General features: G+C 32.5%; 5 protein-coding genes across 9 annotated transcripts; 3 read left to right on the top strand and 2 right to left on the bottom strand.

Moving 5' to 3' along the window:
- Window positions 1-21,708: 21,708 nt before the first annotated feature.
- LOC148605059 (cerebellin-1-like) lies at window positions 21,709-23,949 on the bottom strand. The gene is made up of 2 exons (XM_088550484.1): window positions 23,697-23,949; window positions 21,709-22,289 (listed from the first exon to the last, which is right to left on the bottom strand). Exons 1-2 carry the CDS (start codon window positions 23,854-23,856, stop codon window positions 21,892-21,894), a joined length of 558 nt encoding a protein of 185 aa, XP_088406610.1. The 5' UTR covers window positions 23,857-23,949; the 3' UTR covers window positions 21,709-21,891.
- Window positions 23,950-32,184: 8,235 nt separating this feature from the next.
- On the bottom strand, window positions 32,185-36,883 carry LOC148605058 (sequestosome-1-like). The gene is made up of 7 exons (XM_088548526.1): window positions 36,661-36,883; window positions 36,111-36,206; window positions 35,400-35,728; window positions 34,859-35,063; window positions 34,222-34,535; window positions 33,168-33,306; window positions 32,185-32,913 (listed from the first exon to the last, which is right to left on the bottom strand). Exons 1-7 carry the CDS (start codon window positions 36,827-36,829, stop codon window positions 32,747-32,749), a joined length of 1,419 nt encoding a protein of 472 aa, XP_088404652.1. The 5' UTR covers window positions 36,830-36,883; the 3' UTR covers window positions 32,185-32,746.
- Window positions 36,884-37,135: 252 nt separating this feature from the next.
- Window positions 37,136-44,780, top strand: LOC148605057 (uncharacterized). Of its 2 annotated transcripts, XM_088548523.1 has the most exons (7): window positions 37,172-37,196; window positions 37,308-37,346; window positions 38,381-38,440; window positions 41,197-41,334; window positions 42,055-42,150; window positions 42,647-42,726; window positions 43,435-44,780. In XM_088548523.1, exons 1-7 carry the CDS (start codon window positions 37,187-37,189, stop codon window positions 44,614-44,616), a joined length of 1,605 nt encoding a protein of 534 aa, XP_088404649.1. In that variant the 5' UTR covers window positions 37,172-37,186; the 3' UTR covers window positions 44,617-44,780. The 2 variants fall into 2 exon arrangements, with proteins under 2 accessions (XP_088404651.1, XP_088404649.1); XM_088548525.1 differs by lacking the exon at window positions 38,381-38,440 and having other exon boundaries at window positions 37,136-37,196.
- Window positions 44,781-47,324: 2,544 nt separating this feature from the next.
- Window positions 47,325-96,929, top strand: LOC148605056 (uncharacterized). Of its 2 annotated transcripts, XM_088548522.1 has the most exons (32): window positions 47,348-47,479; window positions 48,039-48,198; window positions 50,996-51,015; window positions 52,947-53,083; window positions 53,945-54,028; window positions 54,870-54,982; window positions 57,577-57,757; window positions 59,467-61,035; window positions 61,408-61,713; window positions 63,017-63,105; window positions 63,586-63,685; window positions 66,150-66,342; window positions 66,965-67,190; window positions 67,694-67,894; window positions 68,550-68,703; window positions 69,406-69,521; window positions 70,528-70,671; window positions 71,425-71,602; window positions 72,130-72,267; window positions 73,223-73,398; window positions 73,772-74,011; window positions 79,437-79,603; window positions 80,175-80,239; window positions 81,255-81,411; window positions 82,447-82,612; window positions 83,057-83,175; window positions 86,508-86,685; window positions 87,012-87,197; window positions 88,901-89,090; window positions 90,126-90,250; window positions 92,550-92,654; window positions 93,918-96,929. In XM_088548522.1, exons 3-32 carry the CDS (start codon window positions 50,996-50,998, stop codon window positions 94,116-94,118), a joined length of 6,024 nt encoding a protein of 2,007 aa, XP_088404648.1. In that variant the 5' UTR covers window positions 47,348-47,479; window positions 48,039-48,198; the 3' UTR covers window positions 94,119-96,929. The 2 variants fall into 2 exon arrangements, with proteins under 2 accessions (XP_088404647.1, XP_088404648.1); XM_088548521.1 differs by lacking the exon at window positions 48,039-48,198 and having other exon boundaries at window positions 47,325-47,479.
- A 6,730-nt stretch (window positions 96,930-103,659) lies between these two features.
- Window positions 103,660-118,987, top strand: LOC148605055 (thyrotroph embryonic factor-like). Of its 3 annotated transcripts, XM_088548167.1 has the most exons (6): window positions 103,660-103,843; window positions 106,562-106,888; window positions 108,652-108,753; window positions 109,688-109,780; window positions 113,926-114,008; window positions 114,401-118,987. In XM_088548167.1, the coding sequence occupies exons 1-6, from the start codon at window positions 103,753-103,755 to the stop codon at window positions 114,635-114,637; spliced, it is 933 nt and encodes a 310-aa protein (XP_088404293.1). In that variant the 5' UTR covers window positions 103,660-103,752; the 3' UTR covers window positions 114,638-118,987. The 3 variants fall into 3 exon arrangements, with proteins under 3 accessions (XP_088404293.1, XP_088404295.1, XP_088404294.1); XM_088548169.1 differs by lacking the exon at window positions 108,652-108,753 and having other exon boundaries at window positions 114,401-115,242; XM_088548168.1 differs by lacking the exon at window positions 109,688-109,780 and having other exon boundaries at window positions 103,661-103,843; window positions 114,401-115,242.
- Window positions 118,988-144,179: the final 25,192 nt, after the last annotated feature.

The following is a 144,179-nucleotide window of genomic DNA, read 5'->3' as shown; positions in this document are numbered from 1 at the left end:
GATAAAAATAGTTTTTGTATTCTAATATAATCAATATTGCTAATGCAAAGCAAAAACTAGAAAAGAAATGGAAAATTATGCAATCTACTGCACCCTTGACTGTATTCAAAGATACCTTCGAATCAATAAAATCGTGGGGGTTTTTTTGTTGAGTGTAAGTTTTTTTAAGAATCAGGCAAAAGAAGAAAAATCAGAAACATGTATTTTAAAACCTCATCGATCTAACAATATACTTAAACTCAAGGATCCTTTCTCTATTTGAAAAGACCATTATTTAGTTATTTTAGACCATCACTTTATTTTCTAAGAAACTTTTCAATAACATGTTAGAAAAATGATATTTTTGAGTTTGAGTTATTTGCCCTTAAAATGTTCATTTTCAGTGCCATTCAATGAAGTCATAACTCCATTTACCAACAGAATATGGCAAATAATTTATTTCCTTGAGGCTGATGTTGATAATAGTGGAATTACACTTTCAATACTGGGGGTTTTCTTTTCTACCATTTTTCATTCTCTGTATGATTTTACAGACCAACGACGAAAGTGTTCTTTAAGTACTTAACTATGAGCTTATATAAATTTGATCTAAATCGTTGAGTATTAACTGCACAATTTTTTACAGTAAATCGAACCACTTTTGTTTTTTTTTAAATCGAGTGTACAGTTTCCAGGGTTCAAAATACATCCCTACTCATATAAAGCGAAAAGTGCCTGCATATTTTTTGGTGTTTGTTTTTGGCAAGCTCTGCATATAGAAATACTTCACTTGCTCCTAGTGTCAGGAGCTATAACAAACAAGAATTCTCATGTATTTACATATTTATTTGAGTTAATCTTCTAGGTTTCTAAGTAGACGTACTTTTTTTCATAAAAAGCATCCATTTTCTGCAACGAATGGATTCTAAGTTTCTGGCCTGGATATACCTATTCTTCTAGTCGTGAATGCAAAATGAAATAAGGTTAAGATATGCACGCAACCGTTTATAATTTACGTGCTGTAATGATATATCTACGAGCGGTTTACAATCATCTCATTTCTTTTTGAATTTACTATCATTTTCAGAGGGAAACGACGCTGGGAGCACAAAAAGCAAACATCACGAATTTCTTTTATTTCATGTTGAACGCAGGTGGTCCGTAAGGATCAACAATACCGCTTACTCGCAAGACCTCCAAATATCGGTAAAAACTTAAACTATAACCGTGTTTCTGCTGGAGAGACGGTATCGAATGCTGAAATCGAGATTACTTTGAAGTTGTGAAAACGGAAGAGGTATCATGGTTAGGAAAAATGGGTGATAGTAATCAGGGAAACCAGGATTCTAGTGGAAAGCAACAGAATGTAATCCAAGGACAAAGACCTGACATGGGAAACAGACATACACAACAAAGAACATTTGATAACCAAAATAATACGTACAAAAGAACAAAAGTAAATGGAATTTAATGTTAAACCTTACCATCGTCTTTTAGTCTTACTATGCCTTCTGAAATACAAAAAAAAAACGAAAGAAAGAGCAGTCTTATTACAAGTTTGTGATTGAAATGATACTTAAAAATTTCACCATTCTAGATAATAATAATAATAATAATAATAACATTAAAGAGTAATCAAGGGAACCAAGGTTATAGCGGTAATCAAAAGAATGTAATCCAGGGACAAAGACCAGACATGGAAAACAGACATAAACAACAAAGAACATAAAGTAACTAAAATCATACATACAAAGTAACAAAGGCAAATGAGCAACTCGGACTCCACTAAAAACTGGGAGCATGAACCAGATATAATAAATATTATTTATTTATTTTATTAAATAAATAAATAATAATAGTAATAAAAATTATAAGTAGATTTACTTAACTTTTACGAAGCAAATATAAAGAAAATATTGACCAGTGATTACCCTGTTACACAAAACTATCCCCAATGACTTTTAAATATTTAACTTTTGATCTTAAATATAGTGTACGATTAAGTTTGCTTTAGGCAAAGTTTGGAATTTTAACGATTGAAAATATTATTTATGTTTCTTTTTAATGTGTAAAACAACCGCCATTTTGATGATATCGTCTGATTTTTGATAGCACGGTTCAAATCGAAATAAAATATAAAAAAAAATATATTAAAAAAAAAAAACACGTGAAATTTAGAAAACTAAATGAGCAACCTGCTTAAACCTTTTATTATCTATATCAAACTGTTTTATTGATATAACATTATAGAACCTTTTGTTCATGAGATACCAACATTCGGGGTTTTTCTTGTTTAATCACGAATTCAAATTATTTATAAAATGAAGTTTATCTTTAAAAAAACTAGATTTATGAGGTTGTTCATGAAAGACACAGGCAAAAAGTGACCCATTCCAAATTTTGTTTATATTTTATTTTATCCAGTGGAAAAAAAAATTCAAGAAATGAATGTTATTTTGTAATTTACTTAAAGGGTAAGATTAAATAAGTTGAATACAAAGCACTAGAAACTCTCTAATAAAGGGAAAGAACTCTTTGATCTGAGAGAGAGAAAGAGCTAGAGAGGGAAGAGTTTCAAGCATTACGATATCCCAGTTTTTCTTGACTACTTTATTTTGTTTTTAAATTTATTTGGGAAATCTATTCTTCATTATGATTTAATTTTTATAGAAACGACCATTGGAATAGACAGGAAAAATACTATAGCAAACAACGTCAAGACAACCGAGGCGTACCAAGAAACTTGAGGCGATAAAGGAAAAAACAACAGAAAAAACAAACCTGAGAGTTATAAAACTATATGTTAGATGCTTAGTCCAAACCAAGAAATATAATGATGATAACTAAGTGTTTTAAGAGAAATACTGCTTTCATCATGTTCGAAGTAAAGTGCTTACAGACGATGTGAGACATTGATATTCCTATGTTTATCCATGTGAGATCTCATTTGTTACTCTCTGGATAAAGGTATTACTGTTTTTGATGCATAAGTAATTTCCTTATGCGATAAAACTTGAAAAGTGAAAAAAGTAAGCAAATACAGCCAGAAAATGCTGGACTATGGAATCACAGACATCGCCAAATCAGATTGTAATGTTTTCTTTCTTGACAGCAAATCATTAAAGAACTCGGAATCTTTCGGAACTTCTGGTGTCTGATATTTCTGCAGAGTTAAATTTTTAATATTTTCCCATAAATGAGCTTTAACATGGGACCTTTTTTGGCTTTATCACACATTGCATAACTTTATGCAAAGATGTGCTATAACTAGGGCGTTCTGAATTACCGTACAAGTTCTAACGAAATTGTTTCGACGCGAAAAATAAAATTCAACATTACAAGAAAATGGAAGACTATTAAAAAGTCATCAAGGGAACCAAGGTTATAGCGGTAATCAAAAGCATGTAATCCAGGGACAAAGACCCGACATGGAAAACAAATATACACAATAAAGAAAATAGAGTACCTAAAATCATACATACAAAGTAACAAAAGCAAATGAGCAACTCGGACTGCACTCAAAACTGAAAGCATGGACCAGGTGCACCGGTAGGGTGTGCGTCCTCTGCTTTTCTAGAAACACCCGCCGAGTTGCTCATAAAAAGACAAGTCCGGGGTAGACAAACAAGGAAAGGAAAACTATGACCCGTTGAATAAATCAGTTTTCATGGTGCAGATGGATACTCCGTAACGATCCACGAGTTCATGATGACGACCATAAAACTTCTGTAGTGATAAGCTTCAACATAACCCTGTTCCAGAAGTCTATTTGTTAGAGTTCTAGTGCGATACAAAAAGTCTGCGTAGTTCCGCCAAGCTCTGGCATAACGTATGAGTTGTGATATGAACACTCCATACGAAGGGATGTTGCCACATATGAAAGGAAAGTTTACAATTCTGAATGAAAAGTCATCACGTTTGTCGTAAAGTTTGGTCAATAGTTTTCCTTTACCATCGATTTCTAATTGTAGGTCAAGATATGAGGCTGACTTCACAGTGTCTGTAGTATCCTTTATCTCAAGTTCTTTTGGGTAGATGCGATGTATAAAATCCCCGAAATTAGGATAACTACTCGCTGAAAATGTTTCAATTGTTTAAACTTGTGAGATATATTGGAACTTTTCTTATGTAATAGTAGGTTGACAGTTTTTGCTAATTTATTGTAATTTTATAAAATGTTTGATGTTATAGGTGTTATTAATGCAATGTCTAAACAATGTCACCACTGTCGGAAGTCAGTATTGACGTGATGTATGTTTAACACCACCTTGACCAAAATAAAACCCAAAAAATCTCCTTGAAGAATTCAGTAAATGCCCCTCTGTGACATTTACTGTAATGCAATTTAATTATCATTTTTAAATGTTATCACCTCACATAACGATTATTGAATCACCAACCTTGATTTTCTACGTAAACAGTTTTATACTTTCTTTGTCATACAACAGCAAATCGCGATCCTAATTGTCTTTTTGATTTGTGTTTTATTAACCCTCTTATTGTATTTGAATCAGATGTTTGGTGCTCTAGTTGTTTCTTTTGCCATTTTCTCATATTTTCTTGTTATTCTTCGTCATAACATCCGTATATGACATTAGAGGTTACCAATCTCCCCGACATACAGAAGGCAGTATGCATGTGGTTTATATTTAACACTTTTTAATACAAAAACATTTTACCTGATAATCTCCTTGGCAAATTCTGTGAATTTCATTAAGTGAGACTTTATGAAGTATCAGTACATTTTTTTTTTTGTTTTTTTAAATTGTTTTACTAACGTAGACATTAACGAATTAGTAACATTTGTTTTCGAAGCGAACAGTTCCGATTTTTGGTCGTAGGTTGTAACATGTCAATTTAATCGTTCGTCACCACGTTGCTACGACTGCAAATTGCAATCCCTGATTTTATCTTAGGTCGCCAACAACGAAGTACTCATCGATTGAGATGAAACTTCACAGAAAGTTAGAACTACTATTGGAAGGGTGAAGAACTCTGAAAAAAACTCCAGTGCCACCTTTTTTTCAAAATGGCCGCCGGTCTGAATGTACCTTTTCACACCGGATATTTAATCTCATATATTTCGAAAACTGCTTTTAAGAATTTGACAAAACTTGGTATACAATGTATATATATTAAGCTCAATAATAAATACAAAATCTAAAAAAAATTGCGCATGTTTCGGCCGGCATTTTTGAAATGGCCACCAACGCGGTCGAAAATTCAAAATTGTCCGTAATATTAAAAGTAATATTAAGGTTTTGTAAGCAGTTCCGATTAATAATATGCGGCTGAAGCGGCAATTTGAGTTACTTTGCGGCCGCCATTTTGCAAAATGTTCACTGTTGAGGTAAAATATTCAGAGTTGTTTGATATTAATGAAAATTAATATCTAGATTCTTTAGGCCGTATTGATAAATAAAAGAGGTTTAGTGCCAATATGATCCGGAAACGGGAGGCGATTTCTTCGTGTTTCGTGGAAACGTAAATTTTGATTCATTTAAGTATTTTAAAAGAGCCTGGCTATTGTTGACATAATTCTGTTTTCTGTGCTGTCATTTCTGTTTTGACCTGCCGATCATGAACTTGTTTGTTGAGTAAAATAATCTTATATATATATTATAAGAAGTTTATGGTCGATCCATGTCCATCGATGCAATTACAGAAACAAAACAAAACAAAAACAATGAGCGTTAAAAACTTTGAAAACTTTTTCCATTCTGTGTCATTAACAATTGTTTCAAATTCCCAAGTCAAGAATGCTGTTTTACATTGCATTGCAGTCTTGTATTGTTTTTCCATAGGCTTCTTTTTTTTTCAATACACAATGACTTTGACCATGAATTTCATTAAGGAATTGTCAAGATTTGATTTTTGGTGCATGTCAGAAAAAAAAGGCTTTGATACACATAAATCGTCTGACTAGAACTCAAAATGTCATAGCGTTATATTTACTTTGTAGTTTGAATGACAAATGATAATTAAATAACACTATAGCAATAAAGTTGAAAATGATAGCACTTTCTGTATACACCCTTCATGTCGTGCATTATAAAGCTAGGACATCGTTGCTTCTAGCAGATACTTGGTTTATTATGTCATTGATTTATATTTACTTTGTATTTTGAATGACAAATGACAATGATTTAAAAAAAAATGAAAAGGCAAAAACAAAGCACGCTGTATTTATATCCCTTATGTAAATCACCACCAGTTCAAGGGACACAAAATGTAATTTGATAAATCACGACAATTTTTATCATGATCATGATAATTAGAATAGCTTTGACAGGTCGATCAAAATTGACAAAGGGATCATCAGTCGTATTTCTTTGTTTCTTTACATGCAGGTTTGTTTCCATGTTCTAAAGTATAAAAGCTGCTGATAGCAAACCCCCGGCTAATTGAACTCGTGTCCTAGTTCGATCAAATCGTTATCTTTGATCGTGATCTACAATTTGAGATATTTCATCATGATTACATTTTGACTTCTTCTATTAAATTTTTTGAGTTTGGTTTTCTTTGAACGAAATAAAAACATCTCCAAGGATGTTTTAAGAAAATAAAAGGATGCATTCGATACCGACAAACCTTGTACATGATGGACGATTATTGTTGAAGTTGGTCATTTACTTCTATTACAAGGAAATATTCAGAAAATGTTCGAAACAAATCCTGCTTCTACAACTTTGTTAACATTAAAATGATTATGCTTAATTTGACAAGGGTAATTTCGATTAGATGAAAATAATTAAATATAAATCCTTATGAGATTGAAATAATTATAAAAGTGTAGCTGATTTATGCTGGCCTGTCGTCGATACCTTGTGTATTCGTGTATGGTTAATGCAAAGAAATGTTTTCTCTTTGTAGTTTTCCATTTTCCTTTAGGTGTTCAATGTCATTAATTATCCATTTCGGCACGGTGTCGTACAAGTAGAATAAAGCTCGTTACATTGGGCACACTCGACTTGGTTCCCAAGAGTATTTTTCAATTGGAATCTTTCATCAGTTCTCCTGGCTGATCCACCTCATTAAAAATCCACTGACAAAGTAAACATTTGCCAGGACCGCTTCTCTCGATCCGATAACTCGTAACCATGTAGAAAGCACAACAGACAAGAAACATGATCTTGGTCTGCAAAAATGAAAAAAAAGGTAACAGGTCCAGCAGTTTAAGTATCAAGTCCTGCCCAAATTTAACGGAAAAAATAGTTTTAGTATTCTAATATAATAAATGTTGCTAATGCGAAGCAAAAACTAGTAACGAAATGGAAAATGATGCATTTTTTCTCTGCATCCTTGAATGTAATAAAACAAAATCAGAAACATCATGTTTGTAAGTTAAGTGTAAGTTTTTTGTAAGAATAAAGCAAGATAGGAAAAATCAGAAACATGTATATCAAAAACCCCATCGATCTGACATTATAATTTCATTCAAGGATGCTTCCTCTATTTGAGAAGACCATTATTTCATCCCGACGTCACTGGATTTGCTCAGAAATTTCTCAATAATTTGTTAGAAAATTGAGATTGTTTTACATAATTATTTCTTTGAATGTTGATTTTCAGTGCATTTCAATAAAATAATAACTTAATTCACAAATAAGAGAAATATTCCCTTATTTCATTGGTTACACTTTCAAGAAGGTGGGTTTTTTTACACCATGTTTTACCCTATGCAGAGACTGACAATGAAAACTGTTCTGTAATTACTAATCTGTGAGTTTATGTACATTTTATTTAAATCGTTAAATCTTAACAGCAGCGCATTTGTTTTACAGTAAACAATATTTGAACCGAACCCCTTTTGGAGTTTTAAATTGAATAGTTTAAAGTAGGTGTTCGTTATGGCAGGGTTCAAAATACATTTATATTGGTATTACGCGAAAAGTGTCCTGCTTACTTATACTGTTTATTTGGGGGCCTTTTGGTTTTGTTTTTTTTTTTTCATTTTTTTTTCTTTGTTTTGTTTTGTTTTGTTTTTTTTTTTCTTTCTTTTTGTTTTGGCAAAAATCAATTGTATAATTAATTAATTGACTGGCTTCTAGTGACAGGAAATATAACAATTAATATAGTCATGTATTGAAATATATAAGGCGTTGCACATTTATTTGCATTAAAAGCATCCATGTTTCTGCAATGAATCGATTCTATATTTCTGACCTGTGTGTATATATATATATATATATATTATTCTAGTTATGAAATAAGTTACTGAAATAAAGTTTAGGTATGCATGCAATCGTTTATAACTAATGTGCTGTAATGACATTTCTGCGAGCTGTTTACAATCAATTCATTTTTTTTTATAATTTTCTACAATTTTCAGAAGAAAACGACACTAGAAGCAAAAATCTCACAATTCAAAAGAACCAACAAATACACGAAAAAAAAACATCACGAATTTCATAAATATCGTGGTGAACTCAGGTAGTCCAGAACGAACGACAATTCCTCTACTCGCAAGACTTCCAAATATCTGTAAACAATATCGAACTGTTAAGGAGGTAGACCTAGGGTAAGGGACACAACTCATTGGACCGTTTGTATTCAGCATTTTACATCAATCATATAAACATCTAATTAACTTGGATTTATTTTATTCTGATTCAAACGAAAGCTTGAGAGGCTTTGGTGAAATTGAATATGATACAAACACATCACTGATTTCATGAGTTGTGTCCCTTACCCCAGGTCTACCTCCTTAAATAAGTCAAAATCCCAAAACATGGCCTAAGCGTGAACACATGAGACAGATACGATTTGCATACACAATGAAGCGAACCAAATAAAAAACTAAAAACTGAAGATAAGAGAAACAAGACATTACACAAAAAAGTAAACCACTAGTATATTGAATCGAGAGACATCAGGCGTTCCGGAAGGGTAAGCATGTCCTGCTCTGCTAGAGGCGCCCGCCATATTGCAAGTGAATATATTTAGGTATTAATCAGTAGTGCAGTTCTTCGACATGAGTCCAACAAGCTACCAGATGAAAATCAAGTCCTGTTAAACTATATTTAGTCTTAATCATGATCAGACTTCGAGATTTCGAATGTTGAAGAACATCGCTAAAACCTGTACCCATGTTGGTGCTAAAAAAGACGGCATCGATTGTAGAAATCGTGTTAACTTTGAAGTTTTGAAAAGGGAAAAAATATAATTGATAAACAAAGCGGTGAAATAATGTGTTAAATCTTACTATCATCTTTAAATCTTAACATACTTCCTGAAAGACGAAAAGAAGTGTAGTACTATTACAAGTTTATGATTGAAATGATATTTTCAACCTAAAAGACACTAAAACATTACACAATTCTAGATCATAATAATAATAATAATAAATAGTAGTAATAATAATAGTACTAAATAATAATAATAATAATAATAATAATAATAATAATAATAATAATAAATAGTAGTAAAAATAATAGTACTAAATAATAATAATAATAATAATAATAATAATAATAATAATGATATTGATAACAATAAATAGATTCAATTAATTTTACGAAGCAAAATATGAAGAATATATTGATCAATTATTACCCTGTAACAAAAGACTATCCCCAAGGAACTTTTAAATTTTGCTATGACTTCTGATCTTAAATATAGTGTATGATTAAGATTGCTTTAGGCAAATTTTGAAATTTTAAAGATTGAAAATAATATCTCATGAATTGTTCATTATCTATATTTCTTTATTAATGTATAAAACAACCGCCATTTTGATGATAATATCGTCTGATCTTAGATAGTGAGGTTTAATTTGGTTACACAAACAAATCAATGATTGCTTATATTTATTTCTATGCTTTAAATACGTCTTAAGGAGGTAGACCTAGGGTAAGGGACATAACTCTTGCAATCAGTGATATGTTTGTATCATATTCAATTTCAACAAAGCCTATCAAGCTTTCATTTGAAACAGAATGAAATTAGTCGAAGTAACTTTGATGTTTACATGAGAATGATACAAAATGCTGAATACAAACGTTCCAATTATTTGTAAGAGTTGTGCCCCTAACCCTAGGTCTATTACCTTAAATATGTCTTAACCTTTTTAAATCTTTATTTTTTTTTTACAATCAGGCAAAATGCAAAAAAAAACTATGAAATATACATGTCAGAAATAAAGACTTGTATATGACAATATGATTTTACTAAAAGAAAGTCATCTCCATTTGAAATGACTGCTATATTTGTCCTTTGCATCACTTGGGATGTTGGAATTTTGTTTCTTCAGAAACATTCAGATTTCATACAGTTATCTTCCCTTGAAATAATCCAGTCCAATTATATAATTAGAAAAGACTTGTCTTTATTTTTGTAGATTTTGATGGTACAAACATTTAAATTTCACAGCAATAGTGTAAATTATTCCATACTCTGTTTATTCAGCTGCCTACCTTTATTGAGACTGACACTTAATGCCTTTGTTCCTTGTTGATCATTCTCATGGATTTCTTGTGTAAATCATTGTACCATGACGCATTATGACTCTTTATACAAAATAGCCTTGTTTGATTCAATGGCACCAACTAATATTAAGCTTGTTTACATATGAATTAAATTATATAACATGCTAGTCCCTATTAAGTAACAGTCTTTGTAAGAATCGTGCAAATTTTGTAAGATAAGATAGCCAAGAAAAGGCTATGCATTTTTTTTATGTTATTGTTTTATGGGTCTATATGATGGAAATGTATTATTATTCATTCCGATATGTCTGCTCTTATAAGAAAACTCACCATGATCACATATTAAACAAATACAAATATATGTCTATTGTAGTTCAGTATCATTTACAGTTATCTCCCTTAACTTTGAATTTGAGATCTATAGTACAGTCTTTGTAATTTATATCCCCTTTGAACAGGGGTTATGCGGAAAGCCTCCTGTTTATATCGGCTTAATTTTACATATTAAACAAAATATAAAAAGATAAAAATAAATAATCTCTCCAACCGTGAGTTACATTTTGCATGATTCTTAACTGGAGTATTACTCTGCAAAAACAAAAACAGAAATAGGTAACATAACACAATAGTGCAAATGCGCAGTGAAATTATAAAACAAAATCACGTCGAGAAACAGTATATAAGTAACATATAGTTTACATGGTAATTAAGTTTATTATCCCGAGAAAATCGTTGTTACCCCAAGGCGTGACCTCGTATTTTAAAGAGGTAACAAATTCTTTATCACCCTCTCAATTTATCAAACAGAATATTTCAGTCTCTTTTTTTAAATAAGTCTCAACAATCAGCTTTTTATGCATGTTTTTGAATAACTTGTCTCAGTTTATTAACATCTTTGAAATTGGGTTACTTTTAAATATTTGTAACTGATGATTTCAGTAAAAGCATTCCATCAGTTTTACATAGAGAATTAAAAATTATGAGTTGTCTTTAATAGCTACTTTTGAGAACCTTTCAAATTCCGAATCTAGGATTTTTTAAACTATCCACGGTTTGTGTTACAGTTCGCTTCGTTGATTTTGAATAACAGATTATTTGTTTCGTCATCGCTGATATCGGCAAAGACTGTGTAAAGTATACGCCTGCTGTTTTGATCACTGTTCCTCCAGGAGTTGAAATTGACGATGTTCATACAAGTGCTTTAAAACGCAAAACGGACTCAAATTGAACTGGTATTTAATGTTACCGGAATCAGTTAACGGTATTCATGAGAGGGTAATAGAAACAAAAACTATCATCATCTGAGACAGGCGATTGATAGAATATTACATAATACACAGCACAGCATTTGTTATAAATTCACGAAACTGTTTCCGGTATATTGTACTAATATGCATAAAGAGACTGGGTTTAGCAATGAGCGTGTCACAGTTGTAAAGCATTGAAGTTAAGAATATATCCTATGTACAGGAGATTAATCAAACATATATTAATAATATGAGGAAAGTGAAGCCTTAAACGTACCCGAAGTAACATATGAAATTAAACATATAAGTCCTTTCCTATTTTTGTCAGTCCTGTTTTTATTAACTTCCAAAATGGTAAATTTTGTTCTGATATACGATTTTTATTGTCCTGATGCATTCTTCTATTGTCATGGTCTAAAATATGTAAGGGCCAAAATGTCCGGCTTCTGTAAGGAACTGTGAGTTATTATGGTCCGACATGTCTTTGGTTGGAATTGTTTGCTATTGATAAGCCTATTACACCATTTTCGTAAACATTCGGGTGTCATGTTTTAACCATCCCTACCTCGGAAAAAGATTTGATTTGTATTTAATCAACGAAGCTAGATTATGTTTCCGAGACTGGTGTGGTTCTTATCGCATTTTTCAAAGTATACGAAAATGAAGCTGCCATTATGCTGTTTTAAGCTCCCGATTTTACATGCAAAAACCGGATATTAATGTTGTTTTTTTTTTTCCAAAGTGTATGCAGGACCCAGTTGATATGACATCCATTTACGATCCCGTCAGGAGGTATAAGTACTTGAACCATGATATATCTTACGATTGTGGCATTTAATGCTTATTTGTCTGTCTTGATTATGAATCACTTATAGCAAGGCTATTAAAGGAGAATATCAAAATTATCAGTAGTGATCATCTAATGTACTTGACATTTATAGTACAAAACGAATTGACCAGTCTAACACAAAAGTACACATCATCTTTACTGAAATCTGAACATATCATCAGTAACAAAATTTCTTTTCTTTTAATTTAACCGCAATTAAATCAAAATGCCAAGTGTTTGAGAGTGCAGGCCTATCTAGAAAACAATATTTGTGATTACTTTATATAACATACTGATTACGCACCTTCTGTAGTATTTTAAGTACCAGTCCATGAATAATTCACGTGTGATTTATTTGCCTGTGTATGCAATCAGGTTTATTAGAAATTTGTTGAATATTTTTAAAAATTGAAAAAAAAAACTCAGTTTTTTGTTTGTTTGTTTGTTTGTTTTTTTTTTTTTTTTGTAAATTGTTCTTTGTGCTGATGTGACCGCTGATTTACCGATTATGACAATTGTGTGCAGATGCTCTTTAATCACCACTGGTTATAGTCACTTCGCAAAGGAAGAGGGAGGTTTGGCGTGCTGTAAAACCTAGTTTTAACCCACCATTTCGTTTGAAGTGCCTGTACCAAGTCATGACAATTGTGGTACCAGCTTCTGCGGTGGAGTAATATCTATTTTGCCAGATTTATTTTGGACTTAACTTAATTATGAAACGGGTTAGTGTTTGGTAATTTTGTTGTTACCCTTATGAGACACTCTGATAATGTGCAGAAAACTATCGAATAAATTCTGAAAATATCATCAGTACAAAATTGTGTTTTATGTTATTTTGACCAGAATCAAATCAAAGATCCACCTGTTTTGAAAGTGTGGTTTCTCTAGAATACAAAATATGTGATTGATTTATATGAAATACTGATTACGCACCTTCTAAGGCATTTTAAGTACCTGTTCATATATTATTCAGACACTATCATTGGTAGAGGTGCGACAACGTGCGGAAAAACCTATCGAACAATTTATGCTTTTTCAGTCAACATAGACCATAATTAAGGTTTATTTTGATATACATTTTTGGGTAAAACATGTTTCCATCTCCCTCAAAATTCAACCAAATCAAGAACGATAACTCTTGCAAAAATCCAATTTTTTTAAACAATCCGAATTATCATCCCTTCTTTCTTTCTATCTTTTTTTTTTTTTTTTTTTTTTTTTTTTTTTATGTTCTTGTATTATTGTACAATACATCAAATGGATATAATGGAATACTCGAATTACATAAATAAATATCATACGCACTTATACTGAAGTGTGAAATGTTTAAAATGGTAGCTTTTTTCGGATATAACCGGTATTATTGTTAAAAATCTGTTTTTTTATTGTAATCACGTCCCCCGTACGACTGGAAATGGTACAAAACACTTGCAACGCGTGGAAAACAACAGTATGACTCATACGCGAATCATTGGTTGGACTAGTGCTGAAACTGTATATGTTCAATCGTGTGATAAATGCATGATCCCCAAGAAAATATTTGCGTTTGCTCACTTCGAATTGAGTATTAGTATAAGACAAAATAACTTGGAGCTTGTAAATCATCCTAAAATCATCTGATGATAGAAGTGTATTGTTATCAAATAAAAATGAATCGTGCGCAACTACTTTGAAATCACATAAATACTTCTCATGCATTGCTGTGATAAATTGTTTCCTGGCCTTTGCTCCAAGTTTTTAGTGAAGTCTGGGTTGCCTATTTATTTGTCCTTCTATGTACGTGTTATTATTATTATTATTATTATTATTATTATTATTATTATTATTTGGTTATTCCATGTCATGTGTTGTGTGTCTATTATTTCTGTGTAGTATCCTTGGATTATATTACGAATTTAGGTTCCCTTGATTTCCCTCTCATGTGTTGCTTTGTAGGAGGTAAACTGTCCACCATGAGTGTCTGTTTCTTACTGCAGTACATTCAGCATGATCACACTTCCCCGTCTTGCAAAAGTTTACTAATAAAATATGACCACAATAGAGAATTAAGAAATGCTATGTACTTTTATAGATTCAGAATATAGAAAACACCATCCTGCGTGATATTAAGTGGTTTGTGGAGTTCAGATAGTCATTCTTTATTATATTTATTTTGATATTTAACTTCTTCTCAAAATGTGTAATGCCAGGGTTATATAAAAGTTACACACTCCGTATATAATGTTTCCGCCTACAACGTGAGGATAAACTTTTCTTTTCTTAACTGGAAAAATGTTCGACACAGCATTTCATTATTTGTATATTAGGTCAGTTCATTGTTATTTCCTTTAAACGTGACTTACACATTTGAAAAACTCCAAACACAAATATAAATACTAAAGAACCAAACATATAAATATTATAAATTTGATACAAGTTTGCAATACTAGTATATTAAGGACTAGCCTCTTATCGGCAGTATTGGAAGCATATAGTTATGAAGTTCAAGGAACAAGAATAAAAAAAAACCAGTACAACGTTAAACCAGTACATCCGTCTATTTCTATGGTGGCCATTCAAGAGTTTGCTCCTCATAAACACTTTGGCATTTATTTTATTTTTTTTTTCAAGTAATGGTTCTTGCATTGGCATGATCACATTGAATATATTGTTAAGATAGCTTTTACTAGAGTATCTGTGATGTGCGTTTTGTCCTTGACAGGCACGTGTTGGAGAAAATGTACTTTTCTGTTATCAGACCTATCCTTGAATATTGTGACGTCATTTGGCAAAACCACGCTAATTATTAGTCAGCTCGGACGTTAAACCCCAACAATCAATCAATCACGGTAAGAAGAAAAAATTAACGTCTTTGTATTACAGATACGGCCGTGGGTTGGAAGACACTTTCGACCAGAAGAGACAAACATCGACTTATTTTGTAATAAAAGATTAATAACAAAGAATCCCCAATGTGACCTTGTTCCTAGATCAGTTGGTGATCGATACGGTCATTATACACGTCAAGTTCATAATATTGTTAATTTTCTAAACATACAAACTTGTACTCTGAATACTTTCTGCTTTCGACTATCCACCTGTGGAAACACGAATGTCTGGTTCTTTGCAAATGTAGGCATATTCAAAAGTAAACTAGAGACATTAATGTCCAAAATATTATTATACAGGGAAAAGGCAAGGACATATTCTACATGCAAGGCTTCGCATGAACAGCAGCTCATTTAACGAGCATAATTATGTCCTGCGAAATCTTGTAGACTCTCCAAACTGTACATGTGGTCATGTCGAATCTGCAACCTATCTTTTTTCTTTTTCAATGTCATAAGTATGACCATCTTCGTACTTTAACTTTGAATTTAATTAATTATCCAATCGATATAAATTTGTTATTATATGGGTCAAATATTCTAACATTGGATGAAAATATTCATGTATTTAAACTTTTTCAAAAATGCATTGTTCAGAGCAAACTCTTCTGATGAACTGCATTTCAATATTCCTTTCATTCTTTCCAACATCATTATACTTTTCTTCTTATCAAATTTCTTTCCATTTTCAATATCGATATTGTATTATATAGTAGTACATGTACATGAAGTTTCTTATTTCCTTAGCATGCTTGTTGTATGTTTGAATGTATAATTTGTCAGCTTTGATAAAGAGACGGATTGATAAAAGTGCTTGTTTCCGACGCCTGTTTGTCAAACTTTGTCAAACTTTGTTTGATCTATGTTGTAAATATGTTTTATATTTACAGATATGACTATGTAGAAAAGTATATACAATAAGTATTCGATACCACAAATATCATATATTTGTATCAAAAGACCTAAAACAGCAAAGAAAAATAAAGAATAAACACGGTCAAATTGTAACAAGAACACAGAAAACTATCTATTGGTATTCTATACGTTTTTTCTTTTGGTTTTGTTGACAGAATCTCGTACATGACAAGATAGTGATTGTGACGTCGCACGACTTTTTCTGAAGTACCATATAAAATTCAGACCCTGGCCTAAATTAAGGTGATTCATGGTGTAAACATTCCCATACATCAGAAGATGCTTTTTTGGTCTGCAATGCTGTATTTTTATAGGATAATAGTCTTTTCTGTATTAAGATCTATATTTTTTAGAAAACTATCTTCAACTTCCCACTAAAATTAACCAAAGCATATCAAATCAAGAGAGATAACTCTTACAAAGTGTTAATTTCCTGTAATATCTATATAAATTTTATCTCCAAACCGCAACCCTCATATGAAAATCTAAGACTGATTATATGGTCTAGCTGTTTCTGAACAACAAATTAAAGTGAAATTGGCGGGTTTTTATATGAATGAATCATCTCCTGTCTGATTTTTGTAAAGACTGCTATTTAAATGAAAAAGACGTCACGCACCAACAGTTTATACACTATTTTTTCACTGAAAGAACATAATGGTGGAGCATACCTAATATTTCTAGTAGATACATTTTCCTAGTTTTTCTCAAAGATAACCCTGAATGAACATATTTTAAAATCACCGAACTTGATTTTGTGCTATTGAGCCTTATTACAGCCAATTATATGGATTCTGTAGGGATTTTTCAATATTTCGCAAATTTCAAAAAAACTTCTTATTAACTTTATTTTAATTATCTCCCCATGAAGGAGGCTTTGAAAAAAAGTTTTTCATTTTGAATTTGCAAGATGACAGACACGAATGCTCCGTGTTATAGGTATGATCTACCTTAAAACGATAAAAATGCAATTATTAGATTAGCGATAACAGAACAGTATATTTTTTTAAACCATGGCCTTTTTCTCAGTACAATCAGATACAAGATATTGAGTGGCCGTGAAGATAGAAACCACGATGAAAATTTACAAATAAAATAATGGTTTCCTATTAAAAATTATCAACTACGCAATATAAAGGTAGAACTTTTATGATTGGGACCTAATTTCATGTTAGAGTAAATTAAACAATTATTCACTGCGTCCGTTTACAGTTTCCTATTCAAACTTGTAACAGTTTACTTCTAAAAAGTACAATTGAAGATTATCAAAGCATTGTTGAACATAGTTTTCTTTTCCAATCTCCAGCTGAAAGGCTATGTTTGCTAAATACAGAGGAATCTATCTTAACCGAACCCTGAATATTCCGGAAACCTGTCTAAACTGACACTTTGAGTAAAGTCCCGTTTTATCAATGTATACGAATTTTGAAACTTGATAAACTGTACATCTGTCTATACTGAAACAATTTAAAAGTTCAAAACAATTTCGGTACACAAAGGTTTTACCTTATACTTCAAAGCTAGCGGAGTGGAACATATACAGGCAAACGTGCCACACATGAGAATCATTTGGTTTGCATTATATGATTATCATATGAATCGAGCACCATATGATAATCATATGTTTCAGTGAACATATGATATTCGTATGGTTATCACATGTTTTTCACAAAAATATGATTATCACATGTTTTTCACAAACATATGATCATCATATGTTTTCAAGCCCATATTATCATATGAGAATCATATGACTACCACATGATAAATATCGTATGATTTTCATATGATTACCATATGATTATCGTATGAATCGAACACCATATGATTATCATATGTGGCACATTTGGCTGTATACTGTATAATAAAGAAGCAAAATAGGAATGCGCAGAAGAAAGAAAATTTCTACTGGTGGCACGATTGATATATTATACAAAAGTTTACTTTGAGGAGCAACTCGATCTATGACTGTGAATTCATGTTTATAAGGAGAATATCAAACTGATATGTATCATGCCCGTGAAATAAGATGAATAGTTATTGTCGTATGGTTTGTGATCTTTTATACTGTTTTAAGATTATATCAAGGTACGAGGTGAACTTAGTGTGTCAAATGTTCTATATAGATACAGACATTCCTTGATAGAGTTCTAATGTTCTTATAGAGATTTGAGAATATTTTTTATCTTACAGAAATATGGGCATACTTGGTCTTATAGAAGTTGATATGGGCATTCTTAGTGATGTTCTGAAGATATTATATAGATACCAACACACTTGTTCTTATTGAAGTATAGGCATAATTTTAGAGTTCTGATGTCCTTATGGAAATATGAACGTATCTGTGATATTGCTGCATTGAAATTTTTTCCAAGACATTAAAACGTTAGAAAGTTATATCAACTGAATTCAAAATATCGATTAATAATTAATATTTTAACGAATATCGACAATTTAATTTTTGACGATGTGAAAGTTGTATCATGTTCTTGTGTCTTGTGTATATATATTTTTCAATGTTTAAGGGATTTTGAATTTGTGCCGGTGGAAACTTTAGTATATAATCAATAAAATATATTTCAGGTTATATTTTGTACATAAAGGTACAAAACAGCAAAGAACAAAACATAGAGTAAACACGGTCAAAACATAACAAGAACATAGTAAAAAAGGGAGAAATCAGAACACAGAAAACTATAGATATTCTGTACGTTTTTCCTTTAATCTTGTTAACAAAATATTTAGAATACCGATAACAGACGAAAACGACCATGAGCAAGTATGAACGGGGACATAATATAAAAAGGAAAACAACAGAACAGAGAAAATTAAGAACAGTTACAAACAAGCAAAAACAGAAAATAGCAAGATGAAAACAAAACATTAAAGTATACTGGAGCCAAAAGAGCAAAACAGAACTGAGTCAGTGCAGAAAAAGACACAATAGAAGAGGTTCTCAGTAAAACATGGACAAAAAGAGAAAGCATAGAGCAGACGCGAAGTTTATCAGAGACAGCAGATACAAACAAAAGTTATCAGGAGTTAAGTAGAACACAGAAAGAATGGTATAATCAGAGACAATACATCAAAAAAAAAAGCATGCAGAAAACAATAATCAGAATTAAACAGGTATAATGAGAACAATACGTTTAACAACCAGTTTTGTCTTTTATATCACAAGAGATCATTGCAACGAATATTTTTCAAAAAGTCATATGGAATGAAGTTTTTTTTTATTCGATGAACATCTCGCGTCGTTTTTACAGAAGGTAACGCAACAATTATTATCAATGTTTTCTGTATTCATTTTAGACAGAACTTCTTACGTGGAGATCATAAAGCCTGAAAAAGACGAGTGTCCCTCTCCATACACAGTATCAACAGTAAATTATGTGTGTGATATGTATATGTAGCCTTGGGACAGCATTCATGGTGTGGTTGTTGCCAAACTTCCAATTTGATGAATAGCCGTTCACCGCTAACTCATTATTTTTCATTAATCTTACAGATATATACGAATTATAGATGTTGTATAATACGCTTGTAAACGAGTATGTTCCATTCCTACGGACAACATACCCGTAATTTTGTCGCAACCGTTTCCAATGTTGATTTTTACTATATCAAACTTTAAAACTGCATTATGCACAAGGACAAAATCATCGGCAAACGTGGCAAAAGATGCAGGGTTCTGTCCTAAATGAGTATTTCTATTATTAAACATACTTATTTGTCAAAATTATAGAAAAAAAACTATAAGTAATTAACAAATAAAGTGATCAGGCATGTTATAAAATTGAATTTTATGCCCTTATTTGCCAGTTTCTTTTTGACTGCCAGTCCTGAACGATCATGATCATATGCTTACATACCGTTGGAGTTAAATAATCATAAACATACTGGTATGCTTAAAATAAATGACAATGCAGAGAACCATTACTCCTGACAATACGAATCTCGCAGCCAGTGCGAAATGGGTTTTTTCTCCACTTCGATAAAAAAAAATAATAATTTTCTTTAAAACCCACAAAATGTAGGTTCTTTATTAAAATATGACTTGCAATGCTTTAACTGTGTGTATTACGGGCAGCCTTTACAAGATTTATCCCAAACAATAATTGCCATGGACTTTCTAATTTGTAATTGATTAGGCTTTTAAAAGAAGGGCATGTCAATATCTTAAGGGAACAAACAAATGTTGAGGACCTACCTCCGGGTTGGTTACAAACTGTTTGTAAATAATGAACGGTATGTTCTAACTCTGATAAACGATCTAAATAAAGAAGATTCATTCCTCATGACAACTTCATTCCCCTGGCAGCAAGTACAATTACACAACATAACAAGAAAGAGAACTTTTCAGCAGCATTGTCCGTTCCTTAATATAGTAGTGACAAAGAGTATCAAGGGAATCCAGGGACAAAGACCAGACATGGAAAACAGACATACACAACAAAGAACATAAAGTAACTAAAATCATATACATACAAAGTAACAAAAGTAAATGAGCAACTCGGACTCCACTAGAAACTTGGAGCATGGACCAGGTGCACCGCTAGGGTAATTAGTCGTAATGAGTAAAAACTACGGTGAATACCAAGTGATTATCATGTCACAAATTATATACAAATTGTACTACGCAATTCAAAGGTTTGACAAAAATTCAATACGGACAAATATCTAAGCCTAGTATTAACTGCCGGATTTCTTGGTCAGTTCACAGTAACCTGTACAACTTGATGTCAATTTGTCAATAAGACCTTCACCGGATGTGCAAGTGGGAATATAATTACCCTAAAGATCAGTGAAAAAGGGATATTTATTTCTTTTTTGTTTTCGTTTTGTTTGTTTGTTTGTTTGGTTTTTTTTTTTTTTTTTTTTTTGTTTTGTTTTGTTTTTTTTTTTTTTTTGGTTCTATTGCCAAAACAATGCTGGGACCATCAAAAGGTAAATAAACAAAGAACAGGTCGCACAACACAAAACTACTACAATTCATAAAAACAAAGAAACAAACAGAGCGTACCCTACTCAATAAATCGGGATGATCTTCCGGTATCGTTAGCAGTTTCTGAAATCAATGCACACATGATATGATGTAATAAAACTTTTCGGCATGCATTGAATGCAGAATAAAACATTTTCGCTCTCATCGTTGCTTGTATTTGCCGCAATTTTGTAGATTTTTAGTTTTGTACGATACCAAGCTGACATACAATAAGTCTGTGGTGTCTTGTTGAAGTCTTTCGAAAAGTAAAAGGTTGGCAAGATGTCCATGTAATATAATGTGTTTTCTGTTGAGTGTCTATAACTACAACTTGTTTGAAAAAGATGTTCTTATTGGTAAATCTGTGTGATGTTATAGAGGAATCCATCAAGTTAGGCTGGCCATAACATGACCAAGATTTGTTGACGATTTCAGTCTATGATCAAATTATAGTTAAACCGAATTTTATATATACATTTTAATTAAAATCAAATGTTGTATGTATCGTAACAGTATTACAAATATTAAGATGAAAGGTCAAAGGACACAAATATAATTTTTAGCTATTTCCAAGACCAGCGATTTTGTAACTTTTGTAATTCATTGTTTGTCTTACGTCACCCTTTTCAAAATGTTTTTTTTTTTAATTGGATATCAAAAATCCGGAAAATGAGGAGTGTTCGCTTCCATAAACGGTCTGCTTTTGGAATGAGAATCCTCTGAATATAACATAAACACTGTTGCCTTTTTTGAGACTTACTACGGCGTTCATTGTGTGGGTGTTGGCGAACTCCGAGTTTGATGTGTATCCTTTGGCTAGTAACTCACCATTTGCCATTAACTTCACTGTTACATATGACTTGTAGGAGTTGTATAGTACACTTGTAAACGAGTAGGTTCCATTTCTTGGGGCTACAAACATACCCGTAATTTTGTCGTATCCGTTTCCAATGTTAGTTTTTACTGTATCAAACTTTACAACTGCATCATGTACAATCACAAAGTCGTTGGTTAATGTAGCGAAAAATGCGGGTTTCTGTCCTAAATACATTAAAAAGAACATAAAAATCAACAGAAGGGAAAGTAAAAAGTGTGTACTCTTGTTATCGTTTCGAGTAACGTAATTTATACCAAAAAAAATAATAATAAGCGAGTCCTGGCAAGTAGAAGTTTTTATTAAAATTGAATAGCGATGGAAGATTCCAAGCGATATTTTAACTTTCTTATAAGAGTTGTTATATAAAACTTTCAGCCGGTTAAGGGATATTTCTTTGACAGTAAAACGACCAACTTAGTTCTTTAATGTGAACTGTTGACTGAATGGACATTATAGAAAGTTACTGTAACAGAAAAATGGTACCAGTGAAATAAATTGACCAACAAATGCAGACTTTTTATGTCTTTAATTCCTATTATCATTCTACTTAATTGCGTATTATTGTTCAAATCACCAGAAACAGTGAACAGACAACATTTATCATTCTAAATTTATGTTGTACAAGTTGACAATATATATATATATATACCAAATACCATAGGTCCAAAATGTACTTTCAAAATCTTTCAAATATGTATTTGTATGACTGAATTGGTGGGGTTTTGTTAACAATAAATTAAAGAAATTTCATTATAAGGCAATTTCGTAAATGTACTACGTCAGAAACAATAAGGGAGCAGGTATTTCTTTTTTATGGGGATGGGGCGGGAAGGGATCAAATTTAAAATAAAAAGGCAGAACGATGACGTATAGTAAAAAATATTGAGGATAATAAGAGCAATTGAATAAAAAGTCAGTTCAGAAATTATAGAGAAATAATGCATGAATACTTTTACCCTAGCTCTCTCCCGAACCCCCCGAAATAGCAATGATATATATTGCAAATTTATATAATTATAAAATATGCTGTTCACGATTGATTGATTGATCGTTGGGGTTTAACGCCCGAGCAGCAATATTGCAGCTATATTCAAGCGACGAACATGAAATGGACGATAAAATGAACATGAAATAATGATGGGAAAATAGGATAATGAGATCGACAAATTTAGATTACCACTCACTGGAAACAGGGAGAATTGGGAAGGTCGGGCAATTAAGTTAGCCTCCTGTGGCAAAGCCAAACATTTCCTACTCCGAGAGAATACCACAGCAGGGTTTTCAACGTGCGAAGAACATCTGCTGTATACGTGATTTAAGGTGTAAGCTCTAAAGTATAAAAATAATATATTGGATGAGACTGACCATATGACTTATTTTATATTGATAGGATCAATACATTTATAACTCACAAATGCAAACGATGACACTTATATGAACTAACCTTTGTGCAAATAAATATAAATAAACGCATAAAGAGCCCTGCCGTTAGATCTGTTTCGTGTTATCTGTAATGTGGAAATAGATAAATCTCGCCAGTGTAGTATGAAAACAATCAAAATAATTCTTACCTGCAATTCGGTTATATGCTAGCTGTAGTTGATGCACGGAAGTTTCTAGCTTTGACAGGCGATCTAATAAGACAGTATCGTTCCCATCATTTGCATCTTCTATAGAGCAGATTGTCATAACAAAACATGACAAAAGGAAAAGTAACTTGGTTTGAACCATGGCCTTTTTTCTCAGGACAAATCAGTACAAAGATACAAGATAGTGAGTGGCCGTGAAGATAGAAACCAAGATGAAAAATTACAAATAAGTGGTTTCCTGTTAAAACTTAGTAACTACGCAATTTAAAGGTAGACCTTTTATGTCCGAAACCTAAATTTCATTTAATAGTGTATTAAACTATTATTCACTGCGTCCGTTTACAGTTTCCTGTTGAAACAGTTTGCTTAAGGTAGTAGACCTGGGGTTAGGAAGGTAATCAACACTGAAAAATTTTAGTCACTAGAACGTTTGAAAAAATCCCAAATTGCAAGCTTCAAACTGACATTGATGTTAACTGAAACAACTCCAAGCAAGGGTTTCAAATTCAAAAATAAAACAAAGGTGCTGTGCCTGGCAATGCTCTTTCTTCAATATTAATCATTGTAATTTGACATTCGGTATTCTTACTAAACAAGATTTACATGATTTTAGCCATTAATTTAATTGAGAAAGAATTTTTTTCCAATGCCTTAACCCAATATCATTTTAACATTTTGAAAATAACTACACGGTGAACTCTTCTGAAACTTTGTTTAAAGATTTTTATTTAAATAGGCCATATAATATCAGTTTTGTGTGAAAATTGAATTCTGGACTTTTTTGCAAGAGTAATCAAGGGAACCAAGATTATAGCGGTAATCAAAAGATTGTAATCCAGGGACGAAGACCAGACATGGAAAACAGACATACACAACAAAGAATATAAAGTAACTAAAATCGTACATACAAAGTAACAAAAGCAAATGAGCAACTCGGACTCCCCTAAAAACTGGGAGCATGGACCAGGTGCACCGGTAGGGTAAGCGTCCTCTGTTCTCTAGAAATTAGAGATTTTTATATAGGCAAATAGCTGAAAATTGCCCCTTTTTGTTAGTTTGATAAAACAAAAGCCCATTAACTCTTCGACTACAAATATAGAATAAAAAATGCATGTTAAATCTTATATATTAATCCATTTGAAGTGCATTTGACTTAATATTCAGTTTTTTATTTGATAATTTGTAAAACTGACCCTAAAATTTCAAATATAGTTCAGTTTGGCTGATGATTCAGATTCCTGAAAATAGCCATTTTTTCACCTTATTATTCAAAATTTGCACCGTGATTTGCCTTCAAAATTTGTCTGAAGATGTACTACAATTAGTATAACATCAAATTTAAATAAAATTTAATCATGGAAAAATTTTGGGGGTACCCCAGGTCTACTACCTTAAAAGATAATCAAAGGATTGCTAAATATAATTATACTTTTTCAATCTACTGCTCAGAGGGTATATTTGCTATAACAGTGAAACCGTCTCAACCAAACACTTATTATTAAGGAAACCTGTTTAAACTTACACTTCTTTTAAAGTCCAGTTTTATCAATGTATGTGAATTTTGAAACTTGAGAAACTGAACAACTCTCTACACCAAAGTTAATTTAAGTTCATAACAGGCTCAGAAAGGTTTAACTGTATTTCAAAGCTAGTGGAGTGACACGTAGCGAAGTAAATCTATGAGAAAAAGTTTTTACTGTATTTCTTTATTCTCAAAATTTCAACAGAAAAAATTGGATTTCAACCCAAAACTCCACCGGTTTCCCGGCAGATAATTTATTTTTCCAATTGCCAAGACTCTTTGTTTTACACATTATATCTTGCTCTGGAGGAATGCGACGAGAACTGGTTTTAGCGGTAGGTCTCATTTGAAACCGAGGAAACAGTAATAAAAAACAAGAACTAGAACTAGAACTTTTGTGTCTTGAGATTTTATTATAAGATACAATGTAAGATTCAGAATTATGGTATATTATACAATGATAAGTTGCAAATACAAATCGCTGAAGTCCTATTAATCACGAGGTAGAGAAAATGTATATATCGAGAGGGGGTCCCACAGAGAAACAGATAGACAGATAATTATAAGAAAACATGTATTTTCTTCTTTTACCTCCAACATAGTACCATAATGAATCGTCCCTTAGAGTCAAATATTTACGAATCCACTGGGGCTCCGCATAAGACATGAAACACTATATTTATGAATTCCTCGTTTTGTGAATATAAAGAAAATGTTGTGGGTCGAAGCCGAAATATTTTATCGGATCTATACAGATAATGCAATGGAAGCATGGGTGTTGCCACGTAAACTTATAGAAGGGTCTGAAAAATTCAAACGATGTTAGAACTGTCCAATTTGCCAAGCAAATTTTTGGTCGTTCCCTCCACGGGACTCGAACTCGTACCGCTGTGACATCTATGGCAACACCGCCTGCACTATTTACGATGTTAGAACTGTCACATTTGCGGAGGGAACGACCAAAAATTTGCTTCGCAAACTTGACAGTTCTAACATCGTTGGGAATTTTTCAGACCCTTCTATAAGTTTACGTTATCTTCCCTGTATCAATTTGATCCGATGGAGCAGTGTAGTGAATAGAGTCGTCACATTCTGAGACGTTGTATAATATTGATTTGTTGTGACATGCATCATTAATTTGATCCTCTATCCTACATAATAACACCTAGATGAACTGTCCCGTACTACCATACATCGTGTACTAAGTTACAGCCCTAGATTAATCCTACGAGGAGGAATGACCCGGCCAGCGAAAGCTATATTTTGATATAGCCTAGCTGGCCGAGTGGTGTAGGGCGCTGGACTTAGTGCAGGCGGTGTTGTCATAGCGGTACGAGTGCGAGTCCCGCGGAGGGAACGACCAAAAATTTGCTTCGCAAATTTGACAGTTCTAACATCGTTTGGAATTTTTCACACTCTTCTATATATATATATATATATATATATATATATATATATAGTGTGTGTGGACTCTATTTTGGTGCGTTCATGACTTTATGTATTATTTATATGTTGTGTTATTTAGTTAATAATAAAACAACAGTTTCGCCAATCAGAACTAGTTAATTGTCAATGACCTGTAGCTGATCTACCTACAGATATATATTCGAATGCTTATTTTTTTCACTTGGGAGTGGTCTGATGGTTATATATAGACACTGACATACTTGGTGTTATTGAGATATGGGCAAACTTGATAGAATTTGGAATCCTTCATTTTATTATTAATACTCTAAGAAAATTATACCTAGTTGTTCTCGGGGACGGTGCACAACACGTGGGTCACATGTGATTGTTAGCCGGATGAATCGAGGCTTCACCTAAAATTCACGTGAACTTGAATATCGCAGGAGGTTGCCAGTGTATTCTATCTCGATTCAAAGAAAGATAACTTTTATTTGAATTTACAAACCGATGGTAACCAGTAAGGGTTAGACAATAACAAGTAACAATGTACAATCAAATCTGAGTTAGTTGAGACTTTCTGATCCTCCGAATTCTTTATTATTACATGGAACTAAAAATCAAAAGTTTTATAACTTTGAATTCGTTTTATTTCCATTTTATCTATTTTTCTAATTTTTGTTGTTGTAATTCATACTTATGTATTGAGTAATTTCCTATTTAAAATCTTAATTGATAAATCGAGCTCTACTTTTGTACCTAAATTTTACAAAATAACCTTATTTATTACACATAAAAGACATAAAGAATGTATTGTTATCATGTTTTTTAAAGATCCGAAGTTCGGAACCGAACGGCAGTCCCCGTGCCCAAATTAAAACAGACAGGAACGTTATGCGGAATGGTATATTAAATATCTGGACAATATCATGGTGTCTTCATGTCATGTCAAGTTTAAAAAAAAACAAAAGCAATGCTAATAGCTAACACTTTTTAAAGAGATTCTTGATATTGGATACAGACGTTTGTTAACTTTTGAAATAGATCGATAGATAGATAGATAGATAGATAGATAACTTTATTTACACATTATGAATATATTCACAATATAAATATAAATTCATTCATATTATAACAGATACATTCACACGTTACTGAGTTCACATTTGTATTGATACTTAAAATTTTAACTAGCCAAAAATGTATATACGCCAAATGTTAAAATTCTAGTTTTAGCCATAAAAGTATGGAAAAAAGGTTGATATTTAACCAGAAATCAGTCAGCCGGCTGATTTAGAATTTTTTAATTTCAACTGAACTAAAACATCGTTTTAAAGACATGGGCAAATTAAGTTTCTATCCAAAACATACAGTGCGCCAAAGCCAATTTCGTAGTCGCAAGCTATTTTCAAAGACAAAAAGCTATTTCCTGATATAGTTTTGGGTTCAATTTACTATCAAGGTTATGTCACATTGTAAAAACATAGTTCACGGGGCATTGATCGGGTTCATTGAACAAAAACGATAAATAACTAAGTCTCAATCGACAAAAACCTTATGTCACAAAGTAGGGTTCCCCTAAGAAAATACATGGAAAAATATAAAATACTCTAAATGAAGAACGCCCAATAAGTTTTCTAGGGGGAAAATGGCTAGAAAACACAATTTTAACATTTATTTTTACATCGAAAACGATTTAATTTTTTTTCCACAGAACACGGATGTCCCATGAAACACAGTGAATTACGTTACAAATTTCCTGATACTGTGATGAAAATGTAACTTTGAAAATGACACATATGGTAAGTCTATGTGAGGAAAAAATACCATAAAATGATAAACAATAAGAAAATGAATAGTTCACACGTAAAGGATAATGTTTTTTTTTTTTTTTTTGTTGAAAAAAATACATGATTTTTTTCTTTTTTTACAAATGTACATTTAATTGTGAATTACGTTTTGGTGTCTCTTGCATCTTTTAATGGTAGTAAAAAACTTTCAATATTCTTAATTATACACACATCAGTGTCAGTAATAAATGACTCTTAAATCGATTTTTCAGGTGCTTTATTTTTTTCCACATCCTTGGTAAAGTACAAATCCATGAATTACGTTACAGTGCATTACGTTACGATAATTTCTTTTAAACGGATAAGAAACACTGTTCTCTCAATAAATTAACTATAAATCATTATCAGTGACATCGACTGTCATACGGGCATCTTTAGAAAAGAAGTTGTGACGCGGGAACAATTGTAAAGGCGTTCTTGATGTAAAGATTCCCTATAGTCGTAGGTGTCCTTAATTTCTGTTAAGTGCAATTATTTAGATATATTACTTTTCAGTAAAATTAACTTAGAAACGGAGAATAGATGTATTGGTAAGATGTTATGACAATAGGATGTTGCTATGTAGGATATATAAATCAAGCATTGGTATATTTTACGGTGTAACGTAATTCACAACATTGTAACGTAATTCAACTGTTCATAAACTGTGTATTTTGATTACAGAAAATGGTTTTACATGACAACTTGTCGTGAGAAACATTAAAGTAATGCTAAACAAAGATAGAAATACCTTTCAAAAAGCAAAAGTAATTCAAAAACGATTTAATCATTGCAAAAAAAAATAAGTAAGCACAAAAACGATATATAAGCTTCTTCGTGAACTGATATAGATAAATATTTTTTTTTGTTTTTGTTTATTCAGATCACTTGAAAACAAGTAATATATATTGACATCAAGCAGCACTACAAGAAAATATTTGATAATGCACCTTTAAGCATATGCCAACGATCAATTTCAATTTCTCAGCTATATAGATGACGTATTATCTTTAAACAATCCTACTCTCGGGGATTTGATACATCCCATCTACCACAAAGATCTTGAGATAAAGAATACTACAGACACTGTAAAGCCAGCCTCAGATCTTGACCTACACGTAGAAATCGATGGTAAATGAAAACTATTGACCAAACTTTACGACAAACGTGATGACTTTTTATTCAGAATTTTCAACTTTCCATTCATCTTTGGCAACATCTCTTCAGCACCTGCATATAGAGTTTTCATGTCACAACTCAAACGTTATGCCAGAGCTTGCCGTAACTACGTAGACTTTTTGTATCGCACAAGACTTCTTACAGTTAGGCTTCTGCAACAAGGTTATGTTGCTACAAAATTGAAGTCATGACTACAGAAGTTTTATGGCCGTCATCATGCACTCATGGATCGTTACGGTGTATACATCTGCACCATGAAAACTGATTTGTTCAACGTATCACAGTTTTCCCTTCCTCTTTCGTCTACCCTGAAATTTTCATTTTATGAGCAGCACGGTGGATGTTTTTAGAATAGCAGAGGACGCTTACCCTACCGGTACACCTGGTCCATGCTCCAAGTTTTAGTGGCGTCCGTGTTGCTCATTTACTTTTGTTATTTTGTATGTACTATCTTAGTTACTTTATGTTCTTTGTTGTGTTTGTCTGTTTTCCGTGTCTGGTCTTTGTCCCTGTGTTACATTCTTTTAAGTTTCGCTAGAATCTTGGTTTCCTATCTTGATTACTCTTTCAAGTGACACTACAATATCAGCGAAAAGTTGTTTCTGTGAATTACGTTACATTTTAATTTTTGTTATAATATGTTAAACAATTGATCGAACCAATTGTACCATTATCATTTCCTTACATGTCACTAAAGACTTCTATATTTTTTCATGGAGCGTATATGAAAATTACAAACTTAACAGATATGATTTTTTTAATATTACTCGCAAAAATATTGCAATTAGTTGTTTTTCGTGTTTAACCTTCCAATTCTGTTATATGTTCCAATTAAAGCATGAGAAAGCCATATACTATATATTACACTGTTATAAGTGAATTACGTTACAAAGTCGGTCATTCCCGTTAAGCTAATTATAAACATTCCAAATGGATTTGAATGCACAATTGTTTTCTATATATCACCTAAAAGATGTATGAATGGAAATAGATTGCTAAATTGGCTTTCACCTTTTGCTAATTATGTTTCCAAGGAATAATAAAGGAAACTTGTTTTCAGATAACAGTTTCTGAACAAATATTTGTTGTGTGTTGTGAATTTATTGTTGATCTATCAAATGATATCATTTGAAGGGCAGTTTTGAATAATTGTATGATGAAACTGTTATTATTCAACATGGGTGACCAGAAGTAACGTATTCACTACCAAAATACACTGGGCATGTTCAAAATTTCGTACAGGACATTAATCAACTTATCAAGAGCTATCTTGTACGTTTTCTTGCATTTCAAACTTTGTTTATTTTTTTTCTTTGTTTTGTTTTTGTTTTTGTTTTTGTTTTTTTTTTAATTTTTCAATTAAATGATTTGATTGTTTTCAGTGTTCAAAATGTCTGGCCGTTTTTCCGTCCCTATTGAATTTGAATGCGTAGTTCTATGATAATGTAGTTATGTAATGTAGTTATGTACATGCACTTATTATACGCCTTTTGTACCGCAACCCGAATTAAAAGAACTATTAAATAGTACATTTTTTTGTGGCAGGCGGGGGGGGGATTCCCTTTCAGAAATATCTGCATCTCCCCTTTTTACATTTTTTTTACTAATAGAAAATCCGAAAGTATCATTTCATATGTGAAATACATTACACAGGGAACATTCTAGAATTCACTGCCTTTATAATTTATAATATAGATAGATACAATGCATATTGTTGTCTGTTACTATATATCGGCAGCATCAGCTGGTACACTTCCTTCTTAGTGAAAATTCAGTATGTAACATTTAGGTTTAACTTGCATTTAATCGTTTCATGTTTGTGGCTCTGACCTTGCTAAGGTCTTACATATGTCAACAAGGAACCAGCAGAGTTGGTAAATCTTATGTCCCCTATCACCTAAGTGTAAATACATATAAATTGATGCTGGTTTATACAGGTTTTCAGATCATTTGGTATTCATCTTACACAGGTTTTCTTATTTTAATAATCATTAATCTGTTTGTATTACATGTTTTCTGATTATTCAATGTTTGGTTTATACAGGTTTTCAGATTATTTGGTATTCATCTTACACAGGTTTTCTTATTTTAATAATCATTAATCTGGGTTTGTATTACATGTTTTCTGATTATTCAATGTTTGGTTTAGACAGGTTTTCTTGTAATTCAAGGTTTGTTTTACACAGGTCTTCTGATTAATTAGGATTGGATTTATACTAACTTTACTGTAATAATTTTGTGTGTTTATCTACAGTAATAAATCATGGGGTTATAACTCTCCTTCTTTTGTAGAAACATTTAGTTTACTTTGTGCATAATTGTAGTAAAATGGCCTTAAGTCTGTATGAACATCCCCCAACATCTTCTTTTAAAAAATCAAGGATCCACCCCTGCAGTACCCTTAAATAAGTGTGAAGTATTTTGGGATGCCATGACTATTGGAACTAGAGGACTACTAACGAATTTGTTGTCAGGTTTTTTAATCACTCTGTATCCAAAGTATAACTATTCCCAATAAAAAAAATAAATATTCAAATTAATTGCAGGTTACTTTATTACAGTACCACAAACATTGATAAAACAGAGTCTTAAATACATAATAACAAATTAGGCAAGCCTGAACAATAATTAATTTTAAAAATATAACCACAATGTTAAAATTGAGATGACTACTTTGCAGATACAAAATGTACTATTTTTATCAAATTTTATAGACACGGAAATTGAAATTTGGTATTGAATTGTTCAAAAACATTTCTTTTATTGTTCTGAAACATCACCTGTAATTATTACAATAATAACAATATTTGAGTTTAAATAATAATTTCTTAAGTCTAACCAAAATTTAAATAAAAAATAACAAAGACATTTAATAACAACAAAGACACGTTTTAAAACAAATAATCAGGAAACCTTACAGTGTAACACTAAACATTAACAATAGAGACACATCAAAATACACCTCCATAAAGTCTACATATTCCACAAAAACCAATTTAAGCAAGATTTACATGTATACAATAAGTGTCTGACTACAATCAATAAATACATTGAAAGTTATAATCCAGATAATCTATCAATGTCAACAAATTGTTAGTTTAAGCCATGTATCCACCATCGCTAGTTCTGTTACGTCTCTGTTGAATAGCATCCAAAGCTTTACCAATGTCACCTTCTTTTTCGATAAGGAGAGATGTCAACCAGCCTCCTTCATTGTGAAAGCCCATTCCCATCATGGTATCCAAGGCCTCACGGACATTAGGGTCTAAGAAAATAAAGAAACATATTTAAAAACATGAAATTACAATCAAACAGAATTGATTATTTCAATACATAAATTATTAGCTACTTGGTAAGAACTTGATTAAAACCTAACTATATACTCTGTCTTTACAAAAGTAAAGATCACAAAGTAATAATTACTAAACAGAAGCACAAAAGTTTTCATGGGAGACAACTCTGTATGACTTGAAAGCATTATAAAGGGACATAACTCAAAATTTATTGAGATAAACCTACCTGCAGGTGGATACAAGCTGGTACTACTAGGAATAGGTGGCTCTGGAGCTCCTGACGGTCCAGGTTTGGGTCCATCAGCCTCTACAGATTCAGTCACAAGGGTCCACTCATCTGCATCTTGTAATTTCTTTGAAGAGCTCTGTAAAATGACATTCAGTTAGTATCTTTTTTTCAATTAGCCATGATGTTATAATTAATATTTTCAGAGTAGAAAATTTGTAGTTATTTAAGCTAAAAAAAAATTTGGTGCATAAAATTCTTTAGTGAATTCCAGTCCTGTCACTATAGATAAGTACAACCTGCCGATACTTGAAATCCTCTCCAATTGGAAAATTTATTCTGCTCAGATAGTTTACATAGGCGAATTCAAAAGGGGTTGAGGCTGGGCCTCCACTTGTGAATTTGCAAAATTTATGAAGTGAGCGCATTTTGGTGTGTAAATGCATGAATTAAAATGTGTTTATCAAGGATATTTTTGTGGTGCCCCTTCTAAAGGTGATTTCTGAATTCACAACACACAAATACAGGTGATTAAACTGATACACTGAGACTTAAAAAATGTTTGGTTAAGACATGCAGGTTTCTCTTTTATTTTGGATTCACTTTAGATGGATTTCGTTTATTCAAGGCTTAAAGAAAGAATTGAAAATACTTTTTGAAGAAACTGAAATATTTATATAAACGTATAGAAAGGTCTGAAAAATTCCAAATAATGTTAGAACTGTCAAATTTGGGATGCAAATTCTTGGTCGTTCCCTCCGCGGGATTCGAACTCGTACTGCTGTGACATCTATGGCAACACTGCCTCCACTAAGTCCAGCGCCATAGACCACTCAGCCAGCTAGGCTATATAAAAATATAGCTTTCACTGGCCGGGTCATTCCTCCTCGTAGGATTAAGGTAGGGCTGTAACTTAGTACACGATGTATGGTAATACGGGACAGTTCATTTAGATGTTAATATGTAGGACAGAAGATCAAATTAATGATGCATGTCACAACAAATCAATATATAATTTTTTTGTTATAATCTAATAGATCATTTCAATACAAACCTTTACTGAGCCTCCTTTGTTACCATCTGTCGTCATAGGGACCTCTTCCTGTGGTTTTGGAACCTCCTCCTGTGCTTTTAAAGCTTCTTCAGTGGATGAAACACCTTCCTGTTTTTTTGGCTCTTCTTTGTTTTCATTTTTAGCTTGAGGAGCTGGGCCGCCAAAGCCATATCCAAATGGGCAGCTACCTGGATATGGTCCTGGTCGTCCTGGGCAGCTCTGTGGGCGACCTCTTCCACATCTACCTCTGCCGCCACCACGTCCACACCTTTTTCTTTGTCCATTGTGCTCAATGTCAATAGCTACATCAATACCTAGAGGGTAGCCAAATGAAACGTTAAATTTTATACTATCTACCAGAAGTGTACATGAAATAAATTTCCAAGGATAATAAAGGGCATCAAAGTTTTTGTGAGAATGCATGTGAAAAATATAGGGAATAGTTCCCATCTTAAAAACATATGTTTAGTAGTAAAAAAATATCCAAATGTTGTCACTTATTTAGGAAAAAACGATTAAAACTAACATACTTTTTAATAAGGTCTAGTAAAAGTATTCTGAGCATAAAGATAAGAAACTTGGCTTGGATTCATACAAACTATTTTTTGACCTATTGAGAATTTAATTTTTTTCTTACCGAAAGGGTCCAGCATAGCTTGAACTTCTTCCCCAACATTTCTGAGATATTCATCTTCAGGGGATTCCCTAGGGGTTCCCTCAGCACCTTTAGAGTCTTCCTCCATGGGAGTCTCATTCTGGTCAAAACAACCAGGCTGGTTCTTATTGTGCCATTTCTTCATAAACCTCTGCATCCAACGACGAAAGTGTGGAGGGGGAACAAACTAAACAAAAAGATTTCTCAATGATTTAATTCATATAATTTTCCAAATTTATTTGTTTCAATTCTATGACAACTCTTTGTTTCATTTATAGCATGGTTACATATTCATTTTAAACAGAAATTACTACCCTAGTCAATTCAATGTTTGACCCCTTTTTCAAAGTAGGCAAAAATGTGTTTTTCTTGTATAACTAGAAGGTGTCCATACATACATCTATATGGTGTCCAGATTTGAAAATATTAAAAGAAACCTAATATACATATATTTTCAAATAGATACTCAAAACTTGTTCTTCTTGGAACTTGAACTTTTCACTTAATAGTTGTCTATACTTACTCCCTGTCCAGGTTGTCCGAATGGTCCCTGGCCAGGAGGACAATGTCCTGGGTGTCCAAAAGGAGGAGGTGGTCCAGGTGGACAACCAAAGGCTCCAGCAAAAGCTGACCAAGGATTTTGGACTGGGGTGTCAATTTTCATCATGTCATGTTCAGTATGGAGTCCTTTCTTCTCACAGACTTGACACAGATCATAATCTGGGCAAACAGCACACTTATAACGGATTCCACAAACGGGTCCCTCACATCCATCACAGACCACTCCTGGGTGGCGGGCATTTTCTTTCTTTTCCTCAGTTTGTGGTTGGTGTGTTCCTTGCTTGTTGGTTTCTGCAACAGAAGTAATTTTTAAATTTTCTTCATCAAGTAAGATGTGAACTCATTACGCATGGCCAATACATTTAGTATAATACAAGATGTACAAATTATTGAGATGCTCAGACCCAGAACTAACCATTTTTTTCTTGATATCTGGAACTTTTCACAGTAAAGCGAATTCAGGAGAGTCATAAGGAAATATATGGTATTCAATCAGTATACTGGATTATACTTTAAACTTCCTTAAGTTTCTAAAAGTGAAACACTGTATGTCAGTATTTAATGTAAATAACTACATAATCTTATGTTGGCTATCAGCCAAACAAGCGACAAATGTTTTTTATAATGTACAAGGTTTTAAATAATATTGATTACAATTGATGTTTGCCTTTACCTTTGAGTGTAATTCTAAATATTCCATCTTCTACAAAGCCAAGGGCTTCAACTAGTTCCTCATCAGTAGAAAATGCTATCTGGTCTCCTTCTGGATCTACGAAAAATATACATTTTTCAGATCATTGATTTCATCAGTTCATGGCCAACTTAAGAAACATACAAATGTATATACATGTATTGGAACAAAATATTGGACATTTAAAAATAAAACACAAATATGGTCACATTCCAACATTTTCACTTAATGTATTTTTGTTAAGAGTAAACAATTTTTGGTCTTACAAAATTAACAGCAGGGGGATGTCCCCGTTAACAGCCAGTAACATTCCTTAATGAATTGGTCCGATATACGTGTATATAATAGAAAGTATTGAATAATATACACATATATTCTGTTCATACATTAGTAACTGGTCATGACTAATCCTGTAGTATCATTTTAAAAAATATTCTGCTCAAATCACACAAATTTCAATAAAATGCATTTATCAGCTGTAATTGATTTTATGCAAATTAGCGGAAAATTTAATATTGACAAATCAACTCACCGGTCCAGTATAGTGCAAAATTTCCTTGTTTCAGGGATGGAAAAATATCCGAAATTTTCTTTTGCAAATAACTAAAACTGCTTGAGGCATCAGCAGGAACCGAAAACCTGCGTATCTCAGGTTTATCTCCATCCCTTTTTACCAAATAGGCTTTCACTGTCAGTGACATCTTCGCGGGAAATACTAGAACTGTTTAGTTTTCTTCAAAGTGTTTCTTTCTTCTGCTAGCTTTTGACGTGTAAGCCTTATTTATACAGTCCAGGTGATCAAGTGACTATGACGATGAATCGTCGAACTTAAATGTTCTAGAATTCCCAAACCACCAGGTAAATGAAAATAACGATGACAATTATATGTTCAAATTTCAGACCACTGCGCAAGTTCCGTTCCAAAAAATAACAGTAAACATTGATATCATAACTATTTTTAGTAGCCCACGTGCTTCCTACTGACAAGAAGTAATGTGACTGGACGGTATTGAGAAGAAATTTAGTCAAGCTGTTGCGTTATGCTTATACAAAAAACTATGATTAAAGGTGGATTAAACAAAGAAATAATTCGAGAACATTGTGGAATAAATTTCTTCTAACGAGTTAGTCAATTACATCAATCGAGCGAATAAACAATTTATTTATTTTTTTTTTTAGATTTTAAAAGAACAATGTTGCAGATTCCTTTACTCAGAGGTAAGACAATTTTTTGGTTGGTGAAAAAGCAAGTTTACATGAAAAAATTCAAAGATTAAGACAGACGGACCCCCCCCTTTCCAAAAAAGCAAAAAAACAACAAAAACAAAAAACAAAATCAAAACAAAACAAATACAAACAAGAAACAAAAAACCCTCACTCCATTTCTAATGAAAAAAAAATGTAACTCGATAATATATAAAAAAAAACTCTAAATGGAGCTGAAATTAATAATTACCAATTAAAGTCATTAATTCATAAAAAAAAATCAGTTTAAGCAACTATGCGAATTTAGTTTGAAATGAGACTTGCGAAAAACTATTTTCAAAGTATCAAAATGCCTTTCTTGTCGGTGATTTGAACTTTGATACATGCTTGATGAAGAAAATAGTGAACACCTGAAAGATATTTGCGATATATATGACTTGGCGAATCATATTAAAACTCCAACCTGTTTCAAAGGTACAGCCAAACCAAGTCTATTGGGCGTGATTCTCACAAATAAACCAAAACTAATCAAGAAAACAGTGAATTTCAGCTCGGGTCTAAATGATTTCCACAAAAGCATTGCATTTCAAGTAAACTATACTATTGGTCAACATAAAACAAAAACAAAGATGTACAGACACTTTAAAGATTTCGACAGTAACAAGTCTGCGAATGATGTTATATATTTTGATAGTATATTAAAATATGAAAATGTTGATAATGTTTGTAATAATTTTAGATGTAAATTTACTGAAGTGACAGATAAACATGCTACTTTTAAAGTATTTTGTGAACGGTGCATTTGCGGACCAAAGGCTTTTGTATCAAAATACACACTATTTTGTCAGGAAATGATAATTTAATCACTGATCAAAAACAAGTCTCTGAAAATTATTTTGTTAATGTTGCTAATAAATATTATGAGTGTTAAAAAGCTAGATGTGTAGATAATATTTCGCCATTTTAACTCAAATGTGCATCACTTGCAATTGTTAGACCTTTAACAAATCTTATAAATATATCTTTGCCATTTCCTGTTTTTTCAGATGACCTTAAGACCGCCAACGTAAGACCAATGCATAAGAAAAAGAGTTTATTAGATAAAAGTAATCATAGTCCTGTAAGCAATTTGCTTACAGTTTCAAAATTATTTTACCGCTACTCACCGTCAGTTATCGGAACATTTTGATAATTTTTATTCCTTTCTCAGCAATGTTCAGGACAGGCTTTTGCTGTCAATCTACCTTGTCGAGAGTGGTAGGGGACTGAAAAGAGGTCACTCGATAGAAACAAGTACGTGGGGGCTGTTCTCGTGGACCTATCAAAAGCTTTTGATTGCCTCCCCTATGACTTTTTGCTGTTGAACATTATGGGGTCAGTTTCTATTAGTACGATTATTTCATTGATGAGTTAATGATTCCATTCTTCTTTATACAGTAAATTCTGTCTGAATCAAAAGCATTAGTTTAGGCAGGAGTTTTGATTTACGCACATTTAAGGAGGTAGACCTAGGGTAAGGGATATAATTATTGAAATCAGTGATATGTTTGTATCATATTCAATTTCACCAAAGCCTTTCAAGCTTTCCTTTGAAACAGAATGAAATCAGTCCAAGTTACTTTGTGGCTTACATGAGATAGATGTGAAATGCTGAATACAAATGTTCTAATAATTTGTAAGTTCCTGTGCCTGTAAGTTGTGTTCCTTACCTTAGAAGACAGCTCTCTCAGACTCTTGATAACTTATCTGAGTGACAGAAAACAATGCGTTAAATATTGATAAAAGGTGTTCCTCAGGGATCTATTCTGGGTCCTGTAATGTTTAATATTTTTTCTCAACAACATCTTGAGTTTTGTCAGTGAATCTACTTTGTACAATAATGTAGATGACAATACAGTCTCATATGTAGATAATGATCCAACAAATTTAAAAACTGTACTTGAAAATGACAGCAAAACTATAAACTGGTTTCATATTAATAAAATGAAAGCAAACCCTGGTAAATTTCAGGCCATTGCTCTGGGTAAAAAAAAAACTTTGTTTTGTTCAGCTTTTCCTTGCCTTTTCTGTTGAATGCCTTTGTTTTTCTTTTCATGCTTCTTTATGTTCACCTGCTTTATCTGTGTATTATGATAGTGCTTTGTACATGTTACATGTATATGTTTTACCCCATGTCTTGTGTATTCCCATGTTTTTTTTATGTTTGTATATGTCTTTTAAACATGTATGATGTATGTATGCTTATATGTAGTCGATATAAAAGCCTCTGAGAGCTTATGTTATTTGTTATATGTACTGATTAATCTGACTTTAAATAAAAATTATTTCCTTACTTACTTATTGAACGAAACTCAACGTTGCATAATAATACGTCTTGCCGAAAGCCGACCTAAATAACGAGTACTTAGATCTGGGAGGGGCAAAATTCGAAATTCGAGATGGCAAAAATCGTTTAGCAGAGACATGTGCTTTGAGCTAGAGTATATATATATATAAGGAATGCACATACGTACTCCACTTATATCTGTACACTTACATGTACACTTTTGGTGGTTAGAGGTATTTATCACACTCCAGCTAAATCCGCCCTGAACACTTAAATTTACACCAAGCAACTAAATCTTAAGAATACTGCAGATGGCTATTTAATTTCATGCGATGTTCTAGTATAGTGCAATCAGGGAGCTACAGGATAAAATTGAATATGAATTCGCGGTGAATTGGCTAAAATAAAAATATGGGGTGCAATTGTTTAAAAAGGCCATGTTTTAATGAACACATTGACATAGAATAAATTAAAAGACAGGATAGGGTCAAAATTAAAGTTCTAACATTAATTCGAATCCAGGATAATGGTTTTGATGATACCCCTTCCAAATCAAAATATTTGCTCCCTGGACAAGAATACAATATGTACAATTTTGTATCCCCTTTATACAAGATCTGAACATTTAAGAAAATTCCCGCCTCCTACATATAGTAGTATATTTTGTGATTGATCCAATAAAGAGAGGACCCGCTGATTGGTCGATTTTCTATATAGCAACCAAAATTTTCGAGCATAAGGGGGCTTATGATCCGCCTGTAGCATACTCTATAATTCTAACTTAAATATATTTGATAAAAGTTGTAATACAGTTACTGAGCTACTCGTAGATTGTCCTAAAGACTCTACGATACCGGCCATGCATGGATTCTATCATTTTACATCCTTTACAAGGTGAAATATTATATTGTCACCCCTATGGCTATTATATATAGCCTGTTCAATTTATTATCGAACAGGAATATGTATTTACAGTGTATATTCAATAATATCTGATTTTATGTAAACTGTAATCCGTTTTAATTTTATTTATGGTTGATATTAATGATAAGCTTTTACACTAACACTAGTTTCATAGACGTACTACTGAAGATATTAATTTACATGTATGGTATCCATATTTTAGTATAGGTTGTTGGTATTCATCTGTTCATCTAAGGATGGCATATGACTCATCGCTGTAAACATTTTTATCTAGAAACGAAAAGATTTGAATTGTATTCATCTAATATAAAGTGTGACTCATCGGCATACAGTGTTGTCGGCATTTTAGGTCAATCCTTTAAATTCATCTACTGTGTAAACAGAAAACAAAGGTTGGGTTCAGTTCAAGTACATTTTCGTCTATTTAAAGAAATGATTCGTCATGTGTTTTTTCATCGACCTTTTAGAACATTCCTTTCATCTATTTTGATAAATTACTAACGATCGCGTGATGTGTCAGACGAATCATATAAAAGTCGACGAATCGTCATTTAATTTCAACTGCGCACTAGAGAACGACGAAACTTGACGTCTTTAACATGTCTCTTGCAGTAAAAGTCGCCCTCCTGAAAGGAGAAGAAGCATCAGAATACCGCCGATTTATCATTAACGGCGATGAAATAAAGTACGAAACCTTGGAGAGGAAAATCGAGGAAAAATTTCCGGAATATTGTACAATAGCGTGGAAAGGTAAGTTTAAACAAAAGCTATATATTCCATTATGCCTTGCATAAATCGAAACTTAATTAAGAATGAACTCATGAGTTAATTTGCAATTTGTTCGTCTTGGAAAATACTATTTCAAAATGTGAATAGACTACAGTGTACATATTTACATGTATAACCATCCGTTAATTGTTGTAAACAATTAAATCGGTTAAATGTGTGTGTGTGTGGTGTGGGGGGAGGGGGGGTGTGGTGGTGAAATATTGATTTCTGTACAGTAGATACATATTACACAAATGGTTTCACAGAAATATAGTTTGTTTTTAATTTACATTTTATTTGTCCATTTTATCTATCTTTTATATTTCTGCATTTAGTTTTAGAAAAGAAATGGGTCGATCACCACAGGAAGTAAATTAATATTGATAGATAAAATCCTATTCATTGTAATTTATGAAAATATGTTAAAACTAAGTAAATTGATAAAATATATGTTAGGTTGAGAAAATTAAATACACATACATATATTCACTTCCCTATGCGAATCAATAGGGGTGGGTGGGTGCCCCAGTGTATACTCGAAAAGTTTGGCTGATCATGATCACTTACGGTGAAATTTGAAAATCAGTGGAGTGTCCGGGGGCCCTATATTGGGTTTGTCTGGTTCCCCTGATTTTAGAATTGAATCGATACGTGTAGCTCAAAGCGTGGTGTCCTATCTGATGTATTGATATTACATTTCAGATGCTGAAGGCGATCTAGTGACATTTTCGTCTGACGAAGAATTAAAAGAGGCAGTTAAATCAGCTTCCAATGGAATCCTGAAAATTTTCATAATCGGTGAGTGTTCTCAAACTCCATTGGGCTTTATAGATCCGAGCAATAAATGTCCATCGTCTCGTTTGTTCCTCCTATCCCTCCCATGTATATGTACAATCGCATTTTAGCTTAAAAAAATTAGGTCCTAATTGTAAAATATTCAAATCTAAATTATGAAAGAAATGTATTGTTTCTAATAATTGGCCCATTAATTCATAAAGATTTAAAATAAATTAAGCAGCTTAATTATACAAAATTAATACGCTTAACGGTAATCAAATAATGTCATGTGTATGTAAATCTGCATGGCTCCAAAGGAAACGGATGTTTAAATTTATAATTTATCTAAAGTTCAATGAAACCTCTCTAAATTGATACAAAAACGCGACAACCATTGATTTAGAGTCCCCTTCTAGTCAGTTTCGAAACAATAAAAATTGAGGAAAAGACCAGGTTTCTTTTATATGTTATAATTATGATTCGTTCTGCAGCAATATCATTATCTTCTCCGTTTCAGAAAATGAAGTAAGCCATGACCTTGGATACAGTAAAAATGGACAAAATAACCCGGGTGGACAACAAAGAAATCACCTTGGGGTAAATACTAGTGTACAATGTGTAACCGAACTTTATTATACAGATAGCAGTAATTTACCGAATATTACCTGTGTAAAATTTTTCGATAATTCACACTGTGAAATAAATTCGGTAATTTCACTCGCGGACATTCTCCCACCAAAACAGTCACAAAATGTGCGTCACAACACGAATATCAACCCGCCGTTCACAAAATCTTAAATTCATGTTGAAAATAGCAATGAATAGTGGAGGTAGTCTATATGATAAATAGAATAACAAGTTGGTTACCGTGAATAACCAGAATATGGTTACTTGATCCGCATACCCTTTAAATCTAGCTGCATGTTCTCCGGCACTCATATTTTAGTTGTTCACTCTTTCCAATTAATTATCTCCTTAATGCACCAATGTATGATCGAATTTCTCAGATAAAATAATGTTGCACTACAGCACACGGTCCGTATCCGACCCCTTTTCGGGGTCGAAAGTCCCGTAACTGTAAATGAAAAAAAACGGGATGGACAGAAAGTGGCTTCCTTCTATGAGTATGAACACTGTATACCAAACATTTATAAATGAAATAATCATCTAAAGCGTTTTTAAGTTGTAGAAGTATGGACGGACGAACAGACATCGGTATGCCGTTATACGCCCGTTTGAGTAAGGTCATATCCACATTTCTTGAGTTATATGTATATGATGTACATGCTAAAATTTTCTTTTTAGGTCATGGAAACTGACTTGAATCATGTGTTCTATTCGTTTGGTGGTCATTTCAAGCATGTTGGACCAAAAATGAAACAAGGGTTTCATGGCAAGAGGGGACATTTCATTAGGAAACTCCAAAATCAGTTCGATGAAGACGACGCTGAATGGTTTCAACGAAGGCAAGAAAAATGGATGAAACGCCAAGAAGAGAAAAGAGCGTTCCGTGAAAACTGCAAACACGGTAATCCCGAAGCTCTTCAACAGCGTCTTGACCGACTAAAGGCAAAACTTTCAGCCTTACATATATCGGAACTACCAAGCGAGGAAATTGGAAACAAAACTGCTGAAAGAGAAGTTGCTGATCATTTAGAAAAGCGCATAGAACATGTGAAGGCAAAGCTTGAAAATGTAAATGGTCGCGGAGACAAGACCATTAGTCAAAATTGTGGAAAACGTATGTACCACTGGAAGACGGGCACGAAGAACCAACAACACAGTATGGGTAACAAAGACGCAGGTCGAGTGGGAAGGGTTGAGCTGAAGAAAAATCACGCCGTAATTAAAATACCATTAAAAGTTAATGGGGAGCTGGCTAAAAAAAATCAAGAGGAGATAAACACATTCAACGTTCTTCAACAGCGCTTGGGTCGACTTAAGGCAAAACTTGCAGCCTTAGACATAGCTGAACAACCAGCGGACATAACTCGTGCAAAAACTACGGAGCAGGAAATCGCTGATCATTTAGGAATGCGCATAGAGCGTGTGAAGGCAAAGATTGAAAATTTAAAAGTTGGAGGTGGCATGCAGAAACTTCAACATACCAGAAGACGGATGTTTCAGTTTAAAACGGGACCACGAAATCATCTGGAGTACGACATGAATCCAAGACAAGCATGGCCGACGAACAGGGTTGAGCTGAAGAAAAATCATGCCGTAATTAAATTACCAATACCGCTGAAGTTTAACAAAGACAAAAGAGGTAATCCTGCTAAAAGGCAACTCAAGCTGAGAATAAAAGCAGCTCATGGCAAGACTATTAATGGTTGGACAAAGGGTGGACGCAACCTCTGGGAGCTGAAACAACGAATGTTACAGAAACAAATAGAAAAACTGGAAGGAAAGAAGGAAAAGGTCCAAATGAAGCTGGCCAATGGTGGATATGCACATGTCAGACCATGTTTTAAGAATATTGATTGTTGAAAAGTTAACTCTATGTATACATATAGAAATATTTGTTGAAAAGCATTCATGCCTTCATTTTGTAATTGTAAAGATTAATTGATTTTGAAATACCATTGTAATTCCTAATGTTACTGTCAATAAAATATTTAACTGAATGTTAATAAAGAAAATCAGAAGTCAAATTATAGTTATAAATTATACTTTAAAAGTTGATGTACAATGTACACAGAATCACAATCAAATTTCCCGCCCTCTTGAATGGTATAAACAATTGCTTGTACTGAAGCTGAGTGGTGCGTACTTCAGCCTTTCACATCATTAAAAAAATCAAGATAGCTGTAAATGCAATCAACCACGTTTTGCTTATTGATTAATATTCACATACAAAGAAAATTCCAGAAACCACTCTACAAAATTAAAAAAAGACGCATCCTTTCAAGAAAAGCTTACACTGAAGTGTAATGGCAAGATTAAATACAGGCACACACACACAAACACACAAACGCACACACATATATATAAGGGTCTGGAAAATTTGGATGGGAGGCAGTAAATTAAGTAGGGTTAGGTGGCCGAATAGGCCCCATAAGCTCTCTAAGGCATTGGACGAAAATACATGCGATCTAGCTATTTCCTTATACTTAAATCTACATGAAAAACTTTTTGCTGGAAAATTTGAACAATTTGGAAATTTATTGCGAAATGGTCAGGATTGATAATTGGTCTAAATTTGCAGGTAAACTTTAATATGTATTGTAATTTATCTCAACCCGATAGCAGCGCCTAAATTTAAGCTATATTAATTAATTTCTATTCAAGATATGTAGCTCTCAGAACCTTGTCATGAACTATGTTTTGTGTCTAGTTTGGTATAAAAAAATATTACAGATGATACCGACCCTAGACGAGTAATTGACAGGGGCAAGGATATTATGGTATCGTTACATCTATGAGAATAATAAAAAAAAGTAAACTATAGCCACATCTAAAAAGGTAAAAGGGAACTAAATACAAATAAAATACAAATAAAACGTATAATTAAAAAAAAGATAAGGCCCAGTTTTCTAAAGGTGAAGACTGCCGACCCAGACTGAAGAGACAATGCTCCCATCAAAGTTAATCTTGATAACTGTGAAGACGCGACAAGATGACAATAATGAAATTGCAAATATATTTAATACGAGTAACTCTCAGCATCGATCTTGTCATGAACTATTTCTTGTACGTCGGTAAAAAAAAATTACAGATGATACCGATCCTAGATTAGTGATTGAATGCTATATCTATATACCGTCGTAATTTTGTTAACGAGAGAGTTAAACTTGCATCAAAAAGGAACTAACTAGTAAATTATTTTAACAATTATTAAAAAGCTTCGCTGCGTTCACCGCATATTCATTGGAAATCAAGGTCAGGATTCAAACAGTGATATAAAGAAACAATAATCCAATGGCAAGGACTAATCCAAAGAAAGACTAACACTAAGGAGAACACGAAATTACTAAAATAACGCATGCATAGAATAAAAATTCGATGAGCAAACCGTTTTGTGCGAATAAACTTTTTACATAGACCGGCATCAGATTTATTTATAAATGATATTTTTAAAGAGAGACTACTACTGAAAAAGGTATCTTGTGTAATGTATTGTTCTTACAATAAACAGAATGTTATATTAAATTCTTAAGTAAAAATATTCTATAAATGGATAGATATATATTTTAATTCATTTATTTATTCATTCATTTTTTTTTTTTTTTTTTTTTTAAAAAAAAGTAGTCATCATTTAACTCAATTTGTTACGATAGATGATCATTTCGAATTAAAGACACAAGAAGGGTACAGTTATAAACAATGAAAACTTCGAACTTTTTTCCTATATTTTAGTTGTTTATTTTTTTTCTGTTAAGTTTATTTTGTTATATCTCGATCTTAAATTAACCCAAACGAACTGGCATGAATGTACTTAATCATAAATATTATTAACTTTATCAGTATGATATTTTACTTGTGTCTATGTTTAAAATAATTATTGGTAGAAACATGTACCTCGAAAAGCAAGATTGCTGCTCGGACGTTAAACCCCAACAAACAAACAAACAAACAAACGAAAAGCAAGATCATTTTGCTTATTGAAGTATGCGCTGCACATGATTAAAAAGTTCGATCGTTAATTATACTCAGGTTATCATATAAAATTGGTTTAAAGAGAGATAACTCTATTTTTTTTTAAAGTATTTCCGACACAAAGTACTACGAGAAACTAACGTCGATACGTCAATGAGTTGTATAGGGAAATAAAACTTAATTAACTTAATTCTTATACCTTATTAGCAACTGAAAAAGACAGAATTGTTACATACATAAAATTTTATCAACATTAATTAGTGAAGTGAATTGTGATCAGTGTACGTCAGTCTTTATTTGCTAAACTCTCACGTCATTTTGAAAACACGTCCATGAAAAACTCGGTAAGATTTAGAACCGATCTATTTCTTATTTCAAACGTTTATAAGTAAGAGTTTCATTTCGGTATAGCGTTTACGCTTAGGAATGTAAAGAAACGTCAATTAACTTGACGTTTTTTTCAATAACGTCAGAAAATAAGAAAAAAATGTTGTTAGGCGTTTATTGACCCAATTTTTTGTGACCTTGAAAATTTGACCATGACCTTCAATTTATGCAAATGATATGCAAATGAAGTTGTGACGTCATGCATAAATTATGCAAATAAGGCGACGAAAACGAGGTTATCACGTGACTCCTACGTCTGTCCTTTGCCGCCATATGCAGGATAAGGAAAATGCCACCGATTTAATTCTCGAGATGATCTAACATTGAAGCTTTCTGTGCTTACGCAATTATAAGGTAGACGATTAGAGTAAGTATCAACATTATCGATCCACCTAGTGGTAATTTGTACTCCGCGGGTTTTTTCATTGGTTTTCATTCTGATCGTATGCCATCCGGTGCGTGCGCAAATTTAACCCATGTGTTATTGTTTCAGTTTTACCGGTCGATCCATAAGTTGGAACTTAATGTTCTGAGTCGATAAGCCGAAGGAATAATCAGGAATTGTTCTCATTAAGTTGATGTACGGGATAAAAACATTTGCTCATTATCGGTCTTGTGATTTATAAAGACTGATCATGTAGTTGGAGATGGATTAAAAAATAACATAAAGAAATAAGTTCCGTGTCGCTATTCACCAAAACATTTAACACAATTCTTAAGATATAGTTTCAATGTAATGGTCAAATGATAATGATATACAATTATGCAGATGCCATTTGTTATCTGTTGTTGTTTTTGTTAATTTACTAAGCTTGAATATAACAAATGACAATGGAAGCTGCGAAATCGTAGCTCTTGATCTTTTTTTTTTGTTTGTTTTTTTTTTTTCAAAAATACAAGAAAATAATTAGAGCTACGTTTTGCAGGTACTTGTGAATGTGATGTGATTTATCCTAGGAATATATGTATTTCCAAATAAACACCCCATCACCACCAACTTTCAATAAAATTTTGATAGCATCAGGCAACTGTTTCTGTGAATGGGGCTTGATTGACCTCTTCATGTAGGGATTTTTCAAAACACAGGTAAATATCTTCAAACTATACTCGATGTCAGTTCAATCCTATTTTTTATTTAATCATATTTTTCTTCAGCCATTTTTTTGTCAAGGCAGAATTGTCTTTTTTTAATTGTTATGTGTTTCTTAGTTATAAAAACCAAACACCAGTACTTACTATTGATACAATGAATGTGCAATATTTTTGTTGCTTTGCTGAATGTTGACAAACACTTATAATTGTATTTTTCAATTTTTATGTTGACAAAATGTAATTTCTCACAAATTTGAAAATAAACAATTGTTTAGTAAGAAAAATACTAGGAGTGCAACGATGTAGTGTACCATGATCGTGTTCTAGGATTCCTATTTTCCGTTACCTGGGGCAAGTGAAATTTGGGTCAGGAAAAGTTTGGTACTTAGTTACACTTTACCATGGCAAGTTGCAAACTTCATATGCTGTAAGGATTTGTTCTGTTAGGAAAGCAGTCATTGACTGTGGGAAAGTTGATTTTATATGGGTTATTCCCGAGGAAACCTCAATTTCTGAAAGAAAGAAAAAAACACTGCATGATATATGGTGGTATTTTGCCCGACAACATGACACATAGTTCCAGCAAGGCTACTTGCAATATTGGAAGATACTGATATTTTTATTTTTTGAGAATGTATATAAATGTGCTGTGTCATACATTAAAACATTATTATGTCCATAATTATTGAATTCAAGGGCAGGGGAATAGACTTAGTTTTTATGTTGTGTGCCAAACTCATGTTCTGTGTTTATTTATTTATATTCATATAAGTGGTCTTAATCTCAAAAATGGAAACTGGCATGGAACTAGAGCCAGTACTGTCAGCGTTTTTGTTCACAATATGTATCATGATCCCTATCGCCTTTTTCCTCAATATCGCAATACATATCATTTGTGGTTCAAGCATATTGTTTCTGAATTTTTGACACAAAATAAGGTGGTAAATCTTTGCATTGATCAAATTTCAGAACTTTTTCCACTAGCTAAATTACAATTGTAAGCAAGTACTGAAAATTTACACTCACCAAGTTTTTTGGGGCCACAATTAAAATATATTTGTTTGCACTAACGTACCCGACCCGAAAAAATTAGGCTGTCTCAAAAGTTTTTTTGGTGTAAGTATCGAAAAATAAAATTTAACGATTTTTTACATCTCTCATTCAACTTTGTTCTGTGTGTGACTTTTTCGGCATTTCCAAAGTCAGTGGTACTTACCGGTCTAACCAACCTACGATAACTTTTGAGTGGAAGTAGAAAGATGGACAGATTCATGTTGTCATCGTCTGTCCGGCTTAAATATTCCGAAAACAAAAATAAAAATCAAACCATTGATTCATAACAGACTTCATAGTTTTCCCACCAGTGCAACATGGAATGATGATTTTGATGATATAACAGAGCCTGATGAGATCAGACTTAAGAAAACTGACAGTGTTCTCGTAACCGTGTCCAATAAGCTCAACGATACATCTATCATTCCTGTTTTTTCTAGTCAGTTTAAATAAAACAGTTCAAAGTTCTTCATTTTATTAACAAAATGCAAAGTCTAGTAATCATTCCATGTAGTCAAAGAAAAGAGTATTTTTCTTTTCTTAAACATTATTTTCCAGGACACTTTTTAATTTTTTTTTTGTATCAAAAAACATCTTCATTCTCAAAGAAATATGGAAGGATCTGATGACATCTTTTTAACTCATTTGCTTCAAACACGAAGAAATGTATGACATCAATGATACATGTATTCTGTTGGTTCATGGTACATAAAATTTAGGAACGGATATAGGGGAAAATTTAACAAATATAAAAGCAAATCTTAGTACATGTAGATCTTCAACATTATGGAGGAATATAAGTAAGCTCCAATTTTATATTTATATGAGTGTCTGGTCAATCATTCCAAAAAAAAAGCCTACCTACCTACCCATTGATGAAAATCAGGGTCGGTTAGTGCAAACTGGAAAATTTTTTAAGTGTGGCCTGGGTTATTTCTTGACTTAACCGATATGACATATAGAATACCACTTGCAAGTTTTAGCAAGTAGAAATAGTTTATAATGGCAAAATTGAATTTCAACTTGCATTTAGCAAGTATTTCCCATCAAATTGGTTCACTGCTTTGTTTTCGTCAAACTACCGAACAACAGAAAATCATCTTGGTATCGCAGCTGATTTGACAATGTAAATATTGTGGTCTGGATTTAAATTTGATAAGATTTGAACAATTTGCATTGTACGAAGAAGCCATTTTGTGGTCGTTTTACACATTTAAAAAATTAGTATAACCCTTTTTTTTTTCAACTTGAACAATATGTTATGTTTGTGATACTGAGTAAAAATATATTTCCCAAATCACCAATTGTCATCTGTCATGGATGCAGCCATGTTTTACAAAAGAAAGCTACTTATGCAAAAAAAGGACTAATTGGAATGAATTAATAGTTAGGATTTGGTCCATCAATATATTTAATAAATATTATTTTTTCTGAGCAATTCAAATAATTTTATCCCTAACACTAACAAATCTGTTTTGAAATAGCATTGTATCGTTAGTATTATAAGTGGTCCAATGTATTGTGAACCAAATCATCCCCAGAAATATACAATATCGGTACATTCAGTGAATCGTGTCTCCATCACTATTTTTATTAAAATGTCTGTAAATTTTATTATTAGTAGAATTGTTTTTAATAACAATGTTATGTTTTGTAAAGTTTTTATTGAAAATCTTCAGCAGATGAATTTATAGTATGCATCCTGATTTAAATTAGATCACTTTTTTTGGTTTTTCAGATGTCTTCATCGAGAAGAAGGTAAGATTTGTCTTTCAATTATATTAACTGTCCTGTAACACCCTATTTTGACCTTCAAGTCGTGTAAGTTTACACAGAGCTCTGGTGACAGATTTTTTTTTTTTTATTAAATTAGACTATTTAAAAATGACAGGTTTTTTTCATACCATTATGATGTTTCACCCACTGCCTTATTCTTGCAAAGACTGACACTTAGTTGTGAGATGTAGAAGATCCTCCCTCTACTAGTATCTCAAATTAGCTTTTCATAGAGCACTTCATGGACTTCAATACAATGAAGTCTGTAATGGTCTTCATCAAGTTTCTTTTTAGGGTTTAGTTTTATAAATATTGTATAAAAATCCATCCTTGCCCTCGTATACATTGTATGTCACAGTTTTGACAGTTTTCCTCCATTGCATGGGCCACTGTCCCAGGGTTCTCCCCAGGATTTTCAGATAGCGCTGTATTCAGCACGCGTGACACGACATTAATATATCTCGTATCAAAACATGCCACTTTGTATTTAATGTATTATATAAAGATTGATCAGTGTATTAAAAATGTACATTTGTACTTTGCTGTTTATGTTTACATGAATTATTTGAAAGTAAATAGTTTTGCAGTAACTTTAATACCATTTTTGGTTATTTTCATTTTTAAATTAACAGAAAAATCAAAGATATTCTATCAAATTATGATAAGTAATTCTTCATTAATATTTTCTCTAATTCATACACACCCAGTGTTCTTCAAATTTCTGCTGACAGCAGACCCTTGGAAATTACAATTTTTCATTTGTTTTGGGCCTCAATGGTGCATTTGAAAGTGATATTCATTTGATTAAGAGCAATCTCTTTTAAACTTTTTTTCTAGTCGTATTAACTTTTAATATATCTATATATTTAGAATATTATCTGATAGGGTACATGTGAAAGAATACTCTGGTCTTAATAATTATGTTTCCAAAAAATTTTCAGGTAGTAGTGTGGAGTTGACCTAGTAAGGCTAGTTATACCAGGAAAAAACCTGAATCTTGTTGTTACTTAAAGTTGGCACACTAGCTGTTTTGTTTTGTGTTTATATGTAGTTTGTGCATGACAAATACCCCATATCATGATTTACAAAAAAAAAATTTCCCCCACACTTGTTGTACTATATTGTATTTTTAGACTTGGGGGATTTAACGATCTATTTCTTGACTAATTTTCTCGCCAAAACAACATTTGCTCTTGATACACAAGAACATGGCAATATAAACTAAAGATAGCAATTTCCTTTTTCTTTTCGAAGTGTTTTGGAAGTATCTGATGGAGTAAATATTAATTGGAAATTTAATATGTTCTTTTATAAGGTAATTCAGCTTCTTATTGTTGAAAACATCATGTGATTGTGCAATTATTCAACTTTGCATTTATAAATAGCCACATGCTTTTGGCCAGGGTTGAGCGAATTTTTACCACAGTCAGTTTTGATTGGGTCAGTATCAGATATTGATATCAGATTGACACCTTCATTGAAATTAATTTGTGGCCAGGTGGGGTGACTGATAAAGAATCTTGTTGGCAATGCCATGATTTTTATTGGCTTTAGACACCTGTGTGGTTATGCGGTGATCAACTGACCATAGCGTGTTTATTGCTAATTAGGCTACCTTGTAGGATGCTGTAAATGACCTTGGGGCACACACACTTCCTGTCACAATTGATTTTTAATCCTCAAATTTAAGTTTATGGCACAGGGCTGGTAGCAAGATAGCACAGTACCGATCTCAATAGCGCAGCGCTCAATCTGGATAGCGCTGTAAAGCACAGCGCTTTAAGGGCCTGGGGAGAACACTGTGCCTCCTTCCCAAAACAGTTGGAAAATCACTGCTGACAGTAGTATGATAATATTTATCTTTATAAGAAAAAATGGCAACAATGAAACCCTATTATTTTTATTTTTTTTAGAAAACCATTGGTTACTAGAAAGGTCCTTTCAGATGAAGAAGATGATGTCACAACAAATGATGATGACAGTCAGATGACCAATGGCCACAACGAAGGCAAGGACAAAGATGAAGATATTCCTGAAGATCTACCAGAAGGTTTTACATGCATTCTCTCAAAATGATAATGGCTGATTTCTAAAAATAGCATAACGAAAAATGTCCTTGATGATGAGCATGAAGCACTACAAGCCATTTTGCCAGAGACCAGCAAAAATACACATTTTGCTAGGACTGATGTTGTAGCACTTGCAAGGTGGCAAGCAATGATTTCCATATTTATGTTTTAATACTCCTGTACAAAAGAATTTTATTTGATCTTAAATATCACAAAACATTTTTGCCAATCTGACACTTTATGTTCAGTGTTTAAGGGTAGTACTTGTAGGCATAATTTTCTCCTGCTTTTTGACTGTCACATTCTAAATAAAATAAGGTCAGTCTGTTGGCATTTTATATTATTTTATTTTATTTGGCACAGGTCTCACCTTTACTTCAACCAAATCATTTATCATTAGTTTTGGAGTAAAATTTATGGTTAATTTTCTCCATGTTTATTTATAATTCTATTAAGAACATCTGTAATAGCAGACTTTCTGTCCATATGTCAATGTGTATTTAAAAAATTTCTGCACTTTAACGCAGATTGACATAACCTTTGCCATACTGACTTTTAGTTCAATTGATTCACTTTGAGGAACATGAAAACATCCAATTTACATAGCTGAAATAAACTAAAGTTTTTAAATTGAAATTACCATTTTCATTTTACTTTCAGTATGTAGACAAAATTACTAACGGTTGGTGTAGCAAATGTAAACAGACATATTTTTTTATGGCCTAAGTTGATATGGATTCAGCCAGAAAAAAAAGTCATCAACAACATAGATGAAAATGTAATCCTTACTCAACAGATTTTATTGTATTTCCTTGGTAGTAACCACTTACCTATTGTTACAGGAACTGTTGTGGTGGAACCAGAACCAGTAGAAGACAATGCATATAAGGGTCCTGATTTTTCTTCCAACAAAAAGAAAGTTCTAGGTATTTATATGTAATTAGACCTGATTTTCCTCTACTTTGGATTTGGTTTTACAGTCTGGATGTGACATGTATTATAATAATTCATTTTTGCTTCTGATTTTGAAATTTACCCTTAGTTGACCTTTCAAAGTCAGATCTTTTTAAAAAGGCTGTTGCTTAGAACAGTGTTTTCATTAGGAACAGGCTTGAGGCCAATTTGCATGCTTCAAACACCTTTCTGGCCGGTTCAAGTGGAAAATTAATTTAATTAAGAATTAATAAATTTGCCCTGTTCAAATTTTTGTTTGACCTTTTAGGAGAAAAAAAAATATTCAAAACACAGAAGTGTCATCTTACCTGACTGGGTTCAGGCTACCATATTAATAAAATGTAAAGTGTATGCTAGTGCAGATTGTGCAGTTTTTGATTTTTTCCGTATTCCTTTTTGTTACCTTTCATGCTACATTCATGATTGTACTTTTAGTGAGTTGAAAAGTTCTCACTTATTTCTGAATTATATGCAGTGAGAAATAGGAGCAATTTCATGCCCAGAAAGATGAAGAGAAATCTTTTTTTTTTCAATGATTTTACAAACATTTAAGGGGAAAAAATCTGAAAATATGGCAGAATAAAATTATCATTTAATTGATTTATGATATCATTAACTGAAAATTGTGGGAAATATATTATCTTATTTTCCTGTCCCCAGCTATATATTTAAACATTAACATGGCAAATCACATGACCACTGTCTGCTTAATAATTGACTTGAGGCTCCTAAAAGTGATATTAAACCAGTTATTCCACAATCATGCACACATTTTCATTGTTAAAATTGGTTTGTTTGAAAATATTATTTCAGAAGCATCTGGTTACCTATCTTCAGTTTTCTGTACTTCCTGTGGTGAACAGATCAATACTAGTAAGAAGGGAGATGCTAGAAAACACCCAGAACTTTCTGTACTGGTGTGCAGGGTAGGTATTACTGTTTACTTCTTTATTCATAGAAGCCAATGAAGTCAAGTCTTTTCTTTTTGTTTTCTTCTGTAATGCAACATAGGCATACAAAGTGATGAGGGAGTGGATTTCCTTTTATTTTTTTTTATGGCAATGAAAATCGGTCATAAGGTAACCTCAGAAGAGAGAAAAAAATGCCTGAGAAACAAATGATGAACTTCGTTAGGATTCAGGTTTTTTTGTTCAGATGTTGGGTTGCAGTTGCCATTTTCTTGAAGTTTGGGAAGAGAGCTTGTGTTCTGCAACCGAAAAAGTTCAGTGTTTTTCGATATGAATGTTTTGTTTGATTTTGAAGTCAAAAGAAATATTGCCTTGGAGGTGAATTCATGATATCAAATATTGTACATTGTAAGGCTAAAAAAATATGTTAGGTTCTCAGGCCCCTGCATCCCTAAAAACCCTCTCACATCTGCAATTTTTATTACGGTAAAATCCTGAAATTTTCATATCCAGTCAGGAATTGACTTTTAATTAGTTAACAGATTCCTCTGCGTGCTTGACAGAAAGGTAAAAAATATGATGCGAATGAGGCTGTTATTTAACATCGATTAAGAACAAAAGGTATGTTTCATGGCAATGGCTCTTATTTCTTGTCACATCTCATATTCCAGTGAGGTTTTAATGCCATGGAGTATTTTATACAACATCCTGTATGTTTACAGAATTGTTCAATTTGATGTTATTTCTTTAAAAAACTAAAAACAAAAAGAAAAATGAGCTTCTCTCCTGCATCAATTTTTTTTGGTCTGAGAATCTAGGCATTTTTTTTTGTATGGCCTAATTGAAATGGAATTCAAGTGTATTGTAGGTTGATGATAGAAAAACTAGTTGTCTTGGGTTCATTTAAGGAGGTAGACCTAGGGTAAGGGACACAACTCTTACAAATCATTGGAATGTTTGTATTCTGCATTTTACATCAATGTCATGTAACCATCAAAGTGACTTGAATTGATTTCATTCTGTTTCAAATTAAAGCTTGATGGGCTTTAGTAAAATTGAATATGATACAAACATGTCACTGATTTCAGAGTAATATCCCTTACCCTAGGTCTACCTCCTTAAAGGGAATAGGAATCCCAAAAGAGTTTTACTTTAATTTAATAGTATCAATGTAAACATGCATAAAAATGTGTTTCTTTAATTTCAAAGCCTCACTAATTAGCCTTAATTAACTAATAAACAGTAACATAGGAGGCTTACATTTTTCCCCAGCATGCATCATGATTATGACATATCTGTGACACCAATCTGATCAAGTGATGCTTTATCTTAACATGTGGTCATACAAGAAACAAAACGTGTGTTAAGTAGAAAATGTAATTCTAAACAGTTGTATAATAAAAAATATCAGAACTTGAAATTGTCTTAAAAAAAATTTACATTAGGTGTAAAAAAATAACTGAGAATTGAAAACAGCTTTTAAAAATTCAATATCATAATTTGAGACACCACAGCAGGTCATCAGACAAAAATTAAATGTAAATAATATTTCACTTTTGTAGTGTGTTTACAACAAAAGGAAAAATGAGGAAAAAAAATAACTGATAAAAAAGTTGAATTTTCTCTCTCTTTGTATTGCATGAAATTTCAAATTCAAGAATATTAACTTCTCTAATTTGAAAAAAAAGTCTTTCAAAATCTTCTTCTTAAACTTTTGATTTTGTTTTCAATTAAATTGAATGGTCTCTAAAACTGAGTAATGTATAGAAAAAAATATAATACATCAGCTTGCAGTGTCAATGACTTAAATTAAAAAAATAAGTAATCTATGTTCTTTTTGTTATCATCTTGTGTATATATATTCCATTTAACAGAAATGTGAACTTCACTTACAAGTAAAGTATAATTTTCAAAAACACATTCATTATTTTCTATTTGTGACAAACTACATTCTTCACAGTTTTAGGGTTGTTACTTGATACTAAATCAGACTAAGTGCCACATTTACATCGTAATAAGTGCTGCCATCTGGTAATTTTGCAGTAAGGGAGATTATCTTATAGCAAAGATGGCTGTCCCCGGTAACCATAAATTTAGAGCAGTTATCCTCTAATTCAGTAATTAAGTACAATTTAGGAAAATGAACTTCAGATTCTTCTTGTATTCTGTAAAAACTATCAATATACCCCATGTTGAAAAGGGTTCCTGTTCCTTTTAAGAATTAATTTTGAGTAAGCCATAGAATAGCCCCAAGTTTACCTTATAATGTGGCTAAGTTTGTCCTTTTGAATGTGCTAAAACTTATTGACGTTCTTTATCTATTAGTATTTCAGAAAAATATACAACATTTTTGCTGTTGTAATGTTGACTTGTGACATTACTAAAACACTTGTTTTGTTGGTAAATGTATAGTTCAGTCCTGTTTAAGTAGATAATACTTAAAAATTTCATATCTAATTTAACCTTTTATTCTGCTGAATTAAAAGGCTAGGACAATGTATTTTGCCTTTGGACAGATACATGTATATGCATGCATCATCATTTTTAAATCTGGGTTGTTTTTGCTGCTGGTTCCAAATGCTAAAAGAACATTTATACTTTGCTTTTGACAGAGATGTTACAAGTTTCATCAGAGTGGTGAAATTAAACAGGATGAGGATGGTGTAGACGAGTACTGTCGTTGGTGTAGTGAAGGTGGCAAAATTTATGGCTGTGATTTTTGCCATAATGCTTTCTGCCAGGCCTGTATAAAAAGGAATCTTGGTAGAGCTGAAGTGACTAGGGTGAAAGATGGTAAGTCAATTGATTCAATATGAATTGTTGAAACAACTTAAATAAATTTTACAGCGAAGTTTAAAGAATGGATAATGGTACTGTGAAAGTACTATTGTTCGTGAGTTACCAATTTTCGTGCTTTTCGTGGTTGAGCCAAACCACCAAATTTGGTTCCCAACGAAACAGATATTCTCATTGATGTGTTTACTGAAAACCTCATTACCATGAATTCAAGAATCCACGAACTTGTGTTTCTTACCTAATCACGAATTCAAGTAATTTTACAGTATTAGAAGATCGTCAAGTTGCTAAATCTTCGTTAAGTTGGTAGTTATGAAATTTGAGTCAATAAGATAGTCAAACAGCTAAAAAAATCTAAATTACTTTTGAAATAAATATTTGTTAAAATACCGATCCAGTTGTAGTGATGGTACATGGTGTTAAAAAAAAACGCACACAGAAAAAATAATTACTTTATTTTTATAAAATAATGATCCTTTCTATATGTAGATCGGTTTTTGAGAAAAAACATACATTCATGTCCCATTTAAATCTACCAAATCAACGACGAAAACTCTTTCAAAAATGCTAATTTTTAACACAAGCTCCAAATGTATATGATTTTTATCTCAAATGTGCTACAACCAAATGACATATAAAGGCTGGTTATGTGGTTTGTAACTATTTCTGAATTATACTATGTAAAAGTGAGTTCGTTGGGTTTTTGACATACATGAATCACCACCTATCTGGTTATTACAAAGACTGATACTTAAAGTATTTTGATTATCCGTAACTTTTTATATATGGTATAAAAATTTTGACAGATCAACTCTAGTCAATTTATGTGCTTTAAAGATGGTAAGTATATGTGAAATGTCTATATAAATACCTTTAATTTGTTATTTTTAACATATTATGAATACAATGAAAGTGTCTTCATGCGAGTTACAAGAAGATCTTTTAATCATAAGTTATTGTTTATAGTATCTGCCTTTTGGTGAAATTTGGATTTGTAAATTCAGTGTCGAGATTGTTGTTTTAACCAATGCAAAGACTAAATCTAAGCAAAGTGCAAGATATTTATCAAATTAAACTTTTTCTGTACTTTACATGCACATTCTAATAGATAGGCATGATCAAAATATGCTCAGTACAATTAGAATACTGGGTAGTCTATTTTGAGATTCAAGCTTAAAATTAAATCTGGGTTATATTTTCTTAATTTAGAGTCAAACCTTGGTACATGTACCTGAAATTTGGAGATTTCTTGATATTTGTCAGTCATGTTCCAAGTTGTTAATGATGTTTTGTTAGTTATGGGATAAGTTTTATTTGCTTTTAAACAGTGTTTTGATTTATAGACATTAAAACCAGCAAGACTTGAAAAAATTCAGATTTTATTGTTGTTGGACTTTGAACAATGGAAATGCTGTTAAGCAACTGCTAATCAATTTTAAGTTACCTGGAATTTTTCAGTCACCATGGCAAACTAAATTGAAGACTGGAAATCATCTCTTGACTTAGTAAATTATAAACAAATAAATAAGTGTTGTATGTATAGAATACTGATATAAAATTTTATTTTCAGCTCGCAATTTTAAATTTGGTGTGAAGTATTACAGAATGTGCGCATGTAATTTTTAGTAAATGTCACTAAACAAAAAAATTATGCATTAAAAGAAAATTCTTGGTAGAGATGATAAATATTTCTTGTGTCGTTTTAGGTGATAAATTCAAGTGTTACATATGTAACCCTAAGCCTCTGACTACTCTTGTTGAACAGTGTAACTCAGTTATGGATCAAATTGATAAAGAATTAGAGAGACTTAATGAATCATTTAAGAAAAAGAAAGAAGCCAATAAAGGGGAAAGTAAGGAAAAATCAAAAGATGATGAGAAAAATAAGACTTCATTGGTGATTAAATTGCCAAATGTAGGTGGAAAACAGTATAAAACATCTACGCCAAAGTCAAAAGAATCTGTAGTAGCAACCAATGCTACATCTCGAATGTCAGTTGTTTCACAGCCAGTAAACCCAGTGAGACTTGCACCTTTAAGTAGTGGAAACATTAATGTCATCAGACATGAGGGGGTCAGTGTCGCCCCTCGGACTTCTTTACAACCTCAGAAAGTTATATATGTTGAGCCAAACAGAGGATCAGCTAAACAGTTAGTTTATGTACAGCCTAAACCTAATCCTGTATCTTCATTGGCTCCCAGAGAAGTAATACAAAAAAGAGAGCCTCTTGTGTGGAATAATGTGACTCCCCATAATGTTCCATATGTAGCTGATCAGCTTATTCAGTCTACAAATGATTTGATTAATGTGTTACGATCAGTTAGAGTAAATGTACAAGGAACTGGCCATTCTCTGTCTCAGATAGCTATTGATGGTAGAAAAACTGCTATTTCTATTATGAAGAGTAGTGTTGATTTGTTTTTAACACAATTATCAGATGTTGTTGGCACAAATATTGTTCAAGAAGGTCAATCACAGTCTAAGAAGGAACAGATTTGTGAACCTATAAAATCAAGCAAATTTGAGGGTGTTAAACTAACTGGAGGGAACAGCTCAGTTATTAGCACTGGAGAAAAGGACTTAATTGTGCTTGATTCTGAAACTGAGAGTGGCAACCAAAGTAAGGTGGAAGAGGTACTAGATATTACTGACAGCTCAGAGAAAAACAGTAATTCTGATGACAAGGAAGAAAAAAGTGAAAATACTGATATGGAAATGTACCTTGTTCCTATGGAACAGGATGAGGAAGAGAAAAGTAAAGAGGAATTGAAATGCAAGAAAGAGGACACCACAGAACAAGGTGAAGTTGTAAAGGGAGATAAATTCAACAAGAAAAAAGATGAATCTAATACAGAAGACAATGAAAAAGATGAAACTGACGATGAAAATGATGCTGCACATCTTGAATTATTACAAGAACTTCAGGAACTGTCTGGGACAGTTGAAGTTAAAGATGATGACAAAAATGACAGTGAAAAAGCAGAAGATCGTGATAGAAAAGATATTCGAAGTTCAGAAATGAAGGAAGAGAAAAATGTTGATAAGTCTGTCAAAAAGGAAACAATTAGTGATAAAAAAGACAATAGTTTACTTGAGAAAAAAGGAAAGGGCAACAACAAAGATGAAATAAGTGTATCTAAGGAGAGGAATGTAGATATAAGTGAATCAAGCGGGAGCGAAAGTGATGTTGAAGATAATTCTGATTCTGATAATTCAGATGACTCAGATTTTGGTGTTAAGAAAACAAGAAGAACAAGGACGTCCAATAAAAAAGGTATGAATGTATAAATTTTAGTTGTGTCTAAGGCAAAAAAAATCCTTTGTTTTCTGGCCTTCATTGTTTTAAATCTGCCTATAATGAATTACTTATAGTGGTCTATGGACGAAATTCTGTAAATGATTTTTTTTTCTTTGGTAATGAAATTTCGTTTTCCTTGGTTATATTAATGAAATGCCTTATTTTTTGGGCTGTAAAATTTTGTGTTGTCCAGGCCTTTTCTCATGTTCTTAAATTTCATGGATTTAAATGGAAATATGTCTGGGCTATTTTCTCACTAAATGTTAAACGGTCAGTGATCATAGTTTTTGCTTCTTATTAGATAATTTAAGTGGATCATGTGTATAATCAAATTGTTTTCTTAAATAGCTGCTGAAAAAGAGAAATTTAAAGAACTTCGTTCAAGGAGACAAGACCGAGAAAAGTCAGCTAAAAGGAAGGCTGAAAAAGAGAAAGAAGAAAAACTGAGAAAATCTAAAGGGAAAGAGAAGAAGAAATGTTCTGATGATTCTGATGATTTTGATGAAGATTTGGAAAAAGAAATAGAAAATTTAGAGAAGAAACCTGTACTGAAGAAAGAAAGCAAAAAAGAAGAAAAGAAAAAAGATAATTATAAAAAGAAGAAAGACCAGAAGTCTAAGAAAGAGTCTGAAAAGAAAGACAAATCTAAAAAGGGTATGACTGAAAGTCATTTTATAAATATATATATGTATAAAACTTATAAATAATTGATAATTGATAGAGACTACCATTTGTCATTGTTGTACCTGTGGACAGACCATTTATGTGGTTAATTGTTCATGGTAAGTTGAAGTGAAGTTTGTGGTCAACCCCTTTTAAAAAGGTGATATACTGAAGTCTTTAATATGCAGCTAAAAGTACCGTACATGATTATTTGTCCCCCACCTTTTGTGAAAGCTGGAGAGTATAGAATTCAGCTTTCCATCTGTCCGTAATTTGTTTCCAAAGAGTAATTTTTGAAAGCCTTCATGGAATTTCACCAAACTTGGACAATTGAAAGCTTATGAGGTAAGGAAGGCACCTAATGATTTCGAGGTCAGTAAGTCGAACATCAAAGTCACATGCACTTAATTCATAAGAGATTCAATGGAAACAAATTTTAACCACATTAGACTTGATTCATTTAATGTATTAATTGTTCTTATGACTCATCATGGACCATTAAGGTAACTTTACCATTTTGTCCAACTACCGCTTATGTATTGCTGAGAATCATCTTTGATGTCTTAGAAACATGGCAAATACCCATTTGTAAAATAGAAATTCTGACTCTTTGTTGTCATTAAGGCCAAGTAAACTTTAATGGTAGATTCTCATCCAATGTTCACCCAAAATATTGAGCAGGTGGGAGGATTTTATTTTTTATTTCTAACCAGATATTTACTAGTCTTTTTTTTTTGGCTATTTGAAGTATAGATATGTTCTAAATCCATGGCCACATCTAATTCAGAGAAGAAACATTGTTTTAGTCACCAAGAAATGAAAGATTTGTGTGTTATAGTATCTTAATACTAGAAACTGACCCCCAAAAAAATCTGTATTTTGAATTTTTTTTTTTTCTTGGGATTGGAGGGGTTGAGAATCTTTAAATTAATTTCATTTGGCCTTATATTGATCATAATTTAAAACTTTTTGGACCACATCTGAGTTGTTGTAGGATACTATTTTGAGTTACTCCTTCTTTAACCAATTTTACTCGCATACTTATGATAATAGAGCTCAGTGTTTTGGGTTTAAGAGTAGAGTTTTATGACACCTCTCTATGAAGTAGGGTTTTTTTATTGTGATCATGTGAAGGGGGTTTCTCCATAATATAATGTATGTAACAGCACAATATTTAATTGCACAGATTGTATCATTAAGAAGAAGTAATTCCACACAAAAATTACATTTACCATAAAGAAGGAAGAGAAATAATGTGTGATTTTAATAATAGATTTTAATTTTGACTTTGTAGGAAAGAAAAAGGATGATTTAGATGATTTAAGTTCTACAGAGGAAGACAACAAGGATGAAGCGGAAGAAAATAATTATGAAGAGGAGGATGTAATTATCTCCCTTTGTACACTTATTACACTTGATTATAATTTCTAGACATCACATTTTATAGAATAAGTGCAATATTTTCTTTCCATGTTTTGTAAAACATCAGGCAATAAGTTTGATTTCTATTTTCTTGAACGGTCATTTAGCACAATTTCTATGCTACATGAATAATGTTGAATAACTTGATATTCGAAATGTACCAGGCCAAATATGTCCATTCTTTGTAACCAAGACAAAAATTCCTGGTTGGTTGTGTGGGAATTAATTTTTTTTTATTCAATAATATTTCTTGTTAATGTCATTTTGAATAAGTTCAGTCAAATTTGCAGTTTTCAGAATAAACTGTATCAGAAATGATTTTTCTCTTACTTCAATCAAAATATTTCCAGGTAATAGGTAGATAACCATATACATTCTTTGTTTACAAGGATGGTATTATGTGACAGCTGGAAAATAAATTGCTGAAATATTTTTCCATAGGTACCAATGGACCAGCAGGATGATGATGAAGCTACAGAGGACCTCAGTGACGAAGATGAAGCTGATAATGCTGGCATGGAGACAGACAGTAGTGATTCAGGTGGGTTATTAAGAGATGGGGAAAATCATTAACTAGCACTCCAGCTAAGGATCATGCAAAATGAGATTAATGGGTAAAAAGCTTACATATTTTTATTTTCGATATTTTGTTTTAAATGTCATAGTAAACAGAAATAAGCATGTGGTTTTTCATATAACCCATGTTCTTAGGAGATAAAAATTATATAGAATGCACTGTTCAAAATTAAGGGAGATAACTCTGTAAATGGCACTCAAATACAATAGAATCTACTGTATTTTCAATGTCCATTATCTCCTAAGAGCATGCAGATTTGAATGAATAATTACACATTTCATAGTATAGACCTAAAAACAACTTAATTACAAAAATAAAAATATGTAGCGTTTTTTTTAGGTGTATCACATTTTTCAGATTTTGCATGATTCTTACAAAGACATTTACTTAAAACTTGTCTGTTTACTTTATATCATTCTTGAAATCACTGTTATTTGAAGTTGCTTATGTGGAGATAGTAATCAGGGCAAACCCATAGAAAAGTGTGTCCTGGATGAAGAACACCCATGATATGTTTTGGGGTTAACTCCCCCTCCCCACCCCCCACAGTACTGGATCCAAAATTAATTGAGAAATTTGTTAATAAAATGTACAATGCTAAATAAAGAATTTATTTGAATATTGAATGAACAATATTGCTTACTAAGAAAATATGTGTGTTACATAAAATAAAATAATTACTGTTAGAAAAATAAGTTTTTTTACATCATGACAAAGCTTTGATGCATTAAGTCTAGAAATAGTTACTATTTGACAAAAGCTACTATTATGGTTCAACCTAAAACTCCTCAAATCAGAAGGATGAAGACAGATCTTTAGAAAATAGACTGATGAAACGAGTCTTTTCCTAAGATACATGTAGGTCTTGATCAGATTGTACCTACTAAATCCCCTCTCATGGTCACCAGATGATAAAACTGAAACTAGACAGATAGAAAGGAGCTTTGGCCACATTGGCAAAGTCATTTTGAACTCTGTAAGCGGTTGCTTCGTGATGTCTTACTGCTGGGTGGTATTTTTTTAGTAACCTTTGACCACGGATCACGAGTCGAATTGAAGAAGTCCGTAATCGTTGTGATTTTGAAGAAAGAGAATCGTAAAATAAATATTTATCATTGATTAATACTTTCTTACTGTCCAGCATTGCGTTAAAATTAACTGAAATCCATTAGATGACTAGTCACACATCGGAGACACTGTTTTTATAGTGTGTGTGCATTTAAATTTCTAAAAGTAGATAGCTATATATGTGCGAGGTTCGTGAAGGGTTTGTTTTTATATGGGAGTAAATATCTTTCAGCATCCATTAAAGATCGAAATTAATTAACATGACTAACCCTTAAATTAATTATATATATAAGTTACATTTTAAACGTACGTAAAATAGGAAATGTCTCGAGTTATTTCAAAGCTTTTTTCGGTAGTCGAAAACAATCGGCTGAAGACGAGTGAGAATCCAGGGATTATCTTTTGTGCTCCTAATGATTAAGATTGATCAATTAATTGTCGTTATTTTGAAGGATTATTAACGATGCACATATGAGGCTTGCCAGGTTAACAACAATAGAATGTATTTCACACCTGGTTGACCCTGTAATTACCAAGCGCGGCCGCAGGGTCATAAACTTGTCAAAGCATTAGGCCAGGTGAAATTATGTAACTTTCGATTGACAGTTTTTAACAACTTCTATATTTAAGGTGACGAAATTGTCGAAAATTTATCTGAAATACTTTTTAAATGGAATTTTTTCATACACTTTTCAAATTGTAAGTGACGCAAACGATCTAAAATATTTCTGTCATCTATGAATGCCTTTCGTAAATGGCAAAAATGACGAGCGCTAGCTAAATCACTGTTTATAAGGTGGGCCCGGCCTCCTAGGACTCCTTTGATCCCCTTGTGTTCACAAACGTGTTGAGAGGTCTTAAGATTTCCTTTCAAAGCAGACCATTCAAAAACTTCAGTCTTAGTTTGAAAAAGTTTCCAGAAGTCTTAATCTAAAGCTAGCTATGACACAAATGATTCTTCGTAGTTATACCCCTACTCAACTGAATTACTTTGTCCGTCAGTCAACATTTCTGTCGCAGAGGTTTTGGCTGCCACTGAACAGATTGATATCAAATTCGGTTAATGGCTTTATATTGATTGGAATATTTGGTTGTTTTTCCAATATCAACTTCCTGTTTTGTGAGACTTTCCTATTTTTCAGTGTATAGAATGATAGAAAAAATTTTCGTCTGAAGTAATCTCAGCTTCTACATGACTGATTTCAAATTTCATATGTGACTTTATATAGATGAGTCACACATGTGCAACTTTCATTGCTGCTAGTGTAAAAATTGGTTGCAAATTTATTTTATACATGTACATAGACAACATTAGACATAGGTGAATAAATTACATTTCTGTTTTCCTAATCTTTTGTAGAAATAATCTTATCGCCAAGAAAGAGAAGAGAAGCTGCTGAGAAGAAAAAGAAGAAAGAAAAGAAAGACAACTCTGATAGTGACACTGTAGATGAAGATGTCAAACCCAAGAAACGTTTACGTAGTAGTCTACTTGAATCCAAAATTTCTGATAGTGAATCTGACTTTCAACCCCTTAAAAAAAGACAGAAAGGGTATGCAATTTAAATATTGATATTCAAGTCTTGATCATGAACTTCAAAATGGAAAAAAGCAATTAATGTGGGGTAATAAAGAAAAAAAATACTCTTGAAAAAATTCTGTTGTCTAGATGGAAATAAGGCTTGGTTTTGATGATTGGATGACTCAGAATTTCCAACTCTGTTTCCTCAAGTGTTCTTATAATGTTTATCAAAACATAAAAATGACATGATTGACTGAAATTTGTACCAATGCCCAAGAATTTGTAATTAATTGTCTCAGTTGCAGATATGTTCAGAGAGAGAGATTAAACACACAGGCTCAATAGCATTTATATGTAGGGGGGTCTGAAACATGATAGGCTCATTATTTTTCTGATGGCAATTTATAAGTAATTGTTTGAAATTTAAATACAGAGGCAGAGTATGTGGTGTAGGAAGTCTTGCATATTTCTGTTGTTAAAGATATCACCCATAAAACTATGGCCATGCATCAACTAAGTATTTTTTAGTGCAAATAGCTCCATCTGTCATAGACATTGCCTAAAATCATAGTTAAAAACAGCTTAAATGGGCAAAGATTGGTCAATTGTATCATTCATCATCTTTTGATTGTATTTTATGTTAAATTGTGTAGCAAGAAGAAAGCAGAGTCTTCAGCAGAGAAGTCTGAAAGTAGTTCAGACTCCGAATCAGAATTTATTGCCTTGGGTAAGAAGTCTAAAGGTAAAGGTGGTAAAAATAAGAAGAAAAAAGATGGGACAGGAAAGAAAAGAAAGAGAATAAAAAAGATGGACTCTTCAGATGATGATGGAGATAAAACTGAAGCTGACAGTGATGAGCTGGAAGATATGAAGCAGAAGGTTAAATAGAGCTATTTGTTATAAATGACTTCACTTACCAATAACCAGTCTTGTCTCAGAAGTTTCAAAGATTTTTATATATTCAAGAGTTAAAAATGTATAAGTGACTGAGTGTATTAATGTAAATATTTGTTATTGCTTCATATGAAATTGGCCAATGTCTGAGAATTTTTATACCCCAACATTTAAAAGTTTGGGGCATATTTTTTCTCCTGTTTATCCATCTGTCTGACAAAATAATTCTATGATGCTTATACCAATTAAATTGAAACTTTCAAGTTATTGAAATTTATTCATAGAAAAGGTATTTGTTTGCGAGTTATTACACAATAAATTTTCAGCCATTTTAGTACAAGCAAGCAAGTGAAATTTGACTGGAATTAAATAATAGAATTTTTGATAAAACATGTTGTATAAGTTTGGAAATGCTTAGTTGATGATTGGTTTATTTGGTACTTTATGTAAATCACAATGTCAATGCACACAATACATACTAATTACAGAAGAAAAGAAGAAAAAAGAAAGGATCAGATGATTCTGAAAATGAAAAGGAGGGTGAGAATGATAATGAAGATGGTTCACCGAATAAGGGGAGAAAGGACATTAGGAAGTTAATCAAGGGGAAGAAACTAGCTGCAACAACAAAGGCTGCTGCCAAGGCTGAAGAGGAGAGGAGGGCTAGAATTGCCGAAAAGCAGAAAAAGGTAAGTTATACCAGAAACTGTGGTTAGGAAGAAAGTTTTGAGAAGGGGCCATTGGAAAGATATTCTAAATTGGAGGGGCTTTTTGTAAACAGTCCATATACATTTATTTTATGTGAAGGGACAAATGGTCTCTGGCCCTTTGCCTTCCCAAGCCCTGCAGAAAAAGTGCAGAAAAAACTTATGCCGTAAACTTGGAAAAATTTAAGACCATTAAATTTGCTGTCAAAATTATATTGCACTGTTGTCCATGTTTCTGTCATCACCTGTAGACACTTTTTGAACATTGTGAAAGCTACTGAAATGGGTGTAATGGCTAGCTACTGAATTTATTTATTTTATTTTTTTTTTGCACATGCCCTGTCAATAAAATGATATTTGAGAAAGATTATATATCCTTACTTTTACTCTGGGGCTTGTCTGTATGTCTGTATAAATTTAGTTATAGATTTGATTTTTTTTTCTATAGAGCAAATCACATAATGGTTGCAAAATTTCGTCTTCGTGTTTATAACATTTTGTTCTGTTGGAACTCGCATTCCAGTTTGATGAAATAGATGATATTTGGAACAAGTATGGTATACTTATCATGGCATTGCTTACACTTTTTTGCAGTTCTGAATAAATATTTTTCTTTTACATTTATATATGTTTTCAGTACAACAACATAATACAAGAAGTAGATGAGAGTTCTCCAACAAAGGCTCCAGTCACCAAACAGTTAATATTAGAACGAGATGAGAAGACGAAAGAATCTACTCTTGAAGTCGACAAAGATCTCATTGTTAAACTCAAACCTCATCAAGTGGAAGGTGAGGCCTCATTGCATACAACTTAATCAAATTAGATTTCACCTATCTCATTGTTAAATTTAAACCTTGTCAAGTGGGAAATGAGAACTCATCGTTCAATCATGAAATGCTTGGACTTTAGTGTAGCCTTAAAAAGATGGACTGTTGTCTTTATTGCTTGGCTTTCCTCGTGAAAATTTTAATATTAGTAGGTGGATCTTGTTCCAATTTTCAATTTTCACGTTCATACCTTATGAAATTATTTTGACATTTTATGTCATCTTTTTAGTGATTTCTATGTCAATTCTCACTTTTGATGTTAGGGATTAGGTAACAAAGTAGTTTGTTCTGATGTAGAGTGATAATGCATTACCTTTGACCGTGAAACCTATCTATACCAGACACTATTTGAAGTCTATTAGTATCAATGCATGGATTTTTGTAGCATTCCTCAGGGTCCTTTTAATGGACTTTTTTCCCTATTGACCAGGTTTAAGCACAAAATTCTACCAAAATGGCCCAGAAAAAACCAATCCAAAAGTACCCTGAAAATATTTTTGCAATGTAAGAGTGTTTTGAACCTGGGAAACCAAATTCCTGTCTGAACTAAACCTTACAGTCATAAAAGGGTTCAATTTACACAGGTTTCACTACATTGATTAGCTAAATTAAGTTTTTTTGTCCCTGTCATACTTTTAATGCTAATGTATAATCACTTTACAGCGGTAGATTTTATGTGGAACTGTACAGTTGAAAGTCTGAAGATGTTGAAAGAGGACGAGTCTGAGGGTGCTGGGTGTATATTGGCCCATTGTATGGGTTTGGGTAAAACTTTATCTGTAAGTCATGATCACTCATTAATAGTCGATAGATGCACTATGGATTATTTATAAGTTATGCTAAAAGTTCTATGAAACCTCACTGTCAACAGACTTTTCAATATGTTACACAGCTTAGAAAGATATAACTAAGATTTCAGAAAAAAAGTCAATTAAAACCGTCATCATGATAGAAAATAGTATAATGAAGTCATTACGTAAATTTTATGTTTATATCTATTTTGTGAGCTGTAACACTTGCGCTCTCCATACTTTACCAATGTGTCAATTAATTACTTGCAGTTTAAGATTCTGTCAATCATAGCCTCATGTTTACTTGTGTTTTGTTATGAAAAAAAGTGTACTGAAATGTAGATTCGTATTTTTCATTTCCATGTATTCAGTGACTGTAAAATCAATAGAATATTTAGCATATAGTCATATAGGGCTGGTAAAACATCAACTCAAATTTAATGGTCTGTCTGTTTTCTACTTATCTCTTCATGAATGGTCATTAATTGTTTATGTGCTATTATATATGTCTGAAAATAAATAAAATTCTTAGTGCTACAAGTATTTTAATGTGTAAAGATGTATTTATACACTCACTCAACGAGTAGATGGTATATTGGAATTACCTTGTCCATCAGTCCAATTTTGTTGCAAGTATTTCAGCTCCCAATAAATTGATTGATCTGAAAATTGTGTGCAGCTTCGTATAGATAGGGCATGCTTTGTAAGGGATTAGTGATGTCAAATATCAACTTTCTATTTCTTTGGACTTCGCTTTTTTTTTTTTTTTTCACTATAAATAATGGTAGAGCAAATTTTCATCACAAAAATATGGGCTCCCAATGATTGGATTGATTTTAAATTTGGAGTGTGGCTCTATAAAGATGGGCCTCATGTTGTTAGTTATTCTGGCTACTCTATATCAGCTTTCTGTACAAGTGGGGGTATATCTAGCATGACAATGCATTCAACCTCAAGTTAGAACACCACATAATTTGATGAATCTGTTTTCCAGGTGATATCTTTTCTACATACCATGTTAGGTAATTATGATACAACAGGATTCAGCACAGCTCTGATTGTCTGCCCTTTAAACACAGTTCTCAACTGGCAGAATGAAGTCAATATGTGGTTGGAAGATAACGAATGTAAATTAAAGGTTAGCATATGTTGAGATACCTAGCAAGATATATATTAAGAGTGAAATTTATGAAATTAAGCTACATAAATATATATGTATGAAGTTCACATTTATTTGAAAATTACTGGGAACGAATTCAATACAACTCTTAGTAGGATACTGCATAATTTAAAATGATCCTCAGGTAGAAATCATCCCAGTTTCATACCATTGTGTCCTACTTCTTTATCATTTAACTCTGTGTTTTGTTTTGTTTTTTTGTTTTTTTTTGTTTTGTTGTTTTGTTTTGTTTTTTTTTTTGACACTGTCTTGCAAGATCCACCCGTGTGTTTGGGTAGCTTTGTTACTGCATATTTGTTGAATGTCTGCAATTCACACTGTAGATTGTGAATCACATAATAATGCCCATGTGAATTTTAGAAATCACATCACAAAATTTTATATTTTATGATTCGTTTCATCAAATATGGTCAAAAATATTTTTATGAATTAGTATAAACAAGTCTTCTATCTTCTATGGCAAAGAACAGATTTACTGAATCATATTGACAGGTTGTCAGTAACTTGGACCTACAGATTTTATACATCTGCTACAGGGAACAAACTTTTTATTATCAGTTACTGTAAGATACTATGTGGCCAGCCTTTTTTTCTTGTTGTCTTTCTGGTTTAAAATCTATCTGCAAGGACATGAAAATGGTTTTATGAAGTCTTAAAAAAACAGCTCTGAAAAAAATCCAAAATTATGTAATTTTTCTGTTTGCTTTCTAGGTTTTTGAATTAGCTAGTGTAAAAGTAAATGAAACCAGGGCCAAACTATTAGAGGAGTGGCAAGAAGAAGGAGGAATAATGATTATTGGTTATGAAATGTTTAGAAATTTATCTCAAGGAAACAACTGTAGAAGTAAAAAGCTGAAAACCATTTTCAAAAAATCTTTAGTAGATCCTGGTAAGTAAATAGGAAAGCAATTGGTTATGTGAACATAGGGTTGCTCCCTGAATCCTATAAATTTTAGTTCTCTCTATGGAATGTGAATCTCCTTAGCATCTTTGTTAAAATCATAATTCTATAGCTATAATTAGAGTGTGCTTGGAAAGAGTATATAACCAAATGCAGAAGAACAAAGGATTAATGCACTGCAGTTGACTTTAGCATGGAAATCTGCCAAAAGCATTGGGGTAACTGATAAACCTCCAAGGAATTTTGATAGTACTACAAAAAAATGTTGTATTGCCTGGTCCCTGGACTACTGATGAAAATCATGGGCTGGTGGATGAAGATTTAAATGTTGGTTCAATAATTGGGATTTATTTGTCTTTGCTCACTACGACTACATTGACGAGATTGATCAGTTTACATATTGTCAATGAGGAATAGGAATCCCACATGAAGTGCAATTGTTTCTGCCGTATAATTATCAAAAATTGAGTTTGCTGTATCCTAGAAACTTATCTTTCTATTGCATTAATTTTCAGGACCAGATTTTGTAGTTTGTGATGAAGGGCATATTTTAAAGAATGATGCTTCTGCCTTATCGAAAGCCATGAACCAAATCAAAACAAGGAGAAGGATTGTACTTACCGGTACACCCTTACAGAATAATTTAGCTGAATGTAAGTAACTGCTACACTGTTTAAGGAGGTAGACCTAGGGTAAGGGACACAACTCTTAAAAATCATTGGAACGTTTTAATTGTATTCAGCATTTTACATCAATCTTATGTAAGCATCTAATTAACTTGGATTCATTTTATTCAGTTTCAAATGAAAGCTTGTGACAGGCTTTGGTGGAATTGAATTTAATACAAACATTTCACTGAGTTATGTCCCCTACCTTTGGTCTACCTCCTTAATTTGTAGGACTGTTTTGTTTATTCAGTTAAACCTCTAAATCAGAAAATTACTGAATGTAAATGTATTTTGCACCTATTTACAGGGATTGAAACTCAGAATTTTTTCCACTAGCTAAATTTAGCAAGTACTGAAAATTTACTCTTGCTAAATTTAAGATTTTGGGTTATTTCTAGACTTTACCTACAAGCAAGTGGAAATAGTTTCTACTAGCAAAATTGAATTTCACCTTGCATTTAGCAATTATTTCCCTTTAAATTTCTATCACTGCTATTTGTATACTGAACATTAGTCAAAATCAGACAAATTCTTTACTGACTACCGTCTAAAAGAGGTTCAGGTAAGACAGGTGTCACGGTACTTTGGTTAAAGTTTTCTCTTTAGTTCAGTAAATGATGTGAAATTTGAGATTTTATTCCATTATGAAAATACATCACATATACAGTATCAAATATGTGGATTAGAATCAATCCTTTGAAGATATGGATGCAGCCTCTATAAACTTTTGTTATTATTTGAAAGCATTTTGTGACAATACACCTCCTTCCATTACATCAGCAATATTTTGAATTTCAGTTTCTTGATGTATAGTTCTACTGGTCCTTGAATACAAAAAAATTCTGTGGAATGAACTCTGGCTCAAATATAAACAAATAGAGCCTGGATTATCAAGATTACATATGGACAGATTAAATTTTTTATTTTGTATTTTTGCCAGACCATTGTATGGTAAGCTTTGTAAAGCCCAACTTGCTAGGAACAAGGAAAGAATTTGGTAATCAGTTTGTGAATCCAATTGTGAATGGACAACATACAGACTCAAGTTCCCATGATGTTCGACTCATGAAAAGAAGGGCGCACATTCTTCATGAAAAATTGGCTGGTTGTGTACAGGTAAACTTATAACTACTGTATATAAACACAGAAGGATTTTATTGCGATGGACAGATGTAATATTTTGTATTAACGAGGGAAAATACTGTTATGAGAATTGCAACTTTCACATTTTTTTGTTTCAGTCTGTAGCAGTCTTTAAGTTAAATTTTTGTGTTGCTTATTCCTATACCTTAAATTTGAAATTATTTTACAAGTCTTTGAAAAGTTTACTCCAAATCTAAGTTTTATTAAAAAGTTTGTAATACTGTGGTCACCTCTACCCTGACCACAGCCTTTTACTTGTGCATTTATTCAAAGAAAGCAGTCAAAGCTTTTTCAATTTCTTTTCAACCTTCTGTATAGGCTGTATGCCATGTATGTCTATTTACAGAGAAAAGATTATTCTGCTTTAACCAAGTATTTGCCACCAAAACATGAGTATGTCATATCAGTTAGATTGGCCCCAGTCCAGTGTGATCTCTATAGTAAATATCTGGAGCTTGGAGGCTACGGTGAGGGTGATATGGTCCGATCCAAAGGGGCTAAACTCTTCTCAGACTATCAAGCATTGATGAGAATCTGGACACATCCATGGGTGCTCAAGTTGGATGAGATACGACAAGAAAATAAGGTTGGTAATTGAATGATGGTGAATTTTAATATCACTCCACATAAGAATCATGCAAAATGTGATTCATGGTTGTAAAGCTTGCATATTTTTATTTTTGATATTTTGTTTTAAAAATGTCATAGTAAACAGAAAGTAACGTGGTTTTTTCATATAACCCTTGTTCATAGGAGATAAAAATTATACAGAATGTACTGTAGAATTCAAAATTAAGGGAGATAACTCTGTAAATGACACTAAAACACAATCGAAACTATTGGATTTTCCATGTGGATTATCTCCTAAGAGCAGACAGATTGGAATGAATAATTATACATTTCGTCATATAGACCTATAAAGCAACTTAATAACAAAAATAGAAATATGTGGCTTTTTAGCTCACTTGGCCAAAGGCCATGTGAGCTTTTGCCATCACTTGGCGTCCGTCGTCCGTCCGTAAACTTTTACATTTCAATCTTCTTCTCTGAAACCACACGGCCAAATAAAACCAAACTTGACACAAATGTTCACTGGTATGAGGGGATGAAAGTTTGTGATTTTGGTGCCGATCGGAAATTCAAGATGGCCGCCACCGAGGATCTTAGTTTAACATTGGACCCTATGGGAGAAACATGTAAAAATCTTCTTCTCGGAAACCACTTGACCAAATTAAACAAAACTTGACACAAATGTTCACTGATATGAGCGAATGAAAGTTTGTGATTTTGGTGCCAATCGGAAATTCAAAATGGCCGCCACCGAGGATCTTAGTTTAATATTGGACCCTATAGGAAAAACATGTAAACATCTTCTTCTCGGAAACCACTTGACCAAATTAAACAAAACTTGACACTATTAAATGTTCACTGATATGAGGGGATGAAAGTTTGTGATATTGGTGGCGATCAGAAATTCAAGATGGCCGCCACCGAGGATCTTAGTTTAACATTGGACCCTATGGGAAAAACATGTAAAAATCTTCTTCTCGGAAACCGCTTGACCAAATTAAACAAAACTTGACACAAATGTTCATTTTTATGAAGGGATGTAAGTTTGTGATTTTGGTGCCAATCGGAAATTCAAAATGGCCGCCACCGAGGATCTTACTTTAACATTGGACCCTATGAGAAAAACATGTAAAAATCTTTTTCTCGGAAACCGCTTGACCAAATGAAACAAAACTGGAAACAAATGATCGTTGGCATGAGGAGATGAAAGCTTGTGATTCTTTTGCCATTTCAAAATGGCTGCCACTGTGGATCTTAACTTAACCAAAGTTTCCGCTCGAGAAAATATACATCTAGAGGTCGCCACATGATCTTCAACAAGTGGGAAATTTCCTCCATGTAGCAAGCTCTAAATTGCCCCAATAAAAACAAAGTGGATAAATCAGTGAACACAATACTGAGGGGGGGCTGGAGGGGGTCTGATCCCGGAATCCCGACTTTATTTTTACTAAATCCCGAAATCCCGAACAACAAAGGAACTTAAAAACTGCTAAAATCCCGATTCCCGGTGGATTTATTTCCCGAAATCCCGGGCTTAATTCTCAGAAATCCCGAAATCCTGAGCTTAAAAACCTCTGATCCCAGCATCCCGAAAAAGGTCCGGCCCTTCCTCAATACTATATCAGTTTATCATTTATGGTAAGAAACTAAAATGTTTTAAAAAAAGACAACTACATGCCAGTGACTATATTTCCTGCCTTGGGACAGGCGCAAACAATATGCAGCGGGGTTAAACTAGTTTTGTTGGATCCAAACCCTCCCCCTCTATACGGTCAAAGGCTAAAATAAATACAAAGTTAGACACACAGTAAAAATCAACCTGAAATACATCCAATTCATTAGAAAAGTACCTCAACAATTATTAACAATAACATAGAAGACAAACAAATGAGGTATAAACAATGAATGCTCGCAGTTACTGAAAGCAAGCTCAGGACACAAATAAGGATGACAAATCTTCAAGCCTCCCAACACAAAAAATATCAGTTACAAAACTTCCAAAGGATTTAGAACTGCAACATCATAGACTATGTTGGTCTAGCAAGAAGTTGTGCAATGACTAAAATGCTAAAATATGAATGATTAAGTTATAATGTAATGATCTAATAAGAGTATCAATATTTTTTCCTACAAAGACAAGATTTAATGATCTGACAACAATGTCGAATTTATATCCTTTATGAATCAGTCTATTTAAATAATTCTTAAGATTTGATGGACATTGTTTGCATTTATGTGCCTTGTAAACTATATTTCCATACAAAACTGGATGTGAAATGCCTAGTTTAATAAGATTAGTTTTTTATTAAAGTAATCATGTTGGAGGCTAAGAAACGCTGTGTTTTGCAGAAATTTCATGGATTCCGCAAAACAATGGCAATTTCTGCATTTTTAAAGGCCTGGTTCCGGATTTTAGTATGTTGGGGTTGCAAACTATGCATTATGTCCCCTTTCCAACCTGTCCCATGCAATAATTCCTGTTTACCAATGCTTTAAATTGCAAGAAAATCTTCATCTAAGGAAAATTCCTTGTAAATTTACGCAAAATTATATGAAATATTTAGCAAGTAATTAAACCAGGTGAGCGATACAGGCTCACATGAGCCTCTGGTTTTTAGGTGTATCACATTTTGTAGATTTTGCATGATTTTTTAAAAGGACTGCTACTTAATATTTTGACATAAGAAATTTTTCAAGTTGGTTGCAGTGTTAAAGAGTTTTTTTAAAAAAATGTAATGCTTTCTGTAGAAAATATCTTTACCATGAACATGATAAATGAAACCAGCATGCAAATCTTACCAATGTTACCTTCCTAGGTGTGAATTTCACTTGCCATAGGTAACATGGAATAGGAAATCTATACCCCTGTGGATGGTTAATGATTAATCAAATTTTTTTATGCTTTAAGCTTTCAGAATACAATACTTTGTATTCATCCCACAAATTTATTGATTTGGTCAAAGGTGGCAAATTCAGATAAGATTTTCGGACATTAAATTATGATTTGATCTTCCCGTACCACAAGATAGCTGTAGGATACTGTTTAAAGCTTGTAGTAAATTTTTGTGCAGAATGTCCAGGAAAAAACATGATATAAGATTTCACATTAGAATAAGGGAAAGTTATGAAACTGTTCTCCAACTGTCAAATGTGAGAAGGGGGTAGGGTATAGTTACTAAATCGCAGTACTGTGGAAATACCAGTTATTTGCAATTCTGCAGTTCACGTCTTAAATCTTCCTACATTTTGTCAAACATTGAAAACTTTCAAGGGTTCAAATTTACTTCCAAGGGAGTAGGGCCCTTGACTTTTTACAGTTTCAGATTCAATGGTCCACTTCAGGAAAATCTAAAGTCCTTGATATAAAGTGACTATGAAATGGTTGATTACAACCCCTCTCTGTATAGTAAAGTGTATAAGTAAGCATTGTTGGTCAGGATACATCATTGTAGCATGAATTTTTTTATTGTCAGCATCGAAATAAGGGTCAATATGGTGATAAGAATAAGGTGATTTGTTGACCTGTTTTGTTTTGTCTTTTTTTGCGTACACCATTACTGTTTTAATGTGATATAATTAAAAGATATGACAGCACTTTTTTTTTTTGGACACTGTACACTTAATAGAAAACTCAAATAAATAGAATTCAGAAAGTGAAGGGAATTTTTAGTAAGAAGTCAAGTCATAAGTGAAAAGAAAACACAGTAACAACAAACACACAATTTGATCAAACATATGATTAGAAGATTTGATTGGCTGTTTTAATATGAAATTCTTGTTATAGCTAAATTGACTTTCAAAATGAGATGAAATGTTTATTTCTAAATAGTGTTAATTTGTTACGCAGTATAACTGGATGTTGTTATTTATCAATTTTTTTTTTTTTTTGAAAAAACTATTTATGGCATATTAAAACAGTAATGGTTGTTTAAGGATGTTTACTTGTTTTATCCCAACCCTTTAGCTTTTATGTTGGTGGTGGATATATTACCAAAAATCATGTTAGAAATGCAACCTACTTGTTTGTTACATATAGAAATTACTTTCATACATATTTTGCTGTTTATCAAATAGAATATAATTGCTTTTAATGTCAAACATCAATTTAATGTTCATAACCAAAGAAGTCTTTCTACATTCCTTTTAATAAAATGGAATATAACTTATGAAATATGAATATTGTTGAAATATTTACTTCAAACTTGTGAATATAAGATTTTTCAAAATCTTATCTCCTACTTCCATCTGCTGTTGAACATAAGTATTTGATTAAATCTGTGAGTACAGTAAAATCTGTTGTAAATGAATCCTTTCTAGACTGTAGAATATGTTTAGTTTAAACAAGTGTTTGATTTATCCAGAGTGCTTTCCATTATATGGTTCATTCCATTCTTGTTTCATTATTGACTCGTACCTGTTGGTCCGACTCCAATAATGAACAAGAAGAACCAATAACAGAATTATAGAAAGTTGGTTCATACTGATCAATGGAAAACAAGCCTGGTTTCAAAGTATTTAAGGGAGTAGACCTAGGTTAAGTGACATAACTCTTGAAATCAGTGATATGTTTGCATCATATTCAATTTCACCAAAGTCTCTCAACAGAGGTACTTTGATTCTTACATGAGATTGATGTAAAATGCTGAATACAAAAGTTTCAATTATTTGTAAGAGTTGTGTCCCTTACCTTACTTCTTAGATACATAGGGACTAATCAAAGGTTATTCTGGGTTTGGTTTAGATAGGTTTCACTGTATATTTTAAAATTGTCATGCTAAAGTTATTTCTGGCCTTTTGAATCTTTTTTTATGACACTCTTTAGAGGTGGATTAACTATGTTCAAGTATAACCAGTGTAAGCCATTTAAAAAAAAATGGTATTTGATGTTCATAATATCTGTAGCAACAATGACTTAAAATGGCTTTTCAATTAAAATTTGACCACAAGTTAAAATTTAGGCATTCTATGCGCCAGTAATTCAGTGTTCTAGGATTTCTATTTCCCGTTACCCTTGGCAAGTGAAATTTAGGTCAGGGAAAGTTAGGTACTTAGTTACACTTTCCCATGGCAAGTTGAAAACTTCATATGCTGTAAGGATTTGTTTTGTTAGGAAAGCAGTCATTGACGGTGGGAAAGTTGATTTTATATGGATTTTTCCCCGAGGAAACCAACTTCTAATAAATCCTAGAACACTGTAATTATATTTTGGTTATCAATAACTGATTATCTTATTTATTATATAGCTCCAAAATGTATTGCTATTTTCAGTATTAATTTTGTGATTGGTGGATTGATAATGGTGTTGTGATATTTTGGCAAGAAAAGTTCCAAAAGTGAAATGACAGAATTTATATCACAATGTAATTATCCAATTGACTACACAGGGAACTGCTATATATGATAAAACATAATACTTACTGGATTGATTTGATGTTTTGTAGAACATGATTGATGATGAGGACTCATTTATCGATGATTCTGAAGAAACTTCTGAATCAGAGGCCAAGACAAGTAGCTCAGAGTCTGATGATGAACTATCTGTTAGCGGTAGTGATGACAATAAATCAAAGAAAAGAAACAAACAAAAAGATAAAGAAGAAGGTCCCAAGTATGTGATATTGTAGATTGTTTAGTTTGTAAAAAGGAAAATTTGATGTTGTTAAATGATTCCCATTTTAAGATTTTATATAGGGATAAAGAGTTCAGGTGTCTGAAAAGTTTATGATGATAAGTTGACTATTCAGGCGTCGATTTCACAAAAATTCGTAATTGTGAGATTGATTGTAAATTATGACGTCACAATGCCATTTAAGGGTGTGACATCATTACTTATACTTACACCTTTTGGGAAATTGACACCAGAATTCAACATAACAATAAGGAATAACTACTTCTATACTTGATACCTTGGGTAAATATTAATGACTATTATTAGAATCATTTAAACATATCAATTTTTGCATTTGCTTATTTTCGTGGATTCTGTTACGTGCAGCTATGCATATTTATTTGACTGGTATTATTTTTCATGGTTTTCTGTCTACCTCGAAAATAGCAAAATTTAGTATGTTTACAGTAGTTATTTTATTGTAAGAGATAATGGTACTTGTTAAAAAATATTTCAAGAATACTTACCCTGATTATGCATTAGAATGTCTTGCAATATTTTTCTTCTTCAGAGAATCGTTTGCAGGAGAAATTGTAAAGAAATGGAAGACTAGATCCAGAGGAGAGTTTAATGATGGTTAGATCATATTATTGAACTAATTGGACCTGTATATTTTAGAGTCTATGGCATATAACTTCTTAAACTATATGTAGTTGAAATGTCTATCACTTTTTGATCTTTTTATGGAATTGCTACAAAAGAAGAAATCACAATTTAGTCAAACCTTGACAACACGAAAGAACTTCGGTGTGTTTGAGGTTACATCGGGAGTTACAAGATTTCTATAAATTTTTCTTTCCCAGTCCAAGTTGGTTTTAATCATTGAAAATTCCTTATTTCCTATTTTGTTAGGATATATTTCATTTGCTTTCAAAAGGTTGTGTTGGTTTTTATTCCCTGCTACACAAAGTGATCATGTATTGTGCGATACCCTTTGAAAAGTTGTGTGTCTGTCTGTCTGTTTACTGACAGTTTGAAGATGATTACTTGAGAATGGATCATTGGAAATATTTGAAACTTTTTTTTACACAGAAGTTTAGTACCATAAAGTACGGGTGAAGTGCAAAATTGTTTAAGTATGATAGTATTTCTCAGTCTTTGCCATCTCAATTTCAGACCACAAGCCCCTACCCTTAATCTGAAAAGAATTGTGTATAGGATACATTGGCCTGGCAGCAAAATTTCTGCAAGCCGGCTGCTATTTTTACAGGCATTGGCTATGGGGCTGGTCCCAATTCCAAAGACTGATTTCTCATTGCTAGTATAAACTGTTGAATTATCCTAAACAAGCCCCTGTGTTCTAATTAGCACTGTTTTATATTAAAGCTACTTAATTAATGATGACATAGATATAACCCATTTTTCATTACCCAAAATGAAAAAAATAATGGTTATCTGGTTCAAGTTAGTGAGGATTATTCTTTTAGCTTTATTTCTGTGTGTTCCAACAATTTAGATCAAAAGTTTGAGAAATACTAGTAAATTTACATCAGTTATAAATATAATGTACACCTTGGTACTTTATTGATTTTACTGTATTGAAATTTTGAAATTTCAGCAATTTCAGATACATGTATGTCCTTTGTTACAGGTGACTTCTCTGCAGAAGAGGAAGAAGTGAAGCCATTTTCCACTGGTTGGTGGGCAGATTATGTAAAAGAGGAGGACCAGTTTAAGATGGAACTTGGCTCAAAACTCGTACTCTTGTTTGAAATACTCAGAATGTGTGAAGAAATTGGTGATAAAGTGTAAGCAGGATGTTTGCTGAATATATATAATATTTTGAAGTGAAACCAGGCTATAAAACAACAGAAATTGTTAAGTAGCTGTCTTTGTAAGAATCATGCAAAATCTGCAAAATGTGATACACCCCAAAAAAGGCTACATATTTTTATTTTCGTAATTAAGTTGTTTTATGGGTCTTCTATTGTATTTGAGTGACATTTACATAGTTATCTCCCTTACTTTTGAATTCTATAGTGCATTCTATACAATTTTTATCTCATATGAGCACAGGTTGTATGAAAAACCAAATGTCAATTTTTGTTAACTAAAGCATTTTAAACAAGATATCAAAAATAAAAATATGTAGGCTTTCAAACCATGTATCACATTTTGCATGATTCTTATGTGGAGTGCTACTTAATAAATCACTTCCATTGAATTTATAATTAACAGAATTGAATGAAAAATTTGAAATCAATTACAACTGTTATAGTGTTAACTCTATGCCTTCCATTTGGAATGACCATATTTAATTACTGTGAAAGTACTATTGTTTGTGGGTTACCAAATTTTTTTGGTTTTCATGGGAAGGCCAAACCACGAAATTTGGTTACCAACAGAAAGGAGATTCCAATTGATTTGTATACTGAAAACTTGAAAACCATGAATTCAAGACTCCATGAACTTGTGTTTCTTTCCTTATCCACGAATCAAAGTACTTTCATAGTAGTAGTTACGGGGTTGTCAAGCTGCACTCATGAAAAGGACCAGATCTTTAGCATGTGTAGAAGAAATCTCTGATCTCTGAGAGACAATCCAATAAGAAGCTTTACAGCAATTTGAAATAAAGTGATACTGATTTCAGTACAGATCTAGCTAGTCCACCGAGTGATTTAAATTGTTCTGTAGGTAGAAATCTGCCCTACATTTACCAATGTTTCATACTTTTCTACAACAGAAAACTAGTGGGATCTTTTGGACACTGTCTTTCGAGTGTGAGTAGCTGGTGTTAAGTCAAAGTTTGTTATCCCTTGTTTTATTTATTGGTATATTTACAGATTGGTATTTAGCCAGAGTTTATTATCCCTTGACATCATTGAGTCATACTTGGAGCATGTTGACAATGAATACAATGAGGAATTGAATAAAAAATATGACGACAGCAAAAAGGAAAAAACTGATGGAAAAGTTAAAGATGAAAATAGTGAATCAAAGGACAAAAGTGTATGTACCAGTATATGTTATTTTTATTTATTAAAAGAATACCGTTTAGAAAATCGTCCTGATTTATTTCTTTTTGGTCAAATAAATAAAGATTGAAACTTTGGATGTTTGATGATAATAATTATATTTCTTGAGTTTTTCATAACTGATATGATTTTATGTGTACTCTACTTGGAATTACTGTACACAAACACGTGTTCTTGGTGGAAAGAAAAGCGCAAAAAATGTACCTGTGATACTGCTTTTATCTCGACATAACACTAGACTTTCTTTTTTCTTTAAATGGTCAAATATAATACAATTACAGTACTTTATATCAATTGGTGATAACGCCCAGTACATGATCTCTCAACTGTGTAAAAAAAAATTGATTCAGAATACAGTTCAAAAAGTGCAAGACATACATGTCTGGTACAAGTATTTAAGTTTGTTTTGGTGTAATAGGAAGAAGTATTTGGGAAGGTTTGGTTGAAGGGCCAAGATTACCTGCGTATGGATGGTTCAACAGGGGCACCGCTGAGAGCTGAAATGGCCAAAAATTTCAATGACCCTGAAAATTACAGGTAATTAATGATTTTAGAATACACTGGTGGATAAAGCAGTCAATCACTACCCTCATTATCAATGATTATACTGGCACTCATTAGGTAGGTGGTGTGGAATCACCTCACGTGTCCATTCAAATTTACATGTGTAGTTGGAATTATTTGAATTCACAACAGATAGATTGATTTTAAATTTTGTATGTGGCTTTATATAGATGGGCATCAGTTGTTGCTATGGTGTTTCAACTTTCTGTTTTGTGGATCATTGCCTATTTTCTCTATAGAAAATTATACAGGGATTTTGGTTAATTGCATACCCTATTTGTTAGAGAATTTTATGCAATTAAGCAGGCTAAGGAATGAAATGAAAGGGGGTGTACAAGCTGATTTTCACTATGTGCAGGTATGACATTACATCGGGGTCGACCTGTAATTTCAATGTCATGTAAAGAATATATTAAAATATCAAGCTCAATAATGTCCCAGAACCATACAAAAACTTACATAACATTATGCATTACATTTTTATTATAGCTCTACACAATAGAAAAACAGTTCCTAAATATTTTGAGTCTCTGGTCTAAGGAATCTACTTGATGTCATAAATGTCTGTCATCCTGCTCTATCGAACACCTTTCGTATTTCTGTTTCGAGCTTGTAGAATGTTGAGAAGTCTGCGCAGCTGTGTTCCTCCAAAGCATGTTGTACATCAAGAGCTGCTCTTACTTTTGTTGATGTCATAAGAAGAGATGGTTCTTCCTCACTATCGCTTGGTTGGTCAGCAGTGCAAGTGTTAATTTTTTCACATAAATGAAGGCAGTCTGCATCTGTTGGTACTCCATAGGATTCAGTAGCATTGTCTTGAGTGATGTAGTTGCCAAACTTCTCCAGCTGTCATGCTGGGTGGAGTGTCCATGTTGTCTTCAGCTGGTACTGCATTGATTTTCTTGAAGCTGGTTTTTCAGTAACAGTTGGTGGTGATAGATGCTTTCACATTAAGGGACTTATTGTTATGTTCTCATTTAGACATTTTACTGTGAATAACATGTTACTTTGCAGCTCCCTTTTTAGCTCACCTGGCCAAAGTTTTCAGCCAATATCTTGAAAACTATAATAGACAGAAAGAAACTTTCAATCGCTAAAATTATGCTTAAGATAGTCCTTAAGTCTTGTTGAGTCAAAATTGTTGGACAACTCCTTGTTAAATTTATTAATTGTGAAAGACAAACTTGAACAAGGTGAGCGATTCAGGCTCCTGGGAGCCTCTTGTATATATCAAATCGCACATAAACACAAAGCTATGAGAAAATAACTCGTATTCATTAATCCTCATTAACTTAAAAACATAATTTCTTTTTCAGTTTAAACATTCTTTAATCATGTTTTTTGTAAAATTAAAATTACCCCATTGCCTTTCATACCTTGAGAGGAATTATACACATTAATTTTAACACTAAAGGATTTGGCAGACATAGAACTCCGGGGTCATGGATGACTAATTAAAACAGGTAAATATAACACCTGTAAATGACCTATGTGGTGAGTGTAAAATAAACAGATAAACACTGAATTTTAATTTTATTCATTGATAAACCTGAGAGAGATACACATGAAAAATGAAATTCTGCTGACGTCATGCTATGCAATTAAGCAAAATGCCTAGCAAGTCCATTCAAATGGGTGAAATTTTATGCATGGGATGAATGGTAAATGATTCTGTCTTGAGGCATTGTGTGCAATTAACAAAATATGTGATTAACTGTGAAGCAATAAAGTGGAATGGACTGTAGATGAAAATTTTATCACAAAAATATCAGCTGCTACTTGACAGATTTATTTTAAATGTGATGCATGGCTTAATCTAGATAGGCATGCATGTTGTTACCATTTTTGGTTGCTCTTTAATATCTACTACCTGTTTTGTGAGATTTTCCTTATTTCACATTTGTGATAGCATCATGGTGTGGTGTGGTCATCCTTTGATACTTGGTTTTCGTGCAATAACTCAAGTATTGATTGTTCTTTATAAAATTATTCAACAAGGTTTCTAACCACTTTAAGAAGGTCGGTGTTGAATTCAGGGGTTATGGCCCCAACTGTTTTTGAATAATGGGCCAAACCGAGCATTTTGTAGATGTCAATTAAAACACATGGATATGTAAGATATAAAACCACAATATTCTAAACCACACTTGACAGACTGGAATTTATTTTGGGGGTTACAACTTGAACCATTAGGAATGAGGGGTTGGAAACAAGCATTTTCCTGATAACCAGACAATAGCATGATTATAGGTACAATTTAATTGAATCTTTTTAAAATTGTACTACAACATGCCATACCACCAAAAGAGGCTTGGATTGACTTTGGGGTGGGTGTGGGGTAATTACATGAACTAAGTAGGAATTGGGAGTCAGAAACGAGTATTTTCTTAATATCAAGACAATTTCTGTAAAAGTGATTGACTGTCATTTCAGTCATGTCGAACTCGGAACCAGAGTGTCCGCCACAATTTAACATAAACTGGTCCCTACTTAAAGAAATTGAAGCATTACAATATGATAAAACTTGAAGAGACAAATGACCAGGGAACTGTATGCTCTTGGATTTATTACTGCCTAAACCCCAAAATAATGAATCAGAGGAACACTACATTATAGATCTGCCCATACAACTGCCTCCTCTTCTTCAAAAATCTCAATCAGATATTTCAAATCCCAAAGAAACTAGTGCACAAATTTCACCCCTGAAATCTACTGCCATATACCAAACAGAAACAAGTCAGCTTCCACCTTCCTCGCAAAATTCAAAACCTTATTGTTCTTAAAATCGACTTTACAACATTTAAAATATTTGTATTTATTGTTCATTTTATTTATTTGTCTCTTGGAATAAATAAATTTTGATACATTGCTTATTTTCTTCAAACAGCTTTGACGGATTATATGGTGCGGATTTAATTTCAATGTTTACTGAGTCAAGCGCCATGTGTATATTAATTTTTTTCTTCTGGTTAAAGATCGGGGCTCCTCAGGGGATATGCATTTTAAAATTTTATTTTAAAAATGTACACACCCACAAAACTATTAATATAACAGGATAAAAACAATACAGGTACATTGTCGAAAATTATTGAAGATACGTGTATTCGGCTTGGAATGGGGGAAATAGCTCGGCAGAGCCTTGCATTTCCTACCCGTTCCGTCGCCTCATCACATATCTTCAATGATTTTTGACAATGTACCTATATTGTATATAAATTTTTACTAAAATGAGTTTATAAGGCTGGTCTTTCAAGAATATTTTGCTGTTTTAATTAACTGAAATAAGATATAAAATATTTTTTTAGGTTGAGACTGTTTTTAATATCAACTAAAGCTGGTGGACTTGGTATTAATTTGTTTGCTGCCAACCGTGTGATCATATTTGATGCCTCCTGGAATCCATCACATGACGTACAGTCAATATTTAGAGTTTATCGATTCGGTCAGGAAAAACCTGTGTATGTGTACAGATTTCTTGCACAAGTAAGAAAAACATGTACATGTTAGATGGTAGTTTTTATTACGGCCATTCAGCTAAAAATGGCAAGGTATTATGTGGTACCTTTAAAAAAATTGAAATATCTTTAGGAGGTATCGAAAGATCTTTTTCAGTCTTTGTATAGTTATTGAGTATCATAAAATCCAGACCCTAGTTCAAATTTCAATATGATTGGATAATTTACAATAAAGTTCTTGCCATTTCAAGTTTATTTACCCCCAAACATTTTTTGTTTCATGGCAGAGTATCATTTGATGTATCTCTTCTGGTTTCATGAAAACTTTTCATGTTGGATTTTTGTAAATTTTAGGGGACTATGGAAGAAAAGATTTATGAAAGACAGGTAACAAAGCAGTCCCTATCTCAGCGTGTGATAGATGAACATCAGATTGATAGACATTTTGATTCCAATGATCTTAGAGAATTATACATCTTCAAACCTGACAGACTGGATGATCCAAACAGAACTGAAAGACCAACACCTGCCTTACCAAAGGTTTGTTTGTCAGGAATGTTCTGCTTTTTAGCGGAATTCCGCTATTTCAGATCTGGATTTTACCATTACGATTCTTTTTACTGTATATTTACTTTCGATTTTGCAGATTTCCGCTTTGTTTGTAGACCTCGTAAAATTATCTCTGGTTTATGTAGATACATAATCGATTTTCTTCTGCTTCTCCAAATCTAGATTTTACCATTATGATTCTCTTTACCAGTGTAGTAGTCACACGACTCCGTCCGTCTTTCCACCACTCAAAGGGGTACCTTCTGTGTGTAATTCTACTGCACATGTTTATTTATTTCCATTTTACCCACTGTCACTGTCTGAAGATGTTGATTCTATAGTGAAAACTGTATAACTCTGATCACCCCTAAAAACATGTGTTTTTATTTTATACCACCTGACCCTAACTTATTTATTAAGTTGTCAGTTAAATTTAATGAAAACTGTTCCGCAAAATGTGTCAGAAAAATAATTACTCTCTAGACAGAGATTGATGACAAAACCATACCACATTTTATTTCTGGTTAAAAAAATTAATTTTGGAGAAGAACTTGGAAAGTGTTCTGAAATCATGTCAGTCTTCACAAAAGTTGAAAATTCTTGCAGGACATTCGGTCCGGCACTTATAAAATTTTTGTTGGACCAGACACATGTATCCCTGACCAAACTTTTTCAGGGAAAATTAACAAATGCCACATGAGGCAATGGGTGGTACCTTTTGAGTAGAATTTCTATTATATTTTGTTCATGTTTTTATTTGTTCTTTGTCATTACTTGTTTGGTACATATATGTCTTTATTTTAATTTTGTTACAATGATGTTCTTTAGGATCGAAACATGTGCAAATCATGACATTACCGTTGACATCGTATTCGAGCCATGGCCTTTCTGACTCCCAATCACTGTCATATCCTCTTATTTTTCTTCTTTTTTTCGTATTCTTTTTTTTCTTTCGGCCGTATTAAAGGAATTTTTTTTGCCAGGCTGGGCATCATCATGATATTCAAATTATCAAAAAGAGACATGGCTTGTTTACATTTTCATGTGGTTCACACAACACTGCCATGTATATTCACTTAGTATCGTGCGATTTCATTGGATGATATTACCAAACGACCAATCAGTTGGGCCATACAAATAGGAAAATCATTCAAGTGTTGTATGAAATAATTGCCGGACATTCAGTCTGTTGGTAAAAACAGAACTATTGGACCGACGCAAATATTACCGGATTGGTGCGGCTGTCCGGCACTTTCGTGAAGACTGCATGTCATAAAAACACAAAGATATATAATAAATTAATATCCAACTGCCAACTGTAATTAAAGACTGCTCCATTTGATATAAATGTTAGGCTTAATAAATAGTCATGCATAAAGTCATTAAAAGAGCAAGCAAAGGGAGGTAATAATACAGTTTTAAATACTGTGAAAGTACTTTTATTCGTGGGTACCAATTTTCATAATTAATGGTACAAATATCAGTTATCAGTTGGTAGATTCTTGAATTTGTGGATTTGACAACCCTTTTATACAGATGAATTGGAAATTTCCTTTTCGTTGGGAACCGAATTTTATGGTTTCCCAAACCCATTAAAAACCATGAAAATTGGTACCCCATGAACAATAATACTTTCACAGTATTTAAGTATCTGTGTTAGTAGTCGATCTTTAGTATTCAAATGTGCTTTTCAGGACACACTTTTAGCAGAACTGTTAACAGAACAGAAGAAGTGGATAGTAGGCTACCATGAACACGATTCACTGTTGGAAAACAAAATTGACCAAGAACTCTCCGAGGAGGAAAGAAAAGCTGCCTGGGAGGAGTTTGAAAATGAGAGGAAAGGTCTTATCAGCACTGTTCAACAGAGGTTTAATAACTTTGGTAAGGAGTTATGGATTTAAGATTTTGTACATTACACTCACAGAGTCTAAACAATTCTTATAAAGTCTTACTACAAGAAAGGGTTAAAAAGGTAATTGGAAAAAGTGAAAAGGTCAGATTATATTGGAGTTTTCATATTACGACATGCAGTACTTATAGGTGGACTAAACTTGCATTTCAGTAAAAAGTTGATGCAAAATTTGGTCTTCAATCTGTGAATGATTTTAAAAAGTGAAATATAAGATGTAAGGGAATTGAGACTGTCAAGGCTTCTTTCTCTCTCTCTCAATTGAAGCATTGTCTTAATCCCTATCTGTTAATTTTTATTCAATTTAACTCTGTAGACAAAATCTCCAGTCAGAAAAGAGTTCAGTGATGATAGGTTTCACTGTGCTTTTATTGTTTATTTACTGTTTATAATGTTTATTTACCTACATACAAAGTCAAACAGGGTGGTATTGGCAGTCCAGCATGTGCCATATCAATATTTTTTGTGTGTACCGCATGCCTTGCCGAAAATTCTTGTCAACATTTTAATAATAATATAATAATAACGGTATTTTACTTGGTAACTTATTAAAGTAAGTTCAAACATTTTTTGACTTCCTTTGTGTCAGTTGTGATTTGGTTGCTACACAATTGTTTATAAAACTTAAGTAAATTGTATGCTTTTGATTAAGTGAAGCCCTACGGTTGTAATTTGGATATTCTAATATGACGTGCTTCAAAGCTCTTTAGACCACATCCATGGTCAAAAGTAATAAACACATGACAAACATTTCATGCAACACATATGGTGTCTATTCAAAAATATGAAGATACTGGTCCAATTAAAGTTGATAGAAATCTTGGAAGCTCCATTTTATCATTATTTTACCATGGGCTGGTCATTTATGTTGTTATTTAACCACTCGCTATTGCTTGGGGTAAAACATTGCAACATAAATGGTCAGCCTGTGGTAAAACATGGATGAAAGGGATTTCTTAATTACAATATTAAAAGAGGCATATTTCATTATATTGACTCTATTGTAGGAATGCATGGTGGTATGCCACAATCATTCCAGTTTGGATTCAACCACGCTATGGGAGGTATGAACATGAATTCACATCTCAACCAGGAAAATCTATTGAGGATTGTTCAAGAAATGAGACAGAAGGTATGGCAACATAGTATCAGTAATTGTAGTAGGTGGTAAAAATGTACAATTGCCACATACTTTCCATTAATATCTGTATTTAAAATTCTCAAAAATATGGTTCGGATCTGTGAACCAAGAAGTGAAATGTAGAAATATAAGTGACTAAGTACATGTATCTCAGAAACTATTTCATTATATACGATAGGTTCATAAGTATTATATATTTTTGAATTATTTTCAATGCCAATTTTTCTGACATTGCAAAAAAAAACTAAAATTTTCATTTAGATAAGCTTGCATTTCAGTCATGAACTGGTACTTCTTTCAATTTAAAGTAGGTACGCTTCTGAGCAATGTTAAATGGCAGTCTTTGTTAGAATCATGTAAATTATGTAAAAAGTAATACACCCCAAAAAATGCTACACATTTTAATTTTTGTTATTAAGTTGTTTTATAGGTCTATATGACAAAATTATAATTATTCATTCCAATCTGTCTGCTCTCATGAGCTAATTCACATTGAAAATCCAACAGTTTCTATTGTGTTTTAGTGTCATTTACATATTTATCTCCCTTAATTTTAAATTCTACTGTGCATTCTATATGATTTTTATCTGATATGAACAAGGATTTTATGAAGAGAACATGTTATTTTCTGTTCCCATAAGCAATTTAAAGAAAATATCAAAAATAAAAATATATAGGCTTCCCAGGTATCACATTTTGCATGATTCTTAGCTGGAGTGCTTCTTAATATCTGTCATACATTATAGCAGTGTGACGTTCTTGCATACTCTTTCAGAAAACGGCTTAACATAATGCATATTTAAAAAAACCTACTACACAGAAGTTTTCTTCATTGTATTTAATTCATTTTTATACCTCACAACACAACGTGATAAGGTAATATGCGAGATACAAAAGGGGCTAGTGACATTATATACCTTTGCCAGAATTTCACAATTTCTGATTTAATGTGGTAAACTAAGGGTAAGGGACATTACTCTTGAAATCAGTGGTATGGTTGCATCGTCAGGGGCTGCTCTGGCTTCCAAAATTCTGTCGCCAGAAAAATCACCAGCTGCCATATTTTGTCGCCAATTTTCAGAAATTAGAGCCAAAGGGGGCCAAAAATATGATAGTATTAAGTCTAATGATGAATTACCTTTGTCAATTCATCAAAATAACTTCTCAATATTCATAATATACATGCATGTACCAAGATTCACTCTTGATGCATGTATAAAGCAGGTTTTTAGCTCTAGTCCCTCTCTTTCATATGCATAAAATAATGAAGTATTACTCCAGAAACAGGTATTTTATTTTTATCAAGGACTTTATTTAACTATTTTCATATAGTCCCTGATTTTATGTTCATAAACATGTTCTCCTTTGTCCTTTATGGTCTAATTCATCTTACAATATAATTTGATTTTTTTTTTATTTTTAACAAACTTGATTCTTTTTTTTCAAGTGGTAAAATTTCTAGCAAACTGCATTTTGTACCATGGACCATTAATTGTGTCCCTGTTTAATTATTTTGATATTTGAGTAGTATTTCCTTAATTAGATTTTGGGAATCCCCATTCTATTTGTTTACTGATTTTCCTGCCAAAAAAGTCACATGGCAAAAGTGTAAACAAATGTCATCCATTTTCTTTAATCAGTTCTTTCATTTCAAAGTGTTTAGACACTTCCTGATGGGATAATCATTTTAATTGGATTTAATTTATTCTGTGTCTGAATGTATCTCAGGGCTGTGAAGCTTGTACATGTATGTAGCCACGTATGGCCATAATTGTGTTTACCTTTGACCAGTTGATGAGAGTTTTGATTGGCTCAATAATATATTTACATTTGATTGACACCTCCCATGAGGATATTGTCAGTCGCGGTCGCCTGGTCTAATTACATTTAATTGCCTTTAGTCGTAAATTGGTCATGGTCACTTAACTCTGACCAGGTGTCAACACAATTGTTTAATTAGAGAGAATATCCGTTGCTGATAAACTACCTGTCAGTTTTAATATACAAAACCTAGGCGCCAAGAATATCGCCAACTGGTTATTTTTGTCGCCAGATGAAATAAAAAATTGCAAATTGTGACATTGGCGAAGCCCAACACAACCCCTAATCATATTCAATTTCATCAAAGCCTATCTAGTGTTTATTTGAAATAGAATGAAATCAATCCAAGTTAATTTTGATGCTTAAATGAGATTATTGTAAAATGTTTTACAAAAACATTCCAATGATTTGTAAGAGTTATGTCCCTTACCCTAGGTCTACCTTCTTAATGTTACCCTTTTTTTTTTAGTTTCCACACCTTCCACAGGAGCAGTTGACAATGCAGGTGCAAAATGTTGTCCGTAACATGATCTCAAGACAGTTACAGCAACAGCAATGGGAGCAACGTAGACAGGTATAATGATAGTGATACATATGTTTTAACACAGATACACAGGCAAATGTGCCACACATGGGAATCATATGGTTTGCATCATATAAATCGAGCACCATATGATAATCATGTTTTTCACAAACATATGATTGTCATGTTTTTAAGCCAAAATTACCATATGAGAATCATATGATAATCATATGACTATCATATGTTCAGTATCATATGATTATCATATGAATCGAGCACCATATGATTATCATATGTGGCACATTTGGCTGTGTAGCAGTATCATTGATCCTATTCTTATTGATAGAATGTCAGGTCGTGTAGAAACTTGATTATTTTATGTTCTTTGTTTTGTTATTGATGTTTTTTTTACCAACTTGTTAGGATTATGAGCCTAAATCCTTGACACAAATCCACATAATTTGAGAAATAACCATGACATTGGAATTATGATAGAAAAATCCTCCTACAAAGTTGTTTTATTATTATACATGTACAATTTCTTTGATGTTAATACATTGAAAAGCAATTTTAAAGATGTAATGCAATTTTTAAAAGTACCTTCCTTTAGGTGTATTGCATTTAGGTTTTCACTGTTGTCAGCATTCCTTTTTAGAAACTTCAGAACCAATAATGAATTAAATTCCAGACATGATTTTCTTCCACTTTAAAACAAAATTTTGTTTTTCATCTGTAGATTTTATCATTTCTCTTTAAACCATATGTATACTTCCGATTCAACAGTTTTCACTTCTTCTTAGGGTTTGTAAAAATCAAGTCTGGAACTCAAAATTCTTATTAAGCTTCAGGATGATGGGTTAAACACTGCATGTGTGGCGCATTTGGGTCATTTCCTACTTCCTTGCAATACAGCTTTAATTCTCCGTGATTTCCAATATTCTCCCTATTCCTGTTGTGATTCTAAAACTTAATGCTTATCTGGATTTTAATTTTTATCTTCATCGCCAAAGGCAGAAGCAGGTGTTGGAGTTGGGTCACTCAGTTAGTCTGTCTGTAACACTTCAGCTTCTCATTGTATCTCTTCTAAAACTACTCTACAGAAATTCATGAAACTTGGTATGTAGCAAGAATACCATATGTAGTTGTGCATACTATCAGGAAATTTTTATTCTCTAATTCTTTATTGGAATTCCATAGTTCCATATATCTGTCAGCAACTATAAATCCCAGCTGCATTGTGACAGATTCAGACATCAATTGGTCTGACTTGTTTAAAGCTTGACTTAGGAGAGTTTCTTTTTTATTTAATTACAGCTTGAGCAACGAGAACTTCAGCAACGCCAAGAACTTCAGCAACTCCAAGCTAGGATTATGATACAGCAGAATGAGATTAGAATGCAGTCACAGCAGCAATCATCACGACAGGGGACCAGTATGGGATCATTTCCTGGATCTGCATTGTTGGCAAATGCCTTGACCAAAGGACCACATGAAAATCAGAAAAAGAAAAGTTGATTACAGTTATCTTATAGACATGAATGGATTGGTTAATTTGTGAATTATTTATTATAGATATTGAATGAAATTGTAAGCTCACATTGTGAGGTTATGGTTGTGTTATAGGAGGAATGTAATTGGGTAGTGTTCGCATGAAATGGATTGAAAAAAAAATTGTTCAAACCTATTTCACATTTTCAGACTCGTGATTTACCTTATATTTCTTCCAGAGTGTCATTATCTGCTTTTTCCAGACTCTTTTATATATATATATTTGCATTTGTATACTGATTAGGTTTTGTCAAACAAAACCTTTGACAGTTGTGAAATAAGTATTCATATCAAGTGTATTCTGAGATTACATTTAAAATACTGTAATTTGCTGGTTGCTTGTCTGTGTTTAAAACACATATTACGATTTTATTTTAGTCATTGACAGCCATAGTGAATGTTCCAAATTTAGAAGCTAATTTACACATTCTTTATCATGCTCTGATGGCGCAGCTTTCTGTATTCTTATTGTGATAAGCAATGCAAAGGCTAACCTGATGAAAATTGATATAGTGATGATTAAAAAGGATAGTGAATTAAAAAGGGGGGTTCATATTAGTGGTGGTTCGAAATCTGGGACTCTCAATTTCTATCCTTGGACCTTCGACCCATTTCATTAACACTTTGTTTTCTTGAAGTGTACCATTTTTTGATCTTGGACCTTCCTCTTCGGAAAGTAAATTTGAACCGCTATAATTGCATTGATTTAAGAGTATAAAAGATAACTAGCATTTCATATGATAAAGTGAAATCTATCAAGCCAAACCCCTTTTTGGATTGTACAGTTAGTGTTTGGTTTTACATTCAAACTGATATGATAGGACTTTATTAAGTAGCTGGTATAGACAGGTTTTTAAATTATACCCTGTTTGTTTAAGACAGGTTTCACTGTATATAATAATGTTGCCATTATGTAAATTGATGTTTACCATGTCAAACAATCATTATCAAGTAATTTTATTGCACACACACAAAAAAAACAAACATTTCAATCATTTTGTGGCTTTATTTAAATATAATCTATGATGTTCTGTTTGAATATAAAATTGGCAGTTGTAAAAGATAAGTTTTTTTTTTTTTTTTTTTTAAGGATCTGCAGGAATTATTTTCTTCTTCTACTTAGTGGATTGTGGCTGTTACAGAATTTTAATTTGCTCTGTATATTCTTCTGATTTTAAAAATCTCTTGGCTTGTCATAAAGCTGTTCAAAGTTACTTCACTATATTAACTATCTGCTGTTTAAGTACTCTAAATTTTAAGAAGCACTCCAGCTAAGAATCATGCAAAATGTGATTCATGGTTGGAAAGCCTACATATTTTTATTTTTTATATTTTGTTTAAAATGTTATACTAAACAGAAATAACCATGTGGCTTTTCATAAAACCCGTACTTAGGAGATGAAAGTTATATAGAATGTACTGAATTTTCAAAATTAAGGGAGATAACTCTGTAAATGATACAAAGTACAATAGAAACTGTTGGATTTTCAGTGTGGATTATTTTCTAAGAGCAGACAGACTGGAATGAAATATTATGCATTTCTTCACATAGGCATATAAAGCAACTTGATAACAAAAATAAAAGGGTGTAGCCTTTTTTCGGGGGTGTATCACATTTTACGGAATTTGCCATGAATCTTAGGTAAACTGGTAATGAAGCATTGATTATGTGAGTCCAGTTAAATCATGTTAATTTGTTTTTGACGATATAATACTGTACAAGTGTTGTTTTTTGGCTTGTGGAAAATTTTGTGTTTTTTTGTTTTTTTGTTGTTTTTTTTCTGCATTTTAGTAGAAATCTGCTACATATATTTTTGTTTTCTCAAAATATGAAATCATGCCCTTACTGTTACTAGCAGCAAGTAAATAAAGGTTAAGGAGAGTTTGTTATTGTTTTCTGTCAGTTGGTACTATCATTTTGTTGTATATTTGACTGGTTTTGTATGTGTGAAAAAGCTTGATGCTTTTTTTTTTAGATTTTTTTAAGTTTGTTGGTGCTTTTTTGTGATTAGTGCATTAAGTATGTAAAACAGGTAAGTGTTTTATTGTTAGACTCATCTAATGTTATTAGGTATATTTTCTTAAGCTGTTGTACTCATATTTTTAGTGTAAAGCCATGCTAAGTCATAAACTTGTTTCTCAGGCTTGTGGAGTCCATAATATTTATATGTATACCCTGGGCCACATCTGTTGGCAAGAAAAAGAGGAATGATTATGAGGTCTGTAAAATAGTATATATGTGCCGCTTTTATGATAAAAATGTATCTTTAACTTACCCTCATATTCCAATTATTTAAATACTGTTGGTTGCTATATATATGGTAACTTATATTTACTTGTTGATTTTAACTGAAAAGTAAGAGAAAGTGACTGTGTACTATCTTTATTATCACAGCATACTTCAGTCTTTTATATTAGCTTTCACTACAGAGTTGTTTTTTTCTTATTGCTGAATGTAAAAGTCTGAAAAACAAGTAACTAATTTTGAATGGCATATTTAGTGTCATTGAAATGGTTTTGTTATAACTCAGACTCACCTCTGCTGATGATATGATGACCTTTAACTCCTACTCATGAAATCCTATTTTTAATCACATCTTAATCGATGAGATGTAGTTAGTTGAATTACCAATAATTGTTAAAGCATTTTGATTTTCTTTTTTATAAAAAGGGAGGAGAAATGTAAAAAAATAATCCATCTGGACCAGTTAAGTGATAACTTACTGGTTGTATTTTATTTTATTTTTATTTTTAATGATAATAAAAAGTTGTATTGAATTGAATGCACTCTTACTTCCTGTATCTATTTTTTTGGGGGAAAGAATTAAATCTAACATGATAACGAATAAAATGAAACATCAATGTTCTTGTCAAATGTCCTCTTCCCTTCATGGTCATCCAGATCCTTTAATTTGAATAAAATAATTTATGACATTGCTTCTTGAAATATTAGATCTACTTACCTGAATAACTGTTCAATTTGTTAACTATGATTGAATTGTATGGTATATTCCATAAATATCCATTTAAGAAGTGGTTTATGATACACATACTGCCAACAGTTCAGGCTGGTATACTATATCACTACACTCAGAAAAGAACATCACCCTCAACTTTGCCTCGGTTGATATTCTTCCTTTGTGTGCTTATCTAGTATATCACCCTCCACTGCAGGCAGTATGTGTTTTACTGAATGTCATGAAGTTTGTGTTCAAATTAATTCCCAAAACGATCTGATCCACTGTTCTTGTATAGAAACTGGGGAAACATTCTCGTTCCCTTTGAACAACTTGTTTTGTTTCTTTGCTTCATTGTGCCAATAAATCATTGATATTTTCTTTATTTACATTGGCAAAATCCTTTTTTTTTTTTTTCAACAAATTATAGTCTAATGATTTTTTGTGTTTGGATGGAATTGTAAAACAGCAGAGAATGTAATGGAATGGATACGATAAGAAATTTTTCCAGTCGGAGCAGATGGTATTTTTGACTGGAGGTGGATATATTATATGAAGTATAATATATTTCTAACATGTTCTAATTTCCGTCATGCTTTCAGAGAAAAATATCTTATTATATCCATTGTGTCATTTCTGCTGTCAACTAAATATTTATTATTTTCTGGCTTATTTTCATGTAAATGAATAGTGTGGTATTTAACAGATGTGTCATCATTAAACAGAGAAAACCAGTGAAAGTTTTTATTGGACCAGTTTTATGCCAATGATATAATTCGAGGTCAGACAAGTCTGACTACTGGGTTGGGGAATACACTACCCTCAGACTATTCGTCCATCAGTAGTGGTTATTCAAAAGTATACTGTGATTGTCCATTTCAATTCATATTACCTCTGTTGCTCCAAAACTGAATATTCCACACGAGCTACACTGCTGTAGCTTTGAATAATGTAGCAAAATATTTGTTGTAAAGTTTGAGTACAGAAACGTGGGGCAAAGTCTAACCTTAACTCCATCAGAGTCTATTACTAATTACTGTCCAGTAATTGGGAGTTGCAGGAGTGCATGTGTCGTTTTTGACTGCATAGAACCTCTATTTTCGAGTGAAAAAATTGTGGTTAAATTGTGATACGGTTCAATACATCAGTTTTTACACTCGCCTTTATGCGTCGACCACTGAGTTAACTACGATACAAGTCGTTCCGGCCATACTACCATTTCGACCACGGGATATTTCGTCCACACATTTTAAAATATTGTCCTCTGTTTTAAATATTGCACCAATTTCTATATATAAACTCATTAAGTAAAATAAAGATGGGTATAAAATAAAAATCGATTAAATAATAGGATTAATAATTTAAAGAAAAATAAGAGGATTAATCATTAAAAGGAAAACTGTAAAATAATAATAGATAATGAGCAGATTGATTATCACTAATGAGGAAACACCAATGATATTGATGAAATAACACAGAAAATTTATGGAACAATAAATACCTAAGCTGATATCAAGATGGTTAAAATACAAGAAAATTTAATGTTCTTACTTAAATTACTAGTATATTAATCCGGCCCTTTGGTCACTAAATCATTGGTTATGCTATAGCATAGACCTGTAATTAAATATTATAAACACACTTCATTAAATGCACCGAAAACCGTACATCTGAAATCAGTTTCGCCTAATTTCAGCCCAGTCTACTAAAAAAATCCTTGAAATCATCAACAAAAACTTTTGAAATAGCATACAGAGTCCTCTTAAGTATTTGCAAGAGGTGTATTATTTAGCTCCACATTCCACTATTCATTTTTTACAAAATGTTGCCGTTTGTATATCATCGATTCCGTATAACACAAAACATTTTTTAACTCTAATAAAACAACTTAACCACAAAAAAGATGACAATGACAATGTATTACATAATGAAACCAATTAAATGTTAATTTACCAATGATATATTAACTGAATATATATTGAAAATCATGGCCGGAACGTTCTAGGAGCGAGATGACTAGAAAGCAGTTATCCATGTTCGCCCAATAAAATTTTTCGTCAAAAAAATGTCGGCAACTCTTCATGGGAATGGTTTGCAATTCGGTATGCTGCTTCATCTTGATGGGTTGTAAGGTGTGTAAACATTTACATCTTGGCTCTGTCGTACCTAACTTTCTGCATGTTTGCCGGGACGATTTTGTTGTTGTTTGTAAAAATCAGCAAATCTCCGTTGTAATATTTCAAGCTTAATCACAAAGCTTAAAATTTTATCAGTTAAACCGATTTTATTATGAAGCAAAAATAATATAAGTTGTGACGTGACTAAGTGAACATATGAATGTAATACTAGTAACTACACCCACTTTTAAGAGGTAACAACAGGAACTCGATAAATTAAAATGCAAATACAACTTCTTAATTCTTTTCATTCGTATTTTATTTGTATTTAGTTCCTTTTCAACTTAAAAATGTGATAAAATTTTATTTGTTATTATTCATATGATTTTTGTTATGTTTTACACCTTTGCCAACTGCTAAACATTCAATCTTTTGATGACGGAAACATCTGTGTCCGCGCTATATTGACGCATTTCTTCGGGGACATATAATAGTTCATATTATATGTCCCTGATTTCTTTAAGTATGAATCGAGATTGGTTTGTGATTCAATTTCACTTCAATCGTAAACGCGTTCCTTCAGTTAATACCTAATTTTCATTTACAATCTAGGTTGTCTTTCTTTCAGTTGAACAATTATCCGTCTTTCCGATGAAAAGGGACGGGACGATATGGAAAACACAGTGATGAAAAATGCCATGTAATAACCTAGTTATCACATATTTATGATTTTAAAAAGGAATTCATATATCTAACTCCTTAATGAAGCAACTCAAGTTTTTTAGCTATATACTTTGTGTTGAACTTAAATGTCATCTTCTTGTCGCTCGCCATTACACTTGAATGCCAGTCTCCTCAACAAATCTGGTCGTCTTCTGTAGATCTTCCACAGGTCCATACAGTTTCTCTGCAATGGGGGTTGGTTTTTCCCATATCTTCTCTCTGTGTGCCTGGTGTAACTTGCACGTCTGCAGAAAGTGTTCTGTATTCTACTCTGCTTCTCCACAGGGACACATAGGTGATGGTGTGACCTTCAAAACTCTGTACAGATGTTGGTTGGGTCTGTTGTGTCCTGTCCTGAGGTTGAAGATTGTAGTTTGCTCAAATCTTTTTAGTTGATGGTAGCTATCTTGCTTCTGAGGGGTATTGTGCAGAGACTTGATGATGGTCTTCATCTCTGTGTAGCAGACAGGATTTTCATCTTGCTGTTGTTGAGCGCCTTCCTTTTCTAGTTTATCTGCTTTTTCATTTCCACTGATTCCACAATGTGAAGGTATCCACTTTAATGTCATTATTTGTACTGCATGATTACTGTTGTAAATATACCATACATGATATTTTGTTATTCACAACGGAATAATACTGTGCATGCAAACTAAAGAACTGGAACTGAATAATGGTTATCAGCCGGGCTTATAATTGTTCCTGGTCGATAAAGTTATTGTATTGCCCTGTACTGATAAATTACTTGTAATTATTAAATATATGCAAAATGTACACACCAGGGTAAGATATGTGATAATACCGAGTAAACTCGTCTTCAAATGGTAGTTTTCTTGGATTTAAAGCGTCAGTTTATCAACCGGGCGAAATTATACCCCCCCCCAAAAAAAAAAAAACAAACAAACAAACAAAAAAACAAGCAAAAAAAACAAAAACAAAAAACAAAAAACATAAAACATAAAACAAAAAAACAAAACAAAACAAAAAAAGATAATTGAGGAGTTGATGGCAACAGACCAAAGACATAAAGTGGCCACCAAATGTTTAACTACAAGGTAGTAATCTTTAGTTTCTAGTGTCTATATTCTACTTATCTTCGATAATGATTCAGTGTAGCCCAACGTGTATAATGTTTAATTCACCAGGTAATTTACCAGGAAGGGGATGCATGCATGGAGCATGATGATCCACAAAATCAGGTTCGGGAAAATAGAATTATAGGCCGACCGAAGTGAGGGAAGAAAATTTAGGGGAGAACTTTTAAAAAAATCAAGATTACACGTAGAACCACCTCCTGATTTTAGGGACGCACGCTGGGTCTACCATTTTGAATTCCGTCCCTTATGAATTCACGCCTTTTGTACCTAATTAATTTAATGCTGAAAACCGACGACACAAAAATACTGTGAATTGTCCAACTAAATCACTCATTTACTATCACACTTTACATGGATCTTAATATATGCTAGCTATAAAGAGTCAATTATAAGTATATATGGGTGATTTGAAAATAAATTATGATTATCTATTTATTTGTTTATCAATTTTATAAACAAGTGAATGTGATATAGAACTGTTAATAACTATGAAACCTGACACCTATCAGGGGCGGATCCAGACACTTTGAAAAGAGGGTGACAGCCGGAGTTCCTCAAGGTGCTAGGACATTATTTGCCATTTTTTTTTGTCAATTTTACATATGAATACGATAAATTTTCCAATAAAAAGGTGGCACAGCCTGTACCCCTTCTGGATCCGCCACTGCTTAGTGTTCTCTAATATATTGAATACTAACACGCCCAATACATGAGGAATATAATATAGACTTACTATACATGCATAATTCTTTGAACAAATATAGCATCGATAAAGAAAATTAAACTATATTTTGTGATCATTTGAATTCGAGGAAAATAAATCGTGTTTTAAAAAAAGTCGAGTTTTTCTTACAGTTTGTAGCATATTGGTTTTATTTATTGCATATATAATTCATATTTCTTAAGATGTATTATGTAAACAAATCTCGTCACAGTGACCAGTACGTTTTCCAACGAAATGATAATTATATTTTTGGAAAGAATATTTACCGGCAGGGGTTATTATTACTTTGTAAAGTTTTGATTGTATCTAAAATATAAAAAAAAGCTAGTAACATTCGTTCTATTAGCGTGTGTTGAAGACCTTTTGCTAGTCTCTGAAAGTATTTACCATTTCACGTTCCATTTTCTTTCCAATGTTATCTTTCGGAGCCAAGCTGTAAAATCCAATGGCGTATCCAGGGGGCCCGGCCCCTTTAGAAAATTGCATTTTTTTAAAAATTGTTGAAAAATTGTTCAAGATGCCCACAGAATGCAAGATTTGAGGTTTAATACTTCAAAATTTGCTTGGGGGCATGCCTCCAAACCCCCTTAGTCAAATTCGGATAAAATCCTCACTGGTGATCCTGTCAAGAAAATTTTTTTGCCACCCCCCTTACCTAAAACTGGATCGGCCACTGAAACCTTTTCACGAGTTGTTGAAGCTGTCTGCATGATTTGCAAAACAAAATGAAACTACTAAACAAATCAAACCAAAATCAGAAACTATAAGAATAAAATGAAGTTTAAAATTTAAAGGAAAGAAGAAGAAAACAATTAAACAAAAACAAAAATAAAAATAAAAACAAAACAAAACACACACATACAGAAAACAAAAAAAAAAAAAACCAAACAAATAAATTAATTATGAACAAACAAAGAACAGAAAATAAAGATAAGTTGTAATCAAATGCATGAGGGGAGCACATATATGCAACTGTATGCATGATTTTCTTCAATAATATTTTACATACACGCGATTTAAATAATTTTCCAGCAGATACTTATAGGAGAGTTCTTCGTGATGTCATCACTTACCTGTGATTTGGTTTTGGTTGGCAAAAAATTCATCGAGTGGCATAGGGTATCAACTTTAAATCATCATAACTTTTTCATTTTTAAATATAATTGAAAAATTCTTTGGTTCCCAACATTGCAAATAAAATTCTTTTTATCCATGGAATTTTTAAAGAAATATTCAGTAATTATACTGTATGCACATAAGATTTTAATTATAATTTTATACAAATACAGAGGTTTACATATAAATATCACTACAAATTTATTTTTTCAAGTACAACAGTTAGAAATTCACATACATAATATGAATTATTTTATCTGAATGAAACATTTAACAGAACCAAAATTGGATATTAAATAACAAAGTTATAAAGTTTTGAAAATTGGGATTCTAATCATGAAATTGTCAATTGTTTATTTAGTTAATTATTTGCCAACCAATTTGACACTTAATGATATGCAAATTAGTGAATATGACATCACTAATGAGATTGGCGAACTCTCCTATATGGTGACATGTACTACTTAATGACAAGGACTTAAATTGAAATCACCAATGTCAATGTCAAATTTCTGGTCAACTGACCGGCTACTGACCAAAACACATGCTAAACAACGTGGTTTTATTTATAGAATTTTCTTTTGGGCACTATAAATCTCTATTACAGATCAAACATCAAAAACACACAATGGAGAAGTGCTAAATTGGGATTTGTGTCCTTGTTCTGATCCTCATCGTAAAGGATTTTTTTTCTGCTATTCCATGGCTCTACATTGTAAGCGAGCACCTGTCAAGGTACCAGTAGTGTTGATCGAAATAATCAAATCTGATTGGTTAATAGACCATAAATGCATGGCGAGTAACGTGCGTGGGCATTTTAACGTAAACAGAAGGTATTACTCGGTTCAGTTGTAAACCGTCGCTAAAATGTCGCTGTTTGGAATTGGACATACTAGCTATAGCCTGAAGGATTTACTTGAAAATCCAATTCTGCAAAATCCACCACAGCTCAACAAAGGTAAAATCTAAACTTTTTAAAGCACGTAAAGATGATGGCCTTCTAGTTCTAGCCTTGTGACCTGGGTGTTGTGTAACAGGTCCCGCTTGACGTTAAAATATTTTGTTTTCTTTTATTGAAGATGATATCTATTTGAAAAGGTTCATCGATTCCTTATTTGTATTGGTTCCACATTTAATGCAAATGGATAATAAAAATATTTTAAACCGAATCATATCTTGTGACCCTTCAGGCCTTGTCCTTGACCATCACTCAGATACGTATGTACTTGTATTTGTTTTCATTATCATGTACATGTATATTATAACTTGTATATTTTTTGTGGCAAAATATATACGGAATGGTCAGCGACATACGCATGTATATTTTTTGTTTGAAATATTTGCTTGTCGATTTCCACATTACTAATGTTAATATGAGGTAGGCATTGCCGAAATAAGCGAACACCGTTAGCTTTACTATACATGTACCGTCTGTGCTAGACTCGTAAAAATAATAGACAAAGAGGGGGGGGGGTCGGGGGTCGACCTGGATGAAAATGTTTGCTTCGCAAGTGCAATATTTTTATTTACATTTTAGCAGCAAGCAAAATCAATGTTTCTATTTGAAAATCTGTCTTGTTAATTAATGGTTTTTTTTTCAATAAATGAATAACTTGAACAATGTTTTTCCCAAAAATAACAACCCTATGAGCATACCCCCTTGCTGCAAAATGGTCAATAACTTTATAGCATTTCGCAATACTTAACATTTTTTATCCCTTAAGGGCATCTCTAGCAACATCCTTTTCAGTTTTGGCCTGTCAGATCAATCTGTACAGATACCGGAAATATTACAGTTCTCCACGAATGGTGGGAATATTTTACACATATCATGTGACGTAAAGAAAATTATGACGACAGCTGCAAATTCCAAACGAGAAAATGATTGCCTTTCCTATCTTAGAAAAGCTATGCTTCGATTTTGATAATATAATCTGAGTTATATTTTTTTCCGAGGCGGATTAGGCTCTTGACAACAGCAACAATGGAACAGCAGAGATACATGTACGACCACATGTTTCCCAAAGTTTTCATAAACGTAACATTCACTTCTTTAAATAAGTAAAACAAATTAGAGAATGACTTGAAAACTATCGGAAAAGATATATTTATTTTTACTGAAACATAATCTTAACATATATTTTTATATTTGTTTGATTGAAGGAAATGATGAATTTTCTCCTTAAAGACAGTCACTTTTTTTTACTTCCGGGACATGACTGTTTTCGTTAGTATATTAGGGAATCTTAAGGGAAATTTAGAAAGTACACATAATAACGGTAGAGCTCACACCGCTGCGTGGCACTTGCTACTAGAACGAGTATAAGACTTAAGGAGGTAGACCTAGGGTAAGGGACATAACTCATGAAATCAGGTTGATTGATTGTTGGGGTTTAACGTCCGAGCAGCAATATTTCAACTTTATTTAGATGATGAACATGAAATGGATGAAAAAATGAACATGAAATGATGATGAAATGAAAAAAAAAAAGGGACAGGACACAAGGATAATAGGGTTGACAAATTTTGATTGCCACTAGAAAGAGGGAGGCATGGGTAAGGTCAGGCAATTTAGCCTCCTGTGGCTGAGCGCAAAGGTTCCTACTCCTATCGAATACCACAGCAGGGTTCTTTAACGTGCAAGGAACGTGGCATCTTTCCCAACATGGTGCACCACTATGGTTTGCGGTCAGGTTTTCCGTATTAGCCTGACAACCCCAGCATGTAACACACCAGGGGTACCCCCATTCCACCACCTGGGGCACACATCCCAGTTGCTCTGTGGGCAGAGCGCCTAGCCCCCGGCTAGGTTTTGGAACACTATTTAGTCGCCTTTTACAACAAGCTTAGCGCTGCTGCATGCCTATTCTTTTAACACCTGGACCTGCACGGGGCTCATGAAATCAGTGATACACATGTATGATTGTATCGCATTCAATTTCACTAAAGTTTTTCAAGCTTTCATTTGAAACAGAATGGAATCAGTCCAAGTTACTTTTATGCTTACGTGAGATTCTTGTTAAATGATGAATACAAACGTTCCAATGATTTTTAAGAGTTGTGTCCCTTACCCCAGGTCTACCTCCTTAAGGTCAGGTCTGAAAAAACTGCCATTTGTATGTGCCAAATCATTGATCTGTGCAGTTTTAATATGCTTTAAAAAAGCTTTGTTTGATTTTTATGCCTCTGAAATATATTTCACAGGGAATTCAATTTTGCAAGAGAAACCTTAGGAGATTTATAACCATTTAAAATTGGTTTTACATGTATGATAAACATTTTCATGATTTTGAAAATAAATTTTTTGTTTTTGAAGATGGGAGAAGAATTTTTCATCCTTTCAAAGCGCCCTAATCATAAAACACCAATCACCAGTTCAATTCGAAACAGCAATTATTATACAGTGTTTTCACTATTTTTTTCTCCTAAAAGGCCAAATGTTGATTTATGTAAACAGGACTATTCTATTAATACGTAACTTTTTGAATTGGCCAGACAGATGTTTGAAGCATGCAGATTGGCCTCCTGCCTGTTCCAAAATGAAAACACTGATTATACACATTACAATTTCATTTGTTTAGAATACATGTATTGGTACAATGTGTATACATTTGTGTATATGTCAAGACATCCAAATATAAGCATACACGTAGTACAATGTACTTTGTTTTTTCAGATGGTGGAAATACAAAGAAAGAGAAGGGCAGCATGTCCCCTACTTTTGACCCAACATCTGCATTTTTGGGTCCAAATTTATGGAGTGCCTCAGACTTCACATCGGATGGTGATATCAGTTTGGAATACATGGACTTAGACGAGTTTCTATCAGAAAATGGCATACCAGTTGATTTAAATGAAAATTCAAATGGTAGTGATAAATCAAGTACTGATCTGCCTGTTAAAGTAACCTCACCAAAGCCTACAGAGCCTGATAGTACACAGTCATTGTCCACTCCACAGAGCCCTGTTTCAGAGGTTGTCTCCCTTGAAGAAGCTGTTACAGGTAAACTGTCAATTTTTATTGCCTCTACATGAACATGTTCTTCATCATTAGGGGGAAAAATGTTCTGGGAAAGGGATGGCTATAGAGTACATGCGTGTCCATAATTAAGTTCCCAACATGAAAGTAAGCTACATGTACATTTGTACATGTAAAATGACAGTGCGTCAAGGTCAGTAGTTCTAAGGTTAGGCAACTTTACTTTTGGATATACACAAGTATTACTTGTAAATTTACATGAACATGTACTACATGTATGTTGTTTGTAAAAAAAAATGCACACTTCCAATGACTATCTATGTCCTACACATACATTTGTACATGTATGTACTGATTACTGATTTAATTGTACATGTTATACATTTACTATTCCTAAGACTCATGATTTTGCTTTGTACTGATTGGATACTATTTGTAGTAATTGCATTTTCATACATACATAGGGATTTTTTTCATTTATTTACCTTTTTGAGCAACTCTGAAGTGTTTTTAGAAAAGCAGAGGAAGCTTATCCTACAGGTGCACTTGGTCCATGCTCTCAGTTTTTAATGGAGCCCAAGTTGCTCATTTACTTTCGTTGCTTTGTACCTATTAGTTTGGTTATTTTATATATTTTGTTTTGTATGTTTGTTTTCCATGTCTGGTCTTTGTCTCTGGATTACATTCCTTTGTTTTCCATGTCTGGTCTTTGTCTCTGGATTACATTCCTTTGCTTTCTACTAGAGTCTTGGTTTCCTTGATTACTCTTTCATTAGATTTACATATTAATTGTTACATTTACATGTATTTCACAAATGAACATGTGATGATTACTGTATTGGATGTGTACTTAAAAACAGTAGTTGCTATACATGTACATTGATTTAGGTGTCAACAGGTGTCTGGTATTCACTTTTTACACTCTTTACTCGAAATTGATGCCAATGCATGGTGAATGTGGTGCTTAACTAAATATATGGTTGTAAAGCATTGATTTTAATCCATTACTCTTCATGATCTATGTTTCTGATCTTAATTAGAATGATGGCTATTGATTTTATGGAAGCTTTTCATGAACTTAAGTCGGTCAGAAAATCTACGAGTTTTAAAGCTCAATATTTTACAGCACTATTTATGTTCAGAATTTATCGCAGGGTGTTTTTGCATGATTTGTTTAAGCCAAACATTTTGTGGATTTGTAAATTTCATGGTTAGACAATTAAGTACCGGTTTGTTCGCAAATGTAGGAGACTGTTGTCTCAATACACACCAAACTTATGTTTAAAAACTCAGGGCCAAAAAGATCAGCCATTTCAGGGATAAAAATAAACAGTTGCCCAATAACCCATGGCTACTACAATGTACATGTACATTTTGTGTACATGTAGGTTTTGAGATGGCTACCAAACTTTTTTGGTAAAGTTTAGAACATATAGAAACATATAGAAAATTTTAAACAAAAATATGGTCTGGTCTACCAGCTTAGTTTTAGTGCACCTAGTCCATGTTCCCATTTTTTAGTGGAGTCCTAGTTTCTGATTTACTTTTGTTTCTTTGTACATGTATGTATTATTTTAGTTACTTTATATTCTTTGTCGTGTTTTGTCTGTTTTCCATGTCTGGTCTTTGTCCCAGGATTACATTCTTTTGATTTCCGCTAGAATCTTGGTTTCCTTGATTTTTTACTGCTGCATTTAATGTTAGAAATTGATAGTGTAATACGTAGGGCATTTGAGTTTCAGGGAGCCTTTATTGATGTGTTTACAAGTCCTGGTATTAATTTTTAGGGCAAGGTAATAGTAAGGGAGATGCTGAGTGTGGAAGTCCTGTAAATATAAGTGTTGAGTTCAAGATCTCTGAACAGGAGGTTGCCTTGGCAACTGTACCAGGTCAGTTTGCCTTCTTCAAAGAATTTGTTCACTCATGAATAAAGCAGTTCATATACATGTAGAGGTGTCACGTTGAACGATACCACACAGGTCGTGTTGACATATGATTTTATGCATGTTAAACCTTGTTCTTAATAGTAAGACAGATGGTACATATACAATGTATGTACATTGTAAATATTCATAAATTATGTTTTTAAAACAGGTGAACTTTCTGTATTTTTATGAATGCAGACCTGAATGACACAGCCTATATGAACTGCTTTATGATTGTTAGAGCTTAGACAAAGAACTTTACAAGACTTTAGTTTTAAAACATTTTCACTTTACATTTATTACATAAAAGAAAAAATCATGCCAAGGTAGAGGGAATTTTACTATTGTGAATGGAAAGGCATTTGTGTTTTAGCTCTAATAATTCATGTTCTTACATTATGTCAAGAGTCAACATTTTTCTCATGCACAGCTAAGCACTCTCAGATTTAAAAACCTTTAAAAAAATTTTATGTGTCTTTATTTCTGTTTAGTACATTTGTATGTAACCAACCATTAAAAGTTGTTCACTACCAAGTTAATTTTAAACTTTTCTTAAAAAAAGTTATTGATGTCAGTTGAGTGCACCTATTTGATTTTATGCCTGAGAATGATGATAATGTCTAGACAATCTCACAATTTTGTACCAAACTTTGCTATTAACATTTTCATGGGTATTTAGTGTTCAATGCACATGCATAATAAAATTTAACCAAATTCAGAATATGAATGAATCGGGAGAAATTTCAATCTTCCAGATTGAACAACTTGAATCATTAGCATGCGTGACATGAATACTTCTTATCCATGTGTTTTGATAGTATTTCGTTTCGGTACATGTAGAGGTTAGTATTGGTGCTGTTTCATTTTGACTTTAATCTTTGACCTTCCTGTATTTTAGTACAACAGAATGAAGAGCAGCGTTCCCCTGACTTACATGTAATTGTAGATTTTGAAATAGACGAAGGGGAACAAGATTTGGTCAATGTTCCAGGTAAACAAGTACCAATTACAGGGGTTCAAATTCGTCAAAGTCAAGTTCAAGGACATTTTAGATATTTTTTTTATCCGTCCATTTTGGGATATGAAACCTCCTGAACCTTTCAGTCCTTTGAACGCAAAATCAGACTTCGCCATTTTCAATGCAGGAATTGATGATTGGAGAGAACCTTTGTCAAATTCTCAATTAAAATACAAAAATTAAGTTTGCTGATCAAAATTTATTTCGCCTAAGCAGTCATTAAATTGACAAAATAGATGTACACATGTACTTCAAATTTATGCATTCTGTGTTTTGAGATGTGATTAAAGCATATGGCCAGTAAAGTAGACTTTAGATATACATGTATTATTGACTTACCTACATTAAAAAAATTCTATGGACCATATGATACCAACTTTTGTAGTCATGATGTGCTAATTTAATTTGAACCCCTGAAACACATTGGCCAACTTACACATCCCTTCCTAGAAACCTATGAAAAACATTAGTGTTGTGCTCTTGTCAGGAGCATGCTGGTTCAAAAATTAACTTTTAAAACAGGAAATGCTGCTTTCAGGTTTACATATGAATCACTTCAATACATGTAGGTCATTGAGATTGAATGCTGTGAAATATGTCTCATGATTTTCACACAATCAGGTACTTGTTTGTGATTTAGAAGTATATTTTTTTTCTGAAAATGTTTATACAAAATAAAATAAGTCTTGTCCAGTAGTCATGGAAACCCGCTACTTACATGTATATCACTTCAGGATACATGTATAATAATTACACAGTAGCCATCACAATGGTTATAATAAGCCTGGAAGTTGATATGTACCGGATTTTATGTCAGGGCAGAGAAAAGAAATTGTCTGTTCACTCTATCTTTTCTGCATACCCTTTCACATTTTTTTGGTATTTTTTTTTATTTATGAAACACTTCTAAACTATCGGTTTTTTTTTTAAATAAGCACTTTTAAATTCAAGAAATCCTTTCATAAGTATCTATATTACAAATATAAATGATTTAAAAAAAATAAAATAAAACATACATGTACCTACATTACCTTCCCTATTTTTCGTCTAGTGTAACTTTAAACTGACATATATTTTTTCTTGGCCTCAGTCATATGACTTAAGGAGGTAGACCTAGGGTAAGGGACATACATTTAACTCTTGAAATCAGTGATACATGTATGTATCATATTCAGTTTTACCAAAGCCTTTCAAGCTTTCCTTTGAAACAGAATGAAATCAGTCCAAGTTACTTTAGAATGATGTAAAATGCTCAATACAAAAGTTCCTGTGATTTGAAAGCGTTGTGTCCCTTACCCTAGGTCTACCTCCTTAAATTGTAACTTACATTTGTATTGTGAAATCAGGTTGAAAAAGGAGCAACTCAAACATAACATATTTCGTGTACATTTTAAATGAAGAGATCATGTGTCCATCTGAATTTAAAATGTACCCTTACTTGTTACTATGGTGAAATTGGTCTAAACAAACCCCTTGATCATAAACAAAGTTTTTTTTTCTGTTATGGTATTTGTTAAGTTTATAATCCTGAGACTTCAAAAGAGGTCTGGTTTCTAGTTTATTCAGGTTTCTCACAATATAAACCATGAAAAAATTACAAGAGCTTAGAAGATTAAAACAGGATAATTGAATGCTTTATATTTCTTTTGGATAATTTATAAAAAGTTAAATGTTCAACAAATATAGATATCTCATCTTTACTGTGGAAGGTAAATTTGTTGTAAGTGCATAAAGTTCAGTCAGGGGAGATCATTGTACATTCATCTTAACAAGACTGAACACCACAAGGAAAATCTATAGCCCTAGTATTTTTAGCTCACCTGACCAAAGGCCACATGAGCTATTGCCATCACTTGGTGTCGGTCGTCATTGTCTGTCGTCGTCGCTAACAATTGTACAAAACTCTTCTCCTCTGAAACTACTTGACTGATTAGAACCAAACTTGTTATTAATGTTCCTTGGGGTATCCTGCATAGAACAGATCTTGTGATTTTTGATTCGTCGAAAAACATGGCTGTCGTTACTAAAAGTGGAACAGGGGTCAGACAGTAGTTTTTCACGTATATCTCCAAAACTGTTAGTTATAGCTAAATTCTGACATCGGGTTAAGTGTTCAACATGATGAGATCTATCTCTGATCAAGTTTTGGTTTTAATCTGTTAAGCCATATTGGAGTTGCCCTTTTTCAATTATTTGTGCTATTTTTAATGTTATTTCTTTCAAAAATCTTCTCTTCTGACACTTCTTGACCAATTGGAACCAAATTTGGTATGAATGTTTCTTGGTATATCTTGCATAGAACTGATGTAGGGATTTTTGATTTGTCAAAAAATAAGGCCCCCATTACTAAAAATAGAACATAGTGGTCAGACAGTAGTTTTTAGCATATATCTCAAAACTGTTAGGTTTAGTCAAACTCTTTCAATTGCTGAAATGATCCTTATGATAAGTCCTACTAAAGTCTTCTTGAGTTAAAATTGTTGGACATCTTCTTGTTAAATTTATTACTCTTGAAAGACAAACTTTAACCAGGCGAGCAATTCAGGCTCCTGGGAGCCTCATGTTTTGTATATTTATCAGCCTTAAAAATCTGAAAGGGTCAAACCATCTAACACATCAAAACTGATTTATACAAATGGCTTTTATTAGCATGCCTATTAAATTTTACAAATCAGTTTTTAAATTTCTACATGTTCGACTCTTTTCAATTCTTTTCTGCCATTTGTTCATGTAATTTTACATTCAGTCATATACCTTGCATAATTAACCAAGTTACATGTAATGGATTTTTAAGTGTGATATTCATGACATTCAACATTGAATGACTTCATCATATTTCACCATTCTATATAAATACTTTGTTCTAACTTCATTTACAATATAAATTGTGTACATGTCAGGCTGAAAATACTAGTTCCCCGACACACACACAGAAAAACTAGAAGAGAAATAAAATATGCAGTTTCTGTATTCAAAAACACAAAAGAAATTGAATGGGTTGTTATACAATCAACAGCATGTTGACATGAATAATTTAGTTCTTGCATGTCTTCCTTCAAATATATGTTCCATGACAAACATACAGAAAAACTCTGAAAGAAGAGAAATAAATATGCAGTTTCAGTATTCAAAAACACACACAAAAAATTGAATGGGCTGTTATACAATCAACAGCATGTTGATATGAATAATTTTGCTCATGCATGTCTACCTTCGAATATTAGTTTCATGACAAACATGCAGAAAAACTCTAAAAGAAGAGAAATAAATATGCTGTTACAGTATTCAAAAACAAACACACAAAATTGAATGTGTTGTTATACAATCAACAGCATGTTGATATGAATAATTTCGTTCATGCATGTCTACCTTCAAATATTAGTTCCATGACAAACATGCAGAAAAACTATAAGAAGAGAAATAAATATGCAGTTTCAGTATTCAAAGACACACGCAATAAATTGGGTAGGTTGTTATCCAATCAACAGCATGTTGGCTAAAATAATTGATATGAATAATTTGTTCATGCATGCCTACCTTATCACTTGAACAATGTATACCAGGGTTAACAATCATAATGACTGGCCTTAACATTAAGGTATACATGTATGTACTTGTGAATTCAGATATTATTGCCAAGATTACTTATTGGAACAGTTAATGAAACATTATGGCATCAACTGTTTTATTAGCCAAGATTTGGAAAAAAAATAGCTCAAATTTTTTTTCTCAGCCATGAATATAAAAAACTGTGATCTTACTGTATAATGTGCATAAATAAAGAGTGCAATAATTACTGAATGTACAGCATACAGTGATGTGACTAATATTAATATTGTCCTATTGTTACATATATTTACAAGATCTAAGAGATTTTTTATATGGACAGAAATAGAAATGTTGGTCTGGACTTTCTTAGATTAAAATTAGCAATTACCAAACATTTGATTTGACCTGCCCCAAATACATGTTTATTTTTACCAGACTTGTTATTTTTTCTTCCTGTGATGCCTTCTGAAGTTATCCTTTGATGTATGACATATTGCGTGCCCCATATTTAATATTAAAAACTCTCTGCAAAGTATAATTAATCTTAAATATATCTTTTTTGTTTAAAGGTGAAGAGACCTTTGACCCAAAGTCAAGAAAATTCTCTGAAGATGAATTGAAACCTCAACCTATGATCAAGAAGTCTCGGAAGGTAAATATGACATGTCTTTGATGATTATTTAAATTTTGTAGTTTTGTCTTTGATCATAAAAAGTGCAGTATCAAATACTAAAAAGTTAAGTTGGCCTAGAAGTAAGGTTGAGAGTCTAATTTTTTTCCATGTCAGTCACTTTTTGTGAGCATAAGACTTATTGACACTGACAGTTGCCATATCATGTTGACACTTGACAACAATGCAGTATTATTGGTGTCAATTTTGGAATGATCAAGTTCTTGTCATACCAATTGTCCATGCAATTACAGGTGTATATTTTTGTGTATTGCAGGATTGTGTTTTCTAGATTTTCTACTCTATTTATTACTATATAGTAAAACGAAATAAACTTTTGTAGTCATGTTGTATATTGAATTGGATTTTTTCAGGTGTTTGTCCCAGATGAGCAGAAAGATGACAAATACTGGTGTAGACGCAAGAAGAATAACATTGCAGCCAAACGATCACGTGATGCTAGACGTGTGAAAGAAAATCAGATTGCAATGCGAGCAGCCTACCTTGAAAAATGTAATCATACACTCACGGCAGAAATACAAAAACTGAAAAAAGAAAATTCCTCATTGAAAAAGTCGCTTGAGGAAGCACAGGAGAAGTTGAAGACATAGGGACACAAATTATTCATTTCTGTGTTGTTCATGAAGGAGGCAGAGAGAAATACTTGAAAGACTAGATACTTTGACAAAAAATGGTGTAAAATTTTTCTGTTCTATTGTTAAGTTTGTCAGATATATCCAATTACAGCTGCTACAACTGTTATGTAGCAATTTAGATGGGAGGTATGAGGGGTGGATGTACTTACCTTACTTTGATATAAAAAAATGCTAATTTCTTTTAAAATAATGACAAATATATGTTATCTCTTTCTATTGTGTCCTGGTCTTTCTTTAGTTATTGCATTTCTTAAGTCTATGCAGCTTTATTTTACTGAATTACAGCATTGGCCTAATTCTTCTATGACATATTATACCATCTTTTAAAAACTTCTTTAAATTGCTTGCATTTCAAATCTTTTTACTGTCTTTTTTGACGTGTACAGTAAACATGTACGTATTAAAAATATGGTTTATTTGAAAGATATTATTACCCCCCTCCCCAATGCTTTCCTCCAAATTGTATAGTGAACAAGTTTTGACATACTGTACTCGTTACACAATTTGTAGTATGTTGATAAGTTTCATGTATTGTTAATAAAATGTTTGTTTACCTTGTCTGTCACAATAGTTATATATTTGCTCATACATAAACTTCATTGTGTTGCACTTAGGACTTGTTAAAGTAAGAAAAGATAAGTTTTTTTTAGATTTGTTTCAGACATAATATTGTCAATGTAGTGATTGTTTTTAGGTTTTCACAATGTTATTAGATATTTCTAACTTAAGTTGTTTATTACAAATTAAACTATTTGTATTTCCAACAGTTTCATCTAACTATACCAAATTCTGGATTTAAACAAATTACTATGGTTTACAATATTATCTTAAATATTTTCTGACTGTTGTCAAATATCTTAAGAATGATGTTCAATAAGGGTTCTTTCTTGCTAGATTCCTTTAAAAAGGCATTGATTTTCTTACTGTTACAGAGAAGGGACCTGGAGTCTATGCTATTGGGAAAAAAGTGTGAAAATGTTTTATACAATATTTTAAAATATTTCTAATCCGAATCCTTTTGAGGACCATTACAGTTTCTGTATTGAAGTCCATGAGGTTATCGGGGTGACCAATTTGATTCAGTAAAGAGGAAGGAGGTTTGGTACATCTTACAAATCTTCATTTTAGTCATGCAGAAATCTATGGATGACGTTTCAAGTCACAGTTGGTAATTTCACTGCTAAAATAAGGGTTAGAAAATCATAGGAAGGTCATCAGATACATCCTAGGTGCAATATCTTTCTGTTGAAGTTTGGTGTTATACGGGTACACAGTTATATATCCACTGTCAGTGTTACATGTATATAAAGTCTTGACCATTCTGTCAAAAAACTTTCTCATTGTACTAAACAATTGAATTTGAACAAAATCAAGCTAGTTTTAATGACCTTGAAAATAATTTTGAAATTTGTTTCCATTTGAACGTATTTTTGAAAGCAATATTTGTATAATAAGGGTTAAGAGTGGGATTAAGACATTTGCATGTTTAAATGAAAATGTTTGAATTTCTATCAATGTCATTTGGGAACATGATCATCCAATTTCTCCTATGGCTAGTATTCTCACAAAAGATTATTGAATGAGCCATATAAATACATACTTTCCAAAAAGAAAAAAAGTTAATCGAGGTAAGGAAAAGTTTGTCTCAAACATATTAAATAAGTAAATGACTTCATTCCATCAAATGTATTTTGTGCATTGAAAGAAAAATATGATGTTGTTGCAGTTATAATACATCAGCTGTAGAAAGTATTACCTAAATTGTTGCAATGACATGCACTTATACATGTAAATATGTTCCCATATATTGTTATTGTACAGCTCATATTAGAATGATTGTTTGGGCATTAATGTATGTATTTTAACCTTGATCTGTATACTGTGAAAGTGTCATTTTTTGTAGGGTATCATTTTTCATGATTTCATTAGTATGACAATCTACAAAATTTGTTTACGAACAAACAGGAAATGACTCTTTCAGTTGTATGATTGAGTTATCAAAATCCACAAATTAAAAATCTATGAACTGACATTTTTCCTGGAAAGCTTGGAAACTGGTGCCAATGAATGAAATACTTTAAAAGTATTATCTTTATCAACTTTAAATTGGTTACCTTCATATAACTATGGTAGATTCGGAAGTAATTTTGTACATTTATTATCGCATTTTTCCCATTTTCCCCTAATTGTGATTTTTTATCAACATCCATGAAAACCCTGCTCAAGTAAAAACTCAAAAAAGTTTTGTGTATTGCTATTGTAATCATGTAATCAAATTGTATTACATGCATTTTGCAATAATAAATTGCAAAAATTTCTAAATTTGAAGTCTTTTAACCTTTTTGTTATACTGCAGATGGAGACAATTAATATACAGTGTTAATATAAAGTAATACATTCTGTTATATATAGAACTATGTTTTATATGTGGAAGTTGGTACCCTATAAACATGACTATTAGTACAATTTTCACTTTTCTTTCTATGAGTAAAATGCATATATCCTTGTCTTATTAGAATGACCATGATATATTTTAATTGTGATACACACTACTGTAAACACAAATTTTAATTTCTCCACTCTCCACAGTTATGACCATAATATATTTTAATTGTGATACACACTACTGTAAACACAAATTTTAATTTCTCCACTCTCCACAGTGGAGATATTTTGAGTTGGGTCACAGTGTCTCCATTCTCCACAGTGGAGTCACCATTTCAAAAATTGCAAGTAATTAACTTCTCCCTGTCCTTATGCAAAGGTATGTATATCTAATAGCTCTAGTAAATTAATAACATTTCAGTTAAGGACAGAAAAAATATTGAAAACTATTGAAATTGAGCAATTTCATCCTGGTTTTTACTTTGATGGAGCCACAGTGGGGGACATGAGTGACTCCACTATGAAGAGTGGAGAAATTATAATGTTGGTTGACAGTAGTGTATCTGGTGTATTACTAACACCACAATGACAATGATAGCCATTGTTGTTAGTTGTGTAGTCTTAATAAAATGTGAAAAAAAACGATGTAAAAAAGGATAAAATAGTAAAAAATGTATAAAAAAAGGATAAAAAAAATGTTAAATAAATTTATAAATGACAATTAGATACAGTTGTTTTGAGTTGTATATACTGTTTTATGTTTTTTTCTGTTATTGAATGGTAATGATTGTCAAAGTGTGTACTGTAGCTTGCCCTCAACCTCAACCATTTGCCTATCTTAGCATTGAAGAAATGCATTACTGGGTATTTAAGTGATATTAAGTATTTGTAAGAAACAGACTAAATAGGAAAAACTCTGAAGCATGCATGTAAACAAGATAATAACAATATAATTACACCCAAAGAAGACTTCTCTTTATAAAATGACCATTTTTTTTATCTTTGTATCACTGAATATGATTGAAGATTGTTAGAAAATTGAGCTTTTGGTCAAAGTTATCTACTTTTAAATGTTCATTTGCAGTGCATTTCAATGTAATTATAACTCGTTTGGGCAAAATTTATTGAAAAATCTTGTCTTTATTCTTTGATTTTGATGGTATATATAGTAATTTTGTATTGTCGAAATGGTAGATTATTCATACCATGTTTCACTAACAGCCTGATTCTTACAGATACTGACTCTTAATACATCCTTTAGGTATGCATTTTGAATTCATGTTATTTTTGGTTTAAATTCTAAGATATTAATTACAATGGTCAACTATGTTTTGTAAGTGTCTAATGACTGACAAAAGCAAACTGGTGTATATAGCATCACAAGTCACAATAATTATACTTAATATTTATTGTGAATGGGCTATCTAAAGTGTTTAATGAAGTTTCAAAGTTCATATAATTTGTTCTGAGGATTTTCAGCCCCTCCAGTTTAAAGCTTAGCTTTTTATGCATTTTGAGTTTATTGTCAATATATTTGAAAAAAATATATATTTCCCAGTCACCTAGAAGGATCAGTTTCCTAATCTAAAGCTATATTGAATTTATAAAGGATGTAAATTTTTTAAAATTTTCATTGGTTTATACTTAATGAATTACCTCAGGGAGTCTTGACATCTCTATTGGCAATGTATTTATCGTGATTGGTGGTTTTCTTATTAAATTATGACAAAATAAGATACTATCTTTCATGTCTTTTTTTTTGTGTTGTACTTTACAAGTGAAATACAAAACTATGAATAAAAGACCATATTATAATGAATTATAGATCTTGATTCTGAAATTCATTGATTTTATAAGTATATAGTACATTTGTTGACTTTATATATGTAATTAAAACAATACAATTCTGTTTTAGTCAAATGTTGTTTGTTCTTTGTTTGAATTTGACGTTCTCGTGTGTTCCTGGTCTGTAAACCATATTAATAGAATTTAATGCTAAGTGATAAAGTTATATATCAGGGAGTTTGAAAAGGACGTCAGGAGAAGAATTGATGAGGTGATTCAGCAAGCATAACTTTTTAAATACACTGTTATGCTAGCGAAATGATACTAAAAAGTGAGTCTTGGCAATCACAGTAAGGATATATTTATCCCCAAAACGTCAACATAGTAAACAGACTTACAGGGAAATTGTCTAGGATTTTATGTAAACATTTTATATAACGAAGATTTAACACAGAAGAGGTCATTTAACACATAGCAGTGATTGGACAAAAAAAACAAGTGGATATAGATAGTTAATATCACTAGCGGTAACCCCCCAGGTTTCCAAGAAAAAAAGATGAAGACTTTCATTTAACGTGCTAAAATCGTTTATCATCCCGTTTATACTTAAACTGATCTTCTAGTCAATTGGCAATGAAAGCACCGCACAGAGAGGTGCAACTCAGATTGAATAAAAACAACACACTCATTTAAGTAAGAATGTTATTAAACGACAAGCCTTTATCAACCCTACCACAGAAGATAACACGACTAACGAACTGCAAATTTTCACCAATGAATATACAAAATAAACTTTCAAAGAGTGATCAAGGGAACAAAGAATCCTGTGCAAATAATAAAAAAAAAAAAACAAAAAAAAAAAACAAAAGGGATGTTTAGAGAATGAGTGGCATTCTCTGCTTAATGGATATTTAAATTATGTTTCTATCGGATTTACATTCATTTATGCCTTCGAAATAAACCTTTTCTATTCTCTAGTTGCGCTGTAATTAACGTGATATTTTAGGAAACAAAGTAACGTAAACAGGAACTAGATCAATCCAGTTCCATCTTGAGCAGTTGTCTGAGTACATATGTATCTAGATATATAACATTTCTTTTACAACTTGCAGAATTTGTCAACATAAGGTGAAATTATTTTGATTTGTTAAAGACCGATCAAAACGCGTTGTTGACTTCTAGCAAGACATATCGGGTACACCTGGTCCATGCTCCCAGTATTTTGTGGATACCGAGTTGCTTGTGCGTGTCTGTTATCCCTGTCCGGTGTGTGTCCCTGGACTACATTCTTTTGATTTCCGCTAGAATTTTGGTTCCTTTTATACTCTATTTAATAAAATCTGATTTTTGATATCTGTATTTTGTCGTATTTTTTATGTTTGTTATGTTTTTCTTTGTTTTGCTTTGATTTTGTTTTTGTTTTCTTTATTAGAACTACCTTTTTACACAACTTTAAATGATTTATTTTAATGACTTGTTTTATACCGTAACTCAGATCACTTATTTACTGTTTCATGGTATATAAATGTTCTTGCCGTGATATAGCCCTAGTAATTGAAATTATATTTTGTATTATATGTTTTCCATTAACAAGTTGATTGGAACATTAACCAAAATGAATTGAGTGTAATAAATGTTGTCGTTGACTTAAATAATGGAAATGTGCGTAGCGGCTTTGAAATGAATTTACAGTATATTGAAATGCACAAAGTCACATGGATTTGAAGGAGTTAAGTAGTCAAAAAGACAAATTATTACTGTCCTTTATTCTCATGTTCTTTTATGTGTACATGTATTATCTGACCTCACAGTGTCTGTAGTATCCTTTAACTCAAGTTCTTTGGGGCTAGATGCATCAAATCCCCAAAATTAGGATTGTTTAAAGATAATAGGTCATTTATATAGCGGAAACTGAGATTAAAGGATCTAGCTAAACGATATTCTTTTGTTCGGATCAGATCAGCTGTAAAGTCAACCTCATAAAATAGGTCAGCAAGTAGAGGAGCACAATTTGTTCCCATTGGAATGCCGACCGTTTGTTGAAAAAAGCGTCCACCACACAGGACAAATATGTTTTCGATTAAAAATTCCAGTATTTTGTACACATCTTCTTCTGTATGTTTGGAAGATGATTCGGAATCATTTCTTACAAAGTATGAGGAATCTCTACCAAGAACTATATATTTGTATCTAGGTGTACCATCTTTTTTTTGGAAAAACAACGATGTATAATGTTTTAAAAGTCGGGATTTTAACTGTGTACGTGGTGTTGAAAAATCATAAGTTTTAATGCTATTATATTCTGATAATAGTCTTGAACTGATTGTCTCCAAAAGATCTTTCGAATTTTTCAGGATCCACATTGAATTAATACCACTACGGGACTAACAAGTGTTGTGGTAGGACTGCAAACCCTTTTTGACATTTGTGAGTATAGAAGTTAGAAGTTATCAAAGAGGTTTGGTGGTAAATTTCGCAGATCCAGCTATGAAACGTTGTTGGCATGGATTCTTGTGGAGTTTAGGAATCCAGTACATAAACGGTAAATCACAATCATCGTCCTTGGTAGAGAGACCAAAAGAGGATAACACAGATTTATGGTTTTCAACAATTTCTTCTTTGGAGAGTGTGGTAGCAGTATAGGTCTTATCATTGCTATTATTTTCTACGTCTACCTCTGATAATAAACATTGGATGTAAAACGTTTTGCAGACAAAAACAAAGTTTTTTGGCTTTGTCTGCTGGTACGACAACATATTTGTCATATATAGTAGACAATGTTTTTGCTTCATCGGGGTCTTTGTAGCAGTGGCACTGATTGACCTACTTAAAACTTTCATTCGTTTCAAAATTGAAGACCTCACGGCCTTTAACCACTCTGACAGAGAATCAATGTCTTCTTGTTCTCGTTTTATCCGTTTCTTGCGTAGTGCTCCACGGCATCAATAAGACTTTAAAGTTATAATTCCAATTTATGGAGCGCGGTTCACGGTACTTGGGACCTTAAGAAAGGATATTACGCAGAGATTCGTTTTCGATGATAGACAAATTTCCCGTAACGACGTAACCTGCAGGACCATATTTGAAAGGAGAGTTTTTGCAAGAACAGTCAGGTGGTTTAGCCTTGAAGTCCCCAATCTCGAGGTTCTGCAATAGCCTTTGATAATTGAAAATGTTGGATGCAATGGGTGAAGTATAGGAATATGAAATAATTGGTATGGATTTGTCTTTAAAATATGGAGAAATTTGGTTGATAACGTTTTTGTGTTGGAGGATGTTAGCCAAATTAATTGCATCTATACCTTTGTTGACAAACGGTAGTGGAAGAAATGATCGTTTTTCTTCATCTTGACTTTTCAAACAAACTGGTTTAAAGAGTCAGTAGAAACCAATATCTAAAATGATGGCAACAAGTCTGTATAATGATGAGGTAGGGTCAGAAACAGGAGTGTCAAGACTTGTTTTGTAAAGGGAGTGTAGAAGAGTGAGAGGTATAGAATAGATTTTGGTTCTAATGTGATGAAGTCCAAGAGGTGTAACTTAGGTGTCGTATTACGGCAATGGCCATGACTCCTCTCCCGTCTTGGAGTTTTGTCAAATAAATTCATCACATTTCTGTTATTGTTATATTGGCTTAAAAGGTTTCCTATACTTTTGATGTTGTCATTGCATCCGTAAGGTATTGCAGTACCTAGTCTGCGTATCCAGTACTCCTCTCTTTCCCTACGATATTTTTTACTTAGAACGGGACTATTTTCGTAGGATGGTAATTGTTTTTTCTAAAATACGAACTTTCATAGAGAGGATTGAATGATCTTGTTGATTAAAATATTGAAAAATTATCTGGAATTTGGTGCTATTTATTCCCGAACGATGGCCGCACATTCTTTTGTTTAATCGTTCTTGTGTTTCACAGACTTATATTAGACGGCATAAGTTGCATTCTAATTCATATATTAAGTTTGTTGATTTGCAACTTAAGTCATCGTGACTTCTTGTATGGAAGGTTTTGTTTGTAAGGGAACTAGAGAAGTAAGAGTCGGTTATAAGAATGTTGCATGTTTCGCAATTTTTAATACCACATTTTAATATAGTACAATGTGGTTCGTCATTGTTGTAGTCAAATATATCATTTAAAGTGATGGAACATGGTTTGATTATTTTGAAATAGTCAGAATTGTTGTACTGGAATTGATGGTCTGCAGACTGAACGTGTGATTGGGTACTTTTTGTTAGAATGGTCGGGGCACTATCCATACCAGATGTGAGCATTTCCATCTGGGGACACCACAGTCTTACAAGACAACAGTGTGTCCTATCTGCTGTCAGGTTCTGACCTTTCCATACTGGGCGACGTCCGAGCCAGTGTTTCTTGCATTCCTCTTGTTTAAACCATAGAATTGTATTACTGGGTTGATGAAACCCTCGGGAACAAAATTCACAAGCAGCGGTACCGACCCAGTGGTGTGAAAGAGTAATCAAGGAACCAAGGTTATAGCAGTAATCAAAAGAATGTAATCCAGGGACAAGGACCAGATATGGAGAACCGACATACACAACAAAGGACATGAAGTAACTAAAATCATACATACAAAGTAACAAAAGCAATTGAGCAACTTCCTTAGATAGAAGTGATTAATGGTGTAGGAAAAATAATCGAATAAAGGATGTTTTTGTGTTTTTGTTTGTTTGTTTGTTTAACTTGTGTCATTTTTTTCCTTATCTAAATGTTATTTTTTTGGTTAATAGTTGTAATACCGTACTGTAGGTGATTCATGGATGTCAAAACCCACTGAATTCATTTTTATTTATTATATAGTAACAGTAAAAGACTTCATATCCAGTCCTAGTTTGTCATATGGTTGTTGCACATTCGAGATAAAAGTTATATGGATTGTATATGAAAATTTCACTTTACAGGAGTTAACGTTCTTGATTTGGTTTGCTGTGGTTGATTATTGAAATATAAATGTAAGCTTCTTTTGAAAAATACATATCTGAATATAGACTGTGGTACAAAAAGTATACAACATAAAGACAAAAAACAAAAACAAAAACAACAAAACAAAAAACAACAACAAAAAAAAAACCCCAAACCCCCCCCCCAAAAAAAAAAAAACAAAAAACAAAAAACATTGTTTATTCGATTATGTTTTCCTACACCATGAATCACTTCTATCTAAATAAATGTCCGAACGTTATTTTGACTGGTACTTTTATACTAATCCGACTTTCTGAAATATTCTAGATTGCGTAGAAAGTTGTAAGAATACACTTCGAGATGATTGTATGGTAGAACCGTGTTGCTAACCGTTTTATCGTTTTCCTTTCCTCTTTCATTTACCCGGATTCGACATTTTTATAAGCAACTCGGCGGGTGTTTCTAGAAAAGCAGATGACACTTAACCTACCGGTGCACCCGGTCCATGCTTCCAGGGTTTTTGACATAGGCCGAGTTGCTCATTTGTTTTTGTTTCTTCGTTCGGACTATTTTGGTTGTTTTTAATGTTCTTTGTTAAGTGCGTCTGTTTTCATTGTCTGGTCTTTAATCTTGGATTATATTCTTTTGTTTTCTGCTTGAATGTGGCTGACCTCGAATACTCTTACTTTGTATCTTAAAAAACTGCACGAGGTGGAGTCTGTATATGTTTTTTGTCACACAAATGAGTACAATGAGTCCAATATTTCTTATAAATGATCATGTTACTGTAACCAATCGTTTATTAGGAAAAAAAGTAATCGTGATTTGATTGATATTTCATCAAGCTATTTTTAAAGACATACATCAAAGGATTGAAATAGTACGATTTTATTTTCAAACGCACTGTGCTACTTCCCAACTCCCATGACATTCACAACCCAGATCATAATCATTAATTTCAAGCGATGTAACCGTGAATGCCTTTAGCAGTTGACGATTATGTGGATTATTAGGAATTCATATTTACTTTGGAGCCCACGACAAAGTACCATTGTTATCTTTAATGACATTATTACGGAAAGAGTAATATAGGATCGTTTAATAAGACATCACAGTTATCTCTATGGAGTCAATTAATTGCATCTCAACAAAAGTTTACTTACATTAAATGTATTAACGACATTTATACACCCTCAATCTTCAGGTACATAAGTAACTAAGTTAACCGTCAAAATTCATTATAGACAGAATTTATGAAAACAATCAAAGCGAAATCTAATGTGATATTTATAAAGCCACTTTCAAATGAGTGATGGACTCATACAGTTTACAATAGACCATGATGAGGATAGACCACAAGGTAGTGTGTGTTATGCAACTAGTATAATATACTGCAGTGGCGACAATCACTTCGGTAAAACGTCCTATGAATTCACCTTGGCATTGAAAGCTTTGTACAAGGCTTTTTATAATCCGAATGAAACTCTAAATTAATGAATACGTTATACTAGTAATTATATTATTATCATTATTTTAATAATTGTTATTATTATTATCATCACCATCTGCTAAATTATATATGATAACACCTAAGGTAATGCTTAACACATTTGTCCAGTAAATCAAAACAAAGTCAATAATCTACAATTAAAAAGGCAAAAGTAAAGTGTGTTTGAGTAATATTATGCATGCCACTTCACTTTAAAGTGTTTATTACTTATTTATCCTACAGTATATACCAAATGTTCTTTCAGCTGTTAAATTGAAGGTCAATCAACAGAAAAACGAAGCTGAAATATACACCAGAAATGTGAAGTATGAACATAAATTGCAAAAGGAAAGATTACCGAGGGTAAGATCAAAACTGATGTAATAATTAAAACTAGAGTTGCTTTAATTATAATTTAAACTAATCTTAAGGAGCAACTATTTCGCTGTATATAATGTTGTTTTGGGACAGCTGCAGCCTGTTCTGTGGTAAAAGGGTCTCCTCATAGTTCACTGAAGACCAATGAGTGGTTTTGAGCGGAAAATTGTCATCCCGGTGGGGTGGTAGTATTTTTGATATACTCACAAATCAGCTTTAGTGGTAGTGGCTATGTGCCAACTGTATGACTATTGACAATATATGTATTGATTCGGACGTTGCCTAACGGGATGAGATACCTACCTAAATACCAATACCAAGCATGTAAGCTCTTAGTCTAACCCTCTATAGCACTCGGACATTGAATCTAGACTATTGAAGTATAACGTCCAATAACCTGGTGATACTTCCTCGTAGGAAAATCTAGCACGTGAACATTAGCACATGATATAACTGCAGCATTTCAATAGGACAACCTCTGATGGGATCGAGTAAGACTTTAGAGGAACTGCAACGAAATTTATAGATACAGCCACTCTAGGAAATGTACATAAGGTTGTGCGAACTCTACCATTTTAATGCTAGTACACCCCTGTAATGTCATATAGCATGCACGGCTATGATCAACACTTAATAACGATGCAAAGATGACTATACATATATTAAATCAAGTCTAAAGATATTACCAAAATCTGGAATCAATGCGATGTTTCAAATTTAAGATGCAAATTTGGTTGTTCCTTCAGCAGGACCTACTTGTGCACCTGGTCCATGCTCTTAGTTTTTAGTGGAGTCAGGGTTGCTCATTTACTTTTGTTACTTTGTATGTATTATTTTAGTTGTTTGGTGTTCTTTGTTGTGTTTGTCTGTTTTCCACATCTGGTCTTTGTCCCTAAATTGCATTCTTTTGATTTCCGCTATAATCTTGGTTCACTTGTTTACTCTTTGACTGTCGGTTGCCATGGTAAGGATATGCTAAATTTTCCCGCCGATATTAGCAGTTCTTTGGTTTGAAAAGTAGCATATTTTACTCTACTATAAATGTTACAAGGTATTTTTTAGCAAAAACATGACCTAACAACTATCAAATACAACTAATATTCTATCAATTCCTAAGCAATTTTATTCATTAAGTCTTACAGTAGAAAGGTGGGATCTGTGGGGTTCGAGGAGGGTCCAACAGAATAGAAACTAGCCTAATTTGGGTCAATTTTGAATGCATTTTTAAACCTAATGCATCAACATAATGACAAGCTATAATGATAATAATGACACACAAGTATTGAAAATACTTATATTACATAATATAAAGAAAAAAAACTTTTGGGAAAGTGGTTCCTAAGGTGGTTGCCAGGGGCATGAACACAACTTAAAAACCAAAATTTCAACTTTAGTTTTAGTCAAATCTTCAATGTTATTCACTATAAAAGCACTGTTAAGTGCATTCATTTCTGGATATATTATTCATCTTTTTGGGAAAAAAAAGCACTTTAAATATGTCAGATAGACTGCCATTGATCTCGTAGCCACGGTAATTAAGCATTTACGTATAGGCTCCGTCATAGAAGAATGCAAAGCATATAATATAAATCTCTTTCGTTTTATTTCTTTTCCATAAAATCGCACAAAAACCGTTTGATATTATGATATATACTGTCTTAGAACAGTTGAACAGTAATAAAAGTTCGGTATTGTAAATATTACCATTTCCTAGCTGTTTAGTATGACAAAATGGAGGTAAATTTTCCCGCCAAAATTTTACTACAAATATATTACGAAGAAAAATATATCTCTTCATATACATGTTTTCCTGGGAAACAAGGTTTCAGGAACTTTTTAATGCATTTGAATTACTAAGAAATGACAATTTTGAATTTTACATTATGTAAAGAGTAATCAAGGGAACCAAGGTTATAGCGGTAATCAAAAGAATGTAATCATGGGACAAAGACCAGACACGGAAAACAGACATACACAACAAAGAACATAAAGTAACTAAAATTATACATACAAAGTAACAAAAGCAAATGAGCAACTCGGACTTCACTAAAAACTGGGAGCATGGACCAGGTGCACCGGTAGGGTAAGCATCCTCTGCTTTTCTAGAAACACCCGCAGAGTTGCTCATAAAAAGTCAAGTCCGGGGTAGACAAAAGAGGAAAGGAAAACTTTATACATTTATACAAGGAGTCTTACATTCATATATACGTGAGTGTCTTTGCCAAAGAAAAACAATCCTCATGAGAAATTAATAAATTCAAATTATAGTTATAACCATTCAAAAATGAAAATGCCCTATTAGTAGTTAGTCTGTTCATGTTCATTGTTGTATTTCAAGGGCAATAACGCCTGTAAAGAGGTGTCCTACATCTCCAGACGATGACTTTTGTAGTGCCATTCAAGACAGAATGTCAACCAATTTTCAAGTATCTCATCATGTTTTAGATAAACTAAGATATAAGTGATCTGATCCCTGTGGCCTAAGTGCCAATAATTTACGTTTGATCTGCATACTCAAAGCAAGTCGTATAATGGTATTTACCATATGTTTGTTCGCATCTGTTAACTTTCGTTTATTTACGATCTTCATCTAATCTTTTTGAAATTTCAATACATTGTTTCTATGGACATGGCAAGGAGTCATATAGGACGTTTTGACCCTTCCACTATGAAAAAAGCGACTGAAAGGGGTAATGGGTGTTATTTGAAGAATAAAAAGAAAAGTTTCTTTTTTTATTAGATTTTCATGATTTATATGTCAAATGTGTCCCTTTTGAAAAAAAAGAGAACGACATTGGGCCACACCCTCTTAAAATACCTTTCATTTGTGATAAAATATCTAAATTTGTGTTTGGCTGCGTTTGTCCATCTGATGTCAGTTATATCGTACGGTTTTTGAGTTATAAGGGGCCAAATGTATTGCTCTTTATCAAAATTCCTAACAGTTTTGGTGGAAGAAAGTCCTAGAGTGAAATTACCGAATTTGATTTTACAGTGTGAATTACCGAAGTTTATTTTACTGAGAACATTTGGTAAATCACTGCTATCTATATGATAATTTGCAATCTTCTTTTCCATTCCTAGTTCGTCCCATGTTTATGACATGTCTTTCATCTTGGCAACTGGGATACGGCCCTGTTTTCTTTTCCTTTTTTTATCCACCTTAGTGACACTCATTGGATTACAAGGCATGTCCAGTCTTTTATTCCCTTTTATTATCAGTATATGTCGCGTATTAGTAGTTGAAATTGTTTTTTTCTTTTGATCTCTTTTAAAAATGTTTTAATGGAGAAGACGAGGGAATTTAAAAAAAAAACTTTCAATAATAGTCATATTTTTATTCTACTTATCAGGTGACATAGAATGTAATACGTTTGAATAAGTTTACTTTTTTATACCAAGACGACCTTGTTTTATTTGGGACTTTAGGACAACATGACCGAATTTGGGTTGGTTATGAACCAGTTGATTTATGAAGGCATGGCATACATCACTTCGCTTGTATGCAAATTATGATCTTTAGTACATTGTATAATTCATTAAAATGGGTTTATTCACATTTTGAAATAGGTTAATGATACAAGTTTATAGTTTTCACCCCCATACATATATAGGCAGAATTTTGTGACTATTTAAGAAATGTTGAAAAGTTAATTATGAACAACCGCAACAGTTAAAAAAAAAATGGTTTTATAAAAATCACTTAGTCAAAAACAATTTTTATAATTTAGTTTTTAATCAATTCAAATCCAAATAGACATTTGATCATTAACCAAGACTTTTTTTGTTAATGTTTGACAGCTGACCGATGTAATCGATGTAATGGCGTCACAGTACCAATTTCGTTTATAAAAATAACCAATGTTGCCCAAGGAGAACCAAATAATAAAAAAGACACGACAAATCAAATTAAATTATTGCAATGTGGAAGGGTATGATACACGCATCAAGATGCTATAATTTCTGCAAGACCACCAATATGGTTACTCACATTGCATATTTGTTAATGATGTAGTTCCAGTAACATATTCATGACATTATCCATAATCCATATTTAGTTCACCAACCCAGTAGTCAGACTTGTTTAACCCCGAAATAAATTATGTTTCATTCATCCTATTTATCAAAGTTTGCAGTATTACGAATTTCAAAATACCTTAAACACTGAGGATTCATTCCTTGTATTGCACATGGTAGAACCCCTCAGTGATGGATTTTGCGTCTTATTTCGATAATTTTGGTTTCGTAAACAATGTTTTGGGAATGATATTTACCTATATATTTGATTTCAATGCTGTTGATGAGCGGTTACTTTTTGAAACATTTGTATAGCATATCGATATTGGCAATATACATGCAGATGATTAGTATATTTGTATTTTACTTTCATGGAAAATCCTGGTAGCATGCATATGTACCCGTCTTCGCTCTCGACGAATACCATGATACTTGTTCACTAAATAATTGTACTTGACAGAATGGCATTAGTTGCTTTTGACTGATCAGTTCAATATATAATGATCGAAAAGGTTTATTAAACTCTGCATTGCCTGAGGAAATTGTTACCGATAATGGATGAAGTACATTAGTCATTCCATTTGTGCACATTGACAGCCGTATTCTGAACACACCTCAAAATCTGCAAGCGTTTCTCTCAAAAATAATACGTATTGTTAAGTATAACAACAACAACAACAACAACAATAATAATAATAATAATAATAATAATAATAATAATAATAATAATGATCATAATGAGTATAATAATAATAAATAAATGAATTAAAATAATAGAATAATAATATAAACGTACAGCATTTTCGTTAATCCATTTTGTTTTTTTCCTAATATGATAAAGTAACTAACCTAGATGAGATAATTAGTACAGTGTTAAGTATATATAGGTACTGTAGACTTGTCAAGGTTAATGAACTAATGTAGGCTTGCATATAATGAATAATTGATGCAAACTTGTTTACATATCTTTACAAAGAGGATAAATGCAATTGCAGTAAAACTAGATTATGTTCCCCTTTCTTTGATAACACGATATTTCGATTCACGTGCTTAAATAATTTTTGATAAAAAGTCAAGTTTAAGGTTACGATCAATAATTTCAAGAGTTATTACAAGTTTAATATGTCTGTGGTATTATATTTCGGTTTCAGATCATAAAGACAAAGAGGTTTAGGTTCCAGCTCATTCCCAAGTAATATTGGAGAATTTATTGTCAATGCTACCAGGGAAATAAAATGGATTATATCAATATAAATCTCTCTGCGAAATTCTCACAGATAATTTACATCATACATCTCTATGGCGTTTTATTTAAGAAACATTATGTACTTTCAAAAGTGGTATTAATAGAATACTGCATTTTAAAGTCTGGATGCAAAGCAAAGAAACGTTATAGAAAGATCATCGTGTACAAGGGAAAACAAACTAACGAAACAAAAAACCAAACAAACAAACAAAATAACAAAATAACAAAACAAGGAATCAAAAACAGAACAAAAATAAACAAAAAAGAAGAAAATAATAAATAACAAAAACAAATAAAACAAATAAAAAATCAAACAAACAAAACAAAAGTCAAAAATAAAATAAAATAAAATAAAAAACAAACAACAAAAAAACAACAAAAAACAAACAAACAAACAAACAAAAAACAAACAAAAAAACAAAAAACAAAAAACAAACAAAAAAACAAAAAAACCCATAAAAAAGTAGAACTTGAATTATTTGCAATCCATTCAAATATGCTTAGTTATAATGCGAGTTCTTTATCAGTTTAGTGACCAAGTGAGTCTTCTACGGCCTTCATCACTAAGGATGTCTCGTATGATAAATTGGATGAAAATGGTGTGGGAGAAGGCAGACCTTTAAACCTAGCGGAGGACAGTCATCATCAGAACTTTGTTACACACTAGGCGATATTATGCCATGTTCTTTGCTCTCTGACCACGACTCTAAGGAATGAAATAGAAATGTCAAACATTCAACTACGTTGCTCCTGTCAGGCTCTTTTGTCTGAACTATCAATATAATGTGTGAAAAGTTTCTATGTTACTGACGAATCACGGAAAACGAATGAATACTATCAGGCTTAAGCTACAAAAAGGGTTATGTTAAGAAAAAGACTTAAGTGTTTCATATCAATTCGAAATTGCATAAATACACCTAGTTGAATAGATCAATTTGTAAACCAAGTTTCATTGCTATTCATGCATGTGTTGTACTAAAATTGAATATTTGGTTCTTAGCCACACGGAATGGGTCTGAGAATGAATGAAAATTTTTCGATAGCAAAATTTGATTTCAGAAATAAACCCGAAACCTCTGACTGTTGTACAAATTCTAAGAAAAATGCTCAGAAGCAGTATTTCGTGACTACATTTTAACCCAATTATGCCATAACAGCTGGTATCTCCTGTATAATAGGATTCAGATACTGTGAAAGTACTATTATTCACCGAGTACCAATTTACGTGGATTTCGTAGGTTAGGTATACCATGAAATTTGATTCCCAACAAAGAGGGATATTTACTTTAATTATATGATAGGATCATCAAAAACCACGTATTCAAGAATCCACAAACTTGCGCTTCCCCCTAGACCATAGAAATTGATACCCACGAATAAAAGTACGTTCACAGTATCATTTTCATTTCATTTTTCACGACTTTGCAAAATGCTTGCATTTTCTAAGAGGGTTGACTGCAGCGTCTTGATTGAATTTCGAACGTCAGACGCTGTTCGGAACTTGATAATGTGTTAGATGAGACTACCATTCCGGAATGGGAGAGTTTCAATATTACGTTATCCGTCGGACACGTATTACATATCTTTATCTTACATGACGGTTAATAAGTCAGCAGTATTTCTCCGGACGGTAAAGACACATATTATAAAACACTGAGAGGAGAAAATAGTCTATGTATTTATTATAGGCGATCATCTAAGTTGGCTAAACATCACAACAAACAACCCACGTGTCATTTAAGTTCTACGTCAGAGTTGACAAGAATTTGAGAAAATTAACACCTACCTTTAAAACGGAGCCAATGCCGTAAACATCTAAATAAATAAAGTAATCTATTAATCACCCTGTCGTTTTTTGGCATTTTACAGGTCTCTTGTTTTTACCTTCAAAAACCGAAAGATATATTCATTTTTTCAATATCAGTATCAGCAGAAGTTTAACTATCCATTTATCACGATTAAATTTTGATTTGTTTGGGTCGATTTTATATAAGGATTTTTTATGGTAGACAACTGAACTGAATATATTTTAATTTCGCAGTATTAAATATTTTCAGAGTACCATATTTAACTATAGAGAATTCACGCGCAAACACTTTTCCTGCATGCTATAACTCTGTTATTAGACAACGTCTTCATTCGGTTGGTCCGTTGGTAAATGAGTATTGATGTTTCTTTTCTTAATTCAAGTTTGAGTTTTCCTGATACCTTACGGATGTGCTTAGCTAAATGTGCAATATATGGTGCTCGATTCATATGATAATTACATGGTAATCAATGATAATTATATGTTAACTTTGGTTTGAAAACATATGATAATTATGAGATAATCATATGGAAACTGAAACATATGTTTATCATATGGTACTCGATTCATATGGTAATCATATGATAATTATATGTTAACTAAGACTTGAAAACATACGATAATCATGAGAGAATCATATATAAACTGAGACATATGATTATCACAGACGTTTGACAAACAGAACCAAGGACCTGATTAGGTCACAGAAATTGGACAAACAGAACACAAATTTTCACATGTCTACAAAATGTATTTTAAAACGTTAAAAAGAGCTTCGAGTTACATTAAGAAATGACGACGATCCAATTAAAGAATATTTACTGAAAAACTGGGTGGAGGTGAATGTTGATAAGAATAACCAGTGCCTGGTTTCATAAAGAAAATCTCAAATTTAGAATTTCCTTAATCTACCTCAACTCAAATTTCGACAATTGCAATCATTATAAATTGATGATTTGAGGAAAACTCAACTATTTAAGGAGAATCTCAATTGAAGAAAAACACGGTTTATAAACATATAAAAATTGAAACTTTTTGGGTCAATATTGGGGATTAATTAAGAAGCGAAAAACGGTATGTTGTGTATCCAAACCATATAGGTTATTGGTCATCAATTATCTGCAGTTTTAGTTGTTGTACACAAGTTGGTGGAAATCGTCGCGGAAGTCCTTGTTTGTGTTGGTTTATAAATTATAAGAATAATAAGTCAAATGAAGCAATTGATTTTCCACCCTTTTATGGGTTTGACGTCAAAGAAACAGAACAAACTGAAGTGTGGGCAGAATGAGAAACGATCTTAAAGATTATACGTGTGCACTACACGGTACCGTCAAATTAGTACTTGTAAGGTCTGCTTATATGTAGCAATTTGAATTGACACTGGCTTTAGATAGGCTAAGTGAAAAACAAAAAACATTAATGCTCAACCTGTTTATTTTATTTCAATAAACTGTCGATAATAACTTCAAATATAATTGTAATATCAGTTTCACACTTGACTCACTTGTACTTGCTTCAAATATCAATCAGGAGGTGATCCATATATTCGGTCAAAATCTCACAAAATTTCAAATAATACAAAAGTAGCCTGAGATAAGAAATTATCAGACAGAAGGTGCAATTGGAAATTAATAAATTTTGCCAGAAATAACTTTAATGAGAGATAGGTCAGTGTAAAGTGTATAATTTTATGTGTATAATTTGTGATATAAGTGACCCGAATACAATAAAGTTGAAAATATTCTTGCTGTCGAAAATTAAAAAAAAATGGAACAACTTTTAAAGAGTAACCAAGGGAACCAAGGTTATAGCGGTAATCAAAAGAATGCAATCCAGGGACAAAGACCAGACATGGAAAACAGACATACATAACAAAGAACATAAAGTAACTTAAAGTAACTAAAATCATACATACAAAGTAACAAAAGCAAATGAGCAACTCGGAAGCATGGACCAGGTGCACCGGTAGAGTAAGCGTCGACCTTTTCTAGAAATACCCGCCGAGTTGCTCATAAAAAGTCAAGTCCGTGGTAGACAAACGAGGAAAGGAAAACTAAGACCCATTGAATGAATCAGATTACTTAGAATTCAAATTAGCGGCATAGGCAGTAATAGACAGAGATCAAATGATAAAAACAAAATATTAAAGCCTGAAACACAAACAACTACATGTAAGAATGAATTAGATAATTAAACAATTAGTTATTAAATTAATAATGATAGAAATTGTTATATGATAAGAAACACACATAATTACCATTTCAATGTTTTGAAGTGTTTGATATGTAAAGAGGTTCATAGTAAAAAATCTATAAAAAAATTGGTATATCAGGAATAATCATTACACAATGTTAACGGGAGTAAATTTAACAAAAGGTGTTTTACAGAAATACTAGAAAAACGACAGAGACGAATATTACAAAGAAAGTATATAGCAACTGTGACGTGATTATACAAAAATATGGACATCAAATGATAGAAAACAAGAAATGAAATGTTTAAAAAAAAATGAAAACATTAGAACAAAAAAAAAAACAAATGAAAAAAACAAAATACTATTACTACTACTACTACTACCACTACTACTACATATAATAATAATAATAATAATAATAATAATAATAATAATACAATACAACAAAACAAAACCACTACGAACAATATGAGAGAAATAAACAACAAAAACAAAACAGTTGTTACAAAGTTTTCATGCAATTACTTTCTTTAAAAAATGGATAGTTGAGCCGATATAAGTAAGCCCATTATGGAGCTATGAATATTTTTACATTTCTAATTGGAGTAAAAATGTTTCGAAATTGAAAGACATTTCCGAGTTAAGGGCATGATCTTGTTAAGAGTGTAAGTATCGCTACCGTCCCCTATTATACTTATGTTATGAAATTGATCATAATATTTTTGTTTTTTTGGTTTTTTTTTACTTTAAAACTCAACTTTAACCTATTTGAAAATATCTGCTTGATCTAATTTCCATTGACACTTTTAAAACGCAATGTACTATAGTTTCCAGCCATTTATTTGTACAAAAGTTATTCTCTACGATTGAATGATTCTTACGTAGAACTGTGCATCTATTAAACACACACTACCACTGCAAAGTAGAGGGATAGATGGGATTATAAAATACCAAAGACAGTAGAAGATCGGTATCCATCACATGAAAAACGTTACAACGGAATAATCTGTCGAACTCAATAATTAAATTCAACTTTGCCCAACACTTTGACATTTCATGTAAACGAAATGAAAAACACGTCCGCCTCCAACTGAAATGGAACAGCGTAAATCATTTCGTAATTAAGGTCCATAGACGTATACAAGAATACATTTCAACCCCATAAGATCTTAATTATTTATTCATTTCAAAGAATTCTTCTTCAAAAAGAACAAAAAAGAAAATAACTTGAGGACGGAAATCTTAGTCAATTACATATCTCAAAATGGAAGCTAGTTAGTGTAAATGTCTAAAATGTGTTTGTTATTAAATGAATTATCAATTGAAAATTTCATAAGAAATTAATGTTCAATGCTACAAGATTAAAAACAAATTGTGTAAAATTCGTTCACTTGACCACAAATCTGTAACATGTACATAATATCATCTGAGATTACCCCTGTTATCGGGTGGATTAGGTGCAGCTCATACAGGTGTGTAATGTATTTGTTTAGAAATTCTTGTCAATTTACGTTTTTACGAAAGTACTTTTCCTAGTGTATTTTCCTTTCTTGATATTCTTTGTACCTGCTCTTCAAACCACCAAACTAATGTCACTAAATTTAAACATTTCATAGTTTTGCATTTTAATAGTATATTTCTGGCCTATTACGTTGGATAAGAATTGAGTAATCCGACCTATTTTTTTCGTAAAAGAAAATAAAGGATTTGTACCCTACGATGAACTGGTATCATTGACTTATCAATTTTATTTTGTTTTACTTTATGAAAGTTTTTTTTTGTTGTACGGGGGTCTATCTCCTTTATCGTAGTTCTTTGGCTATAATATTTGTTTCTTAGTATTACATTAAATCGAAGTTACCAAAGGTGGATTCCAAAAGGTGCGTTTTTCTTATACTCTTTACATCTGGTTGATTATATAGAAATATGTTTAAATTAATGAAGACCCACCCTTTAGGTCATTTTGCGCCCTTGTTAGGAATCTTCTAATCCGCAACTGGTTACCTTTGATCTTATTTACTGGTAAAAATGATCTATTGCCCATACAAAATCATATCAGTCTTACACTAACTTGCATTAATTTAAACATTATCTTAGATTTAGAGAGTGATTTGTTCGCAATTAAGTTAAAACCGCAAAAAAGCAATTGAACACGATAGGAGTGTTAACACCAGTTTGTATAACTCTTTTTATTCCCTTCAAGCAAAAATACTTTTCGTCATATTGATTTAACGATCATATACAACTTTGTATTTTTTGTGCTTATGAACAGCTGATGTGATAAAATAACGTCTCATTTGACTTAACAAAAGCAGAACATGCGTAAGGGTAAGCGTCCTCTGCTTTTCTAGAAACACCCGCCGAGTTGCTCATAAAAAAACAAGTCCGGGGTAGACAAACGAGGAAAAGAAAACTATGACCCGCTAAATAAATCAGTTTTTATGGTGCTGATGGATACACCATAACGATACACGAATTCATGATGACGACCATAAAACTTCTGTAGTGATGAATTCAATCTTGTAGCAACATAACCCTGTTCCAGAAGCGTATTTGTTAGAGTTCTAGCGCGATACAAAAAGTCTGCGTAGTTTCGGCAAGCTCTGGCATAACGTATGAGTTATGATATGGACACTCCATACGCAGAAGCCGAAGGAATGTTGCCACAGATGAAAGAAAAGTTGACAAATCTGAATGAAAAGTCATCACGTTTGTCGTAAAGTTTTGTCAATAGTTTTCCTCTACCATCGATTTCTAAGTGTAGGTTAAGATATGAGGCTGACTTCACAGTGTCTGTAGTATCCTTTATCTCAAGTTCTTTTGGGTAGATGCGATGTATCAAATCCCCGAAATTATTTCTTGTTCTTCGGTTGTCTTGTGCATTAATATCAATTTCACCCAATGACAGAGACTTTTCAACTATGACATATTTTTTTCTAAATAGAGGTAAATCCATAGTGCATAAGAAATATGAACCTAAAATAAAATCATAAGCGAGAAATTACAAAAAAAATCTTTATCAAATAAAGGGAAAGGGAAATTGAAAAATTCTTACATATTTTTTTTATCATTTCATTTTTGTGATGTTAAAATATCAGATTCTGCATTTCCCTCAAAAATGAATATACTTATCTCAATCTGAGTTTCCGCTATATAGATGACGTATTATCTTTAAACAATCCTAATTTCGGGGATTGGATACATCGCATCTACCCAAAAGAACTTGAGATAAAGGATACTACAGACACTGTGAAGTCAGCCTCATATCATAACCTACACTTAGAAATCGATGGTAAGGGAAAACTATTGACAAAACTTTACGACAAACGTGATGACTTTTCATTCAGAATTGTCAACTTTCCTTTCATCTGTGGCAACATCCCTTCGGCTCCTGCGTATGAAGTGTTCATATCACAACTCATACGTTATGCCAGAGCTTGCCGAAACTACGCAGACTTTTTGTATCGCGCTAGAACTCTAACAAATACGCTTCTGGAACAGGGTTATGTTGCTACAAGATTGAAGTCATCACTACAGAAGTTTTATGGTCGTCATCATGAACTCGTGGATCGTTATGGTGTATCCATCAGCACCATGAAAACTGATTTATTCAGTGGGTCATGGTTTTCCTTTCTTCGTTTGTCTACCCCGGACTTGACTTTTTATGAGCAACTCGGCGGGTGTTTCTAGAAAAGCAGAGGACCCTTACCCTACCGGTGCACCTGGTCCATGCTCCCAGATTTTAGTGGAGTCCGAGTTGCTCATTTACTTTTGTTACTTTGTATGTTTGATTTTAGTTACTTTATGTTCTTTGTTGTGTATGTCTGTTTTCCATGTCTGGTCTTTGTTCCTGGATTACATTCTTTTGATTACCCTATAACCTTGGTTCCCTTGATTACTCTTTCCTCAGAAGAGCGCAATTTTGACGAAAATTTGTCTTTGTTGACTGAGCATAGTATTCAAGGACTATGAAAAAGAGGATTTCAGGCTTTTTACTATAGTACAATTATTAGTGTTATTCTGTATTGTCACCCACCCTTCTCGTACCCTGACCTATGCTATTAGATTGTTGGTGAGTCTAGCTTTTCGTTTAGTCTTTGTGTTGGGTTTTTCCTTATGGTGATTGTTGTTTTAGTCAATATTCTATACATTGTGTCGTCTTCATGTCATGAGTGTCGAATTTTGTTTCGGATAATAATTTAACCATATTCATATTACTTTGTCATGTTATTTTTGTTATGCAATGACATACGGTTAATGATGTATTACTAAAAGTTTCTAACCTCAAGTAATTAACGATAAGTAAGTTAGTAATATGCGCCCCAAAACAGTCACATTTGGTTCTTGAAAACAAAGTAACGTACCACATACAACACGCGTCTTAACAATTAATCAAATTTGACATATGTCTGTCTGTTACAATTCCTTTTTAATCTTTTTATGAAAGGGTCAATCAGACAACATCAGAAATATGTTAATAAATGAGTTATACTATACCACATGTTAAGTGTAGTTAACATAAATTATTCACACTGAGCATAGCCACACGCTGTTGAATACGCACGAATAGATGTGTTTAATGTTTTGTCTATCTGACATAAAAAGAAAAACTATTAAGAATCATTATAATTCAAATTTCAAAGCCAAATTATACACAACGTCATTTTCACCGAATTATTAGGAGTCATAAATGTCAAGTATGAAAAAATGAACTTTCATATTATTTCATCAATGTATGGGGAACTATAGACCATTGTAAATAAGATAGACAACCTTAATTCTTAATGCAGTGAAAAAACTTTGGTACAATATATCGAACATATGGTATATGTATATGTTTCTACAACCATTGTATTAAAACATATATTTTCTCATGCTATACAACCTTTGATATGTATTATATCTTTATGCTTTTGTTCCTTTCTTTTCCATACAATATAAAATTTAAAAGTGTTTCAGGAAAAAACAGAAACAGCGGTGCCCTTAATATATACACCGCATTGTTTGGTAGAGTTCTGGTTGCTAATTTTTTACTTGCTTCGTCTTTATTTCTTGAATATGTTCTGTTGTATTTGCCTTTAATAGTTGTTATCGTTGATTTCAATTACACGTAACGATGTGTTATCAGTTGTCCATTAACAACCATACCTGTCATACATCAAACACACAATAGATTGAAAAAATAATATTGACAAAATAAGTTTGATTTGTAATTGATGAGTGTCACTGAATTAAAACAAACTGCATGACTGTTGAATAACGTGTCCTAAAAGGAAAAAAAGTATACAACATAAGTTTTGAAAACACCAAAAAAAGCAAAAATATTAACAGTCGAAAGTGCTGATTGTAATATTGATTTGAAGCCTTCTGCAATTGTATGTTTTTGTACAATTAACAGCTGATATGGTAAACTAGAGATGGTTAAAATATACTACATACATTAAAATGAACTTTATACAAAAGTACGTTGTTTCCTATTTTCTTGTAGTAATTTCAAAATAGAGTGTGTAAGTTTCGTTGTAGTTTCATTTTCGTTACCGGAATTCCCGATTTAGAAAAACATTGAAATCAGAAGACCGATCGATCGGCACTTTATTTCACGCTTTCGGGATCTCGGAACGATGCAATTTAATGCAATATTTTCTATTTATTGCTTTTTCTAACACTTTTTTCGTGTAGAAATAGATATTTGCCAGTTTTGATCAGTATGTTTTCACTGAGAGATGTATGGTTTTATAAGTACTTATCTCACTGCTCTGTTAATGACAAGTTTCTATGCATTTGAATGGTAGGTTTGGGACCAAATATACGGGCTTTCATTTTTCGATTGAACCATTTGAATTTGCCTGGAGTTTTTCAGTTCGGTAATTTTGTTAAGTAATATAATTGATCATTTGGTTTAAAGTGAACTGTTATTTATCATAAAACATCGTTATATATCTTTTCTTTAATGAAAGGTTGAATGTATTTCACACTGTATTCGGCTTGACTCGAACCTATATGTTAGAGGAAAATGAACTTTCGAACAGAATAAAACACTGATCATGGCTAACTAATTGAAATTTTGAGAGTCAAGAAACAAAAATGAAACAATTTCAATGGAGACAAAAGCAATTAAACAAAGAACAATGAGAACCTGGAATAAAAAACACATAAAATATCGTACAAGAAAGGATGTTTCTAACAATGCTTCTTGATCTGATTATAGAAAGTTTGATAAATAAGGAAGTCGCGTTTATATAGTTTAGCTTATCGTTCGCATTAGGCGTAGGACTGATCAAGTTTAGAAGAAGTAATCAAAAGAATACAATCCAGGGACAAAGACCAGGCACGGAAAACCGACATACACAACAAAGAACACAAAGTAACTAAAATCATACATACAAAGTAAAAAAGCAAATGAGCAACTCGGACTCCTCTCAAAACTGGGAGAATGGACTAGGTGCACCGGTAGGGTGAGCGTCCTCTGCTTTTCTAGAAACATCCGCCGAGTTGCTCATAAAAAGTCAAGTCCGGGGTAGACAAACGAGGAAAGAAAAACTATGGCCCATTGAATAAATCATTTTCATGGTGCAGATGGATACACCATAACGATACACGAGTTCATGATGACGACCGTAAAACTTTTGTAGTGATAACAAATTAAAATCCACATTTACTGATTGCTTGTAGTTTAATGTCAATACGTAGACATTTCGTATGAACCCAATCATTCGAATCTAGTACAACACCAGAAGTTTGTTTTTGAGTTCTTGTGAACGGAATCAACAACCAATATAAAGGCAAACCGACCAACGGACAGTCAATATATCTCCTAAAGGGTAAGTGGTATATGAAGCAGTCATGGCTACTAGATAATATAAAGTTTTTTTTACTATTAGACCAGAGTCAAACAATGGCTCGTATATAAAACCTTTGCTACTTTAAACAAGGGACAAACCAATGGCTCGTATATAAAGTCTGTGTTACTTTAAACAAGGGACAAACCAATGGCTCGTATATAAAGTCTGTGTTACTTTAAACTAGGGGCAAACCAATTGTTCAGAGGTCGTAACTAGATCTCTAAGGCTTTCAATATTTTCATCAGATTAGATTTATATAATTACAAAGGTTATGTTCCCTAAAGAAATGTTCAAAACATTTTTTAAAGAATTTAATTGGCCTAGTTAAGAATTCGATTTAGCATATGGGAAAAACAGAGAATCGTTATACAGGATTTTGTTGTCACCCATGCCCGATGTAGAATAAACGATAGTACACAACAATATACAATGCGTTGATGAGGGTAAAATGATATGTTCCATTTTTCGGGGCTTCTTTGATATGATTTTGAGATTTAATTACTTGGGTTGATATTTTGCAATATTCAACTTTCAATTATTATATAAAACCTATGATTATATATATATATAGATTATAAGACAAGAACTATGAATGGCAAAAAGATATTCTGACGGAAGTGTAGAAGAATAATCAAGGGAACCAAGGTTATAGCAGTAATCAAAAGAATGTTATCCAGGGAAAAAGACCAGACATGAAAAATAGACATACACAACAAAGAACATAAAGTAACTAAAATCATACATACAAAGTAAAAAAGCAAATGAGCAACTTAGACTCCACTAAAAAACATGGAGCATGGACCAGGTGCATCGGTAGGGTAAACGTCCTTTCTTTTTAAAGAAACACCCGCCGAGTTGCTCATAAAAAGTCAAGATCGTGGTAGACGAAAGAGGAAAGGAGAACTATGACACATTGAACAAATCAGTTTTCTTGGCGCAGATTTCATGGCGCAGGTAGAAATGTGTCGACACGGATCCGGAGTAAACGATTGCGCAAGTGTGGAGGCGTTTTGTTTAAAATAATCATGGAGCTCCGTCCACTATAGGCATAGCTTAAAATCGTATTAAAACTATCTTAGATTCCTCTCCCGTGATAATGGCAAACACGCAAAAAGTTGTGCTTTGTCATAAGCTTTTCCATAAACTTGAAGTTCTCATTGACTACGTCATCGTTAATTTCCTAATTAAAGGCATTTGCAGTTATATTGCTTGAGATTAATGATTATGATCTGGATTTTGAATATTAAGGAAATTGGTTAGTGGTTATGCGTGTGATATAAACGTTGTGTCATAACACTTCTCTGATGTGTGCTTTTATGAATTACTTGATGAATTATAAATCATACCACAATACACCTTTCCTAGTAACCTATTGTTTACAGTAAGACAATAATTCATAATTATTTATTGGTATCATAATAAACAAAATAAATAAACCTAAACAATGCGTTCAAAATAATAAAAGCAACCCATTTTTTCTAATCGAAATAATACGTTTACATAAACAAAAAGTCTAGAGTCTAGAACGTGATTGATAACTAGCATATAATTTTACATATTAAAGACGTCTAAGTGGTGTCAGTGCCATGTCATAAATATTTACTGTCATTCAGCATCTTAATCCAAAAAAAAAAAAAGAAAGGCAACATATTTAACCAGAAAGTACAAAACATGCAATAAAAATAATGTTACTCCTAGCAACGAGTTACAAGAAGTCTTGAACTTTGTGTAGAAGGTGTCATGTTCAAGATAAAACGATAATTATTTATAAGATTTGTAGACATTATGAAAATCCATCATCAATAATCTATTTGTCAAATACGGAATTTTTTTCAATGATGTATTTATTGCATTTTTATTTTCCCTTATGTAATGTTCATATCTGCTGCACAGTTTTACTGATTTTGACTCCTGGCCATTTGATTATCCTCATCTATGTCCGAATATACTGGAAATAATGAACCGTAATGGAAGCAGGCGGTGAAGTACGCTATAAAACCTGGTTTAACCCACCTTTTATTTTGAAATGCCTGTACCAAGTCAGGACCATTGTGGTGTTGTTTTTTTTTAACTTTCCGGTTTTTACACTGATACTGTGATTTGAGATACGGACGTTACTATTCCCTTTGACTATTTCAAGCTTTAAACGTGCGGACAAGTTCACCGATAAAATAAACGTACAAAAACAATAAGTCCTCGACACTTCGTGTTTGGGGACTTAATAATAAGAAATGGAGTAAAAACAATAAGTCGCCGACCAACTTCGTGGTCGGTGACTTAATAAGAAGCACACTAAAATCAATAGGTCTCCGCCATTTCAAATTGCCGCCATCCGAAATAAGGTGCCCAAATTAAAAAAAAAATGTTAACGTTATCAAAATTTTATGAAATTTGGTTTTTTAGCTTTAGATTGATTATATGCAGATTTCATAA

Source organism: Perna viridis, chromosome 10 (assembly GCF_037379345.1).
Source record: "Perna viridis isolate PV_CMFRI_1.1 ecotype Kerala chromosome 10, ASM3737934v1, whole genome shotgun sequence".
Lineage (NCBI taxonomy): Eukaryota > Metazoa > Mollusca > Bivalvia > Mytilida > Mytilidae > Perna > Perna viridis.
Note: the sequence above shows the minus strand (reverse complement) of the source record. Positions and strands in the feature narration are given on the sequence as shown.

Coding starts and splice junctions, on each gene's coding strand:
- LOC148605059 (XM_088550484.1), bottom strand. CDS start 23,856: ATGGTTCAAACCAAGTTACTTTTCCTTTTGTCATGTTTTGTTATGACA. Junction 22,290..23,696: donor AGCATATAACCGAATTGCAG/GTAAGAATTATT, acceptor TAATGTATTTAG/GACAGAAACCCGCATTTTTC.
- LOC148605058 (XM_088548526.1), bottom strand. CDS start 36,829: ATGTCACTGACAGTGAAAGCCTATTTGGTAAAAAGGGATGGAGATAAA. Junction 36,207..36,660: donor TTTTGCACTATACTGGACCG/GTGAGTTGATTT, acceptor TATTTTTCGTAG/ATCCAGAAGGAGACCAGATA. Junction 34,536..34,858: donor AGCTATGCTGGACCCTTTCG/GTAAGAAAAAAA, acceptor GCTACCCTCTAG/GTATTGATGTAGCTATTGAC.
- LOC148605057 (XM_088548523.1), top strand. Junction 37,347..38,380: donor GCAGATTCCTTTACTCAGAG/GTAAGACAATTT, acceptor CTGTTTTTTCAG/ATGACCTTAAGACCGCCAAC. Junction 38,441..41,196: donor AAAGAGTTTATTAGATAAAA/GTAATCATAGTC, acceptor TGTCTCTTGCAG/TAAAAGTCGCCCTCCTGAAA.
- LOC148605056 (XM_088548521.1), top strand. CDS start 50,996: ATGTCTTCATCGAGAAGAAG. Junction 63,106..63,585: donor ATAATTATGAAGAGGAGGAT/GTAATTATCTCC, acceptor ATTTTTCCATAG/GTACCAATGGACCAGCAGGA. Junction 67,191..67,693: donor TGGAAGATATGAAGCAGAAG/GTTAAATAGAGC, acceptor TACTAATTACAG/AAGAAAAGAAGAAAAAAGAA.
- LOC148605055 (XM_088548167.1), top strand. CDS start 103,753: ATGTCGCTGTTTGGAATTGGACATACTAGCTATAGCCTGAAGGATTTA. Junction 103,844..106,561: donor TCCACCACAGCTCAACAAAG/GTAAAATCTAAA, acceptor TTGTTTTTTCAG/ATGGTGGAAATACAAAGAAA. Junction 109,781..113,925: donor AGATTTGGTCAATGTTCCAG/GTAAACAAGTAC, acceptor TTTTGTTTAAAG/GTGAAGAGACCTTTGACCCA.